Source organism: Thalassophryne amazonica, chromosome 8 (genome assembly GCF_902500255.1).
Source record: "Thalassophryne amazonica chromosome 8, fThaAma1.1, whole genome shotgun sequence".
NCBI classification, from domain to species: domain Eukaryota; kingdom Metazoa; phylum Chordata; class Actinopteri; order Batrachoidiformes; family Batrachoididae; genus Thalassophryne; species Thalassophryne amazonica.
The window spans coordinates 102,357,571-102,466,573 of NC_047110.1; the positions used below are offsets into that span (position 1 = coordinate 102,357,571).

The 109,003-nt window shown below is 43.3% G+C and overlaps 2 protein-coding genes across 4 annotated transcripts in view; both read right to left on the reverse strand.

Moving 5' to 3' along the window:
- Positions 1–8,365: 8,365 nt before the first annotated feature.
- nlrc5 (NLR family, CARD domain containing 5) lies at positions 8,366–74,784 on the reverse strand. Of its 3 annotated transcripts, XM_034177111.1 has the most exons (35): positions 74,727–74,784; positions 64,466–64,812; positions 63,283–63,333; positions 62,227–62,316; positions 60,817–60,999; positions 60,568–60,722; positions 59,667–59,798; positions 58,502–58,820; positions 55,442–55,444; positions 53,301–53,703; positions 52,902–53,055; positions 48,351–48,481; positions 46,204–46,423; positions 45,857–46,098; positions 43,998–44,081; positions 43,702–43,785; positions 41,740–41,823; positions 41,542–41,631; positions 40,864–40,914; positions 40,704–40,733; positions 39,165–39,248; positions 36,858–36,941; positions 33,816–33,899; positions 20,224–20,313; positions 19,930–19,977; positions 19,820–19,849; positions 19,427–19,510; positions 19,260–19,343; positions 18,121–18,210; positions 13,888–13,947; positions 13,666–13,749; positions 13,476–13,559; positions 13,161–13,250; positions 8,757–8,819; positions 8,366–8,453 (listed from the first exon to the last, which is right to left on the reverse strand). In XM_034177111.1, the coding sequence occupies exons 2-35, from the start codon at positions 64,794–64,796 to the stop codon at positions 8,366–8,368; spliced, it is 3,984 nt and encodes a 1,327-aa protein (XP_034033002.1). In that variant the 5' UTR covers positions 64,797–64,812; positions 74,727–74,784. The 3 variants fall into 3 exon arrangements, with proteins under 3 accessions (XP_034033002.1, XP_034033005.1, XP_034033003.1); XM_034177114.1 differs by lacking the exon at positions 55,442–55,444 and having other exon boundaries at positions 53,301–53,700; positions 64,466–64,809; positions 74,727–74,776; XM_034177112.1 differs by lacking the exon at positions 55,442–55,444 and having other exon boundaries at positions 64,466–64,809; positions 74,727–74,776.
- Positions 74,785–80,325: 5,541 nt separating this feature from the next.
- Positions 80,326–109,003, reverse strand: part of syt19 (synaptotagmin XIX) — a 45,997-nt gene continuing 17,319 nt past the window's right edge. The window contains exons 3-9 of the mRNA XM_034177119.1: positions 88,094–88,331; positions 87,944–88,017; positions 83,811–83,996; positions 82,372–82,521; positions 82,024–82,143; positions 81,023–81,134; positions 80,326–80,869 (exon numbers count right to left, since the gene is read on the reverse strand). Coding sequence (XP_034033010.1) covers positions 80,562–80,869; positions 81,023–81,134; positions 82,024–82,143; positions 82,372–82,521; positions 83,811–83,996; positions 87,944–88,017; positions 88,094–88,331 — 1,188 coding nt within the window. The 3' untranslated portion in view covers positions 80,326–80,561. The remainder of the gene's footprint in view (positions 80,870–81,022; positions 81,135–82,023; positions 82,144–82,371; positions 82,522–83,810; positions 83,997–87,943; positions 88,018–88,093; positions 88,332–109,003) is intronic.

Genomic DNA, 109,003 nt, shown 5'->3' on the forward strand with positions numbered 1-109,003 from the left:
CATCTATCCAGCATCTAGCCAACCAGCCATCCATCCAGCATCTAGCCAACCAGCCATCCATCCATCTAGCCAGCCAGCCATCTATCCAGCATCTAGCCAACCAGCCATCCATCCAGCATCTAGCCAACCAGCCATCCATCCAGCATCTAGCCAGCCAGCCAGCCAGCCAGCCAGCCATCCATCCATCCATCCATCCATCCATCCATCCATCCATCCATCCATCCATCCATCCATCCAGTCAGTGATCCATCCAGCCCCACAGCTCATGTTTTGGCTCACATTTTGAGCTACGAACACAAATTGTTTTTGACATAACCCACAACTAACATACATCTAACCATACATCCATCTATTCACCCACCCAGCCATCCATCCACCCACCCACCCAGCCAGCCATCCATACATCCATCTAGTTACCCACCCATCCATCCAGCCATCTAGCCAGCCAGCCATCCATCCATCCATCTAGCCAGCCAGCCAGCCATCCATCCATCTAGCCAGCCAGCCAGCCAGCCAGGCATCCATCCATCCATCCATCTAGCCAGCCAGCCATCCATCCATCCATCCATCTAGCCAGCCAGCCAGCCATCCATCCATCCATCCATCCAGTCACCCATCTAGCCAGCCAGCATGCCATCCATCTAGTCACCCAGCCAGCCTGCCATCCATCTAGTCACCCATCCAGCCAGTCATCCATCCATCCATCTAGCCAGCCAGCCAGTCATCCATCCATCCATCTATCCAGCCAGTCATACATACATCCATCTAGTCACCCACCCAGCCAGCCATCCATCCATCCATCCATCTAGTCACCCACCCAGCCAGCCATCCATCCATCCATCTAGTCACCCACCCAGCCATCCATCCATCCATCTAGCCAGCCATCCATCCATCCATCTAGCCAGCCAGCCTGCCATCCATCTAGCCAGCCAGCCATCCATCTACCCAGCCAGCCATCCATCCATCTAGCCAGCCACCCAGCCAGCCATCCAGCCATCCATCTAGTCACCCATGTAACCAGCCAGCCATGAATCCATTCAGCCAGCCAGGCCACACAGCCATCCATCCATCCATCCAGCATCTAGCCAGCCAGCCAGCCAGCCATCCATCCATCCATCCATCCATCCATCCAGTCACCCATCTAGCCAGCCAGCATGCCATCCATCTAGTCACCCAGCCAGCCTGCCATCCATCTAGTCACCCATCCAGCCAGTCATCCATCCATCCATCTAGCCAGCCAGCCAGTCATCCATCTAGTCACCCACCCAGCCAGCCATACATACATCCATCTAGTCACCCACCCAGCCAGCCATCCATCCATCCATCCATCTAGTCACCCACCCAGCCAGCCATCCATCCATCCATCTAGTCACCCACCCAGCCATCCATCCATCCATCCATCTAGTCACCCACCCAGCCATCCATCCATCCATCTAGCCAGCCATCCATCCATCCATCTAGCCAGCCAGCCTGCCATCCATCTAGCCAGCCAGCCATCCATCTACCCAGCCAGCCATCCATCCATCTAGCCAGCCACCCAGCCAGCCATCCAGCCATCCATCTAGTCACCCATGTAACCAGCCAGCCATGAATCCATTCAGCCAGCCAGGCCACACAGCCATCCATCCATCCATCCAGCATCTAGCCAGCTAGCCAGCCAGCCATCCATCCAGACAGCATCTAGCCAGCCAGCCAGCCAGTCATCCATCCATCCATCCATCCATCCATCCATCCATCCATCCATCCATCCATCCATCCAGCATCTAGCCAGCTAGCCAGCCAGCCATCCATCCAGACAGCATCTAGCCAGCCAGCCAGCCAGCCATCCATCCAGACAGCATCTAGCCAGCCAGCCAGCCAGCCAGTCATCCATCCATCCATCCATCTAGCCAGCCAGCCAGCCAGTCATCCATCCATCCATCTAGCCAGCCAGTCATACATACATCCATCTAGTCACCCACCCAGCCAGCCATCTATACATACATACATCTAGTCACCCACCCAGCCAGCCATCCATACATCCATCCATCTAGTCACCCACCCAGCCAGCCATCCATACATCCATCTAGTCACCCACCCAGCCATCCATCCATCCATCTAGCCAGCCAGCCAGCCATCCATCTAGCCAGCCAGCCATCCATCCATCCATCTAGCCAGCCAGCCTGCCATCCATCTAGCCAGCCAGCCATCCATCTACCCAGCCAGCCATCCATCCATCTAGCCAGCCACCCATCCATCCATCCATCTAGTCACCCATGTAACCAGCCAGCCATGAATCCATCCAGCCAGCCAGGCCACACAGCCATCCATCCATCAATCTAGCCAGCCATCCATCCATCCATCCATCCATCCATCCATCCATCCATCCATCCATCCATCCAGCATCTAGCCAGCCAGCCATCCATCCAGACAGCATCTAGCCAGCCAGCCAGCCAGTCATCCATCTATCCAGCATCTAGCCAACCAGCCATCCATCCATCCAGCATCTAGCCAACCAGCCATCCATCCATCCAACCATCCATCCATCCAGTCACCCATCTAGCCAGCCAGCATGCCATCCATCTAGTCACCCAGCCAGCCTGCCATCCATCTAGTCACCCATCCAGCCAGTCATCCATACATCCATCTAGCCAGCCAGTCATCCATCCATCCATCCATCCATCCATCCATCCATCCAGCATCTAGCCAGCTAGCCAGCCAGCCATCCATCCAGACAGCATCTAGCCAGCCAGCCAGCCAGCCATCCATCCAGACAGCATCTAGCCAGCCAGCCAGCCAGTCATCCATCCATCCATCCATCTAGCCAGCCAGCCAGCCAGCCAGTCATCCATCCATCCATCTAGCCAGCCAGTCATACATACATCCATCTAGTCACCCACCCAGCCAGCCATCTATACATACATACATCTAGTCACCCACCCAGCCAGCCATCCATACATCCATCCATCTAGTCACCCACCCAGCCAGCCATCCATACATCCATCTAGTCACCCACCCAGCCATCCATCCATCCATCTAGCCAGCCAGCCAGCCATCCATCTAGCCAGCCAGCCATCCATCCATCCATCTAGCCAGCCAGCCTGCCATCCATCTAGCCAGCCAGCCATCCATCTACCCAGCCAGCCATCCATCCATCTAGCCAGCCACCCATCCATCCATCCATCTAGTCACCCATGTAACCAGCCAGCCATGAATCCATCCAGCCAGCCAGGCCACACAGCCATCCATCCATCAATCTAGCCAGCCATCCATCCATCCATCCATCCATCCAGCATCTAGCCAGCCAGCCATCCATCCAGACAGCATCTAGCCAGCCAGCCAGCCAGTCATCCATCTATCCAGCATCTAGCCAACCAGCCATCCATCCATCCAGCATCTAGCCAACCAGCCATCCATCCATCCAACCATCCATCCATCCATCCAGTCACCCATCTAGCCAGCCAGCATGCCATCCATATAGTCACCCAGCCAGCCTGCCATCCATCTAGTCACCCATCCAGCCAGTCATCCATACATCCATCTAGCCAGCCAGTCATACATACATCCATCTAGTCACCCACCCAGCCAGCCATCTATACATACATACATCTAGTCACCCACCCAGCCAGCCATCCATACATCCATCCATCTAGTCACCCACCCAGCCAGCCATCCATACATCCATCTAGTCACCCACCCAGCCAGCCATCCATACATCCATCTAGTCACCCACCCAGCCATCCATCCATCCATCTAGCCAGCCAGCCAGCCATCCATCTAGCCAGCCAGCCAGCCAGCCAGCCAGCCATCCATCCATCTAGCCAGCCAGCCTGCCATCCATCTAGCCAGCCAGCCATCCATCTACCCAGCCAGCCATCCATCCATCTAGCCAGCCACCCACCCAGCCAGCCAGCCAGCCATCCAGCCATCCATCCATCCATCCATCTAGTCACCCATGTAACCAGCCAGCCATGAATCCATCCAGCCAGCCAGGCCACACAGCCATCCATCCATCAATCTAGCCAGCCATCCATCCATCCATCCATCCATCCATCCAGCATCTAGCCAGCTAGCCAGCCAGCCATCCATCCAGACAGCATCTAGCCAGCCAGCCAGCCAGTCATCCATCCATCCAGCATCTAGCCAACCAGCCATCCATCCATCCATCCAGTCAGTGATCCATCCAGCCCCACAGCTCATGTTTTGGCTCACATTTTGAGCTACGAACACAAATTGTTTTTGACATAACCCACAACTAACATACATCTAACCATACATCCATCTATTCACCCACCCAGCCATCCATCCACCCACCCACCCAGCCAGCCATCCATACATCCATCTAGTTACCCACCCATCCATCCAGCCATCTAGCCAGCCAGCCATCCATCCATCCATCTAGCCAGCCAGCCAGCCAGCCAGGCATCTAGCCAGCCAGCCAGCCAGCCAGGCATCTAGCCAGCCAGCCATCCAGCCATCCATCCATCCATCTAGCCAGCCAGCCAGCCAGCCATCCATCCATCCATCCATCCATCCATCCATCCATCCAGTCACCCATCTAGCCAGCCAGCATGCCATCCATCTAGTCACCCAGCCAGCCTGCCATCCATCTATCCAGCCAGTCATCCATACATCCATCTAGCCAGCCAGCCAGTCATCCATCCATCCATCTATCCAGCCAGCCATCCATCCATCCATCCATCCAGTCACCCACCCAGCCAGCCATCCATCCATCCATCCATCTAGTCACCCACCCAGCCAGCCATCCATCCATCCATCCATCTAGTCACCCACCCAGCCATCCATCCATCCATCCATCCATCTAGTCACCCACCCAGCCATCCATCCATCCATCCATCCATCCATCCATCTAGCCAGCCATCCATCCATCCATCTAGCCAGCCATCCAGCCATCCATCTACCCAGCCAGCCATCCATCCATCTAGCCAGCCACCCAGCCAGCCATCCAGCCATCCATCTACCCAGCCAGCCATCCATCCATCTAGCCAGCCACCCAGCCAGCCATCCAGCCATCCATCTAGTCACCCATGTAACCAGCCAGCCATGAATCCATTCAGCCAGCCAGGCCACACAGCCATCCATCCATCACTCTAGCCAGCCAGCCAGGCCACACAGCCATCCATCCATCAATCTAGCCAGCCAGCCAGCCAGCCAGCCAGCCAGCCAGCCAGCCAGCCAGCCATCCATCCATCCATCCATCCATCCATCCATCCATCCATCCATCCATCCATCCATCCAGCATCTAGCCAGCTAGCCAGCCAGCCATCCATCCATCCAGCATCTAGCCAGCTAGCCAGCCAGCCATCCATCCATCCAGCATCTAGCCAGCCAGCCAGCCAGTCATCCATCCATCCATCCATCTAGCCAGCCAGCCAGCCAGTCATCCATCTATCCAGCATCTAGCCAACCAGCCATCCATCCATCCAGCATCTAGCCAACCAGCCATCCATCCAGCATCTAGCCAGCCAGCCATCTATCCAGCATCTAGCCAACCAGCCATCCATCCAGCATCTAGCCAACCAGCCATCCATCCATCCAGCATCTAGCCAACCAGCCATCCATCCATCTAGCCAGCCAGCCATCTATCCATCTAGCCAACCAGCCATCCATCCATCTAGCCAGCCAGCCATCTATCCAGCATCTAGCCAACCAGCCATCCATCCAGCATCTAGCCATCCATCCATCCATCCATCCATCCATCCATCCATCCATCCATCCATCCATCCATCCATCCATACATCCATCCATCCATCCATCCATCCAGCCCCACAGCTCATGTTTTGGCTCACATTTTGAGCTACGAACACAAATTGTTTTTGACATAACCCACAACTAACTCTAATATAGCAGAGGACATGAATGTTGCCCAGAGCTGGGTGAGAGATTCCTCAGTTCTTGTTCTCTTAATCAATGGATCAACAGAAAATCAAACCTGAAATGTCCAAACATCCCTTTTCTGAGAGAAATCAAAAATATCCCCCTCCCCTCAATTTCAGTAAAGGTACTAATTAATTATCAAGTTACAAAAATTATAATTTTTGTAAAAAATTCTTTTTAGGTGTATGGTACAGGACATCACAAAGACAACTCTAATCACTCACTCTTTAAATGAATGTAAAGACTGAATTAAATGTAACCTATTTTTCTTCACAGAAAATAAACTTAAGAATGCTGCAGGTCACTGTGAAACCTGAAAATCATCTTTGGCCCATATAAGTTTTAATCACAACTTTAATAAACGTGTGAGAATAATCTTGTAAATATAAATGATAATACCCTGGCTTTGTTTTATCACATTTTGAACATAATAATAATTTTAGACTTTATTACAAAGTTGAAAATCAGAGATGTTTTTATTTATTTTTAATGACCGCTCATGGCCCACCTACAGTACCTTCATCAACCACCACCACCGCTGGACTGATAGTATTGCACACCAGGCATTTGCCTGGTGGCCTGATGGCCTACTGGCCTACGGATTTTTTTTTTTTTTTTTTTTTTACGAAGTAAAGTGAGCTGTGAGCTTTTCATCCGCGTTTTTTTTTTTTTTTTTGTAGCAGCTACAACTCGTCCTCATCTCTTAAAGCGTGGTGACAACAGCACACCTGCACTGAGCTTTACAAAGACATTTTTATGCTTTTTTTTCCTCCTTTATTTAGAATTCTGAGTTGAGCCGCTCCGTATCTGCACGTTAAAACAGCTGATCCTCCGCGACGCATCAACAACTAACACTATTTTCCACTTAAATGCACCTAAACTCTCTGAGGACCACATGATGTGAAAATGCAATAAAACTTTCTTACCTGTAAATCTGGTCATGTTTTCTGCATAAATAAATGTTATCCATTCTTTGTGCTCAAACGCCAAAGCAGGGGCGAATCCAGATGGAATGGGGGCATGGGGCAAGGATGCCCCCCCCCCACACCACTAGATTAAAGGTCCAGTTTTGAAGCCTTTTTTTTACTACAACTACTAATACTACTTAAAATAATAATAATTTCGACAAGTAAAATGTTTAGAGAAAATTTAAATGTTAGAAAAATGTTAGAAAGAATTTAATAGTTACATTTATTAACAATGTAGGTTAGAAATTACAAGTTTTACTGTTACAGTGCTGTCAACAGTTAAATATGAGGTCAAGAAAGAGGTCTTTATTTTACTTTTTATAAAACAAGTATATATTTTCATTGAAGTCAAGAAAAGGTGACTATAAAGTGAGGCGGGGACCACTACGGCCATGACGGTAAGTGAAGGTTAACTTCAGCTATTAATTGATGAACAGCAACCTAACTTGTTCATAAATCAGACATCTGTGTGTGAGAGAGACATTCTGATCTTCTGGTCCGAAGTAAAGTGCTGTCTAACTGGGTCACTCAGATATGAATTAAGGTTGGATATAATTTTCGTTCGTGCTAACTCTGCCAGTCACGTAACCTAGCCTAGCAATGTAACCTGTGCAAATGGTGTGCATGGCTAGCTACCATGCTGTCGCCGCCAGGTTGTTTCTTTATTCTATTTGTGTGACAATCGTGGGTCGGTCATATGAAGTATGCTGTTTTGCACAGTCTGCGGTGCGGTGGCGTGGTATAACGGCGTCCCTGTCTAAAATGTATTTTCCCAAGTCCTGGCATAATTTCACATACCTAACATTTTACTTTAAATTGAGAGTCATTCTCTAAGTTGATTAGCAACACAAATTGGTAATAAAAGAAATCCTTGATGTTACTTGTAGCTTGTAATGAGATAGACAACTGTCTCCATCTTGTGTCCTTTTTGTGTATTGCAGTTTCAAAAGTTCAACCTTTGTATCCAGTCATTGGTCCAGTCATCCAGTCATTTCTTGCTTTATATGATGAATTGTATCACACAAGTAATGATATATTATTTATAGTAAAGCCTACAGTATTTCTATAACAAAGGTTTTTATATAATTTCTATTTCTAAATTTAAGTAACAAGGCTGAATGAAATGACGGCTTATTATGTCTAAAAAGTAATGTGACCTACTGTCAATAGATCGTACTTTTGATAAGCCTATGATAACTGTATTTCGGGAGAACTTTTCATAATGCTTCTTATAGTGTTAAAATGTATGTGTCTCCTGGTGCACATTGATCGGTTAAGGGACCAAAAAAAAAAAAAAAAACACTGTCACAGCAGGCTTAATTTTTTTCCCCTTCGATACCTGGTGGTGGCCTGGTCTTGGTTAAAAATGCCCGGCCTGAAAAATTTCCCCAGTCCAGCCCTGACCACCACGGAACCACAGCCCACACTTTAGGAATCACTGATGTATTGTTAATGGTGAAAACACATTTAAATATATTTGGTGAGAGTTTTAAAGTTGAGTATGGACGACTCAGACATACTTACTCCAGTTTGGTCAGACTGGGACAGTTAGACATGATCTCTGCTATTCTGCCCAGATGCTCAAGGCTCAAACTACTGTCAGTAACACTGGAGGGAGAGACAGAGAGATGAGAAAAAATAAAACTGTATAAATTCAAGACTAAATCAAACATTATTTCAACACAAGCTTAATTCTCACAAGGTTTACTGGATAACATAAGAATGGAGAACATGCTTCTCTCAACATACTATTAATACTCTCACATTCTACACCACAGAATAAATCACGGTCGTCACATTCTGACTTATGCACTCATCTCTCTCTAAACTTTGGTCCAACCCAAACACTGTCATTTTCGTCATCATTCATCCTTTCACATTTTTTCTCATACTGTTGTCCTTCTGTCCTACCTTAGAGATTTTTCACCTCTATATTCTCTGAACCAAATGAGAGATCTCTTCTCTTCTCCCAAACTACCAGTTGCCATCAGAAAGCCGATGCGCAGTGACACATATGAGGAGAAGGACAACAAAAATATTTCATTAATTCTTCAGTTTTTCATGTGTATAACAGCTAACAATACCATTAAATGTTGTCTTACGGTGTATGACCTGCAACATCACAAGCTACGCCCACAAAGCAGATTTTTGGACTGTTTGCAAGGTCATGGTTCAGGGGTCAAATGATTCCCAATGTACACAAACCTTTCCTTTCTGCTTTAAGTGTCATGAAATAAAACATACAAGGTCTATTAGAAAAGTATCCGACCTTATTAAAAAAAAAAACATATGGATTTGAATCACGTGTGCTTGTGTGAGTCAACCTTGAACCTTCCCGCGCATGCGTGATTTTTTTCACGCCTGTCGGTTGCGTCATTCGCCTGTGAGCAGGCTTTGAGTGAGGAGTGGTCCAGCCCTCTCGGTGGATTTTCATTGTCAGGGAAATGGCTGAGAGACTGCTGCTTTGCTTGATCAAATTTTTTTTAGAAACTGTGAGGCACATCCATGTGGACACCATTCGAGAAATTCAGGTGGTTTTTGGTGAAAATTTTATGGGCTTCAAAGACATTAAGGGATGTTACTGTCGCTTTAAGGACGGCCCACAGCAGCTGTGGGGCGCGCCGCGCTCCAGCTGCCATCGACAGGCTGAGCAACCATTTCATTTCTAAACGGATCACTCTGTGGATCCATGACCATCGTGTGCACTTTCTCTGGTTATCACAAGAGCTGGACATCACCCATTTTCCTGCAGATTTCACTTTTAACAAGAGATTTTGTCGTGGAAAGCCGAGCGGACGCTTCGCGCATCATGATGAATTCGCTGCTGGACCGTCACAAAACCACCTCCGTTTTGGTCTCACAGGACGGCTTTGAGATGGCGTTCAGACAGCTGTCGGTGGTTTTTCAGTCGAGTGATTATCCAAGAAATTGTGGATGTGCCTGGACATTCCAGAACATGTTCTGTGACGCTTCATCACGGCGTTGCTTTGCATGTCCACCTCTCCACAATTTCTCTGATACTCACTCGACTGGTAAGCACTGAAAGGCATGTCCCAGCTTGTCCTTCTGTCCTTTCCATGACAAAAACTCCTCGTTAAAAGTGGAATGTGCCGTTCATTTCCAAACTGGATGCTGTGTTTTATCCGGGACGTCGTCTGGACTAGCACAGGAATTGTGAAAAGACGTGGACATCAGCACTTTTTCGGCAAATTGAGACAGACGTGCGGAGGAATTCCGCAACGCCGTGATGAAGCGTCACAGAACATGTTCTGGCATGTCCAGGCACATCCATAATTTCTTGGATAATCACTCGACTGAAAAACCACCGACAGCTGTCTGAACGCCATCTCAAAGCTGTCCTGTGAGACCAAAACGGAGGTGGTTTTGTGTCGGTCCAGCAGCAAATCCATCGTGACGCGCGAAGCGTCCGCTCGGCTTTCCACGACAAAATCACTTGTTAAAAGTGAAATGTGCAGGAAAATAGTTGATGTCCAGCTCTTGTGATAACCAGAGAAATTGCACATGATGGTCACGGATCCACAGAGCGATCCGTTTAGAAATGAAATGGTCGTTCAGCCTGTCGATGGCAGCTGGAGCGCGGCGCGCCCCACAACTGCTGTGGGCGTCCTTAAAGAGACAGTAACATCCCTTAATGTCTTTGAAGCCCATAAAAGTTTCACCAAAAACCACCTGAATTTCTCGAATGGTGTCCACATGGATGTGCCTCACAGTTTCTAAAAAAAATTTGATCAAGCAAAGCGGCAGTCTCTCAGCCATTTCCCTGACAATGAAAATCCGCCGAGGGGGGTGGACCACTCCTCACTCAAAGCCTGCTCACAGGCGAATGACGCAACCGACAGGCGTGAAAAAAATCACGCATGCGCATGAAGGTTCAAGGTTGGCTCACGCAAGCACACGTGATTCAAATCCATATGTTTTTTTGTTTTTTTTTAAATAAGGTCGGATACTTTTCTAATAGACCTCGTACTGTAGGTATACTGAGATGATTCAGGCATGTACAGGGTGGGAATGTAGGGTATATCCAGAGAAGGATGCCGAGGATGGGGTCACCAGACAATTGTGTACTGTACTAAATAAATAAATAAATAATGTGGAAAAAAAATCTAGAATTCCATTGTTTATCCAGAAAAACATTGGCAATTGTGGTTGCCAGAATAATTCTGTAAGAAGATACTCTAAAAATATGTAAATTTCTTTCCAGAAAATGTAAATTTTACAGTATAAAAATGGCCCCTTTTTTGTTTTGTTTTGTGTTTTTTTGCAAAAATAAAAAAATTAAGTCAGCCTTGAACCAGGGGTAAAACAAACACACGAACTGCTTGCATCACCATTCTGCTACATGGTGTGAATTTGTGTGAAAATGTAATGAACTGCAAAATCCATTTTATCTTATTGATATTTAGCCAATTCTTTTTTTTCGAAACGCCTCATATTAACATACTTTGCACAAATACAGTAAGAATTGTTAATGTATCAATGGTATAGAATTCCTTATATTTTCAGACTAGGTCCTATTGTGTGATACCACAGAGGTGCAAACAGTAAGCATGTTTGTCTCCCTTGCACTGTTCCCTTGTGAAGCACTCCAGGGTGCTTCACAAGGGTACAGTGCATCCTGAAAGTATTCACAGCACTTCACTTTTTTCATGTTATGTTACAGCCTTATTGCAAAATGCAGCAAATTAATTTTTTCCCCACAAAATTTAGCTTTTTTTCAAATTTATTAAAAATATTAAAAACTAAGAAACCACATGCATATAACTATTCACAGCCTTTGCTCAATACTCTGTTGATGCACTTTTGGCAGCAATTACAGCCTCACATCTTCTTGAATATGATGCCACAAGCTTGGTGCAACTATCTTTGGGCAGTTTTGTCCATTCCTCTTTGCAGCACCTCTCAAGCTCCATCAGGTTGGATGGGGAGCGGCGGTGCACAGCCATTTTCAGGTCTCTCCAGAGATGTTCAAACGGATTCAGGTCTGGGCTCTGGCTGGGCCACTCAAGGACATTCACAGAGTTGTCCTGGAGCCACTCCTTTGATATCTTTGCTGTGTGTTTAGGGTCATTGTCCTGATGAAAGATGAACCGTCGGCCCAGTCCGAGGTCAAGAGCGCTCTGGAGCAGGTTTTCATCCAGGATGTCTCTGTACATTGCTGCATTCATCTTTCCCTCAATCCTGAGTAGTCTCCCAGTTCCTGCCACTAAAAAACATCTCCACAGCATGATGCTGCCACCACCACACTTCACTGTAGGGATGGTGCCTGGTTTCCTCCAAACACAACGCCTGGCATTCACACCAAAGAGTACAATCTTCATCTCATCAGACCAGAGAAATTTTTGGAAAACTCCAGGTGGGCTGTCATTTGCCTTTTACTAAGGAGCGGCTTCTGTCTGGCCACTCTACCATACAGGCCTGATTGCTGGATTGCTGCAGAGATGGTTGTCCTTCTGGAAGGTTCTCCTCTCTCCACAGAGGAATAGTGGAGCTCTGACAGACTGACCATCAGGTTCTTGGTTACCTCCCTGACGTCTTCCATTTACGGATGATAGAGGTCACCTTGGGGGACCTTCAAAGCAGCAGAAATGTTTCTATAGCCTTCCCCAGATTTGTGCCTTGAGACAATCCTGTCTCAGAGGTCTGCAGACAATTCCTTTGACTTCATGCTTGGTTTGTGCTCTGACATGCTCTGTCAAATGTTGACAGGTGTGTGTCTTTCCAAATCATGACTAATCAACTGAATTAACTCCAATTAAGCTGTAGAAACATCTCAAGGATGATGAGTAGAAACAGGTTGCACCTGAGCTCAGTTTTGAGCTTCATGGCAAAGGCTGTGAATACTTCCGTACATGGGATTGCTTGTTTTTTTTTTTTGTCTTGTTTTTGTTTGTTTGTTTGTTTGTTTTTACAAATTTTCTCAAATCTAAAACAAACAAACAAACAAACCTTTTTTCCACATTGTCATTATGGGGTATTGTATGTAGAATTATGATGGAAAAAAATGAATTTTATCTATTTTGGAATAAGGCTGTAACATAACAAAATGTGGAAAAAGTGAAGTGTTGTGAATACTTTCCAGATGCACTATAATCCGTCCTCTAACTTCAGGGATTACTGAGATATGTGAGCTTTGCTACTGTGGTTTCTGACAAAGTGTCACAGTAGAGGCGATGAGGACATGTATATTCAAAACAATTTGACAAGAACATTAAGCCCATATGAGCAGTGTTTCTGAGGTACAGTGTGTCATAAAATCCCCAAACACCAACACCCAGAAAGGTAGAAAGTACTCACCTGACTTCTACACTAGACACACTGTGACAGGTGCACAGTGTGCCGGCTACATCCAGCACCCCCTGCTGGGTCATCATGTTATTGCTCAGACTGTGGATGCAGACAGGGCAGTGATTTTCACTGCATTACCACATGTTTAACACATTACGTGGTACAAAATGAAAACTAACACAACCTATAACACAAACATATGCACAAACACATGATGGTAATTATTTAGATATATCACATGCACTATACAGCAGCAGTTTGAGTGCAGTGAGAACTAAAATGTGTAATATCTGTATTGTGCAACATTCATGATGTGCATCTTACTTCACATAACTGGCGATTTTAAGCATCGGCAGGAAATCCACCACACGATTCACGGCTTCATCTTTCAAATGGTTCCCCGATAAGCTAGAATAAACGCAAACAACAACAGCTCAGTAACTGAGGGGGCAGCGCAAGAGAGTGTGTGAGTGTGTGTGTCTGTGTGTGTGTGTGTGTGGGGGGGGATACGCACTCCAGCTCAGACAGCTGAGGGACCTGCTGCAGGATCTCAAGCAGCTGCTGCATGTTTGCATCATTCAGGTCGAAATCAGTCAACCTGTGTCCACACATACACACACACACACACACGTTGTTGAAAAAAAAATGTAGTTACTTATTTGTTTGTTTTCTATTTTGTAACAAAGTGAACACAGAAACAACCACGATCCGTTAAGTTCAGTATATTGTAACGCACCTGCAGCGCGTTTGTTCCGCTTTCACTCTGTCAAACTGCACAAAAGATTCATCACAGTGCCTAAAAAATTAGTTCAAGTATAAGTTCAAACAACTTTAAAAGGGCAATTCATCTTCACACCCAATTACCTCAGACAAAATACAGTAATTAATGCACAATTATTACTAGTTGAATGTAATAACGGCACACATCAGAATTAAAACACATATATATTTGATATTGTTTATGTGCGCTAAACTTTGAAGCAGTCCGTAATCCAAATTGAGGCAAAATGAGTGTAGGCCGCAGCAGGGTCTGTCCCGCGAGCCAAGCTTGGGGGGGGGGGATGTGACCACCCTCGCCGAAGTCCCAAGCCAGTGAACTTAAATCAAATTAAAGATAAAAAAAGGTTTTTACACAATCAAACATTATTCTGTGTAATAAAACAAACAGACTCTGTTTCTCAGACGTTACTTGATTCAAAATCAAATTTATTAATTTGTACAGCGCCAATTCACAACAGGGTCGCCTCAAAGTGCTTCACGCAACAGAATTCAAAAACAGAACAAAATGAATTAAAAGATCAAAAGGGACAATTAAAGAGTAAAAACACAAAAGAATAAAAAGAATTAAAAAAAAACACATAAAAACATAATATACTAAAGATAAGACTGGGAAAACAGATAGTCTCCACAGAATCTGACTGTCTTATTTGCATCATTCCACAGAATATAGGGACACGATAAGAGAAACCTCTGTGACCCGCAGACTTTTTATTCACCCTAAGGACACAAAGAAGTCCTGCACCCTGTGAACGCAAGGCCCGAGCCGGTACGTGATGTTTCCTTAAAAGGACAAGCTCACTTTGGTCATATTAAATCACTGTTCGTAATCCATCCTCTGGATATTCGACTTGTCTGTGATAAAACAAATCCTTTTTACCCGAGGCCATCAAATATGGCCATCAGGTATTGCGAAGGCTTTGCGTCTGCCCGTTCGTCCATCCATGCGTCTGTCCAGTCCTATTACTGCCGGAGTCTTCACACTGGCTTCGTCGTAAAAGAGTACAGGTACGAGTAGCGGCCATGCCCAAAAAAGACTGCTAGAAAATGGTGATACCCCTCCCGGCGTTAGAACAAAATGAGACCTGTTTTATTTAAAGAATATGGATGTCTACTTTTAGAAAATCATGGTTGTACTAAATTAAAATGTGTACAATGCATCAGATTAACCCCCTGTTTGCCAAAACATTAACATGTCTTTGTACTGCAATATCTGATATATTCACCTGGCAAAGAGGCATAATATGTAATCAGAGCATCAATTAACCCCATCTTTCAGGTGTAAGGCATACCACTACACACATTTTTAGGGTTTAATGTGTTTTTTATCCTACTGTGGGGATATAAATTTTTTTATGAATTTTCCCACATGTTTTGTTGATGCTCTGATTATTCATGAGTGGATGTTAATAAAATAAGTTGCTGTGTATATCATTTGACAATTTTAGATGTCTGTTATTAGAAAATACCAGGTAGAATCATTTAAAATGGGTACAATGCTTTAAATTAACCCTTTGTTTGTGGTAAACCATCAGTCCACAGTTAGTAAGCAATTTGACTGATTGTGGTCAAGATTTCCTTTGGGGATGAAAGTACACGACATTTATATAAAAATCATCACACAGAATGTTCTGAAGTCCTTTTAATGGCAGTATAGACAGTGTTAACCCCTTTCCAGCTAATGACCTGTTGATCAAGAATTCTTTTGAAACTTGCCAGATTGCATCTGGCTGTACAGTTTTGATAATCTTTCTGAAATTAACCACTACTAATACAAACAACGGAGTGTTTTAGGTATCTTTCAGTGGTTTTACCCAGTTAATTCACTGTATTTCTGAACGCAGCATCTTAAAGAGCAGTTGGCTGTTGATAACCATTTTCATCATTTTCAGGTGTAGCTTCCCATAGATTCTATGTCTTCAATTTGCCTATAGATGGCTCCACAATTGATCCTTTGTTTCAAGAAATGGATTTGATCTCAATCAGGACTAAATGAACAAAATATGACCAAATTTGACCAAAATAAGTTATAATTAAGTTATAATACGATAGTATTAATTGGTCTAACAAAGGTACGTAAGAGTAGAAACAATGAGATGGTACAAATTTTAATTTCAATGAACTTAATTAAGCCAACAGATTGTTTCTGAGAAGGTCATTGTGCTTCTATGGCAGACCAATTGTGCATTAATTAATGAGGCAGCAAATAATATTTTACTGCAAATGTGCAGTAAAATAACTGCAAATGTGTATTTTGCAATGACGATCGAAACTGGTCACACAAATACCCTCTGCAAGTTTCAAATAATGATTGCTAGATCAACATGTGATTAGCTGGAAAGGGGTTAAAACTGTCTATACTGTCATTAAAAGGACTTCAGAACATTCTTTGTGATGATTTTTATATAAAAGTCATGTACTTTCATCCCCAAAGGAATTCTCAGCCACAATCAGGCAAATAGCTAACTGTGAACTGATGGTTTACCGCTAACAAAGGGTTAATTTGAAACATTGTACCAATTTTAAATGATTCTACCTGGTATTTTCTAATAAAAGACATAAAATTGTCAAATGTTATAAACTTCAATTTATTTTATTCCCATTCACTCATGAATAATCTGTGCTATCAACAAAATATATGGGGGAAAATTCATAAAAAATTCAGATTCTAAAGGGTTAATATCCCCATAGTAGGGTAAGAACTTAATTAAACCCTAAGAATGTATGTAGTGGTATGCCTTACACCTAAAAAAAATGGGGTTAATTGATGCCCTGATTACATATTGTGCCTTTTTTGTTAGGGGAATATATCAGATATTGCAGTACAAAGACATGTTAATGTTTTGGCAAACAGGGGGTTAATCTGCTGCACTGTACACATTTTAATTTAGTACAACCATGATTTTCTAAAAGTAGACATCCATACCCTTCAAATAAAACAGGTCTCATTTTGTTCTACCGTCGGGAGGGGTATGGGTATTTTTTCAGCCCTTGGCCGACTGGCCTGCCTGCAGTCCAGACCTGTCACCCATTGAAAATGTGTGGTACATTATGAAGCGCAAAATATGACAACAGAGACCCCGGACTGTTGAACAACTGAAGTTGTACATCAAGCAAGAATGGGACAGAATTCCACCTACAAAGCTTCAACAATTAGTGTCCTCAGTTAACAAAATGCTTATTGAGTGTTGTTAGAAGGAAAGGTGATGTAACACAGTGGTAAACATACCACTGTCCCAGCTTTTTTTTAAATGTGTTGCAGGCATCCATTTCAAAATGAGCAAATATTTGCACAAAAACAACAAAGTTTATCAGTTTGAACATTAAATATCTTGTCTTTGTGGTGTATTCAATTGAATATAGGTTGAATATAGGTTGTATTCTGTTTTAATTTACATTTTACACAACGTCCCAACTTCACTGGAACTGGGGTTGTATATTATGTAAAAGCTAGTGAGAAATAAACACTTCTGAAACTAGAAACGCTATTTTTGTAACCTGATAACACCTCTGGTAGGATTTACAAGCCATTTCTCAGACATCAGCGTGTTTGCTAACTCAAGGCTAACGTCTGCTTTTGTCAAAAGCTCATGTACACATACACACACGCCCTTCTCCAGACGCCATTAAGACGTAAATATTGTTCATGATTCATTGCTTGAATGAGAGAGGGGCTTTACTCAACATGTAAACATTTATACTAAAGACAACAGGATCTTAAATTAATTAAACAATTGCAAATGATAAAGAAGACAATGCTCATACGGGTGAGGGTATTTTAGTATTGCGTTTTTTTTGTTTTTTTTTTACACAAAGAGCCAAAACTACATTACATGTGTATCAATGGCAGTGACCCTCTGATTGAATTCAAACCATGTTTTTGTCTGAACCCTAAAAGTGCATAATGTAGTTAGGTATTCTTGCATTTTTTTTATGGTGACTGATAACATAAATTGGTGGTGATATAAATTTCTATCAGGGTGATTTATCCACTAGAGGTCCTCATAATGTAAACTTCCACCTGTTTTAATGCTCAATAAACTTTTCAGAGTAAAATAGACTCTGCAGGGAGTACATGTGGTCCCACTCAGACGTTGTTGTGGCCTGATTGATTACAGTGTTTCATGATGTGACTCAGTAGTTTAAATAAACTTGTGCTTTATGTAAACCTGTTCACAGGTCAGTACCTCACCTGAGCTCCACTGATGTGACTCGTTGGCTTTGATTCAAAGAGCAGAGCGCCCTCAGTGCCATATCTGTGGAGGTGATGCTGTGGCTCACACTGAGGAAGAATAATTGAAAAAATACATGAAAATTCAACCAGAAAATAAATACAAACCAACTGCCTACAATCTGTGGAAGTAAGGAGCACCAAAACAGAGCACTTTCCCAAAGGACTCCATGTTAAAATGTCCAAATTTAATGTCACTTCAATGCTTCAACTTAGTTTTGAATCTAATTTTCAAAAGTAGTTTTTGTTTTTACCCGAGGCCGATATATGGACATCGGGTATTGCGAAGACCTGGCGTCCATTGTCCGTCTGTCTGTCTGTGTACAACATAAGTCCAATTCTATTACTGCCACAGTCTTCAAATTCACAGGGAAAATTCTTGGGACACAGACCTTGGAGTTCAAAGATGGCTAACCTTGACCTAGTTTAAGAGGTATTTTAAGAGGTTAAAAAGTCCCATTCTGTTTCAGTCTGTTCAGTTTAGTTTTTGAGTAGCGGGGTGGCAGCCACTCAGAGTACAGCTGCACTGTGACGTTGCTAGCTGCAAACGATTTCATGATGGCATCACGAAATGCACATTAATTTACTGATACAGTCACGAAAAGCTCCACATTTTCATGATGGGAGCACAATTTAATTTTGTGACAGGACCGCAAAATGTGGGGCGATGGGGGGTGTCTGTGGGGTCAGTGTAAGGGATAGGGCTAAAAAACATAAAATAAAAAAAAAAACATGTCACAAAAATGTTATTCATTCTGTGACGGCGCATAAAAAAAAGCTTGAGACTGGGATGGTCACAAGGGCATACATAAGTACATACATACGACATACTCGTACATGCACGATGATAATTATCATAACATTATTATCATCACTATTATTAACTGTAGTAATATTATGTATTATTATTATTCATATTACTATCACCATAATAACAATTAGCATTAGAATTCATACTACTACTACTACCAATAATAATAATAATAACAAAGCTATTAATAAGTATTATTATTATTATTATTATTATAATCGTTGATGTTGTTCTTGATACTATAAAACGTCTGAGTGGATATGCATTTGGTGAGTTGTGAATTTCTCACTTGAGCCTGTGCAGGGACGTCATCTTGGGCAGAAATTTCAGCAGATTTTTTACAGCTTCATCTGTCATTGAGCAGTGAGAGAACCTGGTGCATAAAAAATTATAAATATATAAATGACTGTTTGGTTTTATCATGTAATAATAATCCATTGTTATTAAATAACTTACGCCAGCTCAAAATGGAAGCAACACCGAATCAGTTTTTGACACAGTGAGGTCATATATGAAGGAAGGAGGCGGCTTTTGATCATCCTAAAATAATGATAATAATGTATTTAAACTAGCAGCACAATTCATTCGCCCCCAAAGCCCTAATGTTGCATCCTGCATCCTGGGCAGCTTTTCATCATATGTTGATTCATAGATCTTATCTTTACACGGTGCTATAGAGATATATATGTCTCACAGTGAGAAAGCTGAGGTTGTTGTGAACATTTTGATATGCAACACAAGGGCACTGTACAAAATGATTACACCTCAAAGAGGAATTTCTTAAGGTATAACAAAATCCAAAATATACCCTTCAGGCTCTAAGGGCTAAATGTCAACTTGTTACCATACCTGAACTCCTTGAGTAGCTTGTTGTCATCACTAAAAATTGTTGGAGAAGCATTTAGTGCAAAACCAGGCAAATACTGACATGGAGCTTTTCATAGACATCACGATGTTACCTGTTGTTCCAGCAGAACTTTAAGATCACCTGCTGTTTGCCTCCATTGCTGTGAAAACCAATAAGACACAACAAATAAAAATCTGCACATTTAAAAGACCTAATTTTATTTCACAGCATTTAAATAAGAGCATTTCTAAAAGGATCTGATTTGTACTTTGAAGACATAAATGAGTTGTTTGGTCAGAATTTGACAACTGTTTCAGTTCAAACTGGAAAAACAGCATTTTTGTCCAAATGGCACAAAAAAATTAATCCAAAATAAATCACAACAATTTCAACAAATAAAGCGTACCTGATGTGAACTTGTTGTAAGTTGCCATGAGAAGAGAGGGCGCTGGCCAGCATAGTCACACCTGCTATGCCGATGCCATTGTTACTGGCACTAAAACAAGGAAAAAAAACATTTCAGTGCAACACAAACCTTTGTTTGTATTAGACATTAACGTGAGCTTAACTGGATTAACGAGAGAATCCTGTCAAAATAATTGAGGCTGACTATGCAGTGATGATTTCCACTGTGTTCTTTTTGTGCAGTGAGATTAATTCTCAATTATATAACAGTTGAGTGGATCCTTGTCATTTGATTGGTACTTTGTATGTCACGTGACATGGATTATTCATCCCATTTGTGTTGCATTGCATTTAGAGTGCAATTTGGTTCCATTTAGAGTGCAAATTTGGTTCCATACTTTTGGTACCATTGCACTCTGCGCACACACACGCACACACACACACACACACACACACACACACACACACACACACACGTGCACACACACAGACACTGAAGGAATATATCCTAAATGTGCTTAAATATGCATTAACCATTTGTGCTTTTTCCCCATTCAGGGTCATCATAATATTATTTATCTTTTATTGAGCTAAGAATATATTGGTACATTTATGAGTGTGTTTTATATAATGGCTGAGTTGATTCTTGTCATTTGATTGGTGCTTTGTATGTCACATGACATGGATTAATTCATCCCATTTGTGTTGTATTGCATTTAGAGTGCAGCTTGGTTCCATTTAGAGTGCAAATTTGGTTCCATACGTTTGGTACCATTGCACTCTCATGTGCACGTGCACATGCACGGCCTCGTGCACGCGCACACATGTGATCAGCAATATACATGTGCGCACATCCTCGTGCACATGCGTGCATGTGCATGCATACTCGTGCACGTGCGTACGTGCACATGCACGCATACTCACGCACGCGCATGTCGCAAACACACATGCTCGCACATGAGTATGTGCACGCCCACGCATGCGTGCGCACGCACACCCAAAACCAATCCACTGTGCTGCCTGGAGCTTGTTAGCAGGAAGAGAGAACAAAAGCTGGACTCATTTCTGACATGATTTTTTTTTGCTGCACTGAGCATGTATCAATCAATCAATCAATTTTATTTATATAGCGCCAAATCACAACAAACAGTTGCCCCAAGGCGCTTTATATTGTAAGGCAAGGCCATACAATAATTACGTAAAAACCCCAATGGTCAAAACGACCCCCTGTGAGCAAGCACTTGGCGACAGTGGAAAGGAAAAACTCCCTTTTAACAGGAAGAAACCTCCAGCAGAACCAGGCTCAGGGAGGGGCAGTCTTCTGCTGGGACTGGTTGGGGCTGAGGGAGAGAACCAGGAAAAACACATGCTGTGGAGGGGAGCAGAGATCGATCACTAATGATTAAATGCAGAGTGGTGCATACAGAGCAAAAAGAGAAAGAAACACTCAGTGCATCATGGGAACCCCCCAGCAGTCTAAGTCTATAGCAGCATAACTAAGGGATGGTTCAGGGTCACCTGATCCAGCCCTAACTATAAGCTTTAGCAAAAAGGAAAGTTTAAAGCCTAATCTTAAAAGCAGAGAGGATGTCTGTCTCCCTGATCTGAATTGGGAGCTGGTTCCACAGGAGAGGAGCCTGAAAGCTGAAGGCTCTGCCTCCCCTTCTACTCTTACAAACCCTAGGAACTACAAGTAAGCCTGCAGTCTGAGAGCGAAGCGCTCTATTGGGGTGATATGGTACTATGAGGTCCTTAAGATAAGATGGGACCTGATTATTCAAAACCTTATAAGTAAGAAGAAGAATTTTAAATTCTATTCTAGAATTAACAGGAAGCCAATGAAGAGAGGCCAATATGGGTGAGATATGCTCTCTCCTTCTAGTCCCTGTTAGTACTCTAGCTGCAGCATTTTGAATTAACTGAAGGCTTTTCAGGGAACCTTTAGGACAACCTGATAATAATGAATTACAATAGTCCAGCCTAGAGGAAATAAATGCATGAATTAGTTTTTCAGCATCACTCTGAGACAAGACCTTTCTAATTTTAGAGATATTGCGTAAATGCAAAAAAGCAGTCCTACATATTTGTTTAATATGCGCTTTGAATGACATATCCTGATCAAAAATGACTCCAAGATTTCTCACAGTATTACTAGAGGTCAGGGTAATGCCATCCAGAGTAAGGATCTGGTTAGACACCATGTTTCTAAGATTTGTGGGGCCAAGTACAATAACTTCAGTTTTATCTGAGTTTAAAAGCAGGAAATTAGAGGTCATCCATGTCTTTATGTCTGTAAGACAATCCTGCAGTTTAGCTAATTGGTGTGTGTCCTCTGGCTTCATGGATAGATAAAGCTGGGTATCATCTGCGTAACAAGGAAAATTTAAGCAATGCCGTCTAATAATACTGCCTAAGGGAAGCATGTATAAAGTGAATAAAATTGGTCCTAGCACAGAACCTTGTGGAACTCCATAATTAACCTTAGTCTGTGAAGAAGATTCCCCATTTACATGAACAAATTGTAATCTATTAGATAAATATGATTCAAACCACCGCAGCGCAGTGCCTTTAATACCTATGGCATGCTCTAATCTCTGTAATAAAATTTTATGGTCAACAGTATCAAAAGCAGCACTGAGGTCTAACAGAACAAGCACAGAGATGAGTCCACTGTCTGAGGCCATAAGAAGATCATTTGTAACCTTCACTAATGCTGTTTCTGTACTATGATGAATTCTAAAACCTGACAAACTCTTCAAATAGACCATTCCTCTGCAGATGATCGTTAGCTGTTTTACAACTACCCTTTCAAGAATTTTTGAGAGAAAAGGAAGGTTGGAGATTGGCCTATAATTAGCTGGGTCAAGTGATGGCTTTTTAAGTAATGGTTTAATTACTGCCACCTTAAAAGCCTGTGGTACATAGCCAACTAATAAAGATAGATTGATCATATTTAAGATCGAAGCATTAAATAATGGTAGGGCTTCCTTGAGCAGCCTGGTAGGAATGGGGTCTAATAAACATGTTGATGGTTTGGATGAAGTAACTAATGAAAATAACTCAGAACAATCTGAGAGAAAGTCAAAGATAACGATACGTCTTTGGGATGGTTATGAGTAATTTTTTCTCTAATAGTTAAAATTTTATTAGCAAAGAAAGTCATGAAGTCATTACTAGTTAAAGTTAAAGGAATACTCGGCTCAATAGAGCTCTGACTCTTTGTCAGCCTGGCTACAGTGCTGAAAAGAAACCTGGGGTTGTTCTTATTTTCTTCAATTAGTGATGAGTAGTAAGATGTCCTAGCTTTACGGAGGGCTTTTTTATAGAGCAACAGACTCTTTTTCCAGGCTAAGTGAAGATCTTCTAAATTAGTGAGACGCCATTTCCTCTCCAACTTACGGGTTATCTGCTTTAAGCTGCGAGTTTGTGAGTTATACCACGGAGTCAGGCACTTCTGATTTAAAGCTCTCTTTTTCAGAGGAGCTACAGCATCCAAAGTTGTCTTCAATGAGGATGTAAAACTATTGACGAGATACTCTATCTCACAGAGTTTAGGTAGCTACTCTGCACTATGTTGGTATATGGCATTAGAAAACATAAAGAAGGAATCATATCCTTATGTTGTGTGTTGGGGGGGTTTGGCTGGACATTTTGGCTGGACATTTGGTGTTCAACCTTAAAGACTTTCAGCTGAAGTAGATAATGAGATGGCGTTCTGCATTTAAGCCATGTGTGATTCAAGCAGAATTGCCGGGAACTCGACCTTGTGATGTTCGTTTGTGAGACGCTGAGGACCGCGCCTGGGTTTGACACATCGTGCCTGTGAAGGAGGATGGGTGAGGGACACATGCTGTCAGCACACATCAGAGGTGATTTGATTGTCTGAATAATTGTTAACAGTAATTTGGTATTTTGTTACGCAGTATATGGGAATATTGATGAGAGTTGTGCAGTTTGCTTCTCACTGCCGTGGCGTGCGGACTGCTTCCTGGTCCCAACCCTGGATAGTCACGGTTTGGAGGATTTAAGAAAATTGGCCAGATTTCTAGAAATGAGAGCTGCTCCATCCAAAGTGGGATGGATGCCGTCTCTCCTAACAAGACCAGGTTTTCCCCAGAACCTTTGCCAATTATCTATGAAGCCCACCTCATTTTTTGGACACCACTCAGACAGCCAGCAATTCAAGGAGAACATGCGGCTAAACATGTCACTCCCGGTCCGATTGGGGAGGGGCCCAGAGAAAACTACAGAGTCCGACATTGTTTTTGCAAAGTTACACACCGATTCAATGTTAATTTTAGTGACCTCCGATTGGCGTAACCAGGTGTCATTACTGCCGACGTGAATTACAATCTTACCAAATTTACGCTTAGCCTTAGCCAGCAGTTTCAAATTTCCTTCAATGTCGCCTGCTCTGGCCCCCGGAAGACAATTGACTATGGTTGCTGGTGTCGCTAACTTCACATTTCTCAAAACAGAGTCGCCAATAACCAGAGTTTGATCCTCGCCGGGTGTGTCGCCGAGTGGGGAAAAACGGTTAGAAATGTGAACGGGTTGGCGGTGTACACGGGGCTTCTGTTTAGGGCTACGCTTCCTCCTCACAGTCACCCAGTCGGCTTGCTTTCCCGGCTGCTCGGGATCTGCCAGAGGGAAACTAACGGTGGCTAAGCTACCTTGGTCCGCACCGACTACAGGGGCCTGGATAGCTGTAGAATTTTCCACGGTGCGGAGCCGAGTCTCCAATTCGCCCAGCCTGGCCTCCAAAGCTACGAATAAGCTACACTTATTACAAGTACCATTACTGCTAAAGGAGGCCGAGGATTAACTAAACATTTCACACCCAGAGCAGAGCAGTGCAGGAGAGACAGGAGAAGCCGCCATGCTAAATCGGCTAAGAGCTAGTAGCTGCGCTAAGCTAGCGGATTCCTAAAAACACACAAAGTGAATAATGTGTAAATAATTTAGAGGTGATTCAGCAGAGGGAGTGCTTTAGTTAAGGCACGTGAAGATTACACTGTGAAGCAAATCCTTATCTAGGTAACTAGATCAATCTAACTGCGCAGATTAAACAGCTAACAGATACAGCAAAACACCGCTGTGCTCCGGAACAGGAAGTGATACAATACCGCAGTGACTGTATACAGTCTTATTTTTGTTGTTCACACATGCACAAGCACCGACCAGGTTGCGTGTGTGTGCGCGTGCGTGCAGGGGACATGACGCTCCTGAGACATAATTTGAGCTAACTGACACTGCTAATTCTTGTAAGATACACACACACACACACACACACAAAATCCACTCCGCTGTAAGCCGTCTGGATGCATGAAGAGCTGCTAACATGAAACGCTGATGTGATTTTTGGCTGAACTGAGCAACTACACAAAGTCTTTTTTTTTTTATGGAAGTCCAAAGTCAGTGCACAGCATCACTGGACTACACGTCACAGTGGAACACCAAAATGTAAGTCCCTTTTCTATTGTTTATAAATATCAAATGACAAAGATCTATTTCAGCCATTATATAAAACAAATAATGAATGTTTTTACATTCTTTCAATGGTACGAATATTCCATGAGGTAAAAGGTGGAACAAACCATTCAGCGAGGTGAAGCCGAGTTGAATGGTTTGTTCCAGCTTTATATTTATCAGTGCTTATTAAACATGTAATAATAGCTAAGGTTAATTATTTGATATCTATATGTTCAAATACTTTTGAAATATATGTTTGCATGCTTTTGAACTGTGTATTGTGTGTACCAAATTAAAGTTATTGTTGGGAAAGTGTAGTGACACGGACCCACAACAGGGGGCGTAAATGATCGGACAATGAAAGAGTCGAATATGAACACTTTACTGTTGTGAAAGAGCACAACAAAAACACAGAGGATTACAGAATTTGAGCAAACAGTCAATCCACAAAGGTGACGTGTGGGCAGGCTCGAGGATAGAAGACGTCTGTCCTGAGAAGAACCGGAACCACACGATTTCCTCCGCCACCGAACCTGGAGAATACTGGAGCCGCCAAGTTCCGAGTCCCCAGGTGGCCACCGTCTCCGAGTGTCGGATCTGGTACTGCTGGCGAGGAGCAAAAACAGTCAGATGTGGGTGCGTGCACACCCAGTAACAACAATGGTGGGAATTCCACCTCCACCTCTAATACACACTCGTGCAGCTCCTGTCTAACTACTTATCTGGTTGGGGTGTGAAGCGAAGCCGTCGCTGATCACACCAAACGCCAATCTCTCAGATAAGGAACACCACAGGAAAGCGGCTGCAAAAAGAGTTCAGACTAAGACACAGTTTAGTGTTATGGCTGAGACTATTACCTTCACAGGTAGATGATATCTCGGCAACGAGGTGGAGATGACGTCCGGTTTTTATGGAGTGGAATGATGAAGTGTAGATGGGTGACAGCTGTCATGAGATAATGAGTGACAGCTTTCACCCCCGGCTGCGCCCTCTCGTGCCTGAAGCCCACACTTCAGGCAGGGCGCCCTCTGGAGGCGGGCCAGCAGTACCTCCTCTTCTGGCGGCCCACAACAGGAACCCCCCCTCAATGGTAGAAATCGGCCAGGAGGGCCGGGTCCAGGATGAAGCTCCTCTTTACCCAGGAGCATTCTTCGGGTCCATACCCCTCCCAGTCCACCAAATACTGGAACCCCAGGCCCATTCGTCGGACGTCCAGGAGCCGGCGCACTGTCCAAGCTGGCTCCCCGTCGATGATCCGGGCAGGAGGTGGTGCCGGACCGGGAGCACAGAGGGGTGAGGTGAGGTGTGGTTTAATCCGGGAGACATGAAAAACAGGGTGGATCCGCAGTGAAGCTGGGAGTTGGAGCTTCACTGCAGCAGGACTGAGGATTTTGATGATCTCGAAGGGTCCAATGAATCTGTCCATAAGTTTGGGTGAGTCTACCTGCAGGGGAATGTCCTTAGTAGATAACCACACCTCCTGCCCGGGCTGGAAAGCAGGGGCCGGGGACCGCCGGTGGTCTGCATGGGTCTTAGCCCTCGTCCGGGCCTTCAATAAGGCAGAATGGGCGGTGCGCCACACCCGACGGCACCTCCGCAGGTGGGCCTGGAACGAGGGCACACCGACCTCTCCCTCCACCACGGGAAACAACGGGGGCTGGTACCCCAGACACACCTCAAACGGGGAGAGGCCGGTGGCAGAAGACACCTGACTGTTGTGTGCATACTCGATCCAGGCCAGATGGTTACTCCAGGCCGTCAGGTGCACAGATGTGACACAGCGGAGGGTCTGTTCCAACTCTTGGTTGGCCCGTTCTGCCTGTCCGTTCGTCTGTGGGTGGTACCCGGACGAGAGGCTCACGGTGGCCCCCAGTTCCCTGCAGAAACTCCTCCAGACTTGAGAGGAAAACTGGGGACCACGATCCGAGACTATGTCAGCTGGTATCTCATGCAGACGAACGACGTGGTGGACCAGAAGGTCAGCAGTCTCCTGGGCCGTTGGGAGCTTCGGGAGGGCCACGAAGTGGGCCGACTTGGAGAATCGGTCCACTATCGTGAGGATGGTCGTCATGCCCTGGGACGGCGGGAGGCCCGTGACGAAATCCAGGCAGATATGGGACCAGGGGCAATGAGGCACCGGGAGCGGCTCGAGAAGTCCTTGGGTCCTCTTATGGTCTGCCTTGCCCCTGGCACAGGTGGTGCAGGCCTGGATATACTCCCGGACGTCGGCTTCCATAGACGCCCACCAGAAGCACTGCCGGACAACTGCCATGGTCCTTCGCACCCCTGGATGACAGGAGAGCTTGGAACTGTGACAGAAATCCAAGACTGTAGCTCTGGCCTCTGGTGGGACATACAGACGATTTTTTGGTCCAGTTCCGGGGTCCGGGTTCCATGCCAGGGCCTCCTGGACAGTCTTCTCCACGTCCCAGGTGAGGGTAGCCACGATAGTGGACTCCGGAATGATGGGCTCCGGTGGATCCGACAGCTCAGTTTTGACTTCGTCTTTGTGTACCCGGGACAAGGCATCTGATCTTTGGTTCTTGGTCCCGGGGCGATAGGTGATCCGGAAGTCAAAACGCCCAAAGAACAGTGACCAGCGGGCTTGCCTGGGGTTCAGCCGCTTGGCGGTCCTGATATACTCCAGGTTCCGATGGTCAGTGAAAACCGTGAACGGCACAGACGCTCCCTCCAACAGGTGTCTCCACTCCTCAAGAGCCTCTTTCACTGCAAGGAGTTCTCGGTTGCCGACGTCATAGTTCCGTTCAGCCGGGGTCAACCTGCGAGAAAAGTAGGCACACGGGTGAAGAACCTTATCGGTCTCTCCGCTCTGGGATAGCACGGCTCCTATCCCTGAGTCAGAGGCGTCCACTTCAACCACAAACTGGCGGCCAGGGTCGGGCTGCACCAGAACCGGTGCAGTCGAGAACAGTCATTTCAACTCCCTGAATGCGGCTTCGCACCGATCCGACCAGGTGAAGGGGACTTTTGGAGAGGTCAGGGCTGTCAGGGGGCTAACTACCTGACTGTAGCCCTTAATGAACCTCCTGTAAAAATTTGCAAAACCGAGGAACTGTTGCAGCTTCCTACGGCTTGTTGGTTGGGGCCAATCTCTCACCGCCGCAACCTTGGCCGGATCAGGGGCGACGGTTTTGGAGGAGATGATAAACCCCAGGAAAGACAAAGAGGTGTGGTGAAACTCACACTTCTCGCCCTTCACAAACAGCCGGTTCTCGAACAACCGCTGCAGGACCTGACGTACATGCTGGACATGAGTCTCAGGATCCAGAGAAAAGATGAGTATATCGTCCAGATATACGAAGACGAATCGGTGCAGGAAGTCCTGCAAGACATCATTAACCAAAGCTTGGAACGTCGCGGGGGCGTTAGTGAGGCCGAACGGCATGACCAGGTACTCAAAATGACCTAACGGGGTGTTAAATGCCATCTTCCACTCGTCTCCCTTCTGGATCCGAACCAGGTGGTATGCATTTCTAAGATCCAACTTGGTGAAGATTTTGGCTCCATGCAGGGGCGTGAACACTGAATCTAACAGAGGCAACGGGTATCGATTGCGAACCGTAATCTCATTCAGCCCCCTGTAATCAATGCATGGACGGAGTCCGCCGTCTTTCTTGCCCACAAAAAAGAAACCAGCACCCATCGGGGAGGTGGAATTCCGGATCAGCCCTGCAGCTAATGAGTCCCGGATGTAGGTCTCCATTGATTCGAGCTCAGGTCGTGAGAGGTTGTACAGCCTGCTGGATGGAAACTCAACACCCGGAATCAAATCAATGGCACAATTGTACGGATGGTGCGGGGGAAGGGTGAGTGCCAGATCCTTGCTGAAGACGTCAGCAAGATCGTGGTACTCAACCGGCACCGCCGTCAGATTGGGAGGGACTTTGACCTCCTCCTTAGCCTGTAAACCGGGAGGAACCGAGGATCCTAAATACACCCGATGGCAGGTTTCGCTCCACTGAACCACCACCCCAGATGGCCAATCAATCAGGGGATTGTGTTTCAACATCCAAGGGAAGCCCAAAATCACGCGGGAGGTAGAAGGAGTCACAAAAAACTCGATCTCCTCCCGATGATTTCCAGACACCAGCAGAGTTACAGGTTGTGTCTTGTGCGTGATTAAAGGGAGAAGGGTGCCATCTAGTGCCCGCACCTGCAATGGCGAAGGGAGTGCCACCAGAGGGAGCCCTACCTCCCTAGCCCATCTGCTGTCTAGCAGATTCCCTTCTGACCCCGTGTCCACCAGTGCTGGGGCTTGAAGGGTTAAATCCCCGCTCAGTATTGTAACTGGGAGTCGTGTGGAAATATGTGTATGCCCCACATGAATGTCTTGGCCCACCCTAAGCCCAGTTTCTAAGGGGCGGGCGTTGGTGTTTAACCACTTGGGGCAGTCTCTCTACAGATGCTCACTCGAGCCGCAGACAAAGCACTCCCCGCGGGCCAGCCTCCTCTGTCTGTTAGGTGGTCTAAATGTGGCCCTGCTCATGTCCATAGCTTCATCAGCAGGGGGAGCTGTAGCCACACGGAGCGTTGAGGCTGTGGCGCGTGGGGAGGGCGGAACCTTTTCGGACCCAGAAGGGAGAGGGACAGCGCGTGCCCGGCCACGTCCTTCGTCTCGCTCCCGACGGCGTTCCTCTAACTGATTGTCTAACCGTATAATGAGATCAATAAGCCCATCTAAATCCCGCAGTTCTTCCTTGGCTACCAGGTGCTCCTTCAGGACCGACGACAGTCCGTTTATGAAGGCGGCGCGGAGCGCAACGTTATTCCAGCCGGACCTCGCAGCCGCGATGCGGAAGTCGACTGCATATTCGGCTGTGCTCCGGTGCCCCTGTCTCATTGACAGCAGCACAGTTGAAGCAGTCTCTCCTCTATTAGGGTGATCAAAAACCGTTTTGAACTCCCTCACAAACCCAGTATAAGTGGTAAGGAGCCGTGAATTTTGCTCCCAAAGCGCTGTAGCCCAAGCGCGTGCCTCACCACGAAGCAAGTTAATTACATAAGCCACCTTACTGGCATCAGACGCGTACATTACGGGACGTTGTGCAAAGACGAGCGAACACTGCATAAGAAAGTCCATGCACGTCTCCACACAACCTCCGTACGGCTCTGGGGGATTTATGTATGCTTCAGGGGATGGTGGGGGGGGGGGTCGTTGAACGACCAGTGGAACATCTATATTCTGCACTGGGTCGGCAGGAGGAGGAGCTGCAGCAGCGCCCTGAGCGCGCGCTTCCACCTGCGCGGTGAGAACCTCCATCCTGCGGTTAAGGACGACGTTTTGCTCGGTCATCAAATCCAACTGAGCGGTAAAGGCGGTGAGGATTTGCTGCAACTCACCAATCACGCCTCCTGCAGACGCCTGTGCACCCTGCTCTTCCATTGGTTGTCCAACAGATGGTTGACGCCCCTCGGGATCCATGACATTGGCCGAGATATCCTGTTGGGAAAGTGTAGTGACACGGACCCACAACAGGGGGCGTAAATGATCGGACAATGAAAGAGTCGAATATGAACACTTTACTGTTGTGAAAGAGCACAACAAAAACACAGAGGATTACAGAATTTGAGCAAACAGTCAATCCACAAAGGTGACGTGTGGGCAGGCTCGAGGATAGAAGACGTCTGTCCTGAGAAGAACCGGAACCACACGATTTCCTCCGCCACCGAACGTGGAGAATACTGGAGCCGCCAAGTTCCGAGTCCCCAGGTGGCCACCGTCTCCGAGTGTCGGATCTGGTACTGCTGGCGAGGAGCAAAAACAGTCAGATGTGGGTGCGTGCACACCCAGTAACAACAATGGTGGGAATTCCACCTCCACCTCTAATACACACTCGTGCAGCTCCTGTCTAACCACTTATCTGGTTGGGGTGTGAAGCGAAGCCGTCGCTGATCACACCAAACGCCAATCTCTCAGATAAGGAACACCACAGGAAAGCAGCTGCAAAAAGACACAGTTTAGTGTTAAGGCTGAGACTATTACCTTCACAAGTAGATGATATCTCAGCAACGAGGTGGAGATGACGTCCGGTTTTTATGGAGTGGAATGATGAAGTGTAGATGGATGACAGCTGTCATGAGATAATGAGTGACAGCTGTCACCCCCGGCTGTGTCCGTGGCAGCAGCGCCCTCTCGTGCCTGAAGCCCGCACTTCAGGCAGGGCGCCCTCTGGTGGTGGGCCAGCAGTACCTCCTCTTCTGGTGGCCCACACAACAGTTATGTTATGTTTATGATTATATTTGCTTTTGTTTCAAGATTTGCTTTTGCTTTATTAGTTCAGTGTCTTAGCATGCTGTTATAAAGATGATTTACTTATATAATCATATAATCATTTTGTGTTGTAAATGTGATGCGTCCCTGTTTCGGTGAGGCCCTGAAAGATACATTGAGAAACATCCATATGTTGCAAACAGCATGGAACAGGATGCCAATACTGACCACAAATCGTCAGACAAGGAGACTAATACCCTTGATACATGGGTATGATTAGACTTGTTTGTCAGAATGTTGTGCAATTTTGAGATGTGCTAATATTCTTGTGGTATAACCGCGTGATAAGACTTGCTGACAGTCTTCTGCCCAAAAACAACTTCTTATCAGTTTAGGTGTCACTTCAGGAGAAGGAGGAAGTAAGAAGACTGCACAGCGCGAGTAGGCAGGACCAATGCCACGAAGAAGAGGGATGAAGACCATTCAGATGAAGGATAACGCCCAAGTTTAGCATGAAAACATTGTATTAGTATAAAGTATAAAAACAGAGCCCAGCCCACTGTTCGGGGTTCCTCTTTGCTGAGAGCTTGCTGGAACACCAGATGCCTGGTTGAGCTCTCAGCTCCTGGGACCCTCAGAACTTCTGGGTATGATCTCACTCATTCTGTAAAACTTGCATTCTGTTAAATTCTGTGACATTTAAATTCTGTTTAATAAATCTCTGAGTGGTGGTCTAGCCCTCAGAGTAATTATGTTCAAATTTAAATAACTGATCAAAACCTTCTTTCAAATCAACCGACACGCGGGATAAGAGAGACAGGGGAGAGCGAGGTCACTGGAGACCCCTGAATTATGCCAGGAACAAAAACAAATCCACTGCGCTGTAAGCTGTCTGACATGATTTTTTTTACTGCACTGAGGAAGTACGCAGTCTTTTTTTTTTTTTGGTAGTACAAGCGCATGCAGACTTCAGACTTAGGCTTAAAACTTTCCTTTTTGCTAAAGCTTATAGTTAGGGCTGGATCAGGTGACCCTGAACCATCCCTTAGTTATGCTGCTATAGACGTAGACTGCTGGGGGGTTCCCATGATGCACTGTTTCTTTCTCTTTTTGCTCTGTATGCACCACTCTGCATTTAATCATTAGTGATCGATCTCTGCTCCCCTCCACAGCATGTCTTTTTCCTGGTTCTCTCCCTCAGCCCCAACCAGTCCCAGCAGAAGACTGCCCCTCCCTGAGCCTGGTTCTGCTGGAGGTTTCTTCCTGTTAAAAGGGAGTTTTCCTTCCCACTGTAGCCAAGTGCTTGCTCACAGGGGGTCGTTTTGACCATTGGGGTTTTACATCATTATTGTATGGCCTTGCCTTACAATATAAAGCGCCTTGGGGCAACTGTTTGTTGTGATTTGGCGCTATATAAAAAAAAAAATTGATTGATTGATTGATTGAATTATTTTTGGACTCCTATTTAAAGTTTGTGTTAGACTGTCGATGTCAAAGCAGCATTGACGCACCAAAGCTGGATTAATTTCTGACGTGATTTTTTTTTTTTGCTGCACTGAGGAGGCACCAAAATGTCAGTCCAGTCAGTTTGTAAATGAATATAATATAAAATGACAAGGCTCTATTTTAGCTGTTATATAAAACAAAAAATGTATGTTTTTACATTCTTTCATGGAACAAATCTTTCATGAGGTGAAAGATTTGTTCCATTGAAGTCATAAACGTTCATTATTTGTATACCACTCTCTAATAAACAATTTACCATTTTTGAAAAACAAAAACAAAAAACAACAACATTTTTTTACTCTTACCTGACAACTACATATGCTAAACAATGCCTGATCTGAATTTAAATCCATTTGTTTATTCGTCTTTAATGATAATCTTACTCGATTTCCTGGATGTTGCTGAGATGAGGAAGAACCTCCAGCAGCATCTTCAGACCTTTGCTACCTAAAGAGCTATTGGACAAACTGAGAATCCAGAATGTGGAGTTAAAATGTCATAAAAAAATTTTAAACTGAAATAACAATCAGGTAAGCAACACAATAATGGAAATATTCAAAATCATGGAAAAATGAGCAGAGCAGCTAAGATGAAAAATGCAATCACTTTTTATATTTTAAGGTCATATTTTGATTGAGCACGTGCACACTGACATCCAGGATTTTGGCCACAGTGATTAAAAAAACTATGATTTAAAAAAAAAGACCTCATGACTGCTAATTGATTGTTAATGCATTAAATTAATGCAGCGTGGAACAGAAACGACTCTGTAACTGTCAGGGCGGGCGGTTGCCTGACACCAGGAGCGGTTGGACCCGCGAAGCAGACTCCCAGACTTGTTTTTGGCATGTGAGTAATCATGGTCCTTATTCCATGCTCAGGTTCAGTACACCGGTGATCAGTCAGCGGAGCAGAAGCACAATATGGATTTGGCAAGAACGCAGTCATATTCAGGCAAGATTCACAGGCACGAGCAAACACAGTTATCAAGGGTGAGGCAAAAAGGCGTGGTCGAGAAAAACAGAGCAAAACACGGTACACGGCAAAGCAAGAAATCAGGACAAAATACAGAGGCTGGGATGTGTGCATAAAGCGACAACAACCTGGCAGTGAGCTGTGAGACTGTGATGGTTTAAATAAGGAGCAAACAAATTAGGGTGATGTGAAGCAGGTGTGTGGAAGTCTCTGGAAGGGGGCGTGACCGGGGGAGCCAAAGGTTGTGCAGAGTACAAGATAGTGAAGGAAGGAAAGCACAGAGTGGAGTGAAGTAACAAACAAAGACACGTGAGCTGGAGCCAAGAGCGAAAGTAAGTGAGAACACAAAGCAGACTGGAACAAAGTGTGAGAGCAGGGCACAAAGCTAGTGGAATGACGTGACAACACAGACAGAGATGTGAGAGGGATGAGAACAGAGCAGAAGCAGGGCATGGAGTTATCAGGGTTGTCAGAAAAAGAAGGCTGGAGACAAATGCAGGACTCGCTTACATAGCTCTGGTTCAAGGAGGCGTTTACTGAAAGGCTTAGCTGGGTTCGGTACACAGAGAGGCAGTCCAAGAGAAGCAAACAGATCCAAAACATCAGGCAATGGCGTGGTCAAAAAATACAGGCAGGTGGTCAAAACACAAGGTGGAAGCGGGACTTAGAAAGAGCAAGGTACAGAGCTAGAAGCGATGGCACAGGGCACAACGATCAGGCAAAAACCCGGTGCAACCAGTGGTGTTTAAATACTCCCAGTAATAAGTGCAGAAAGACCCAGAACAAGGCGTGACCCAACCAAAGTGAACCGCCCCCCACCAAGCTCAAAGAAGGCAGCCAAGAGACATACGGACCAGAAAACCCAAGCAAAGCACACCCAGCCAGAAAAGCAACATAATCCAAAACCAAAACCCAACCACACAATAGAGGATAAACACAATACATGACAGGAGTGAAACAGAGCTACAACTGAAGACAAAATACACCAAATTGGAACATGACAAACTGATCAGAAAACATGGAGCATAGATAGTAAAGCAAAACTAAACAAGTATTAATAGTAAAATAAACAAGAGAAAATAGAGATAAATACAAAATTAAACCAAAACTGACTTAACAAGGCTGTAAGACAAACATCAGAAAAAGCAGTGACTAAATAATAACAGAAAACAAATCCTGACATAACTGTACAACAAATATTACAAATGAGAGGAACTAGATAAAACAAGTGATAAATTAAACAATAAATAAAACACAACTGACTGAAGAACACTAGAACAAAATGATAAGCCAAAGAAACAAGTAAAGAAAACAAAGTGACAAATCAAAACAGAACAGAGAATAATCACATGATGAAAATAAAATAACTAGTAAATCAAGACCAGGGCATGAGAAGGGGAAAAAAGAAAGAGGGAAAACCCAAATCAAACCCCAGATCAGGCCAAAATCGTGACAGTAACACTGAACATATTACCAATATGACTAAATTCAATCAATTTCAATCAATTTTTTTATATATAGCGCCAAATCACAACAAACAGTTGCCCCAAGGTGCTTTATATTGTAAATACACAAGTTGGATGAGTTTATTTCTACAGATGTGATATCATAATCCAGTATTTTATTGCAGTTATATACACTGAAAAAATACATTAGATTAATTTAATTTTGTTTGTTTATCTACGTGCATATTTTGAGGGCACAGTACAATGAAAAAAAGAGTACACCTAAATAAACTGCTTCAGGTGGTCACACTCAAATGTTCAATGTTTGTCCAAATTCAGTTAGTAAATTGCTATAAAAATGAGTTGTTAATCTGGACTGACCTAACTGATTTGAAGCAGTTTATTGCATTGCATCTATTGCACAGTTTTTTTTAAATTAGTTTAGATTAGACAGAACTTTATTGATCTCTTGGGAAGACTTCGTCAGGGAAATTGAGGTTCCAGCAGCATTGTATAGCAGCACACAGGGTAAGAAGCACACAGAGCATCAAAAGGGAAAGTAAAAAGAAAAACAGTTTGCAAATATAAATACACAATATAAATACCAGACATACTGATCAATACTGGTTTACTGGCTACTACTATTCCTCTCATTCCATCCTCTGTCTTCCTGTTACTCCTCCTCCCTCTGAGTGAGGAGTTGTACAGTCTGATGGCCTGAGGGACAATGTTGGTTGGGTAGTTGTTTTTAGTCACTGAGCTCATGTCAGAAAACATGGTGGAATGGTGTGGATTTAAATTATTATTCATCTGCTGCCTTTTCACTTTTAACTGATTTTAATGATGTTATTCTGAAGAAAAAAAAAATCTTGATCTGGTCCTGGATTTACTTTTCTAGAAATAATTTTCAGGGCATAAATTGTTTGAAGAGTTAAAAGTGATCTGTTCAATTAAGTCATCTGGTTTGTAAGGAGGATCAGACAAGGTGAAACATTTAAGTCTTACATGATCTTTCTGAAGATTCTGGTCTGAGGCAAAAACTGAGTCAGAGTCTTCAGACTTTGCACGTCCCACTCGCCACCGGATAAACTAAAATGAACACAGATGGCAGGTTACTGGGATTTTGACACATTGCAATCACACAATGCTTTCCACACAGAGGTCAGGTCAGGCCTGGGAGCGTGCACAGATACCATGTGTCCTCACATCCACCACACTATGGAACAACCGGTCCATCCCCACCTCTTGACAGTAACCATCTATTTGTCTCAGCCAGGTGAAGTGTGGTTCAGTCCTTGATGTTCTCCAGCCACTCAGGCAGCCTCTAAGTAACCACTTGTTTGACACAAGGTCAGACCAGTGGTACTCAAGGATCCTCAGAAGAGAACTAGTAGCAAAGAAATCTAGGTCACTGGTTAGCAACCATGTTTTTCGACCTTACAGGCAGGACCAGGGGCCTCATGTACAAAGATTTGCGTGGATTTCCTACTAAAACATGTTGTACGCCAAAACCCAGAAACTGGTGTAAACACAAAAATATTCAGATGTATGAAAGTGTGCGCAGGCATAGATCCTCGCACATTCCGTTTGTACATGATGACTGGAAATTACGTGGAGATACACAGGGACTGTTTATTCAGTATGCTGTTAAACGGATTAATCATGAAACTGGAAAAATGTTTGTGGAAGCTACAGATAGTGAGTGTGAGCCAGACAGCTGTGAGTTTAAAAAGGTGAGGCGTGCCTCCACTGACTGTGTGACATCACAACTTACACATGGGTTTATTGACGAATAGTGAACACAGGAGCTCTGCAGCTCTCACCATCAAGCACAAAAAATAAAAGACAATAATAATAATAATAACAAAACATATTTGAAATTGCACATGTCCGAATGTGGCTGCGCTGGTTTATGTTCAGATCAATTACACAAACAAACTATTTACACAGCAAGCAGCCAGCCATTGTGCAATGTGCCAAACACCAACCAGCCTGATGTGCATTTGTGCATCACATATGACGTGAACATGTGTGCAGTCAATAGCACCAATCACATCTCACTGGAAATGACACTTTAATGTTGGAATGTGATGTACCTGGATGACATTTGGATGATTCTGTTCCACACAGCTGGCATGGATCGGCTCAAGATTGACTGGCACACTCCTGACTGATCGGCCAGCTCACGCTGGAATGACCCTGTTTCCAGGAAGCGCAGCATGGTCAGTACCTGTGTGGACACAGACACCCGCCTGGCTCCTCGCCATATTGCGCTCTGGGACGGCCGCAGTTCTGCATGCAACTCCAGTAACAGTGGCCTTGGTCAACAAAATCGGTTTATGAGCCAATTATTGTCATTTGCATGTAAACCCTCACATTCCCTGAATACACGCTCACGTCAGATTGCACCATTTGAAGGTCCTCTGATGCTAACGCAGCCACTGTTATAGTGCCATTTCACACATAACTTTGTGCATGCCTTTATATCCATCCATATAATTGCAAACACATGGGTGTGTTAATTGCACATCACTCTGATGACTTCTTGTTTTCACACTATTAACAGTTTCCCAGCATCACCTCTACATGTCGGCAGTGGAACAATAGCTGTAGAAATGTGCATACGCCAGCAAGGATTTTTGTGTGACGCACTGCACATTTCAACGGTCATTTCACTTTTGATACATCTGAACGTTGGCGTGGAGACGGACGTACGCCACGTTTTGTGCATAAGCACGTTTTGTACATGAGGCCCCTGGACCCTAAAAACTGGGACCTTTGTTCTCCTGCAAAGATATCGGCATCAACATCTCTGTCCAGTTTTTTTTTTTTTTCTCTTCACAACACATTTTTTGACAGATGGGACTTAAACGCCAGAAAAATTCCTTTTGGCTTCTGCTTGGATAACGATGAAAGAGGAAGAAAGGTCGCAGTCACTTGACCTTGGCTGCGTTCTGGCGGTTTATGGCCAGTGTCCGGTGGGCTTCATGTTACGCTCATGACAGCATCCTGCTGTTTTGTTGCCATTCATTTTCCTCAAGAATACTCATGACTAAGTAAGATGCTGTCACAAAAGTGCCAAGACATCAATGGGGCGCATTAATGCATCATCACCATGTCACATGACGCATTAAGACAGCAGAAAGGTTTTGAACGTTTAAAAAAATGTTGCAGCGCGTCACAGATCCTCCTGACCAATGACAAAGCATCATGACGTATCACAAGGTGATTCCCAATATCAGCAAGCCCTCACCAAGTGTTAAAGCGGTCTACAGTCACCGTGAAGGTGGAAACTGGCCTAAAGTTACTTACTCCAGCACAGACAGGACAGGACAGCATGCCAGCGACTCTGTAAGTCCTTGTGTTGCCGTTTTGTTCCATGATTGGTTCAACAAGCTCGAGAGATAAGAAACACTGAGATAAAAACTCACTGACAATGTAGAAATAATGCACAAGATCACTTTGCACCAATTTAACCAAATTCTAATTTATCAGTACATCCGATAAACTGAGGGTTTGTTTTTTTTTTGACAATTTTACAACCTTTGGCATCATCAAGACAGGAATATTTCAGATTAATTCTAGCTATTTGAAACAGTTAAGGTATATGCACCATTGTAACAATGTAACAAATCTGTCTTCAAAAGATAAATGTGACACAGCACGTAACATAGGCATGTCCACTGCATAATACAGGAAGTAAACGATGTGGTAGACAAATGAGTGTGTTCCCTCCAGTTTGTGAACACAATAACTCTACAACAATAAATGCTGTCATCTTGTGATTGTCAAAATTATAAAGGCACATAATGAGGATAAATTGAATCATATTTGTCTTGCTTTAATGCATCAGATCAATATACAAGAGCAATGCAAGGTGTAGCATATGCCCCCAGTTGTATGTTAATTCAGTGTACAGCTTTATAGTTGTAGATAATGATGTCTGGAAATGGTTTCTATAGCAAAAGAATTGTGTTTTAAAGATGGTACGTATATGGTCTATTTGTATAGTGAAAGACTGCTGCTTTGCAATTGGTGTGTGGTGCACTGACCACCATACATCCTGTACTTCCCCAAATAGAAAAAAACAAGAAATGGCTTTAATCAGATGAGATGTTCTTTAATTATTGTGCAGAAACAAAAACCAAGATGGCACTCGTAGTAGTCATACTGGATGACGGATGGCCCCCATTTTTGAAAGGCACCTTCATCTAATCTCCTTCAATATACCACCAAGAAATAGTTTCAATCAGAGGAGGTGTTCTTCAGTTGTTGCACAGAATCAAAAATCAAGATGGCATCTGTGGTAGCCATACTGGAAAATGGACAACCCCCATTTTCAGAAGGAACCTTCATCTAGCCTTCCCTCAACACACCACCAAGAAATAGTTTCCATCAGATGTGTTGTTCTTGATTTATTGTCTGTAAACAAAAATCAAGATGGCATCTGTAGTGGCCATACTGGGTCACAGAAGAAGTTCTTTAGTTACTATATTTAGTGATTGTGCAGAAACAAAAGGTGCTCAGACAGAGTAGAAACATAATGCCCCTGAGCTTCCTGGATCTGGGGCACAAAAAACAAGACTGTTCTTCCTTAACTAATATAGTGTATAAGTGTCTGTGATGTGGACATGTTGGGGCTTGCTGCAAGGAAATAATCTCATCATCACATGCATGATGGAAATTAGGAGTAGGTCCTGCTTTTATCGACATATGTTTAGCTGAAGTTACATGTGGCTAAAAGCTTGTGTGTCAGTGTTTTTGCATTTGCAAAGCCACTGCTGCTTGTATTGATCCACAAGAGTTCAGAGTGACATAACAGTTAAATAACAAAAATGTGCCATTTCTTACCTGATAGTTGGTTCAGATGTACTTTCAAGGCTGGAGGAGTGTTTGGAAATATTCAACATCACAAGTGAAACAGAATTACAGTTTGTGTAGCATTTGATTACTGATCCTGCAGGTTTATCATGAGAGAAAATATGCACTGTTAACTCATCCCAACACTCACCTTTTGGTTCCACAGTTTTGCGAGAAAGTTACTGTCACATCTTCCAAACCACTGCAGAAGAATGTTTGACATAATTAAATGCTTTGTGGTGTATAATGTTTTTGTGTTTTTTGTGCAACTACGAAAATCTGCTCCCGTGAAACACAAGTACACTGAGAGCACAATATCCCCCGCTGGCAAATGCTGCTTTGGTACAAGTGCTTGCTACATTCTGATAACATTTCAAGGAGTTGATTTCAGAATGCAGGCACCAACTCCTGAAACTGGCAGTGTCTAGGTTTGTTAATCAAGGGACATAACTCTGCCAAAATGTGTCAAGCTTGTGCAATATTACAATATGCATATTGTCAACCTATAACAAGGATGTGTACCAAGTTACATGAAATTCCATCTAAAAGTGTGAGAGGAGTCGATTTCAGAATGCAAGTACCCAACCATCAAACTAATAGAGTCTAGCTTTGTTAATCAAGGTCCAAAATACTGGCAAAATCAGCCCAACTGGAATGATATTAAAATATGTGTGTTCCCAAACTATAACAAGGACTTGTACCCAGTTTCCCAAAATTCCTACTAAACGTCAGGCTCTAATATGCAGTATAGTGTTTCAAAAATCATACAAACATGATATGACGTAGTTTAGGAGATAAGGTGCATGTTTATGTGTATGTGTATTCCTACTTGACATGAACATGTTGTATGTTCAAACATGATGTCATCATCTGTATAAGATAGCCAACGCCTCTCAGTGAGCCGTTGTTTCTGCCCAAACTGCAAAAAATACAATCATAACTTTTACACTGGAACGTATGCATGATCTTAACCATTAAAACAGGCAACATGTCAGATATTGTGGCTATTTCAAAATAAAAGATTTACCTTGCAGAAACCAGTTGTTGTAGTTTGGGAAATAAATCAGCTATAAATCTGATCCCACTGTCCTTCAGGTTGTTGTCACTCAGACTGTAACACGAAAACATAAAGATAATAATAGAGAGGTAACAAATGTTTGACCTACAAACAAATGTGGAAGTTTCCTTCCACATTTTATCATCCAAATATGTCAATAAAAAGTATTCAAATTCCACCAACGGTGGAATTTAGCTTGTAAAGCGGATTTACTGATGAAATGGTAACTGGACCACAGTTATATAGCGCTTTTCCATCTGCATCAGATGCTCAAAGCACTTTATAATAATGCCTCACATTCACCCCGATGTCAGGGTGCTGCCATACAAGGTGCCCACTACACACCAGGAGCAACTCGGGGATTAAGGATCTTGCCCAAGGGCCCTTAGTGATTTTCCGGTCATGCTGGGATTGGAACCAAGGATCCTCTGGTCTCAAACCCAACGCTTAATCACTAGACCATCACCTCACCATGATGAAGCCACAGAGCATCTCCTGGTGTTTACAATAGTCACACAAAGTACTTGAAGAAATGTTTAACTATATAAAAATATGCACTTATCACATCATCAATATAGAAATATGAATATCAGAAATCATCATCAATATAAAATATATGCACCATCACACAGTGACACACATATTTTGTCTAATATTTTTGGTTGTGACAGTTTTGTTGTTGCTGTTGTGGTAGTGGTGGTTACTGCTGTCATTGTTTTGGTGGTGTTTGTTGTTATGGTTCTCATTGCGGTTAATGATGATGTTATTGTTGTTAATTATTCTTATTGTTGTTGTTGTGGAGGTGGTGGTTGTTGCTGTTGTGGTTTTGGTTGTGGTGGTGTTTGTTGTTATGGTTCTCGTTGTGGTTAATGATGATATTATTGTTGTTAATTATTCTTATTGTTGTTGCTGTGGAGGTGGTGGTTGTTGCTGTTGTGGTTTTGGTTGTGGTGGTGTTTGTTGTTATGGTTCTTGTTGTAGTAAATGATGTTATTCTTATTGTTATTGTTGTTGTGGTGGTGGTGTTTGTTGTGGTTATCGTTGTTGTTAATGATGTTATTCTTTTTGTTGTTGTTGTGGGGGTGGTGGTGTTTGCTGGTATTGTTGTTGTGGTTTTGGTGGTGTTTGTTCTTATGGTTCTCGTTGTTGTTAATGATGTTATTCTTTTTGTTGTTGTTGTGGGGGTGGTGGTGTTTGCTGGTATTGTTGTTGTGGTTTTGGTGGTGTTTGTTCTTATGGTTCTCGTTGTTGTTAATGATGTTATTCTTTTTGTTGTTGTTGTGGGGTTGGTGGTGTTTGCTGGTATTGTTGTTGTGGTTTTGGTGGTGTTTGTTCTTATGGTTCTCGTTGTTATTAATGATGTTATTCTTTTTGTTGTTGTTGTGGGGGTGGTGGTGTTTGCTGGTATTGTTGTTGTGGTTTTGGTGGTGTTTGTTCTTATGGTTCTCGTTGTTGTTATTGTTGCTGCTGTTGGTGTGGTGATGGTGGATACTGCTGTTGTTGTGGTGTTTGTTGTTATTTCTTGTTAATGATGTTGTTATTATTATTATTCTTGTTATTCTTGTTGTTGTGGTGGTTTTGGTTGTGGTGGTGCTTGTTGTTATGGTTCTCTTTATTGTTAATGATGTTGTTATTGTTATTGTTATTGTTGTTGCTGTTGTTGTGGTGTTTGTTTTATGTTTGTTGTTATTCTTCTTATTATTTTTGTTATTCTTGTTGTTGTGGTGGTGGTGGTGGTTGTTGCTGTTGTGGTTTTGGTTGTGGTGGTGTTTGTTGTTAATGATGTTATATTATATATTCTTATTGTTGTTGTTATAAATATGATTAACACAGTTCCGTGCATAAATACTTGAACATGGACCTTTTTTATTGTAAACACACTCCATTAATGTGGTAAAATAATACTGTAGAACAGAAATGAAGCTGATATACTTGATTTCGCTGATGTGTGGACATTTCTGGAGTGCTGAAGACAAGCTGGCGGCTCCTTTTTCCGTCAGACTGGCACAGGACAGTCTGTGGAAATAAAGACAAAATCAGTCATTTGTTGTTGTGGGTGCGTCAAACAGAGGTTATTATTTATTTACGTTATTTATTTCAATGAACAATTACAATTAAATAATATGTTAATCTGCATAATGTGATACAAAATAACACAGAAGGTCAAGTCATCCTCAGATGACACTGTGTATGTAAATGTAGACAAAATACAGCAACTAAAAACTTACTCCAGTTTTCTCAGGTTTGCAAATTCAGGCAAAATGGAAGATAACTGCTCAGCAAAGTGGTCATCATACTTGCGGCTGCGAAAACTGAAGAAACAGACAGTGCAAAACAATATTTTTGTGTACATTATATAGAGTACAGGGTGAATATACACATAAACACAACTACCTCAGATTTTATGGTGTACAGTCTAAAATGCATAACGCAAGTACATTTGGAGGGTAACTTCACTTTGCTCTTCATACAGTGCACAAGTCCAAAGTGAGACACAGAGTGAAAGGTGGATGGATGTATTCACATAATCCTGGATGTGTTGTGGGAGTAACGTGAGTGACATGAATCAGATTGTCTTCTTTCAGGCTCTTCAACAGCCTTTGAGGTGTGAAAGTAAGGTGAAGTTTTGTATGGATTCACAAACTTAATCTGGAGGCTGAACTCATCCTTGCTCTGTACCTGTACTGGTCGTAACAATGGAACTTGTAAACATGGCAAAGACAAACCTATTCCCCAAAAAAATGTTAAAGTGTTTCTTGGTTGCACTGAAACTATGTATGTTTGCACTGTAGCATCTTTCTCTGACTCACTGCAAAGACTGTCATCAAATGAGATTATGATAGTGTATAGTATGTGCAGGGGTGCTGGCCAAATGGTTAGTGTGCTTAGTTTCAGTGCAGAAGGTTCCCGGATCAAACCCCACCCCTGTCGGTTTCTCCATGTAATGTGAAGTTGCATCAGGAAGGGCATCCGGTGTAAAACAACATGCAAATCCATATCAGATCTGCCGTGTGACCGCGAGTGAAAACAAGGGAGGAGCCAAAGAGGCTTACTATAGTACAGCACAGAGGTCTTCAACTCATTCCAGAAAGGGCAGAGAGGGTGCAGGTTTTCTAATTATATAGACTGAATCCATCTGCTCAAAGTGATGTTAATGAGTGAATTCACCTGGTGAAGTGGGTGGTTGCAAAGAAAACCTGCACCCTCTCTGCACCCTTTCTGGAATGAGTTGAAGACCCCTGGGATAGCATGTGAAAAGAGGATGCAAATCCCTGGTGTAGAGTTGGTACCCTGATACAGGGGAATGCATGCATGTGTGTGAGAGAGAGAGAGATTTTGAGTCAGACTGATATATTGGTTGGCCGATAATATCTGTGATATGAGCCTAACATATCGGTATCAGCATTATTTTTGCTGATATGAAAACTTTTTTTTACTGAACAAACAATACAAAAGAACACTTTGGCTGTTGGAAAAGGTGTCAGTACATAGTTTATCCAGCAGAGGGTTGACAGTTCTGTCAAGTAGTGAGCCTTTTACAGTGACAACAGAAAGTGGTCACTTTGCCACCAGCTAGGCGGGGCCAAAACAGATGAGATGTCTAGCTTATGCAAATACTGAGCGATACGACGTGGCGACTGCCAATCTGAGTGAAGGCAATGTGACGTACAACTATTTGTAGTTGTTTGTAATAAAGCTGATTTACACGGTAAACCATCAAGCCTCTCTTTGCCATAAAGGTCTGTTAATGAAATGTTAGGAATAATTGTGATTTTTTTTATTATTTTTTTATGTAGATATCAGCAGCATTAATTTTTGTTACACCCTTAATAATCGGTATCAGCCTCCAAAATTCTATTTCAGTCAGGCTCTAGTGTGAACAGGTGAATGTAAGGCTTTGAGCCTCTGTGTCAGAAAGTAAAGTCCTACATAAATACAGTCAGTTTAACAACAAAAGCACTGCAACGCTGCCAGCTAATGCAAACCTTCAGTAGGAAAACAAATCTTTCATGAATTGTTCTCAAACTCAAAAGTTCATAAATCAGACAGTTGCATGTTTACTGCATGTGTTTGTATCTATTCCTACCTGAGACGGTGAATATACTGACAACGGGGAAGGAACGTTAAGCATTCCAGCTCCATTGAACACGCTCGAAAGTTCAAACCGATGCCTTTATCACCTACTGAGTTGACTACAAAAGCCAGAGCTTCAACATCATTTGGTAACAGCTGGATGTTGCGAAGCTCCACATTCGGTCTTGTACCAACCACTTCTTTGGCTATTTGGTCATCCTGGCTCTCCTGGACGCAGTGGCAAAGCTCCAGTAGCTGGGTGGATTCATCAAATAATGGACACATAAACAGAGAGAGACAGACACTTTTAGAAAAACAGTAAGTCCATTGTCCAACAAGACTCACTGCAGATGGTTCTACCTTTGGTCCAGTCAGGGTGTTGGAGACAGACAGTTTTTTTAGTAATTTCAGAATGAGAGCTTGTCGTTTCTGGACCCATGTTTGGCGCCCGGTTCCTACTAACTGCACCAGGACTGCTGTGCAGCCCGAAGACGCCAGACCGCAAACGTACCGGTACAGAGAGTCAGTGAAGACGGTTCTCTGGTCTGACCGGGTCATCCAACGTGTTCTCAGACTGAATCTGAAAACGTAACGAGGAAGGAGAAGGAGCAAATTTATAGTTTTAACAAGATTATGCTGAAGACACAAAAACCAAAGGTATTTATGTCAGTCACACACACACACACACACACACACAAAGTTCAACTAGCGTGCCAAGGGCCCTGTGGGTTACCGGCTCAATTAAAGTCCAAAGCAAAATGGCCATTTTTGGCAGAAAAATGGCCACCATTTCGAAATTAACAAATCTACTCAAATAATTTTGGGAGGGGAACAATATCAATGATCAATATTGTGCCCTTGTTAAATTAAAAGAAAAGTTATCAGACAGTTTTTGAGAAAATGGAGTCTAAATACCCAAAATGGCTGTTTTTGGCATAAAAATGGCCGCCATTTCCAAACAAATGAATCTACGAATATGATTTTAGATGGGAACAATGTCAATGACCCATCTTATGCCCTTGCCAAATTAGAAGAAGTTAGACAGTTTTTGAGAGAAACAGATGATGACGCCAACACCAACAACTACGATGGATGCCGCATCACGACATAGGTTTAGCGGCTTATCGGCCGGTAACCCACAAAAAACAAGCTAACAGCACAATGGGAAATACACTTTTCGGCCTTGTTTCATAGTTTTAGGAGAAAATCCACCACACAGTGTTTTGGGGAGTCATGCAAAATGTGTATGTATGACGATAATCTAATCATTATGTAAGTGCATGAAAGCCTCTGCATGCTGCAGGTCAGGCATGTGAAAAATCTAATGGTGCGTTTACACATAAGCAAGACGTGTTACAAATGTTATTTTTCTGTCATTCGTGACACATTCCTGACATTCTTAACGTGACTTAATGCATCTGAATAGGTTTCTTAATAGTGCGTGTTGGTGCGTGATATTCTTGATATTCGTGGAGCATGTTTTTGCCTGTCCAAAAATCTTCCATGAATATCACACACCACCCTCATTTCGTCTCACGTCGTGGAGGTCGCAACTGAGCGTGTTGATCCGTCTTGATGAGTAGTGATCCTTAATAGAACGTGACAACGTTCGTAGTGGTTCCTGTGATGGTTCTTGGAGCCCAAACTGTCACGCGTTATTATGAAGTGACACGGAAACTGTCAAGTTTTGACACGACTTGTAACGCGGCGTCACATTTCACTGCGCGCCACGACAAATCACTGTTTTCTGTCACGTGCGCACAATTAAACCCGGCTCCACAGCGTTCAGTTTGATGCAGTTTGATGCAGTACAGTGACGCGAAGTCAGCCAAGTGTCGTTCCACAGTTCCTGCTGAAGCTCCTCCTGCTGTTGTAACCAATGAGCGGGAGAACGAGTCTGAGCCAGAGGAGCGAGAGGAGACTCACGTGCAGCCAGACATCTCTGTACCTCCTCCAGTCCGGCGGAGGAAGAAGCGTGCGCACAATTAAACCCTGCTGCACCGCATTCAGTTTGATTGCTGCACGCTGCACTAAGCACACAATAACAAAGTTCTGCTGTGGATTAATATGGATTTTGAGGAGCAAACTGGAGCGAATTGTTCAACAACTGACGGATGGATGAATATGGGCGTGTATGTGGAGACATTTCGCCTCATTCACAACGTGACAGAACTTAATGACGCGGAACATTATTCTTGACCGTGCGTAATGGTTCCTGATAATTCTCCAGCAACACGTGCCATTAATCATAACACGTGGTAACAGGTTGCAGCAGTTCCTGAGGACACCTGACGCCTCTGCCCCGAATAATCACATTCGTGATCAGCGGCCAAGAATATGTACTTCGTGGCATTCGTGACTTGTTGTCGCTATGTGTAAATGCAGCATAAGGTCTGTGCAAATGTTCCTATTCAGGGTTCTGCAAATTCATGTGTGACTCTCCTAGGCAGCAGTGTGCACATTCATATGGAAATGCACAGATGTGATTTTAGTGTCCGACAGCTTACTTGTTCTTTAGCTGAGTGTCAGGAACATCATCGCTTGTCATGAGTCTGAGTGCGGCCAAAAACTCCTGGAGGGTCAGATGAATGAAGCAGTAGGCACTGACAAGCATCCCGTCCTCACGTCTGACTTCCACCTGATGGACAGCAGTGAGAGATTTTGCTTGACTGCTTGGCAGACAGTCATACAGGATAGAGAGAGAAAGAGGAAGAGGGAGGGCATAATTCTCAACCTGGCACAAAGCGGTGCATGGCGCAGGGCTAGTGCCACTGCAAGTTTTCACATGACGCAATTGTCAGGGGCAGTGGCCAAGTGGTCAGTGTGCTTGGTTTCAAACCCCACCACTGCCATATTTCTCCATGTAATATGGAGTTGCGTCAGGAAGGGCATGCGGATTTGCTGTGGTGACCCTGAGTGAAAACAAGGGAGCAGTCGAAGGGACTTATTTTTAAGTCCCTTTCACACTGGCGCAAACGTAGAGCTGCGTATTGTGACGTACCGTCTACATCAAGTTGAGCAGCTCTACGCCCACTTTTAGCAGCTCTATGCTGAGTTTTTGCTCCCTATGCAGTAGTATGTTGAGGGCTACATGCTTAGGAAGGAAGAAATTAAATATGTTAAATTTTTTGGGACGTAGAGCACTGGACACAGAAAATACGCAGTTTTAAGCAGGTCTGCACAACACGGCGTTACTGCATGCAAGTCTGTGCAACACCGCGCTCCTGTACACATCCAAAAACTGAGCGCATGCATCCAGAGTGAATCAGCTGGAGAACAGGATCACACAGCCGCAGCGCCTCTAACTGATGGTCGTGTGTGTGCTCAGAACAGCTGATCTAACTGATGGATGTGTGTGCTCAGAACAGGGAATCAAACCTCAATTCATAAATCCAGAAACAAAACAGAAACAGCAGGTCAGTGGCTCTCTCTCTCTCTCTCTCTCTCTCTCTCTCTCTCTCTCTCTCTCTCTCTCTCTCTCTCTCTCTCTCTGTCTGTCTCTCTCTCTCTCAGGTCTGATCAAACCTGAATAAGCACTGTGACTCTTTAAAATAAAAGCACCGTCGTTGCATGTGGGTGCAATCATCAGACGACCTGATCAAACAGGTCTGATCAAATCAGCGGACCTGATCAGAGCAACCGGAGCTTTAAAAAGATTAAAGAGTCACAGCGCTTCATTCACGGCAGCCTTTACCATAGCCAGACTCAGCAGCATCTGTACACAATGAAAATGATCCACCAAGACAAAAATAAAAATAAGTAAATAAAATCATGTTAAATTAGTCTGTTTCTGATGTGCACCACACTGTACAGTAGAGAACAGAGCACACTAGCAGCTATGGCTACATACGTGACAGTATGCAACTGTAAAAATCTCATGATACAGTCCACTGTTTTCCAAGCACAACGATGTGTTCTGCACAGCCAGCAGGAGTGAACTGAAAAAGAGCTGAAATTGGTTTTAAATAGCAGGCAAGGGCTACACGTGACTGTGCACAAACATTAAAAAGCAAACACGCAGCTGCAAGGAAATCTACGAATGCAACGAACATGGAAAAAAGCTGAGTACAGGTGTACTTAAACAAAACACAACGCCGCAATACGCTGCTCTACGTTTGCACTAGTGTGAAAGGGGCTTTAGCTCATGTGGGTGTAAAAATGGTCAGAAATGTCATCCCAAACCCAAGTCTAAAGTCCAGCACTATATATCTTTAATTAAAGAGCACAACACTCAGACACACCTTACATAAGTGAGTTCACAACACCTGTGCATCCTGCCTGCACAGACATATCATCATGCATTATGAAGCAGCACACAAAAAACAGGTGAAACTGAAATACTTCAATATTTTACATGTACCAAACTGTGGCCTATGCATATTAACTGTGAGCTCTGCAACATTTTTTCATGTTCAGATGTTTGTTTTTGTGATTACATAAAACAAAATGCAATAACTTCAGGTAGAATGTTCAGCGTGAGGAGACTGTGGATCCTAAAGACAACTGTTGAATAAATCAATGGAAATTATTGATCTGCTATGATTTGAACCTTAATGTGACTTTGAAACCGTGATTCATGCCAAACACTGAGGGAGGTTTACCATTGTACCCCTTGTTTGACCCCACATTATGGCCACTGTAGGTGGAACAAAAATCTCTTGCTCCTTCACTATCTTACTCTCTTTCATGCATACACACACTAAAACATCTACTCATTTGGGTAACATATACATCCCCAATTCCAATTAAGTTGGGACGTTGTGTAAAATGTAAATAAAAACAGAATACAATGATTTGCAAATCCTCTTTAACCTATATTCAGTTGAATACACCACAAAGAAAAGATATTTGATGTTCAAACTGCTAAACTTTATTGTTTTTGTGCAAATATTTGCTCATTTTGAAATGGATGTCTGCAACACATTTCAAAAAAGCTGGGACAGTGGTATGTTTACCACTGTGTTACATCACCTTTCCTTCTAACAACACTCAATAAGCGTTTGGGAACTGAGGACACTAACTGTTGAAGCTTTGTAGGTGGAATTCTTTCCCATTCTTGCTTGATGTACGACTTCAGTTGTTCAACAGTCCGGGGTCTCCGTTGTCGTATTTTGCACTTCATAATGCGCCACACATTTTCAGTGGGCCACAGGTCTGGACTGCAGGCAGGCCAGTCTAGTACCCGCACTCTTTTACTATGAAGCCACGCTGTTGTAACATGTGCAGAATGTGGCTTGGCATTGTCTTGCTGAAATAAGCAGGGACGTCCCTGAAAAAGATGTTGCTTGGATGGCAGCATGTGTTGCTCCAAAACCTGGATGTACCTTTCAGCACTGATGGTGCCATCACAGATGTGTAAGTTGTCCATGCCATGGACACTAACACACCCCCATATCATCACAGATGCTGGCTTTTGAGCTTCGCGCTGGTAACAATCTGGATGGTCTTTTTCCTCTTTTGTCCAGAGGACATGACATCCATGATTTCCAAAAACGATTTGAAATGTGGACTCATCAGACCACAGCACACTTTTCCACTTTGCGTCTGTCCATTTCAAATGGGCTCGGACCCAGAGAAGGCGGCGGCATTTCTGGATGTTGTTGATGTATGGCTTTTGCTTTGCATGGTAGAGTTTTAACTTGCACTTGTAGATGTAGCGACGAACTGTGTTAACTGACAATGGTTTTCTGAAGTGCTCCTGAGCCAAGTTGTAAGATCCCTTACACACTGATGTTGGTTTTTAAAGCAGTGCTGCCTGAGGGATCGAAGGTCACGGGCATTCAATGCTGGTTTTCGGCCTTGCCGCTTATATGTAGAAAGTTCTCCAGATTCTCTGAATCTTCTGATTACATTATGGACTGTAGATGATGGAATCCCTAACTTCCTTGCAATTCAATGTTGAGAAACATTGTTCTTAAACTGTTGGACTATTTTTTCACACAGTTGTTCACAAAGTGGTGATCCTCACCCCATCTTTGCTTGTGAACGGCTGAGCCTTTTGGGGATGCTCCTTTTATACCCAATCATGACACTCACCTGTTTCCCATTAACCTGTTCACCTGTGGAATGTTCCAAACAGATGTCCTTTGAGCATTCATCAACTTTCCCAGTCTTTTGTTTCCACTTTCCCAGCTTTTTTGAAATGTGTTGCAGGCATCCATTTCAAAATGAGCAAATATTTACACAAAAACAAAAAAGTCTGTTACATTTAACATTAAATATCTTGTCCTTGTGGTATATTTAACTGAATATAGGTTGAAGAGCATTTGCAAATCATTGTATTCTGTTTTTACTTACATTTCACACAACATCCCAACTTCATTGGAATTGGGGTTGTATGTAATAAATCTGGCATGTAGCTTCTGTGATATGGGATTGCAGAATGATGGACCCCCCCTCCCCCACTCTATAGAAAAATGCTACACTTCACCTGACTGCTTCACCTCAGGGAGATTTAGTGTCTGCTGCATGCTGGTGCGCATTGACTGTTTCCGGCTAATTCATTAACTTGCCACAAATTCTTTCACTGACATCTACTTGTCAGTAACACAATACAGAGCATCTGCTGCACTTCAGGTCAAAGGGAATGACAGGAGCTACTCTGATTGGTTGGATTTATATCAAAGCACACCCAAAGTCCAGGGCATATTCAGTGACTTGGAAATGTCCATGTATTGATCCCCTGTCTTGTCTGAAGAAATCTGGCAATAAAACAGTTTTTACTTACAGGTATTATACAAAAGGGCCCGATTACTTATGCAACCCATCATCTTGGCTTTTATATTTTTAATTAATTAATAAATATCAAATTGTAGAGATTTGCTTTGAGTTTGAGGAAGATAATTTTAGGAATTTTTATACTGAGAAGCCTGATTTACCTTTTGTATTTGAAATGGCATAAACAAATAAGGGGCTAAATACTGTGTGTGTGTATATATATATATATATATATATATATATATATATATATATATATATATATATATATATTATATATATATATATATATATATATTTTTTTTTTTTTTTTTAATAGGGGATTTTGACCCAAAGCTCACCTGTGAGAAGAGACCTGTCCTGGTGGAGAACTCCAAAAGCTCCTGAGGAATATCTTCTTTCATGAAGAGAATCTTGTTCTTCTCGACACCTCTCCAGGCCAGCTGACTGAGCTCACACACTTCAGACCCATACTGACTGAGAGTAAACCCAATTCTGCAGAAAAACACATAAAATTCAGCAATTCCTTAACATCAGTTGCTGCACTTTGAGATGAAATGAAGTGAGACAGAGCTGTAATGTGCACATTTACAGTATATGCCCACAATATGATTTTTTTGTTTTGTTTTGTTTTTTTTACATTTGGACAGATAAGTTTCCAAATGTAAGTAAAAACACTTATAAGATTAAAAACAATTTTTTTTTTTTTTTTGCTGTTATGGCACCAAAAGTATCTCTACCTCTCTGGAGGTGTTGTGATCTTGGGCGTGTCACGGCGCAGAAAAACCTCCAAAAGAGTAAAGTAGACCTGGGTAAGTGTGGTGGGTATCTGAGGTAGACCGTGTGGTGATGCCTCTTCTCCTCTAAGATTTTCTGCACTTGTGTTGTCTTCAGTTCCTTCTCCTCCCTTTTCGTCACAGCTTTCGGCGTCTCCTCCTGCACTGTGGAGGTTTTGGATATTTTTCTTCGGGTTCCTTCCTCTGTCTCCAGATTGTGTTGTTGAGGCTTCTTGTCTCCCGTCCATCAGTAAATGTTCCATACATATACAGCAGATGTGGCAGAGGGCAGGAATGGTGGACATGGCAAGAAGATGTCGGTTGGAAAAAAGAAGATCCGCTGCTTGCGTCCCAACACCTTTGTCTGCTGAGCGACATAAGCAATTGAAATGCAAATTAGCAATTCTACAGAAATTGTTTATGCAAATAAAGATGTTTTTATTTACTTAACATTCATAGCTAGTGATTTTTCTTCCTCCTCCCACTGTTTTCCTCCCCACAGAGGCCATAACAAGTTCTCATACTAACACACTGCTGCTGGTGGCAGCGACGGTATGTGCAGAGAAGCAGGGCGTATTACATGTGGGTCATTCCACATCAATTCAACGAGGGCCTCACACACTTTGTCTCAGATTTTCTTTGAATTTTAATAAAATATTTCCAGACTATTCAGAACAACAAATCTGAAGTTTGAGGCCTGTAGGCCAAGTAGTTTCTGAGATATGGCCAATTTAGTGTGCTTGGGGTCTGCCATTTTTTAGGCAAAAATTATGGCCGTCAATTTTCGAGCCATGTTCAAGGTAGAATATCTCAGCAAATAATAGACTTAGAGGCCTGAAATTTTCTGTGGCAGTTGTCATGGACAGCCAGACTTGGACTATAGTCAAACAACAGACATTGACACTAAACTGTGATGTTTATGTATGCTCAAACTATGGAAAATATTACATTGACTATTGCGAGCATCCATGTTTGAGACACTGAAGCATACCATTACACTCAAAGAAGCCTTTCCATTTCTTGGCTCCTTAATACCAGCTATACTGGCTATGAAATATGTAAATTTGGCATATCTGTGGTAAACAGTTATTGTGGGAGAAACCTCTGAAATCTGAAAAAAAAATTTTGTGGTTGAATTTTATTAGAAGAAAAGGGAAACCTTGGGATTCCCCAAGGTTTGGGATTCCCCTGGCAGATCTATGTGCAAGCATTCTGGGGTGTGCCATGAATCATATGAATGCAGTGTGTGCACACAATTAAAATGAAATTGTCATTTCAGCACTAGAAATACATTTGCGAGTGCACAAATTCGCCATAATTGGATGCTTAAATTAACCAGGAAGGCGTTTCGTAAAGAAGGCCATATTTCTAACACATAAAGTAGATATCAATACCTCCAAAATGGAATCAGTTTGAAGAGTTTTATTTACTGCCCACATGAGCTTTTCTTCTAATAAAATTTGACCACAAAATGTTTTTTCAGATTTCACAGGTTTCTCCCACAATAACTGTTTACAACAGATATGCCAGATTTACTTATTTCATAGCCAGTATAGCTGGCATTAAGGAGCCAAGAAATGGAAAGGCTTCTTTGAGTGTAATGGTATGCTTCAGTGTCTCAAACATGAATGCTCGCAATAGTCAATTTAATATTTTCCATAGTTTGAGCATACATAAACTTCACAGTTTAGTGTCAATGTCTGTTTGACTATAGTCCAAGTCTGTGTGTCCATGACAACTGCCACAGAAAATTTCAGGCCTCTAAGTCTATTATTTGCTGAGATATTCTACCTTGAACATGGCTCCAGAAATGACGGCCATAATTTTTGCCTAAAAATGGCAGACCCCATGCACACTAAATTGGCCATATCTCAGAAACTACTTGGCCTATAGGCCTCAAACTTCAGATTTGTTGTTCTGAATAGTCTGGGAATATTTGATTAAAATTTAAAGAAAATCTGAGACAAAGTGTGTGAGGCCCCTCAAATATTTATTGAATTGACATGGAATGACCTATGTATCATCAACCCACTTATGTAATGTGCATCTGAGTGTTGCATTATTTAAATAAATACTTAGACCAGGTTTGGACTAAGCTGACCAACCTTCTCTGTTGTATCCCCAAGATGAAGGCTGGAAACACACATGTCGGAGGTGATGGTCTAGTGGTTAAGTGTTGGGCTTGAGACCAGAGGATCCTCAGTTCTAATCCCAACCTGACCGGAAAATCACTAAGGGCCCTTGGACAAGGTCCTTAATCCCCTAATTGCTCCCGGTGTGTAGTGGGCGTCTTGCATGGCAGCAGCCTGACATTGGGGTGAATGTGAGGCATTGATGTGTATAAAGCGTTTTGAGCGTCTGATGCAGATGGAAAAGCGCTATATAAATGCAGTCCATTTATATGCGTGTCATAGTTGCATTGCATATTGCTTTTCATTTAGGTATCCAACAAATTAAACCTTGCAAACTGCCAACATGAGAAAAGCATCACCAAAACATCCCAGACATGCATACTGCCCTCCAGAGAGTAGACCCAGCAACTATTTTTGTTCCCCAAGTGCTACAAACAGCACACAGCTAAAATAGACAGAAATTTGACATTATACCGGCAACGCTAAATAATTAACACCTTTTTACTGGACTTTCTATGACTGGGAAAGAAGACAGCCATAATTTTTAAAAAAACCTTTTCAGTGATTGATAAAAGTTTTTAAGAATGGATCCATGCACGCGTAACGCAGGTCATTTTCTGCAGTTTACACAGGTAGTTATGCAGGAAATGCTTTGCCTGATGGTCTTTGTAGTTTATGTAGCTTGTAGAGCAGAGGTCTTCAACTCATTCCAGAAAGGGCCAAGACGGTGCAGGTTTTCTTTGAAACCACTCAGTCCACCAGGTGATTTCACTCATTAACTGATTCCATCTGCTTAAAGTGATGTTAATCAGTTAAATCACCTGGTGGAGTCGGTGGTTTCAAAGAAAACCTGCACCCTCTCGGCTGTGTGCAGTGTTTTTTTTTTTTTTTTTTTGTGGATAGAGGTTGATTTCTTCAGTTTAGCAGTGAGCTCCTTTAACTACTACCCAACTGTCATCATGCCTGTGGATTTACTACTTTGGCCTGGATGCTGATGTGTGGATGTCATTGCTGTTCAAAGGGCGGCAAGAGGCAAAATCACCCGGAATTACTCTGAGGATATTTATGTTTGATTTGCACTTTTTTCTGACATCTCCATTATTGTTTTTGTTTTTTTGGTTTTTTTTTAATGGTCCTGGGACATAAAAAAAATACTATCTTGAAGGAACCTGAAAAGTTAGGAGCACTTTTCAGAGGAACTCAACTTCAAAAAAGTAGTGAATACTGGAAACCACAATACTCCAGAACATTAATTTAATTTTGTGATATAAACATTCAATTTTTTTTTTATTTTATTTTTTTTGTTTGTTTGTTTTTAGTTAAGTCTAGGGTTGGTTGTATTTAATTTCCCTTTATGGAGAAAAAAACAACAACAATGTTTTCTAATAAAAGCAAAATTTTTCTTGTTCTCATAAACTGGTGTGTTGTGTGAGCTGGAGGTCTTCCTGCTCTTTACAGAGTGCTACTACCAGTCTCCTCTAGAACCTAGTGAAACAGGTGAACCGGATACTGATATTTATGTTAATAACCCCAGGATGAGTGGCATCAATCTTTTAGGTAAAGACTACTTCTTTTATGCAATGACGATGTTAGACACACTTGCACACTAAGCCCAAGAGACTGCACACTGTAAAAAATCACATACAAACAAACACATGTTCACATAGGATACAGAGTGTGGAAAAAGTCATTATCAAGGCCAAATTATGCAGAAAAATTGAGAAGCTAAGCAACGCAATCACAGCTGAAATGCTGCCAGGTGTAAATGCACACACACATATACAGTAGTGTTCAGAATAATAGTAGTGCTATGTGACTAAAAAGATTAATCCAGGTTTTGAGTATATTTCTTATTGTTACATGGGAAACAAGGTACCAGTAGATTCAGTAGATTCTCACAAATCCAACAAGACCAAGCATTCATGATATGCACACTCTTAACGCTATGAAATTGGGCTATTAGTAAACAAGGGCCGCAGACAGTTTGTGAGACGACCCCCAAACTCTGAATTCAAGCCATAGTTCACAGTGAAGACAGTGAAGCATGGTGGTGCAAACATCATGAAATGGGCATGTTTCTCCTACTATGGTGTTGGGGCCTATATATCACATACCAGGTATCATGGATCAGTTTGGATATGTCAAAATACCTGAAGAGGTCATGTTGCCTTATGCTGAAGAGGACATGCCCTTGAAATGGGTGTTTCATCAAGACAATGACCCCAAGCACACTAGTAAACGAGCAAAATCTTGGTTCCAAACCAACAAAATTAATGCCTCGCAGATGTGAAGAAATCATGAAAAACTGTGGTTATACAACTAAATACTAGTTTAGTGATTCACAGGATTGCTAAAAAAGCAGTTTGAACATAATAGTTTTGAGTTTGTAGCGTCAACAGCAGATGCTACTGTTATTGTGAACACCCCCTTTTCTACTTTTTTTTTACTAATCGCCCAATTTCATAGCCTTAAGAGTGTGCATATCATGAATGCTTGGTCTTGTTGGATTTGTGAGAATCTACTGAATCTACTGGTACCTTGTTTCCCATGTAACAATAAGAAATATACTCAAAACCTGGATTAATCTTTTTAGTCACATAGCACTATTATTCTGAACACTACTGTATGAATGCTGGTTGTGACATGCGTGTCTGATGCAACATGCACACATGACACTAACAGTGTGTTTCAGGACTAAGAATGACCAACTGTGTGTGACAAAGAGCCAAGCTCCAGTCAGTCACTGAGAAGCTCCTCCCCTCAACTCAATGCACCGCTTGACAGTGGAATAATCTAGTGAACAAACACCTACACATTCTTGGATCTTCATGGCACATGGATGGCCATCCCTGTCTTAATCTATGGAACAGTCCCCATCAATCAGGTTGGGTTTCTCTACTCGAAAACACTTCTGCTGATTAAATTTGCAGCCACCTCACTCAAATATATGTAAACATGCAATAAATGCATGTCAATAAGTCTGCAAAAATCAGCCCCAGTAACAAAGGAAAATATATACATGTATGTTTTCACCATTTCTGCCAAAGAAGTTGGTGACGTAGTCCTTGATCTCACAGTGTTCCCATCCCAGCAGGTGGCCCACTTTATCTGACACGCCTTCAAAGTCAATGACATCTTGCGCGCGACAAGTGACCACCACTGTGCATCCTGGGAGAATGTGGCGGTTTAACAGTGCTGAGATGAGGTTTGCCACAGGCATGTTATTCTGGGGGTCCGACACTTCTTCACTCTGAGCATCTTTTCCAAAGATCTCGCTGTGAAACTCATCATAGCCATCCAGCACCCAACAGCTCTGCTCGGGATTGGAAATGAGGTGATCGAAGATGGCTCTCTGCAAAAACAGACATCTGTTCATCATCACAAATGAGGCTTTCAGCTTTAATTCAAGGGGTCAAACAAAAATATCACACTAAGTATTCGGGACTTACAAACATTTTTATACACATTCCCTACATTTTCAGAGGCAATAAGTAATTGCACAAATTATTTTTATACTCTTACAGCAGTTTTTACACGTCAGGGGATAGATTCATTAACATTTCCATCAATTTTCTGAACCCACTTATTCCACTTAATGGTCACAGGAGAAGGGGGTGACTCCTGAACCCTATCTCAGCAGTCAGTGGGTGAGAGGCAGAGTGTAACGTGGACAAGCCACCAGTCTATCATGGGGGCTACACTTATAAACACATGCACACTCACTCACACACCTATAGTCAATTTAGAGTCACCAATTCATCTGACCTGCATGTCTTTGGAAGTGGGAGGAAATTGGAGTACCAGTATGGTAATTAATGGTAACGCTGTCTGAAGTAGGCAGTTCTCAAGAACTAAGTGACTGTGCAAGGACAGAAGGCATAAGGGAAGCCACCAAGGCAGCCAGTAAGGCTGCATAAAACATTTCTGCAATTAACAATGGAGTACCTCAGGGTTCAGTTCTAGGCCTTTTATTATGATGCTGATGATGTTATTCTTTACATGCCTGTAGTTTGAGAATTTTACACAAAAGTATAAGCTCTTAACAAAAGACAAGTTTTTCAATACATCCTTAAATAAACTACCAACCAGTCTGCTTTTTAGTGAGATGAAATCTGGTAATTCTGATTATGTAAACTGTTCCTCACTGATTTAATGCAGAAAAATCCTGATTTAACAAGCTAATCTGCTACCTTCATACCTTTTCTGAGTTACCACCTTGTGGAGGGAGGTAGTGTTGGAATAGCAGCTCAAATAGAGAGACGGGGCGGGACAGCAGGTTGAGCTGACGGAATTCCAACAGGACAAAGAGGTAGGATGAAGGGATCGGGCCCTGGGTGGTTTAAACAAAAAGGTGGATAGAAGAAGAAAGAAGAGGACAAAAGATATATATAAACAAACTCTAAACAAGTGTTAATTATGACACCATATTTTAACTGAAACTAGACTAAAAAGATTCAGATGATTAAATTATAGCTAAAACTAAATGACACATTGACTTTGACTTAAAAGAAACCAAAATATGCTGTCAAAATTAACACTGCAATAAACAATTACACTGTCAAATCTGAACCATTACAATATTCTCCATGGTGTTAAAAGTACATTTGTTATGACATAAATAAGTGTGCAATGATACACTCCGTCCACAGTATGATACATAATTACATCACTGTTCACACTAACATGCAGAAAGTAATCTGTGGTGAGTTCATCTTTAAATAAACTAATTATTCTGGAGCATATATTACAATCCTGGATGTTATTCTGCAAGAGGTCATAATTTCTAACTTTTTTATGGTATCTTGGCACTCATTTTTTTTAAAAGCTATTTGGTTCGATACAGCTCCATGACACAATTCACGATACGTGATGTATTGTTAGGCCTGTAGTCAAATGTAACACCATGAAAGAGTTATTTTGACACTACTGAAAATGTCACTTTAACTCCACGCAAGTGACAGCGTTATATAAACTCAGGAATAACAGTATGAGAATTGGATTAACAGAGGTTTTCACTTTAATTTGTAACTTCATTGTACTTTGTAGGAAAAAAAAAGTCCAAAATTTGACTTTTAATCTGTAGATGAATCTGAACGTACAAGACCGTGCGCCCACTGTTGCCCCAAACAAGACATTAGGAGAGTTTTCCCTGATCCTGGCTGTCCGACCATCACTGTCACCGCTTTCACACATCCCTGGAGGAAAGTGTCCAACGTCACTCTGGACTCCATAGACCCATAATCCTCACTGGTGTCTGAATATGTGGAGAAAAAGTAAGTGATTAAAAAAACGTTTGGGCAAAAAAAAAATAAATAAATAAAATCTGATTTTAGTATTTTCTCGCTAACCTGGCGTTCTGTTCCCTCTGTCTGATGCTGGGGTTTGATTGGGTCTGTCCCTGACCCGGCTCATGGATCTCGGGCTAATCCATATGTCCTCCAGTTGGACCTCCTTCAGGAGATGTCCACTCAGGTTCTCCCACCTCCTCACCATGAACTTCCTCACTGCAGACATGTACTGCTCCCAGAGGTCTGTCAGCAGACAATAATATCGAAACTTTTCCGTGCACATCACATAAATTACTTCAGGGTGCACAACAGATGACTTCCACCACTGGGATTATTTTTGGGGACTTTTGCTTTCCTAAAACAAGCAGTTTGGCAGTTTAATCTACAGTCAGCTGCAGCGTATGAAATACAACAACATTTGTGTTACTTTAACGACCGGTCATAAGGTTAGTTGACACATAATGATCTGTACCCCAGGACGCCAGACATGTCTCGCGATGCTATACCTGTTGCACCACTGACCGGAGGTCCTGCCCTACAGTCTACCAGTGCTGGACATGGACGCTCTTAGAGATTCACTACAGATTCTACTGTTCTACTGTACGTGGTCTGTTAGAAAAGTATCGGACCTTTTTATTTTTTGCAAAAACTATGTGGATTTGAATCATGTGCGCTTGCGTCAGCCAAGCTTGAACCTTCATGCGCATGCGTGAGTTTTTTCCACGCCTGTCGGTTGCGTCATTCGCCTGTGGGCAGGCTTTGAGTGATCACTGGTCCACCCCTCTCGTCAGATTTTCATTGTCAGGAAAATGTCTGAACGGCTGGAGCAGCGCTGCATCAAATTTTTCAAGAAACTGTGTGAGGCAGCCAGGTGGAAACCATTTGGAAAATTCAGATGGCTTTCGGTGAAAATCCTATGGGCATCACACAGATTAAGGATCATTACAACCGGATTAAAGACGGCCCACAGCGGCTGAGGGCGCGCCACGCTTTGAGCGGCCATCGACAGGCTGAAATGACCAGATCATTTCCAAAGTGAAGGCTGTGTTGATCCGGGACATCGTGTGACTACCAGAAAAATGGCAGAAAAGGTGGACATCAGCCATTTTTCGTCAGATTCCACTATTACAGGAGATTTTGTAATGAAAGACGTGCGGAGGCATTCGCGCGTCGGGATGAAGCCGCAATGGCGGAGAACAAAAGCAAGTCCATGCTGGAAGTCTCATGGGACATGTTGTGACATGCCCAGCTCTCCACAATTTCTCAGATACTCACTCTACTAAAAAGCCACCGAAAGCCGTCTGAATCTTCTGAATGGTGGAAGACCTAATGCCATTGCGGCTTCGTCCCGACGCGCGAATGCCTCCGCACGTCTTTACTCACGTGACGCGTCTTGAGGGAGCTTTGTCGTGATTTGGCGCTATACAAATAAAATAAACTGAATTATAGAATGATGTGCACAGACTTTACCAATGCATGGGCGCTTGATTGGCGGCTGATCTGCAGACGTTAAGGGGGATTTTTGACGTTCTGGGCTGCAGGATGAAACTTCACAATAATCTACAATAAAAGGAAACAAAACAACAATTACTCAACAATAAAAAAAAAAACTGTTGCAATCTCAAAGCTACATTTGCCTTTCTTAATAAAAAGCATGCCGTTTTTAAAAGCCCACTTTGGTTAGAAAAACATGTCAAAGGTCAAAGTGTCTTTATTTGTCTCCCTAAGGAGAAATTTTCCTTGGACAGAGGGGTCTGCTACACAACATCATATCTGATACATACTACCCATACATCAAAAACAACAACATAGTAGAACAAAGTTGAAATATAAATACACAATTTAAAAAAAAAACATTAACATCTTAGTGCAAATTCCGTAATACATAACCTTATACTATCTTCCCTGAGCTATCTGCTGACTTATGAGATGATGATGATTTATAGCGACATGAAAGAAAAGTAGAATCAACCGTCTGGAGTTTTGTGAATGTTAGCCAATCGTAATACTTTTTTTCTTTAACTTTTCCAATATGGTGATTGAGTAATACAGTAAGTATAATGTAGAAGTATAAATTAAATGAAAATGAATTGTTTTGGTTCTGAAGCTAAAAAGAGCCTGATAATAATTACAATTTTACAAGGTATACAACAAGCCAATATTTTAATTTTTATAGAAAATGACTGCAGACAAAAATTTTATGTAAAAATGTCATGTAAAAAAATGTATTTGCTCATTTTGTGTTTTGAGATAAACAAACACACTTTGAATCAGATAAAGACTCATTATGTGCACTGTCACAAATTAAAACAGCATTTTAAATTGGTCAGAAATGGGTTCATATCACAGCAATTAAAATTCTGTTAAACCACATGAAACTGATTTTAAGACAGAAACTTGTTTTTAATCTGGGTTTGAACATCCCTATTTGTGCACTGGTTTAAATGAGATTTTAAAACCAGAAGCTATAACAGAAATAAACTCAAATAGATTTGTGTTGATTCTGCAAAGCTCCATTTTACAAACCTGTATTTCTGAAAGATGTTCGATCTTTGGCTGGGGAGAGCTTGGTGCTAGCTAAAGCAGGCAGACAGACAGACACACTGTTACGGGACAAAGACAAGCAGCTGCATCATTAACAGTCGCAAGCTCAGACAAGCACATAACTGGTACTCATGGTGCTCGTGCGTGCTAAACGCAAACAATACGTAGCATAAAACACGAAGGGAAGCACTTTTCCTCCAGTCTACTGTCACTGCTTTACTCCTGAGAAAAAAACTTCCTTCTGTTTTCTGCTGCATCAGATTTTTAGAACGGAGAAGCACCTGAGCACCAGTTATCTGCATGCCTGGTACAAACGCTTATTGTTAGTGCTGTGAAAGTAAACAGCTAAAATAGAATTTTTAACTACAGAACTAAATCACGAGGAACATCTCAACTTACTGTGCAAGAAAATTTGCAATATGTTGCATATGTTTCTTCTTATCACTCAGAAATCACACAAACAATCTGCTACACATGACTGAACAAATACTGTATTTACTGACAACGGTAATTTTACACGACAACCTGAGAAAGAAAGCATTTTTCCTTTACTGTTGAAGCTACATAAGCTTTTACATCAGCGTTAAAATAACAGTGATTTGATAAGAAAATCAATGACACATTCTGATGCACTAACTGCAGTATTATCGTATATATTAAATTTATTATCCGTCTTTAGCCCTTCTAAGCCTGTATATCCCAGCGATGGGAAATTTTACTTTTTATTTATGAGATACTGACAAGTCAAAATGAGGTGGGTGGTAGAAATGATCACAGGGAGGCTCCTTACATTATTTCCATAAATAGAGTGTTTGTTCTGACTGAGGTTACTTCTTCTGTTTTAACACAATAAAGTGGAAAAGTCTACAGAAAGTGAAACTGAGCATCAACTGCTGCTGCAGGGTGAGCGTTTAGTGTTTTTGTGCCACTGTTGCAACATGCAGTGCTGTAACAAAAGGTACTTCCCAAAGGCAAAGTACCCAAAAAAAACCCCCTCTGATTTAACTTATAGTGGCACTTTTTTTTTTTACTATAGATTTATTGATATTGGTGCTCTGACGTTACAAAAAAAAAACAAACCAAAAAAAAAAACGACACATTGACCTTGAAGCCCATAAGGTTTGAATCTCATGACTGAATTGTTGTAGCTCCATCTCATACTCACTGGTTGCGTATCCGGCCACAGACAGCAGCCTGGACTCCAGGTGCATGGGAATGTGCTCACATAGCATGCACATACTCTGAAGAAAGCTGCAGCACACCTCAGCGCTCTCCATCCTCAAACAGTCCAACATGCCCGTGACGATGACATCTGCAGAAGAGCTGCCGAGAACCCGCTGCTGCTCCATGTACACCTGAGCATCGCCAGGCAACATGCCGCAAAGATGACTTATGACCTCATGTGACTGACTGCTGAGGACAGAAAAAAGTTCAGCAGACACCTGATCCAAGACAGCGTGCACACTTTCCTCCTCAGGGTCAACGTCCTCGTGCATGGTCAGTCTCCATCTGCTGGGACACAAACAAGGAGAAGTCAAAACCTTCACAAGAGTTTCAATACTATATATATATATATATATATATATATATATATATATATATATATATATATATATATATATATATATATATATATATATATATATATATATATATATATATACGGTCTATTAGAAAAGTATCCGACCTTATTATTTTTTTAAAAAACCATATGGATTTGAATCATGTGTGATTGTGTCAGACAAGCTTGAACCCTCGTGCGCATGCGTGAGTTTTTTCATGCCTGTCGGTTGCGTCATTCGCCTGTGAGCAGGCTTTGAGTGAGGTGTGGTCCACCCCTCTCGTCTATTTTTTTATTGCGAATAAATGTCTGAATGATTTAGAGCTTTGCTGCATCAATTTTTTTCCAGAAACTGTGAGACACCTCCAGGTGGACACCGTTCGAAAAATTAATATGGCTTTCAGGGATGATTTTATGGGGATTAAACAGATTACAGAGTGTTACTGCCACTTTAAGGATGGCCCACAACTCCTGAGAGCGCGGCGCGCTCCCAGCCCCCATCGACAGGCTGACACCCCGCTGGAACAACCAGATCATTTCCAACGTGAAAACTTTGTTGATCCGGGAACTCGTCTGACTTTCACAAAAAGGCTGAAGATGTGGACATCAGCACTTTTTTGGCACATTCCACCGTTACAGGAGTTTTTTCATAGAAAAAGAAGCGGAGGGACGCGCCATGGAGCCGTTCATTACGCGGCACAAAACCACCTCCATGTTGGTCTCACAGGACGGCTTTCAGGTGGATTTCAGACGGATTCCGGTTTGTTTTCCAGTCGTGTGAATATCCGATTGTGATTGTGCATGAGCTGGACATGCCCAAACATGTCCTGTGAGGCTTCATCACGGCGTTTCTTTGCGCCATGCAGCTCCGCCGCGACGCGCGGAACTCCTCCGCACGTCTGTCTTAATGTGCCGAAAAAGTGCTGATGTCCATGTCTTTTCACATTTCCTGTACTAGTCAGATGACATACCGGATCAAGACAGCGTCCAGTTTAAAAATGAACGGCACATTTCACTGTTACAGGAGTTTTTGTCATGGAAAGAGAAGCGGCTCCACCGCGCATCGCGGTGGAGCTGCATGGCGCAAAGAAACGCCGTGATGAAGCCTCACAGGACATGTTCTGGCATGTCCAGCTCATGCACAATCACAATCTGATATTCACACGACTGGAAAGCAACTGGAATCCGTCTGAAATCCACCTGAAAGCTGTCCTGAGAGACCAACACTGAGGTGGTTTTGTGCCGCGTAATCAGTGCTGCCACAGTTACTTTGAAAAAGTAATCCAATTACTGATTACTCCTTGAAAAAGTAACTTAGTTAGATTACTAGTTACTTTTTTAGTTACTTTCCCCAGCTGCCGACAACAACCCTCTGCCATCTCAACATGACAATCAAATCAAAATCAAATCAATTTTATTTATATAGCGCCAAATCACAACAATAATACTTGTTTTGCCAAAACTCACTTTATAGTCGCCCTTTCTTGACTTCAATGAAAATAAATACTTGTTTTATAAAAAGTAAAATAAAGACCTCTTTCTTGACCTCATATTTAACTGTTGACAGCACTGTAACAGTAAAACTTCCAATTTCTAACCTACACTCAACAAAAATATAAACGCAACACTTTTGGTTTTGCTCCCATTTTGTATGAGATGGACTCAAAGATCTAAAACTTATTCCACATACACAATATCACCATTTCCCTCAAATATTGTTCACAAACCAGTCTAAATCTGTGATAGTGAGCACTTCTCCTTTGCTGAGATAATCCATCCCACGTCACAGGTGTGCCATATCAAGATGCTGATTAGACATCATGATTAGTGCACAGGTGTACTTTAGACTGTCCACAATAAAAGGCCACTCTGAAAGGTGCAGTTTTGTTTTATTGGGGGGGGGGGGGGGGATATCAGTCAGTATCTGGTGTGACCACCATTTGCTTCATGCAGTGCAACACATCTCCTTCGCATAGAGTTGAACAGAACACCTCTCCAACGTGCCAAACGCCAGCGAATGTGAGCATTAGCCCACTCAAGTCGGTTACGACGACGAACTGGAGTCAGGTCGAGACCCCGATGAGGACGACGAGCATGCAGATGAGCTTCCCTGAGACGGTTTCTGACAGTTCGTGCAGAAATTCTTTGGTTATGCAAACCGATTGTTTCAGCAGCTGTCCAAGTGGCTGGTCTCAGATGATCTTGGAGGTGAACATGCTGGATGTGGAGGTCCTGGGCTGGTGTGGTTACACATGGTCTGCGGTTGTGAGGCTGGTTGGATGTACTGCCAAATTCTCTGAAACGCCTTTGGAGACGGCTTATGGTAGAGAAATGAACATTCAGTACTCGAGCAACAGCTCTGGTTGACATTCCTGCTGTCAGCATGCCAATTGCACGCTCCCTCAAATCTTGCGACATCTGTGGCATTGTGCTGTGTGATAAAACTGCACCTTTCAGAGTGGCCTTTTATTGTGGGCAGTCTAAGGCACACCTGTGCACTAATCATGGTGTCTAATCAGCATCTTGATATGGCACACCTGTGAGGTGGGATGGATTATCTCAGCAAAGGAGAAGTGCTCACTATCACAGATTTAGACTGGTTTGTCAACAATATTTGAAGGAAATGGTGATATTGTGTATGTGGAAAAAGTTTTAGATCTTTGAGTTCATCTCATACAAAATGGAAGCAAAACCAAAAGTGTTGCTTTTATATTTTTGTTGAGTGTACATTGTTTATAAATGTAAGTATTAAATTTTTTATAACATTTAAATTCTCTCTAAACATTTTACTTGTCGAAATTATTATTTTAAGTAGTAGTAGTTTAAATTCTCTCTAAACATTTTACTTGTCGAAATTATTATTTTAAGTAGTAGTAGTTTAAATTCTCTCTAAACATTTTACTTGTCGAAATTATTATTTTAAGTAGTAGTAGTAGTAGTTGTAGTAAAAAAACGGCTTCAAAACTGACCTTTAATCTAGGGGTGTTGTGGGGGGGCACATCCCTGCCCTATGCCCCCATTCCATCTGGATTCGCCCCTGCCTTGGCGTTTGGGCACAAAGAATGGATAACATTTATTTACGCAGGAAACATGACCAGATTTACAGGTAAGAAAGTGTTATTGTGTTTTCACATCATGTGGTCCTCAGAAAGAGAGTTTAGGTGTATTTGAGTGGAAAATAGTGTTAGTCGTTGACGTGCCTGATGCGTGGCGGAGGACCAGCTGTTTTTAGCAGCAGATACGGAGTGGCTCAGAGAAAAAAAAAAGCATAAAAATGTCTTTGTAAAGCTCAGTGCATTTGTGCTGTTGTCACTGCTTTAAGAGGTGAGGACAAGTCGTAGCTGCTGCCCTGGAGCTGCTGCAAAAAACCGTGGATGAAAAGCTCGCAGCTCACTTAAAGTGGGCAGTTCAGTCTTCCTGCCCACGGACCATGTTTAATGCTGCTATCGACCCACAATGCAAAAATAATAATAACGCACAGTGACTTGGAGAAGTAACTTTAATCTGATTACTGATTTGGAAAGATTAACGCGTTAGATTACTCGTTACTAAAAAAAGTGGTCAGATGAGAGTAACCGGCATTACTGTGTGTAATGAACGGCTCCGTGGCGCGTCCCTTCGCTTCTTTTTCCATGAAAAAACTCCTGTAACGGTGGAATGTGCCGAAAAAGTGCTGATGTCCCGGATCAACAAAGCCTTCACGTTGGAAATGATCTGGTTGTTCCAACGGGGTGTGAGCCTGTCGATGGAGTTGTGCTCTCAGGAGTTGTGGGCCGTCCTTAAAGCGGCAGTAACACCCCGTAATCTGTTTAATCCCCATAAAATCGTCCCTGAAAGCCATATTAATTTTTCGAACGGTGTCCACCTGGAGGTCTCTCACAGTTTCTGGAAAAAAATTGATGCAGCAAAGATCTAAATCGTTCATTTATTCGCAATAAAAAATAGACGAGAGGGGTGGACCACACCTCACTCAAAGCCTGCTCACAGGCGAATGACGCAACCGACAGGCATGAAAAAACTCACGCATGCGCTCGAGGGTTCAAGCTTGTCTGACGCAATCACACATGATTCAAATCCATATGGTTTTTTAAAAAAATAATAAGGTCGGATACTTTTCTAATAGACCTCGTATATATACAACCCCAATTCCAATGAAGTTCTGATGTTGTGTAAAATGTAAATAAAAACAGAATACAATGATTTGCAAATCCTCTTCCACCTTTATTCAATTGAATACACCACAAAGACAAGATATTTAATGCTCAGTGTTTAATGTTCATGTTGTCGCTTACATGTAGAAAGTTCTCCAGATTCTCTAAATTATGGACTGTTGATGATGGAATCCCTAAATTCCTTGCAATTGAACGTTGAGAAACATTGTTCTTAAACTGTTGGACTATTTTTTCATGCAGTTGTTCACAAAGTGTTGAACCTCGCCACATCTTTGCTTGTGAACAGCTAAGACTTTTGGGGATGCTCCTTTTATACCCAATCATGACACTCACCTGTTTCCAGTTAACCTGTTCACCTGTGGAATGTTTCAAACAGTGTTCTTGAGTATTCATCAACTTTCCCAGTCTTTTGTTGCTCCTGTCCCAGCTTTTTTGAAACGTGTTGCAGGCATCCATTTCAAAATGAGCAAATATTTGCACAAAAACAAAAAAGTCTATCAGTTTGAACATTAAATATATTGTCTTTGTGGTGTATTTAATTGAATAAAAGTTGAAGAGGATTTGCAAATCATTGTATTCTGTTTTTATTTACATTTTACACAACGTCCCAACTTCATTGGAATTGGGGTTGTATGTATGTGTGTGTGTATATATATATATATATATATATATATATATATATATATATATATATATATATATATATATATATATATATGCTCAAAGTGTAGGATGGTTCAGTGGGCGTGTCTCAGAGTGTAGGATAGTTCAGTGGGCATGTCTCATAAAGTGTAGGATGTTCAGTGGGCGTGTCTCAGAGTGTAGGATGGTTCACTGGGTGTGTCTCAGAGTGCAGGATGGTCAGTGGGCGTGTCTCATAAAGTGTAGGATGGCTCAGTGGGCGTGTCTCAAAGTGTAGGATGGCTCAGTGGGTATGTATGAGTGTAGGATGGCTCAGTGGGCGTGTCTCAGAGTGTAAGATGTTCAGTGGGCCTGTCTCAAAGAGTGCAGGATGGCTCAGTGGGCGTGTCTCATAAAGTGTAGGATGGCTCAGTGGGTGTGTATGAGTGTAGGATGGTTCAGTGGGCGTGTCTTATAAAGTGTATGATGGTTCAGTGGGAGTATCTCATAAAGTGTATGATGGTTCAGTGGGCGTGTCTCATAAAGTGTATGATGGTTCAGTGGGCATTTCTCAGAGTGTAGGATGGTTCAGTGGGTGTGTATCAGAGTGTATGATGGCTCAGTGGGCGTGTCTCAAAGTGTAGGATGGTTCAGTGGGTGTGTATGAGTGTAGGATGGCTCAGTGGGCGTGTCTCATAAAGTGTAGGATGGCTCAGTGGGCGTGTCTCATAAAGTGTAGGATGGCTCAGTGGGCGTGTCTCTGAGTGTAGGATGGCTCAGTGGGCGTTTCTCAGAATCTAGGATGGTTCACTGGGTGTGTCTCAGAGTGCAGGATGGTCAGTGGGCGTGTCTCATAAAGTCTATGATGCTCAGTGGGAGTGTCTCAAAGTGTAAGATGGTTCAGTGGGTGTGTATGAGTGTAGGATGGCTCAGTGGGCGTGTCTCATAAAGTGTAGGATGCTCCGTGGGCGTGTCTCAGAGTGTAGGATGTTCAGTGGGCGTGTCTCATAAAGTGTATGATGGCTCAGTGGGCATGTCTCAAAGTGTAGGATGGTTCAGTGGGTGTGTATGAGTGTAGGATGGCTCAGTGGGCCTGTCTCAAAGAGTGCAGGATGGCTCAGTGGGTGTGTCCCATAAAGTGTAGGATGGGTCAGTGGGCCTGTCTCAAAGAGTGCAGGATGGCTCAGTGGGCGTGTCTCATAAAGTGTATGATGGCTCAGTGGGTGTGTCCCATAAAGTGTAGGATGGGTCAGTGGGCCTGTCTCAAAGAGTGCAGGATGGCTCAGTGGGCATGTCTCATAAAGTGTATGATGGCTCAGTGGGTGTGTCCCATAAAGTGTAGGATGGGTCAGTGGACCTGTCTCAAAGAGTGCAGGGTGGCTCAGTTGGCGTGTCCCATAAAATGTAGGATGGCTCAGTGGGCCTGTCTCAAAGAGTGCAGGATGGCTCAGTGGGCCTGTCTCAAAGAGTGCAGGATGGCTCAGTGGGCCTGTCTCAAAGAGTGCAGGATGGTTCAGTGGGCCTGTCTCAAAGAGTGCAGGATGGCTCAGTTGGCGTATCCCATAAAGTGTAGGATGGCTCAGTGGGTGTGTCCCATAAAGTGTAGGATGGCTCAGTGGGCCTGTCTCAAAGAGTGTAGGATGGCTCAGTTGGCATGTCCCATAAAGTGTATGATGGCTCAGTTGGCGTGTCCCATAAAGTGTAGGATGGCTCAGTGGGCCTGTCTCAAAGAGTGCAGGATGGCTCAGTGGGCCTGTCTCAAAGAGTGCAGGATGGCTCAGTGGGCCTGTCTCAAAGAGTGCAGGATGGCTCAGTTGGCATGTCTCATAAAGTGTAGGATGGCTCAGTGGGCATGTCTCAGAGTGTAGGATGGGTCAGTGGGTGTGTCCCATAAAGTGTAGGATGGTTCAGTGGGCATGTCTCATAAAGTGTAGGATGGCTCAGTGGGCATGTCTCAGAGTGTAGGATGGCTCAGTGGGTGTGTCCCATAAAGTGTAGGATGGTTCAGTGGGCATGTCTCAGAGTGTAGGATGGCTCAGTGGGTGTGTCCCATAAAATGTAGGATGGTTCAGTGGGCATGTCTCAGAGTGTAGGATGGCTCAGTGGGTGTGTCCCATAAAGTGTAGGATGGTTCAGTGGGCATGTCTCAGAGTGTAGGATGGCTCAGTGGGTGTGTCCCATAAAGTGTAGGATGGTTCAGTGGGCATGTCTCAGAGTGTAGGATGGCTCAGTGGGTGTGTCCCATAAAATGTAGGATGGTTCAGTGGGCATGTCTCAGAGTGTAGGATGGCTCAGTGGGTGTGTCCCATAAAGTGTAGGATGGTTCAGTGGGCATGTCTCAGAGTGTAGGATGGCTCAGTGGGCGTGTCTCATAAAGTGTAGGATGGCTCAGTGGGCGTGTCTCATAAAGTGTAGGATGGCTCAGTGGGCGTGTCTCATAAAGTGTAGGATGGTTCAGTGGGCATGTCTCAGAGTGTAGGATGGCTCAGTGGGCCTGTCTCAAAGAGTGCAGGATGGCTCAGTTGGCGTGTCCCATAAAGTGTAGGATGGCTCAGTGGGCCTGTCTCAAAGAGTGCAGGATGGCTCAGTGGGCCTGTCTCAAAGAGTGCAGGATGGTTCAGTGGGCCTGTCTCAAAGAGTGCAGGATGGCTCAGTTGGCGTATCCCATAAAGTGTAGGATGGCTCAGTGGGTGTGTCCCATAAAGTGTAGGATGGCTCAGTGGGCCTGTCTCAAAGAGTGTAGGATGGCTCAGTTGGCATGTCCCATAAAGTGTATGATGGCTCAGTGGGTGTGTCCCATAAAGTATAGGATGGTTCAGTGGGCCTGTCTCAAAGAGTGCAGGATGGCTCAGTTGGCGTGTCCCATAAAGTGTATGATGGTTCAGTGGGCATGTCTCAGAGTGTAGGATGGCTCAGTGGGCGTGTCTCATAAAGTGTAGGATGGCTCAGTGGGCATGTCTCAGAGTGTAGGATGGCTCAGTGGGCGTGTCTCATAAAGTGTATGATGGTTCAGTGGGCATGTCTCAGAGTGTAGGATGGCTCAGTGGGTGTGTCCCATAAAGTGTAGGATGGTTCAGTGGGCATGTCTCAGAGTGTAGGATGGCTCAGTGGGCGTGTCTCATAAAGTGTAGGATGGCTCAGTGGGCGTGTCATAAAGTGTAGGATGGCTCAGTGGGTGTGTCCCATAAAGTGTAGGATGGTTCAGTGGGTGTGTCCCATAAAGTATAGGATGGTTCAGTGGGCCTGTCTCAAAGAGTGCAGGATGGCTCAGTTGGCGTGTCCCATAAAGTGTATGATGGTTCAGTGGGCATGTCTCAGAGTGTAGGATGGCTCAGTGGGCGTGTCTCATAAAGTGTAGGATGGCTCAGTGGGCATGTCTCAGAGTGTAGGATGGCTCACTGGGCGTGTCTCATAAAGTGTATGATGGTTCAGTGGGCATGTCTCAGAGTGTAGGATGGCTCAGTGGGTGTGTCCCATAAAGTGTAGGATGGTTCAGTGGGCATGTCTCAGAGTGTAGGATGGCTCAGTGGGCGTGTCTCATAAAGTGTAGGATGGCTCAGTGGGCGTGTCTCACAGAACAAACAGACCTTCAGATGTAGGTTTTTGTGACTTATGTCACTACTTTCTAAAATAGCCAAAATCATAGAATAGTGGGACTCGGATGATATTTACCATGAAACTCTGCCCACATTTAACTGTGAACAGTGAAAATAAGGTTTTTACATAATCTGACCTCTTTGAAATGATGTACCTTTTTTTGTTCTTCACTTGGGCCTGAAAACCACACTTTAATCTACTTGCCAACATGAGTTCTGCATTTATTTTATCTCTTTAAATTAACATTCATAAGATCTTTTGGAAATCACCAACTCTGTGGTGGTAAACCGCCCCCCCGCCCACAAGCCTTAACTGGAATACCTGGGCTTCCTGGACTGTGTGCACCATGTGCTGTGTGCACCATGTGCTCACCCAGGGAAGGACAAAAACCAGATCTAGAAAACCAAAACATTGACCTATATATATTACTTTTCTATTATACTTTGAAAGTAGAACTGCAACAATGAATCAGTTATTAATCAACTTTAATTAATCAACAATTGCTTTAATTATAATTGACTCATTTCGAGTCTTTTTTAAAATGAATATTCAAATGGTCTGATTTCAGCTTCTGGTTTATTTTGACAAGCTTCTTTCTTCCTCTCTGGCAGTAAACTGAATATCTTTGAAGACAACTGAAGGCATCATCTCAGACTCTGGAGAACATTTCACCATTTTCTGACATTTTATGGTACAAACTGCTAATCAGTTTGTGCCATAAAATTCAACTATTTTCTCGATATTGATGCACAAGTTACTGATTGTATGAACTGCTCTAAATGTAATTTAGTTGTTACCTTGACAAAGACAATAAACTATTGAATCTTTAATCTTGATTAATTGATAATGAAGAGAATCGATTTTTTTTCAGCCCTGTTAAGACAAATGTCAATATTTTGACTTTTTAACCTCACAACTCATAGTGAAATGGTTAACTTTTTTTTTCAAGAAAATTAAAGTTTCACTTTTGATTTCTATTAGTACGGAACCTTGTATCTCTCTCACATTTGTCAGCCCACAGCCTGTAAACAAACAAACAAACAAATAAATACATCCACACAGCTCGTTTCAGTTTTTGTGGCGGCAGTTCCACTATGAATTTATAATAATTACTTAATATTAATTTAATTAAAGTGAATCTTGCCGCAGCATTAATGAAGACTTTATTAGATAAGAGGCGCGTGCAATGACGCAATTACGCGCGTTTTTGTTGGTATTATTTTTTTTTCTTTAATACATTACTGTCTTACATGCAGTATAAAAGCAATGAAATGCTTCAGAATAAGTTTTTGCGCAGTCTGCGTCTTATCTTTCGATAAGTTTGTGCGGCACAACTCAGAGGTCATTTGAGGTGACGGGCGCGCGCAGTGCGCAAAGGTTGACCGGTGCGGCAGGTACGCACGCGCTGCATGTTCTCCTCAACAAATAAAACCTTTTTCTGTGTGTGTTTGTGTAAAAGCAGAAAACACACTTACCATTAGCTGTTGCCCTGCGTCTGTCTGCAGCCGCTTCACAGTTTCGGTTCTGTCTAACACGCGAGTCTGGAGTTTGGAGTTTAGTTTTGGTTTCGTTTCAGTCTGATTCAAATCAGAAAGTGAAGAGAATCGAATTGACAAACTGGGGGCCACAGACCGCCCCAGCAAGAGCAGGAGCATTTTGCGGCTTGTCTCAGCACTTCCTGTGCCGCTCTTTCGTTGGCATCTTTCGCGGCAGCTGCCGCTACTGCTGCTGTTTCTTTGGCATCTGTATGTGCCGGCGCACATGCTGGTGTTTTATTTACGTGCCGGCGCACATGCTGGTGTTTTATTTACGTGCCGGCGCACATGCTGGTGTTTTATTTACGTGCCGGCGCACATGCTGGTGTTTTATTTACGTGCCGGCGCACATGTCGGTGTTTTCGGTTGATTTATTTATTTCAGACGTGTACATGTAAAAGCATAAGCAGACCAGAGATGAAAAATATAAATACAGGTATCAAAAAATGCTGGCATCTGTATACTGTCGCGGCAGCTGCTGCTGTTTTTGTATTTCTCACAGCACTTCCGGCGGCACTTCCGGCGGCATCTTAATGAGCACATGCACATGCTGGTGCTGTATTTACCTGCGGTGGCATCTGGTATTCAAGGTATTTATAGTACATCTGTTACTTTTTTTATTCATTTTTACAATAATTTGCACATAGTATATCTGTTTATCAGTACATTTGTTATTTTATTTTTGCTCATCTTTGTTTTTGTAAGGAGACAGTGGCAGTCAATCAATCAATTCAATCAATTTTATTTATATAGCGCCAAATCACAACAAACAGTTGCCCCAAGGCGCTTTATATTGTAAGGCAAGGCCATACAAGAATTACAGAAAAATCCCAACGGTCAAAACGACCCCCTGTGAGCAAGCACTTGGCGACAGTGGGAAGGAAAAACTCCCTTTTAACAGGAAGAAACCTCCAGCAGAACCAGGCTCAGGGAGGGGCAGTCTTCTGCTGGGACTGGTTGGGGCTGAGGGAGAGAACCAGGAAAAAGACATGCTGTGGAGGGGAGCAGAGATCAATCACTAATGATTAAATGCAGAGTGGTGCATACAGAGCAAAAAGAGAAAGAAACACTCAGTGCATCATGGGAACCCCCCAGCAGTCTAAGTCTATAGCAGCATAACTAAGGGATGGTTCAGGGTCACCTGATCCAGCCCTAACTATAAGCTTTAGCAAAAAGGAAAGTTTTAAGCCTAATCTTAAAAGCAGAGAGGGTGTCTGTCTCCCTGATCTGAATTGGGAGCTGGTTCCACAGGAGAGGAGCCTGAAAGCTGAAGGCTCTGCCTCCCATTCTACTCTTACAAACCCTAGGAACTACAAGTAAGCCTGCAGTCTGAGAGCGAAGCGCTCTATTGTGCTCTATTGGCAGTGGCAACAAAATTTTGTTCTGTTTTCTACCTTCACAAGGTGGAATGACAATAAAGAAATCTTGAATCATGACTGGACTAACGTTGAGATTTTTTTCCTTACAATGTATTCAGTGATGTAAAGTCAGTAGTAAATAACTGTAAAATTCTGAGGTCAACAGATGGAATGATCATTGAGCAGAAAACAGGGTATCACAGTTCATTATTTGAGAGTAGTCCTTTGTAGTTAAAAACAGGCAAAAATAATGAAAACCTAGTTTTGTATAATCTATATAAACATATATGTCTCTATTTATAGCCTCATAATGACTGCTGATAAAAGGCAGCTGTCATCAAGCTGCCACAGTAAGTTGGTGGCAGGTCACGCGAACTGCCACAGGACAGTTATTCACTTGTAGTTAGGTGAAATAATAATAAAATTGGATGAAATAATGAAGATTGCATAATGTGCATATATACATCTTTTTTACAGTGTTGTATCACTGGTTAGATCTGATTTTTACTTATCCTCATTGCTGGAACTTTAATGAACGAGTTTGAAGATTTTTTTAAAACTTGTATTTTTATTTTTTCAGCTATGAGCTGTTAAAGTATTTACATGTACAAGTCTGACATAAATAATTAAATGAATAAATAAAACAGAAAACGCCAGCATGTGCCCTGGCACATAAAGATGCCACCGGAAGTGCCACCAGAAGTGCTGCGAGAAATACAAAAACAGCAGCAGCTGCCGCGACAGTATACGGATGCCAGCATTTTTAAATACTTGAATTTTTATTTTTCATCTCTGGTCTGCTTATGCTTTTACATGTACACGTCTGAAATAAATAAATCAACTGAAAACACAGACATGTGCCTCGTCAGGTAAATAAACACCAGCATGTGCCCCGGCACATTAAGATGCCAACGGAAGTGCCACCGGAAGTGCTACCAGAAATACAAAAACAGCAGCAGCTGCCGCGACACACGCAGATGCCACAGGAAGTGCTGAGACAAGATGCCGCTGCCGCAAAATGCACCTGCTGTCTCTCGACCGCCATGCAGGAAGGCAGCCCAAAGAAATTATGACATGAAAAGTAGACAAATTTGCACCTTTGTTTAAAAAAATGCAAATAATGCCAACCAGAAAATATTTACACATACTGTAGTTCTACAGCACTTATAAACTATAATTCAGGGTGTCAATGAAGAATGTTCAAAAATCCAGACTATTTTTATGACATTATTCTTTAATAGCAAAAATAAATAAATAATAAAAAAAATAAAATGACAGATTTTCTAAAGATAAAACTTTCAAGTTTTGTACAATGTCAAGTGCAGTGTTGTCAAAGTAACTTTGAAAACTTACTTTTTTAGTTACTTTCTGCAGTTACTTCATTAGCAGCTTCATGCAATTACTTTATTAGAATCTGCCGAAAACTTGCAGCTAATAAGTAATGTAACTAGTAATTTAACTTGGTTACTCTTAAGATTGAGCAATCGGCAAAGTAACTAATCAGCAGCATAACTAATAGTTACTTTTCTGAGTACTCAATCTTAAAAATAACCAAGTTAGATTATGAGTTACTTTATTAATTACATTCAGCAGCTGCCGACAAGTTGTCCACTGCTGCTAATGAAGTAAATGTATAAAGTCACTAATGAAGTAACTTTTCAAAGTTACTTTGACAACACTGGTCAAGTGAAAGACAAAATCCAAAATTTTCTACATTTTAATCCAACACAGGACTTCCACAGTACCTTCAAAAATGCTCCATTTATCACTGACATTTTAAAATTTGAGACATACAGTTCTGGGCTGCATGGTGGCTTAGTGGTTAGCACTGTTGCCTTGCAGCAAGAAGGTTGTGGGATTGTCCCCCCCCCCCCATCCTTTCTTTGTGGAGTTTGCATGTTCTCCCCGTGTTTGCATGAGTGAGGTGGGATGGATTATCTCGGCAAAGGAGAAGTGCTCACTAACACAGATGTGTGAACAATATTTGAGAAATAGAATATGTTTTAGGTCTTTGACTTAAACAATGAGAGTAAAAACAAAAATGCTGCATTTATATTTTTGTTCAGTGTAAACTTTTCCAGTCCTTACTCCACTCTAGCAGACCAGCCCTGTTCAAAAATACACTTTTATCCTTTGGATCTGGACCAAACCATACCTACAGACACTTACCTTTGATCCCAATCATGACGTTGCTCCTGATTGTTCACCTTTTTTTCCTGACCTGTGATCCTAGTCCTTGTTTGTGACCGCTCACCTTTGATCCTCATTGGTGATGTTTAATACTGGGCAGTGGGCACTCATCCTTGACTATGATTGATTGTTCCATTGATCCAGATCACTTAACCTATGTCCTGATCTGTCATCCCAATCATTTATCTTTGATCCTGATTGTTGACTGCAGGTCCTGACTGCTAAATTTTGATCATGATTGCTGAACTTTGATCCTAATTGATGAGCTTTACTCGTAATTGCTGACCTTTTAACCTCGAGAACCCATCTTTGATCATGATCATTGATCCCAATCACTGGCATTTGATCCAGATCACTAAATGTGTATGTGATCACTCAGCTTTGATCCTGACTGCTGATTGTTGATCATAACTGCCGATCAGTGAGCCTTGGCTGCTAATCCTGACTGCAACACCTAAAGTGTTTTTGTTAGTTGTGATTACAATATTAAAGCAACTGACCAGAAGAATGCAACAAAAAAAAAGTTTAGGCTCCAAATACTCAGAAACAAAGATTAAAACACAGAGACCAATGGTAGCAACTTCCCCTTTTTCTGGATTTTACCCAAAATTTGTGCGTTCTTCCTTAATTTAAAGGCCTACTTCTCCACCATAGTTCATGGAAATCTTCTTATGTCCTCTTCAGATGCACTGCTGATAAAAAAACAACAAAAAAAACAAACACACACACACACACACACATTGAAACTTCAATAAAACACAACCACTTTCTCAGAGGTTGTTTCAGTTAAAACATTATTTTAGTGCCTTGATGTTTGGCATTGACCTTAAGATGCCTTAAGGCCATTTTCCAGGCTTTGGCCTTGTTTGCGTTGGCCACTGTTTTTCCCTTCAATGCTTTGATCTTGGATGCACCGGTCTTGATCTTCCATTCATTACCCTCAGATGTCTTGATCTCAGATGTGTTGGCATCCAAGATCAATGCCAATGACTTGGCATTGATCTTGGATGCCTAGAGCTTGGATGCACTGGTCTTGATCTTCCATTCGTTACCCTCAGATATCTTGATTTTGGATGTGTTGGCCTTGGGTGTCTTTGGATGACATGGCATTGATCTTGGATGCCTAGGGCTTGGATGCACTGGTCTTGAGCTTGGATGCATTGGCCTTGTACATCTTGGACTTGGATGTGCTGGTGTTGATCTGGAATGTGTTGGGTTTGGATGTCTTGGACTTGGATGCACTAGTCTTGATCTTGGATGTATTGGCCATGATCTCAGATGCACTGGCCTTAGATGTTTTTGACTTGGACGTCTTAGTGTTGGATGTCTTGAAACAACCCTATATAACCTATAAAAGTTGCAGATAGTACATTTACAAACCTAGAAAAAATACAGCTCTGTTGCTACAGTTAAGCTGCGAGATATGATCAGATGTAGTTGATTAGAGAACCCAAAGGACAGAAGATGAGTCGTGCAAGGAAATAAGTGAAAGAGAACAGGGTTCAGGAATCAAGACCTCAAGAGGTGGGTTTCTCACAAAATTTCCTGTCTAATTTCCTGTATTGTCTATTGCAGCTGTAGCGCAGAGGGTCACCCCTTTGAGTCTGGTCTGCTTGAGGTTTCTTCCTCAAATCATCAGAGGGAATTTTTCCTTACAACTGTCACCTGTGTGCTTAATCTAGGGGTTGGTAAGGTTAGACTTTACTTGTGTAAAGCGCCTTGAGGCAACTTTGTTGTGATTTGGCGCTATATAAACTGAAATTGTTTGTGACCAGAGGATCACTGTCTGCATCTATGGGAAATGCATAGAAATGCAGTCTTAGTATTTATCCAGGAATATGCCTGTTATGACGGTAGCTGACAGGCAGGTGGAGCTGTAACTGCAAGTAATCATTTGATTTAACTGAGACGTTGCAGGAGCTGCAATAAAAAGATTTAATAATGGAATGTACAGTAACAATCATTTCATGTTTTCACAGTGCAAAAAAATCTGATTTTTAGGAGTTTTTATTAACAGAAAACAAACCCTTCATAACAATGCCGTACAAAGGTCAACACCCTAAAGTCTTTTCAGGATTTGGATCTAAACACAGAGAAGAGAAACGTGCGATTATTCTTACGTGACTGAACATGTGCAGGGACGGAGCAAAGGCTGGCCAGAACCCGGTCCGTTTTATAGTTTAAATAGAAGTGGGTAAAAGGATCCAGGAGGGTTTGTGAGCTGCACTCAGATCAGCAGGCTGCGCCACTTTGCTACTGGCTGGCGGACGGAGCGCATCATCAGGTTCCAGTGTTTGTCTTCCGAACTTTTCTCTTTCTCCACAGTCAACTGGCCAATTAGGTGCTTGGAGGATTTGTTAGTCACCTGAGTCTCGTACACGGACACCACAATCCGACACTGCTCCACAGGGAACTCTGGCAGGGTGAACATGAGGACCTCGTTGAAGACGGTCACCGGGCAGCGAGACACTGTGGTGGTTTTTTGGTATCTCAGCTTGCACTGGTTGCACTGCACACTGACCCTGGTATACAGAGCTGCACCACACGGACAAGGCAGATTAGGAACTCTGTGTGTGTGTGTGTGTGTGTGTGTGTGTGTGTGTGTGTGTGTGTGTGTGTGTGTGTGTGTGTGTGTGTGTGTGTGTGTGTGTGTGTGTGTGTGTGTGTGTGTGTGCGTATATGATTTACCTGCATCTGAGGAAACTCCAGAGAGAAGCGTTCTGATCTTTAAGATTCCAATCTCCAGCCTCTGAGACGTAGGAAGAAACTTCAGTGACAGAAGCACCTCACCGACGAGATCCTGTGCAGCAGCAGAAGACCACAATCAAAATCAACGTAATACATTGTTTACACAGTCAAACCACATTTCGTCACCTTCCTAAAATAATGGCCTATGTCACATGACTTAGGCCATTATTTTAGGAAGGTGACAATTTGAACAATGATCTGTCTGCTCCCCTACTCCACCCAGGACCTGTGACTGATTTCCAAATTTAATGTGCAAATGATGGTCAACTCCAGAATTATCCTAAAAAGACAAGTTTTAGCAAAGGTCAACGTCATGGAGATCAAAGGTTTTTTTTCAATCCCCCCAGCTCCAGTGAACAGCAGACTTGTAGATGGTTTCTAGAATTGCCCAGGTGAAATCAAATATATCAAAGGTTACACTTTTTTTTTGGGGGGGGGGGGGGGTAGGCACCTAAGGCCATTGAGATCAAAGGTCAACATTTTGATTTCTCATACCGATTACAATCAAACTTGTAGTTGGGTCCTGGAATTGCCCATATGAGATCAAACATACCAAAGGTACATCAGGGAGCACTGCAAGGTCACTGGGGTCAAAGATCAAAATTCTGTTTTCTGTTTTCATGCAGAATTGTACAACTGTACCAAAAAAGGGCAAATGTGCCATTAAAGAATTAATCTGGGCAAAGATCAAGCTAGTTGGAACATAATGTGCTAAAAGGTGAGCCTGAGGTCAGTCAACTGAGTTAGGGTTTATGTCACTGAGGTTAAATGTCAGATCACTGTAGCCTTGACTATCTGAAACCTCACCACTAGATGTCATTGAAAACAACATAAGTCACCTACTCCAAAATAAGAGTGAGGTGTGTGTGTGTGTGTGGAAAGACAATTTCATTTTGGCGTCTATGTTTTCTTTCTGTGTCGCGTGCGCCTTTGTGTCCCACCTTCTGAGGTGTCTGCAGGTCTTGCTGCAGCTCCACAGGGTACACGATGTTGAGTTGGCTCAGAGGGACTCTGACCTCTCCCAGAACTGTGGGTCTGGAGAACCTATCAAAGTCTCTGACCTGAGACACATGCAAGCACATGGAAGACGGGTTATTTTCAGATCACAGGTGATGGTTGGTGGCACATAAATGGAAAAAGGTGAAGAATGATCCTTAGCAACAAAATCCTGAAAATCCTTTGGCCCTCGGTCTGAGTGATCTTGGAGTTGGAACAAACACTGCCAACACTTAACACTATGAAGCTGTCAAATGTCGATGTGTGATTTGAGAAAGTTCAGACGGCATCACCTCCATCCTCAGCGTGATGTGATGAAGCTCCTTCTCTTCCTGCAGGATGTAGCTGAACTGTTCTCCAAACAATGGGTTCGTGCTGCCTTTGACAGTGTGAGTCTGCCACTCGTCCAGAACTCTCCACAGCACGCGGGTCATGCCGTCAGCCTAACAGCACCACACCAACATTTTACAAAGTGTTTCAGTCGCAGAAACAATCGATGAAAGAAGTGGTTCAGAAAATGAATGACTTTTGAAGTGTTAGTAAGTGAAACAAACTGCTTCAGAGAATAAGTCACTGCTTCAAAATGCTAGAAACACCATATTAAATTGTTTCAGAAAATGATTCATAGTTTCAAAGCAGTTGAAACAAAGAAAAAAACAGTTTTAGAAAGTGATTCATTGCTTCAAAATGCTAGAAACAGCATCCAAAACACTTTTTGGAAATGACTCTTTCAAAGCCATAGAAACACTAAATGAAACAATTTTTTTCAGAAAATGATTTCCTGTTTCAAAATGTTAGCAACAGTATATGAAACAAATAGTTTCAGAAAATAATTAATCGTTTCAAAGAGTAGAGACATTACATGAAACAATTTATTTCTGAAAATGATTCACCATTTCAAATGCTAGAAACACTAAAACAATAATAATAAAAAAAAAGTGCTTCTGAAAGTGACCAAATATTCTGAAATGCTGGAAAGAGGAAATGAACCAAATTGTGGCAGCAAATTATTCACTAATTCAAAGCAGTAGAAATACTAAATAAAAGAATTGCTTCAGAAAATGATTCACTAGTTCACAGTGGTAGCAACAGTTCCTGAAAAGAGCTGCTTCAAACCAGTAGAAACATCAACTCAAAGAATTGCTTCAGAAAATGATTCACTGGCTCAAAATGCTAGAAACAGTGAATGACAGAATTACTCCAGAAAACCATTCTGTTTTAAAGCAGTAGAAACCACAAAGAAAATAATTTCTAAATTAAATTACCGTTTCAAAATACAATCAACAGTCCCTGAAACCGCTTCAGAAAATGATTCACAAACTCAAAATGTTAGCAATAGCAGATGGCTTCAGAAATTGATTTAGTGCTTCAAAGCAGTAGAAACAGTAAAGAACTGCTTCATAAAATGTCTCACTGGTGCAAAACGTGAGCAACAGCGCATGAAACAAATTGCTTCTGAAAATGATTCATTGCTTTGAATGACTCCAAATACTTTGATAGTGTCATACAGTGGGACTCCTCCCAGAATGAATTCCTCACTCTACCCGTAGACAATATCTACCAATAGCAGCATGTGGAAACAAAAAAATATATTTTTGCAAAATGCAAACACTTTAAAGAAAATTGTTCATCTGCATTTTGTCGAAATTTGTTTCATGCTTCACTATGACTGGTCTTTGTAATTCTGAGGTAAATTGATTTCAGACTCACTGATTACTGAGGGCTAATTTACCTCTTCGTTGACACGCTCATTGACTTGGTTCCCGTTCGATCCCGCCCGCATCAGTCTGAGCTTGACGAAGGACTGCAGGCTGTGGATCTGACTGTGGTCCTGCAGACCCGCCACCTGCAGCACGGTGACCACCAGACGGGACTGTGGCTCGTCATAGTACAGCGAGAAACGTAGTGACCCGTTGACCTGATGTGGGAAGACATGTTAAGAATCCCAGTAAGTATCCTGCAAGAGCTGCCTAAACTGATGACATGTGTCCAGAAATAGAAATTAAATGGATCTCCTTCACATTAACCATCATCCATCGATCTTCCTCCACTTATCCGGGGGAATGGACAAGTTGACCGTGGCGTAAGCGCTGAGCATGATTCCCTTCAAATGAGAAGATTCCCGGGTCAAGGCCACCTGTGCCCATTCTACTTGTAAATCTGCAGTGTGTCAGGAAGAGCATCCGGTGTGCAACTTGTGCCAAATCTATGTGTGGATCCCTAGAATCAGGGAAGCAAGGTCCTTCCTCTGCCCGCATGGTACGTTTTTCGATGCATCTCGTTTAGGGTTAAGACGACGGTTCCAATCACCTCCACGGATTACAATTCCTGGAGCGCCAATCATTAGTTCAAACACCTTTCTGTGGAAGGCAACATGACTTCCAGCAGGAACATAAACTTTACAAATGGTTATTGTTACATTGTTGATCTTCCCTTAAACTATTATATACCTCTCTTCTTCATCAAACTCCACAGAAATATAATGAAATTGTATTTTTTTTTTTGTGATATTAATACTATAACGCCTCTCCTTCGCACTGTAAGATGAATAATATGCTCTTGTATAGCTCATTCTTTTCATGCTGACACAGAAAGGTGCGTCTCCTGTAACCATATAATTTGAGTATTTTCCTTTTTTTACTTTTGATAGTTTTTTACTCCTTTTAACCAGATTTGAAATCCCTTTCGCATTAAATGAGAATATCTTACTTGGGCGGCATGGTAGGTTAGTGTTTAGCACTATTGCCTCACAGCAAGAAGGTTGTGGGATCGCCTCCCGCCCTTTCTGTGTGGAGTTTGTCTGTGTGGGTTTCCTCCGAGCACTACGGTTTCCTACCATAATCAAAAACATGTTTTTTTAGGGTCTGGTCCTTCCTCTGCCCCTGACTAAGGCAGCATCTCTACATCTGGAGTTGGTCCCCGGGTGCCGGACTGTGGCTGCTCACTTCTCCTAGTGGTTGGATTGTGTCTAACTGTTATTAGGATGATTAAATGCAGAGGACAAGTTTTGTTGCATGTTTGTGTAATGACAATAAAGGCCCTATTGTATTGTCTGTGTATGACGCCTATGTGTCACCTGCTATTTTAATAAACTGGACACACGTTTCTGTGTCTGTGTTTCTGTGGGAGACTGACTTTAGATGTAATCTTAACATCATCCTGACTGCAGGTCTTATTATATTTGAAAATGAGAACCAACCAGACTTTACTGTGACTCGACTCCAGCCGAGGCTCCTGCTGAAATCGACAGAAACGGAAAACGGACTGCATTTATATAGCGCTTTTCCATCTGCATCAGATACTCAAAGCGCTTTACAATTATGCCTCACATTCACCCCGATGTCAGGGTGCTGCCATACAAGGCGCTCACTACACACCGGGAGCAATAGGGGATTAAAGACCTTGCCCAAAGGCCCTTAGTGATTTTCCAGTCAGGCGGGGATTTGAACCCATGATCTTCTGGACTCAAGCCCAACACCTTAACCGCTAGACCATCACCTCCCCTAATGTAGAGAGATGATTACATCAACAGTACAGGTGAATACACAAATACAATGTGACCGACTGTCAAACACAGCTGACATGCAGCAGGAGACAATAACAGAATCCTCGCCAGACACACCCCCTCAACCCGACTCCTTTCACAGGCCAATCAGTCTCATTTCATCAAGATCATGTGAAGCTATAACACCACTGTACATGGTCAAATTAGTCATGCTGAAAACTACAACAACCACAAACTCATCAGTCCTACAACAGCATTAATAGTTTTGCATCTTTTTGTGTGTAACAACCTCAAAATTTAAGGTTTCTATTTTTACATTTGACCAAATATTTCCACTAAGGTTTGTGCAAATCATTTTGAGTATAATGGCCTATTTTCCAGTGTTAAATATATATATATATATATATATATACACACACACAGAGAGACCTATACAATTTTATAACCTGAACAATCTGAACAGAGTTTGTTTTGGTTCTTTATTCTTTAAAGCTACAGTGTGTAGAATTTAGTGCCTTCTACTGGTGAAATTTCAGAATGCATTATTCCGTCACGACACGATTCCTGTTCCTTCTCATTTTCAATTCTTTGGCGACACATGTTCTCTTGCCTTCCATTGTAATAAGTTATGTACAGTGCCCCCAAAAAGTATTGGAACACTTTGTATTTCACACATTTTAATTGGTTTATGCCATTTCAAATACAAAAAAAAATCAAAAATAAAATTTCTAAAATGATCTTCTTCAAACTGAACTCAAATCTCTACAACTTGTTATAAATTCATTAAAAATATAAAAGCCAAGATGATATGTTGCATAAGTAATGGAACACTTTGGTATAATGCCTGTAAATAATCAGTTTAATTGCCAGTTTTCTTCAGACAAGTCAGGGGATGGATACATGAACATTTCCAAGTCACTGAATATGTCTTGAACGTTATTTACATCAGTTATGAAGAAATACAAACAATATGGCACTTTATGGTAAATCTGTGTGGAGTCGACAATTCTCAAAAACTGAGTGACTGTGCAAGGAGGAGAAGAGTGAGGAAAGCCACCAAGACACCCAGATAACCCAGAAGAAGTTACAGGCTTCTGTGGCTGTGATTGGAGAAATTGTGCACAGTGCATGTTTTGCATTTTGTATCATCAGTCATACAGCTTCATGATGAAGTGGTACAGAGGATTTTCTTTCACTAAAACATCAGATCTCGGCTTGCATCTCAGATGTACCTTCTGGCAAATTGTAGCTGAACTTTCAGGCCTTCTTTTTATGAAAATTGAAAACTGATTATTTGCAGGTGTTATACCAAAGTGTTCCATTGCATATGCAACTCATCATCATGTTGGCTTTTATATTTTTAATTAATTTATATCATGTTGTAGAGATTTACTTTGAGTTTGAGTTTAAGGAACATAATTTTAGAAATTCTTAGTTTTTGTATTTTTTGTATTTGAAATGGCTTAAACAAATTGAAATGTGTGAAATACCAAATGTTCTAATACATTTGGAAAGCACTGTGTATATGCAAAAAAACACACAGGTCTTGATATTTTCTCTTACAAACTGAGGAAGCAAGGTTCATAAATCATTTATTATATGACTCTTTTTTTTAGCTGCGTTGACAAAATTGAATAGATATTTATGGAGTATGTTCATGTCCGATCCGACTTGGTTTTCTAATTGTGTTTTTAGTTTTCTGGTTTGTAACAAAGTTTTCAATATGTTCCTGACTGTTAGGAGCTGTGCTTTCATCTTGTTGGTCTTCATTTTGAACGTCCACTTCGAGCTCATTTGCTGTTAAATTCCTCCAAATCTGATACGCGATCCGGACCGAGTGTCATGGTAACGGTCTGCTATGGGAAAATATCAGACCGGAAATCAGCCAGTGCACAGGGCAAGAAGCACCGACTCCTTTCATCCACCTTCAGTCTTCCAGTAAAATGTGAAAGACAGAATATGTCCAGTTTGGGACAGTGTATCAACATGGCGGTGCAACATGGCGGCCTCCATGCAGCTTTAAGTAATGACGAACAAAGCGATGCATCATGAAGCAGTGGTCATGAAGCAATCACATTACAAACTGCTTCAGTGAGAATACCACAGTAAGCAGATTACTCAGAGTGTAACATCACACATATTACTGCAAATGATTCATTCTTATTTGGAGGATTTGCATAATTTAATTTAAAAGGTGGAAAATCTACAGTTCCTCACACAAAGGACAATTCCCTGATTCCAGGATTAGAAACTGTGGCTGCGCACCAGGTTTTACGTTGCCAAATAAATTTACAGCCAACCACAGAGATGATGTAAGAAATTTCTCTTTTAAACAGAGTTTGAAGCTGTTTCAATCTTACCTTAATACTTGGACCTTCCAAGTAGTCGTCCTCAGTTGTCAGCTTGTCGTCCAGGTAAAGGGGGTCACTGCTCGCTACGGTAATATTCAAATCGAAGTTTGTGATGACAAATTTCCTGCTCGTTGTGGTGTTTAACGTATCTGTACTCACCGTTGTTCTGAGCTGTATATAAGGCGTGTTTCTGTGTTAAGCATCTGAAGACTTGCCAGGCCAAGACGAACAAGGCCAGCAGAAAGAGAGTAATGCAGATTCCCAGGATGCAGTACTTGATCGGGTCGGAAAATGGAATGGTCAAATCTTCCTCGGTAGACAGCAGCCCACTCGCGGCTGGATAGTCGATCATCATTATCACCATGACTTCCAACCTCCATGTGGCCCACATATACTTCTGCAACCCAGGAACATAGACCGTGTAAGGCGGCCGTGAACAGATGATCATGACAATTAGTTGCTGCTGTTGCTACTATAACTTGCTCCTTTTAGCTAGCCACAGTATTTGGGTGTGTGTGTGTGTTTTTTTTTTTTTTTTTACAGTATTTAGCTAGCAGTTGCATGCTGGACGTTTTCTTCCTGAAAGTCCTGGATCAAACCTGTTTGTATAACATCAACACCTGTTTGTATAACATCCGTACTACACAGCTCCAAATCAGAAACAGGTGGGACATATCATAAACTATGGATGGAGGGAACCTGCAGTGATTTTTAAATTTACTTTAATTTGTAATTAACTGCAAACAAAAGATATTTCATGTTTTGTGTGTGGTCATGTGTTACTAGAGCACCGCCATCATAGAGCACAAACATTCGCCAACACTAGCTTCCAATTCTACTCATTTTTATCATGGAAAAAGTTTTCAAGGTTCAGGTCCTGTTAGAAGTGGCTTTTCCAAAGCTAAATATAATACAAAATATATATCAAATCCGCAGGACGTATCAGATGTGGCTCAAACGTAGTCTGTTCATTGAGAGCGCCAGTTTGCACCTCATTGTCACAAACAAGAGTGGTTGAGTTACTTTTGATTGAGCTATAATGCAAAATGTACATCAAATGGGCTTTCCAATATTAAATTCAAATGTCCACAAAATCCACAATCCAGATCAGATCCAAATCCAACTTTGTCAAGTGATAGTGAGTGCCAGTCTACACCTCACTTTCAAATATGAGAGTGATTGGGGCACATTTGATAAAGATATAATGTAAAAAATATACATTAAATGGGTTTTTCAATGTTAAATTGAAATGGCCACAAAATCTGTAATCTGGATCAGATCCAGATCAGACTTTAATCAGTCAATAAGGGCCCCTTCATACATAGTGTGAATTTGGTTGATTTGCGCATAAAGTGCACATAAAGCAGGAATTGTGTGCAAAACGTAATCGTAGCTGCTTCCAACACCTTGTCAACTGTTGCTACAACTATTTGCGCAAACCAGCAGCTGAAAGACGGGGTGTGCGCTGTGCAAGCCCATCGAACCCTCTCACGGGAGGTGTCAGCCAAATTCCAGCTGACACCCACGAACGTCTTACACTGCTCGCATGGCACTTAGAAAATGTGTGGCCATTCATACTATCATCACAAAAACAGTCTGCAGACAATCACTGTGGCGCTGGATGTGAAATTTGTCTAAGTGCCCCACGACTGTGAAGTTGCCGAGTGTACATGTGGCGTGCCAGAGTGTTGGCTCCCCCCCCACAACACGTGTGCATGTGTTTCATGCACTCTCCCCCCACCCCCACAACACATCTGTGCATGTGATTCGCCCCCCTGCAGGCGAGGCATCTCTCATCTGATCACAGAGTGACATCTTGGTCTGTGCGCTGACAGGACAGGGGGCGTGGCTGGCTGCCTAGAGCTGTTGAGACATCTCCAGTTATGGACATCACAGCTGCAGCACACGTCTTGTGTTTTGCCGAAAACGTGCGTGTGCGTGCTTGTGTGGAAATACATAAAAACATATATCGCTTTTGCAATAGGAGGAGAAACGGGCCGTCAGTCCGTTTGGACACGCAGCAGGTGATCTGAATGTCACATCTGACAGGACACGTGTGTTGAGCCGTGAGGGCTGCGAGCGGCGCACTGCATGACCAGGACAAGCCAACAGTATGACAAATACACCACTTTCAGTCACATATCAGCAGAAATATGTTGTAACAAACATCGTTTGGTCAGTTATCACAGCACTTTTTTTTAGAAGATACGAGGGCTGTCAATGAAGTAACAGTCCTTTTTATTTTTTTCAAAAACTATATGGATTTCATTCATATGTTTTTACGTCAGACATGCTTGAACCCTCGTGCGCATGCGTGAGTTTTTCCAAGCCTGTCGGTGACGTCATTCGCCTGTGAGCACTCCTTGTGGGAGGAGTCGTCCAGCCCCTCGTCGGAATTCCTTTGTCTGAGAAGTTGCTGAGAGACTGGCACGTTGTTTGATCAAAATTTTTTCTAAACCTGTGAGACACATCGAAGTGGACACGGTTCGAAAAATTAAGCTGGTTTTCAGTGAAAATTTTAACGGCTGATGAGAGATTTTGAGGTGATTCTGTCGCTTTAAGGACTTTTCACGGTGCGAGACGTCGCGCAGCGCTCTCAGCCGCCGTCGTCAGCCTGTTCAAGCTGAAAACCTCCACATTTCAGGCTCTATTGATCCAGGACGTCGTGAGAGAACAGAGAAGTTTCAGAAGAAGTCGGTTTCAGCATTTTATCCGGATATTCCACTGTTAAAGGAGATTTTTTTAATGAAAGACGTGCGGACGGGTCCGCGCGTCGGGACGCAGCCGACGCAGTGCGGCGGCACAGGAAAAACACCTCCGTGTTGATAACCATTTGTAAAATCCAGGCGGCTTTTGATGGCTTTCAGTGGAGTGAGTATATGAGAAATTGTTTAACAGGCAGGACGTGTTCCAACTTGTCCTTAAGGCTTTCAACAGAGGTGTTTTTCCTGTGGCGGAGCGTTGCGTCGGCTGCGTCCCGACGCGCGGACCCGTCCGCACGTCTTTCATTAAAAAAATCTCCTTTAACAGTGGAATATCCGGATAAAATGCTGAAACCGACTTCTTCTGAAACTTCTCTGTTCTCTCACGACGTCCTGGATCAACAGAGCCTGAAATGTGGAGGTTTTCAGCTTGAACAGGCTGACGACGGCGGCTGAGAGCGCTGAGCGACGTCTCGCACCGTGGGAAGTCCTTAAAGCGACAGAATCGCCTCAAAATCTCTCATCAGCCGTTAAAATTTTCACTGAAAACCAGCTTAATTTTTCGAACCGTGTCCACTTCGATGTGTCTCACAGGTTTAGAAAAAAATTTTGATCAAACAACGTGCCAGTCTCTCAGCAACTTCTCAGACAAAGGAATTCCGACGAGGGGCTGGACGACTCCTCCCACAAGGAGTGCTCACAGGCGAATGACGTCACCGACAAGCGTGGAAAAACTCACGCATGCGCACGAGGGTTCAAGCATGTCTGACGTAAAAACATATGAATGAAATCCATATAGTTTTTGAAAAAAATAAAAAGGACCGTTGCTTTATTGACAGACCTCGTACATTTATCTGCTTGTTGATTTTACCCATTTCATGCTCCTTTTACAAAACACTGACTACATTTACATGCAGCCAATAACCCTTTCATAACCAGAATATTAGCAATAACCCCATTGCGCACGGCTATGTAAACACCCGCAAAAACCCGAATATGCTCATATTCCGGTTTTTAAAAATCTGAATAAGACCCCTGGGTTACTCCTTTTCTAACCCGAATATCAGGTCATATAAACACGCATCGGGATATCCCCATAGAAAGGAACATTATTTTGTGTTCTGCGCATGTCCTATCCGCAAGGAATCTTGGTCTTTTGAGTACGTCAACTATTTGTATGCGGGGCGCGCAACTCACCGGACACCACAAAAGCAGATGTAAACAGCGCATTGTGTTCTGCATCCTTATCAGGCAGCACCGGTCGGAATCACCGTGATTGCTCTCACTGCCTCCGATGCGCTTACCTTGTCTGCGGGCTCGGTAAATGCCGCAGCGGGCCACTCACACCGCCCCTCTCTCTGCTGTGTGGAGCTGCGCCAACTCTGGCAACAGGTCCAGAGACTACGCTCGCTGTTTTGATGCGGAGGCAGCCCGCAAGGATAGATTTCTTGCAGAAAAAATCCACAGCGCCGCAGGGTCTCGGTATACTGCAGCTGCAGAGTTCCATGGCCTTGACTTGGATTCTTTGCGGGTCCCGCATCTGTACTCCCGGAGGCAGTGAGTGAAGGGAGAGCACGCGCATTGTGTTCCGCTTGTGTCTGTTATAATCTTCTCGCCCAGAAGAAAAAAGAGAGTATTTACACAGGAGAGAAAAGTGAGAAAATGTTAATGCCTGTTTGAGAAAAGTGTATAAAGTGTGTAGTGAGGGGTTTTACGCGAAGCAGGATTTGCACGAACGCCAGACCAAATCAAACACCGCTGGAAGACGTGTGTCGCTGTTTAGATGGGGATATTCCAAATGATACCAATGACCATGTATACAGGAGTAACTGTCTGCTTAAGCATGAAAACGGGTTATTCCTAATGATTCAGAAACCGGAATATTGACCTTAACCCGAATATTAATGGAACGTAAACGCAGTCAGTGATTGAAACGCAATGATAAAGTTTCTGTCTGGTAATCAGAGCGTGTGGGTTTTTAATCCTGTGGCATTTTTGTTTTTAAACCAGGGTTATTTAACGGCCCCTTCATGAATGTATGTCTGTGACCATGGGTCATCTACAGAGGAACAGACAGATCATATTTGTATTGCGCACTTGATAAATGCGGTGTTTTTATATGGTGTGTGGGATTATTTCATTTTAAATACATCTATCTACTTCCTCATATCAGGCAGGTTCCCACCGCAACTTTCACAAGACTGTGATTGTAGCTCAATGGCAAAGTTTCTGACTGGCACTGATGCAGGTTTGAGTCTTGTGGATGGCATGTAATTTTTATTTTTTTATTTTCAGCAGCTGCTGTGAAAAGCTGCTGTGTTCCCACATGCACAAAACCAACGCAGCATGTATTTTTTTTTTTTTCTTCACAGCAGCTGCATGATGTGGTTACACATTGTTGCAGCTGCTGGCAGTGTGTTCCCATGTGCACAAACCCTTGCACCGGCATCGTGCACGCCTGCTCATCTGCATGATGTTTCGTGGTTTGATCATACAAGCTGTTTCACCATGAGTCAACCTGGAGTTGTACGTATTCGCACTACAGTGAGGAAAATAAGTATTTGAACACCCTGCGATTTTGCAAGTTCTGCCAATTAGAAATCATGGAGGGGTCTGAAATTTTCATCTTAGGTGCATGTCCACTGTGACAGACATAATCTAAAAAAAAAAAAAAAATCCGGAAATCACAATGTATGATTTTTTAAATAATTTATTTGTATGTTACTGCTGCAAATAAGTATTTGAACACCTACCAACCAGCAAGAATTCTGGCTCACACAGACCTGTTAATTTTTTTTAAGAAGCCCTCTTATTCTGCACTCTTTACCTGTATTAATTGCACCTGTTTGAACTTGTTACCTGTATAAAAGACACCTGTTCACACACTCAATCAATCACACTCCAACCTGTCCACCATAGCAAGACCAAAGAGCTGTCTAAGGACACCAGGGACAAAACTGTAGACCTGCACAAGGCTGGGATGGACTACAGGACAACAGGCAAGCAGCTTGGTAGAAAACAACAACTGTTATGATTATTTATTAGAAAGTGGAAGAAACACAAGCTGACTGTCAATCTCCCTCAGTCTGGGATTCCATGCAAGATCTCACTTTGTGGGGTAAGGATGATTCTGAGAAAGATCAGAACTACACAGGAGGACCTGGTCAATGACCTGAAGAGAGCTGGGACCACAGTCACAAAGATTACATTAGTAACACATGATGCTGTCATGGTTTAAAATCCTGCAGGGCAGCAAGGTCCCACTGCTCAAGCCAGCACATGTCCAGGCCCATTTGAAGTTCACCAGTGACCATCCTTATGATCCAGAAGAGGCATGGGAGAAGGTCATATGGTCAGATGAGACCAGAATAGAGCTTTTTGAATTCAACTCCACTTACCATGTTTAGAGGATGAGAACAACCCCAAGAAAACCAACCCAACCGTGAAGCATGGGGGTGGAAACATCATACTCTGGGGGTGCTCTTCTGCAAAGGGGACAGGACGACTGCACCGTATTGAAGGGAGGATGGACGGGGTCATGTATTGCGAGATTTTGGCAAACAACCTCCTTCCCTCAGTAAGAGCATTGAAGATGGGTCATGGCTGGGTCTTCCAGCATGACAATGACCCCAAAAACACAGCCAGGGCAACTAAGGAGGGGCTCCGTAAGAAGCATTTCAAGGTCCTGGAGTGGCCTGACCAGTCTCCAGACCTGAACTCAACAGAAAATCTTTGGAGGGAGCTGAAACTCCAAACTGAAAGATCTAGAGAAGATCTGTATGGAGGAGTGGACCAAAATCCCTGCTGCAGTGTGTGAAAACCTGGTGAAAAACTACAGGAAACATTTGACCTCTGTAATTGCAAACAAAGGCTACTGTACCAAATATTAACATTGATTTCCACAGGTGTTCAAATACTTATTTGCAGCAGTAACATACAAATACATTGATAAAAAATCATACATTGTGATTTCAGGATTTTTTTTTTTTTTTTTTTTTTTTTTTTTTTTTTTTTTTTAGATTATGTCTCTCACAGTGGACATGCACCTAAGATGAAAATTTCAGACCCCTCCATGATTTCTAAGTGGGAGAACTTGCAAAATTGCAGGGTGTTCAAATACTTATTTTCCTCACTGTATGTGTGAAGGGGCCCTAAAGGACAGCACCCTACATAATGCTCTCCAATATGAAAGAACTTTGATCTTTGTTGATAGTTATGAATTACTGAAAATTTGTTATTTTTAACCATGTCCTCTTACAGTGGTCAATACATAATAGGAGGGGACTTTAACTGTGTGATTCATCCGAGGATGGATAGGTCAAATACCTCTGATAATTCTCATCAACAAACACGGAAAATCATAGGAAAATATACCAGAGACCTCAATTTAGTTGAAATTTGGAGACAATTTTACGCTAATAAGAATGAATACTCTTGTTTTTCTAGCACATATAAAACCTATTCTCGCATAGATTTCTTCTTAATCTCCTCTAGCCTTGTATCGTTGGTCCAGGACTGCTGTTATAAGTCTATTGTACTTTCAGACCATGCCCCAGTGGTTTTATCCATCAAATTTCCAAACTATTACTATGCTCCTCGCCCATTTAGATTCCAAGCTAGATGGCTAAAGTCTCCTGAGTTTGTAGAGTATATTGAGGGGAAAATATCAGAGTATTTTTCTTTCAATACGAATCAAACCAGTGTATTAATTAAATGGGAGGCTTTTAAAGCTTATCTGCGGGGGGAAATTATAAGTTTTACCAGACAAAAATCTAAAACTCATTTGGAGAAATTGAAGGGTATCGAAAAACAAATAAAAGATTTACAAGAGCAATTGTATCACTGTGATGATGCAGAGAAGCAAAAAAGACTTCTTATATTAAAATCGGAATATAACGAGCTCAGCACAAGCAAAATTGCAACTCAACTTCTTTGGCTCAGACAATCATACTACGATCAAGGGGAAAAAGCTGGGAAACTTCTGGCTTGGAGACTAAAAAAAAATGCAAACAAGCAGGGCAATCAATTCAATTACTCTTGATAGTGGGGAGAACCTTGTTGATCCAATCAGTATCAATAATGCTTTTGCAGAATACTATCAAACTTTATATAACTCTGAAATTCCAGAGGATTTAAATGAACAAAACAGATTTTTGGATCGAATTCAGTTTCCTACACTGTCTGAGGGGGGCAAAATTGAGCTCGATAAACAACTAAGTATCGAAGAACTGAAGGAAGCAGTGAATCATATGAATACAGGAACCGCCCCTGGGCCAGACGGCCTTCCCATCGAAATCTACAAGAGATTTGCCGACAAATTAATGCCTCACCTACTTGAAATGTTTAAAGAGTCCTATGAGAGTGGCACCCTTCCACCTTCCCTAAAACAGGCTGCAATCTCTGTTCTCTTAAAAGAAGATAGAGACCCTACAGAAATGGGTTCTTATCGTCCTATATCTCTAATGTCCTGTGATACAAAAATACTATGCAAGGCTTTGGCTCGGAGGATTGAGCCCTATACCCCTAAATTAATATTAAACGACCAAAACGGATTTATACTTGGCCGACAGGCATTCCACAACATTCGACGCTTAATGAATTTGCTACACAAAAAACAAAATTCCACAGATCATGCCTTTCTATCATTAGATGCTGAAAAAGCATTTGATAGAATCGAGTGGAGTTATCTATTTGAGACCCTTAAAAGATTCGGCCTAGGGGAAACATATTTAAATTGGATTTGATTATTATATACAAAACCAACAGCCATCATTGTTACAAACAACCAGGTTTCAAAACCTATAGAACTTTGTAGATCAACGAGGCAAGGCTGCCCACTAAGCCCCCTCCTATTCCTATTTGCCATTGAACCGTTAGCGATGACCATACGTAAATCTCCTGATATAACTGGTATGAAGGTGGGAGGGTGTGAGCATCGGATATCCCTTTTTGCTGATGATATCGTTCTATTTTTAACCAACTTGGGCGAATCAGTTAAATCAGTAAGTGAAATACTGCACACTTTTGGTACCTTTTCAGGTTATAAAGTTAATCAAGAGAAAAGTTCCTTACTTTTGTTGAACAGAGACAACCCACCAATTCAAACGCAGTTTGCAAGTACCTATGAAGGTTTTACTTACTTAGGGATCAAAATTGTTCCTGACATTAACAAACTCGTTCCTGTAAATTATGACCCGCTGCTTCAAAAAGTACAAGAGTCTCTGGATAGATGGGGTGGGATGCCAATCTCAATGTTAGGCCGTGTAAATATAATTAAAACGTCCATTCTCCCAAAATTTCTCTATCTCTTTCAGTCTATCCCTATGCACCTCCCAGCATCCTTCTTTTCTTGTGTATCTAAGAACTTTACTAAATTCATATGGAATGATAAGCGCCCAAGGTTACGACTGTCACTTTTATACTTGCCTTATGATCGAGGAGGGCTTGCAGTGCCCAACATCAAATTGTATTACTGGGCAGCCCAACTGAGTGCTGCTACATTTAACTTTTCTGATACCGATACCCCATCTTGGATACATCTGGAAAATGCTGGTTTAGAACTACCATTAAAATCATACATCTATTCTGCAGAGACTAAATTTTTACTAAAAAATACAAAAACCCTTTTCTCCGTAACACTATATCAGTCTGGCACCAATCACACACTGTACTAAATGAAGAATAAACTCTCAGGTTTGTCACCAATTTGGGGTAACAATCTGTTTAAACCAGGAAGAGCAGACATGGGATTTAAACTATGGATGAACAAAGGTCTAAGTAAAAATAAAGACTTGTATAGTGAAGGAACACTGATGTCATTTGAACAATTGATAAACAAATTTAATTTGCCGAAGAAACACTTCTTTAAATACCTACAACTCAGAAGTTTTATTACCACCATTCTCAAAACAACCACTGAGCCTCCATTATCTACCATAGAGAATCATTGTGTTAACCATCATAAAAGCAGAGGCCACCTCTCCAAATTCTATAATATTCTACTTGATTCATCTAAAGAAAATTGTTGGGAAAGTGTAGGTACACGGACCCACAACAGGGGGCGCAAATGAACGGACAATGGATGAGGTCAAATAACAACACTTTACTGTTGTGAATGGGCACAACAAATACAACAGATTACAACAATAGACAAAAGCCAAATCACAAAAGGTGTCGTGTGGGCAGGCTCGAAGATAGGAGACGTCTGTCCAAAGCAGAACCGGAACCACACGATTTCCTCCGCCACCAGACCCCGGGAATACTGGAGCCGCCAAGTCCCGAACTCCCAGGTGACCACTGCCTTCACGTGTCGGACCTGGTACTGCTGGCGAGGAACAAAAGAACAATTAAATGTGGGCGCGTCTGCACCCAGGAATCCGCACGGCAGGAAAACTACCTCCACCACTTGTTGGAAAAGGAGTCAGCTAAACAACGCACAAAAGTCACAAAAGATCACTGTTAAACAGTCAGCTGAGCACGTTACCTTCCAGGTAGAACGATATCTCGGCAAAAAGGTGGAGACGTCGTCCTGCTGATATTCCCCTGTTGATCAGATGATTGGTAACAGCTGTTGCAGGTGATGCGTGACAGCTGTCACCCTGGCTGCTCCTGTGAGGCGACTGCGCCCTCTCGTGCCTGAAGCCCGCACTTCAGGCAGGGCGCCCTCTGGTGGTGGGCCAGCAGTACCTCCTCTTCTGGCGGCCCACACAACAGGACCCCCCCCTCAACGGGCGCCTCCTGGCGCCCGACCAGGCTTGTCCGGGTGGCGGCGGTAGAAATCGGCCAGGAGGGCTGGGTCCAGGATGAAGCTCCTCTTCACCCAGGAGTGTTCTTCGGGGCCGTACCCCTCCCAGTCCACCAAATACTGGAAGCCCCGGCCCATCCTACGGACATCCAAAAGCCGGCGTACAGTCCAAGCCGGCTCGCCATCGATGATCCGGGCAGGAGGCGGCGCCGGACCCGGAGTACAGAGGGGTGAGGTGTGATGTGGTTTAACCCGGGACACATGAAACACAGGATGGATCCGCAGTGAGGCCGGAAGCTGAAGCCTCACTGCGGCTGGACTGATGACCTTAAGGATCTTGAATGGGCTGATGTAACGGTCCTGTAGCTTGGGGGAGTCCACTTTGAGGGGAATGTCCTTTGTGGATAACCACACCTCCTGCCCTGGCCGATACGCAGGGGCCGGGGCCCGCCGACGGTCTGCATGGGCTTTTGCCCTCGTCCGGGCCTTTAGCAAAGCAGAACGGGCGGCACGCCACACCCGACGGCACTTCCGTAGGTGGGCCTGGACCGAGGGCACACCGACCTCTCCCTCAACCACCGGAAACAACGGGGGCTGATACCCCATAAATACCTCAAAAGGGGAGAGGCCGGTGGCTGAAGACACCTGGCTGTTATGGGCATACTCAATCCAGGCCAAATGGGTACTCCAGGCCGCCGGGTGCGTGGCAGTCACGCAGCGCAAGGCCTGTTCCACCTCCTGGTTTACCCGTTCTGCTTGCCCGTTGGTCTGAGGGTGGTACCCGGACGAGAGACTCACCGTGGCCCCCAGTTCCCGGCAGAAGCTCCTCCAGACTTGCGAGGAGAACTGGGGACCGCGATCGGAGACGATGTCTGTTTGAATCCCATGCAGCCGGATGACGTGGTGGACCAGGAGGTCCGCTGTCTCCTGGGCTGTTGGGAGCTTGGGAGGGCCACGAAGTGGGCCGCCTTGGAGAACCGGTCCACTATCGTGAGGATGGTGGTGTTGCCCTGGGACGGCGGGAGGCCCGTGACAAAATCCAGGCTGATGTGGGACCAGGGGCGATGAGGCACAGGCAGCGGCTGGAGTAGGCCTGATGCCCTGCGATGGTCAGCCTTGCCCCTGGCACAGGTGGTGCAGGCCTGGATATAATCCCGGACTTCGGCCTCTAGGGACGCCCACCAGAAGCGCTGCCGGACAACTGCCACGGTTCTTCGCACCCCTGGATGACAGGAGAGCTTGGAGCCGTGACAGAAGTCCAGGACTGCAGCCCTAGCTTCTGGTGGGACGTATAGTTTGTTCTTCAGCCCAGTTCCGGGGTCCGGGCTTCGTGCCAGGGCCTCCCGGACGGTTCTCTCTACGTCCCAGGTGAGGGTGGCCACGATAGTGGACTCCGGGATGATGGGTTCCGGTGGATCCGACAACTCCGCTTTGACTTCATCTTCATGTACCCGGGACAAGGCATCCGATCTCTGGTTCTTGGTCCCGGGACGGTAGGTGATCCGGAAGTCAAAACGGCCGAAGAACAGTGACCAGCGGGCTTGCCTGGGGTTCAGCCGCTTGGCGGTCCTGATATACTCCAGGTTCCGGTGGTCAGTGAAAACCGTGAATGGCACGGACGTTCCCTCCAACAGATGTCTCCACTCTTCAAGAGCCTCTTTCACCGCAAGGAGTTCTCGATTGCCGACGTCATAGTTCCGTTCGGCCGGGGTCAACCTGCGGGAAAAATAGGCACACGGAGGAAGGACCTTATCGGTCTTCCCGCTCTGGGAAAGCACGGCTCCTATCCCTGAGTCCGAGGCGTCCACTTCAACCACTAACTGGCGACTAGGATCGGGCTGCACCAGAACGGGTGCAGACGAGAAGCGCCGTTTCAACTCCTTGAACGCGGTATCGCAACGATCCGACCAGGTGAAGGGGACTTTTGGTGAGGTCAGGGCTGTCAGGGGGCTAACTACCTGACTGTAGCCCTTAATGAACCTCCTGTAGAAATTTGCCAAGCCGAGGAACTGTTGCAGCTTCCTACGGCTAGTGGGTTGGGGCCAGTCTCTCACCGCCGCAACCTTGGCCGGATCAGGAGCGACGGAGTTGGGGGAGATGATAAACCCCAGGAAGGACAAAGATGTGCGGTGAAACTCACACTTCTCGCCCTTCACAAACAGCCGGTTCTCCAACAACCGCTGCAGGACCTGACGTACATGCCGGACATGAGTCTCAGGATCCGGAGAAAAGATGAGTATATCGTCTAGATATACGAAGACGAATCGGTGCAGGAAATCCCGCAAGACATCATTAACTAATGCTTGGAACGTCGCGGGGGCGTTTGTGAGACCGAACGGCATGACCAGGTACTCAAAGTGACCTAACGGGGTGTTGAACGCCGTCTTCCACTCGTCTCCCTTCCGGATCCGAACCAGGTGATACGCATTTCTGAGATCTAGCTTAGTGAATATTTGGGCTCCATGCAGGGGCGTGAACACTGAATCCAACAGGGGCAACGGGTATCGATTACGAACCGTGATTTCGTTCAGTCCCCTATAATCAATGCATGGACGAAGTCCGCCGTCTTTTTTACCCACAAAAAAGAAACCTGCACCCATCGGGGAGGTGGAATTCCGGATCAACCCGGCGGCTAATGAGTCCCGGATGTAGGTCTCCATTGATTCGCACTCAGGTCGTGAGAGGTTGTACAGCCTGCTGGACGGGAACTCAACGCCTGGAACCAAATCAATGGCACAATCGTACGGACGGTGGGGGGGAAGGGTGAGCGCCAGATCCTTACTGAACACATCTACAAGGTCGTGGTACTCCACCGGCACCGTCCCTAGATTGGGCGGGACTCTGACCTCCTCCTTAGCCTGGGAACCGGGAGGAACCGAGGAACCTAAACATACCCAATGGCAGGTCTCGCTCCACTGAACCACTACCCCGGACGGCCAATCAATCCGGGGATTGTGTTTTAACATCCAGGGGAACCCTAGAATCACGCGGGAGGTAGCAGGAGTCACAAAAAACTCGATCTCCTCCCGGTGATTTCCTGACACCACCAGAGTTACTGGTGGTGTCTTATGTGTGATTAGAGGGAGTAGGGAGCCATCTAGTGCCCGCACCTGCACAGGCGAGGTAAGCGCCACTAGAGGGAGCCCTACCTCCCTGGCCCATCTGCTGTCCAACAGATTCCCTTCAGAGCCCGTGTCCACCAGTGCTGGGGCCTTCAGGGTAAAATCCTCATAAAGGATTGTCACTGGGAGTCGTGTGGCAATATGGGTATATCCCACGTGAATGTTTTGACCCACCCCTAACCCAGTGTCTAGGGGCGGGCGTTGGTGTTTTAACCGCTCGGGGCAGTCCCTCACTTGATGCTCTATTGAGCCACAAACGAAGCACGCTCCACGGACCAGCCTCCTCTGTCTATCTGGTGCCCTAAATGTGGCCCTGCTCGTGTCCATAGCTTCGTCAGCAGGGGGAGCTGTCACCACACGGAGCGTAGAGGCCGTGGAGCGTGGGGAGGGCGGAACTCGGTCGGAACCGGAAGGGAGAGGGACGGCGCGTGCCCGGCCACGCCCTTCGTCTCGTTCCCGACGGCGTTCTTCTAACCGATTGTCTAATCATATAACGAGATCAATAAGGCCGTCTAAATCCCGCGGTTCGTCCTTGGCCACCAGGTGCTCCTTCAGGACTAACGACAGTCCGTTTACGAAGGCGGCGCGGAGGGCAGTGCTATTCCAGCCGGACCTCGCAGCCGCGATGCGGAAGTCGACTGCATAAGCAGCTGCGCTCCGGCGCCCCTGTCTCATTGACAGCAGCACGGTTGAAGCGGTCTCTCCTCTATTTGGGTGATCGAACACTGTTCTGAGCTCCCTCACAAACCCATCATATGTCAGAAGGAGCCGCGAATTTTGCTCCCAGAGCGCTGTAGCCCAAGCGCGTGCCTCGCCGCGAAGCAGATTAATCACAAAAGCTATCTTACTAGCGTCAGTCGCGTACATGACGGGACGTTGTGCGAAGACGAGCGAACACTGCATAAGAAAGTCCGCGCATGTCTCCACACAACCCCCGTACGGCTCTGGAGGGCTTATGTATGCTTCAGGGGAAGGTGGGAGGGGTCGTTGAACGACCTGTGGAACATCACTGTTGCGCACAGGATCGACAGGAGGGGGAGCCGCAGCAGCACCCTGAAGGCGCGTGTAGAAGAATTTTAGGTCCTTATTCGAACTATGATGAACTATCAAGTGTCCTGATCCGAACTGTATGTCCTCTGGTTGAACTAGCAGGTGTTCAACCCAAACAAAAGGGCTCTATTAGTCATTCAGTCTGTCAGGGGCTTTCCAAGGCCTTTTAGGTGCTTTCCCGCAGGCCACGTGCAGGGGCCTCAGGCCAGCTGCACCTGTGGCTGAGGCCACGTGCGGGGGGGGGCCTCAGGCCAGCTGCACCTGTGGCTGAAGGTCTTTTAAAAAAATCAGTTGTAAATCCTTCATGTTTTAATGTGAGCGTTTGTCACATTGAAATAATGGCCTAACACCTGCTTAGGGTTCACTAGAGGACGCTTCCAATAGAAAACCATGTCTTGGGAATGAAATAAATAAAAAAGTCGAAGGAGGAGCGATGCCCGCGGGTCTCCAATAAATAGATGAGCGCGGTTGTCATATTCAGTCTCTCTAGAGGACTCAGTTTGTCTAAGCTCTGTGTCAAAGGCTTAAATAAACTTAAAAACTCTGTGCATTTTATCTTGCTTAAGGCTGAATTATTCTAAAGTGTTGTGTCCTTTTCTAGCATATCACTTGCAATTAGTTTGTGTTATCTAAAAGACGACATCCTGAGAAGACCAAAAAGAAGGACCACGACAGAACTTGGCGAGCCAGCTTCAGGAGGGTCCAGGGGCATTCCGGCAGCCTGGGGCGGTCCAGCTCATCCCTCCAGACCGTAAATAACAGTGATCACGACTAAAAGGTAAGCAGAAACCTTTTATAACTTCTGCACGATCTGGAGGAGTGAGTCGGGATTTCCGCCCAAGTTGACAGGTGATATTTTTAATTGCCTCTTACCCAAAAGAACCTGGACTAAGAAAATTGATAAGAGACCAAAAAAAGATAAGATTGAAAATTATCAGGCCTTGTAGATAAAATGCTCTGAAGGTGTGTGTGTTCCCGGGAAAAAGAATGTCTGTGTGAGTGAAAGGTCAGGAATGTTCATGAACTCTGGTGCGGAAAAGAGTGCGTGGAGAATTAACCTGGATGCTTGGGGAATAATTGGTGTTGAAATTCGTTACTAATGTGCCGGCTGATAGCATGCGCTGTAGGGGTTAATTTAGGGGAGTATACTGACAAATAGATACAAGGTAATACAAGGTTATTTAAAGAGTTTAACAGAGACTGAAGTGAAATAAGTGAGAAAAAGAGTTTAACAGAGAATACGTGCAGAGGAAGCACAAGATAAGCGCCTGAGGGGGCGCAGTAGAAATACCGTACGTGATAAAAAGAGAAAAGTGCAAAGTAGCACAGCTGACAGTAAGTAAAAGAGCTCAATAAAGGACGTCATTTTTTAAGAAAAGAGAAAAACTATAAAAAATAAAATAAAATAAATAGAGAGTTAGTGCAGAATACATGAGAATTAATGAAGCAGAAAATAGTGCAGTAAGGCACCAAATACACGCTTGTGGGGCGTGGGAGAAGAATAAGTAATTAAGTACACAGTAATATGAGTTTTTTATAAGAAAAGAAAAAGAGAGTATTTTCAGTGCAAAGGCACATTAAGCTCACGAGGAGCTCAGTAAGTGAAGAAAAAAAGTAGAAGAAAGTGCAGAAAGGCACAGGATACGCACGCGAGGCGCGGTAAGGCGTAGAAATAAATGAAATATTGTATGCTCAGAGAGGAGCTGGTGAAAATAATATATTAAGCACAGGATACGCACGCGAGGAACGGTAAGGCATAGAAGTAAATGAAATATTGTACGCTCAAAGAGGGCTTGTAAAAAAAATAATATATGAAGTTGCTGGCAGCGCCGGAGAAGCTGTCTAACGTGAAGAAGAGATACATGCTTAAACAGAACACATTGGTGTTAAGTGAATAAAAAGGTTGTTTAAAGCCGCGGAGTGAAAAGTGGCAGAAGTCTAGATAGAGATATATAGAAAGTTGTTTTTAATAATTTTTGTGTATAAAGCTTTTGAAGATTGGTGTGTGGAAGAGCGGGGAGTTGCAGGCAAAGCTGTGAGGGCTTGCAGGCTGGCTGACATACAAGATTAATGTGAAAGAGTACGAGGAGGAGGTGTTTAGACCCAACAGAAGGACTTGGGAGGTGCATGACAGGCAGAGAGGAAAGTGTGAAACAGAGACAGTGAAGAAAAAGACAGGATAAGAGACTGCTATGTAAATACAGAGAAGGTAGATATTATTTCAAAGAAAGAAAACTAATAAACAAACATAGCAGAAAAAGACGAGAAGCAGAAAGTTAAAAAATTAGAAGGAAAATAGAAAGTCGGGAGCAAAGACATTAGGAAGTGTTAGGGTTGTAAGAGGAGTAAAGAAATAAAATTGGTTATAAATCAAAAGAGTTAAAGCTTAGATTATAGTGAAAAAGCTGACAGACTGATCAATGCTTGGGACAGTCTTTGATGGGAGACTTAAGTGATGATGAAATAATACTCCCAGAACATTACTTGACTGACGGAGACATCGAAACCCAGGGAATCAGGACACATTTTTGGCTGGAAGGGACCTATTTTGACAGGGTAGGAGCAGAACATTGGCAGGACGAACAAGAGATCAATCAGAAATTATGGCAGATTACTAAGGTAGTCAATCTGAAGCAAAAGAAAGAACAATTCCCTCTAATTAATTGGGAGCTGCTGATAAGACGTCTGTGGCATCAGGGTTTAACCCCGTGGCTGGAGCTGCTTTGTGCTGATCCTAATAAAGAACTTAGCATACCATTAAATCATTTAATAACACTGCCAACCGATCCAGGTGAAGAACTGTTTCCTAGGTTGACTCTGACTGTGGTCCCAAGGAAGGTTCGGTGGGAAACAGGTAAATTTTCATATTTAGTTAAAGAAAAAGAAGACGGGCATAACAGTTGGAAATTTAATCCTTTTAAGGGTTTAAAATACAAAACAGGTGTTACAGCCAGCAAGTTATTGGTCTGGATCAGGACAGCCCCTGAGGGACTACCAGAACACCATAGAAACACCTCACATAGCGGTCAGGGTTACATGGGTAACTCTCAAGGTCAAGGTCGGGAAAGTACCCCGCTAGACTTAGTACTAAGAAAATATCCAGGAAAACGCACTAAGGCCAACCAATGTATGAGAAAGTGGCACAAAAGGTCACATGGGGGCAGGCAATGGCCTTTGGAGGGATCATTTGATCCGGTGATGTGTGAAGCAGTTGCGGTAGAAATACAGAAAAAAGAAATTAAAGATCAGCAGAAGAACGTAAATAACAACAAAAAACGCACTGAAGAAAAAGAAGTTTTGGCCTTGTTCAAGCAGGAAGCACAGAGGCTACAGCAGAAAAGAGAAAAAATGACAGAGGAAAGATCCAAAGACACTAAAGCCAGTGCACCGAGCTGGGAAGCAGAGCCACCCCCATATAAACGTCATGATATGGGAAAGACAGCTGGACAATTTGTATTAGGAACTCGTGAAGAGGACCAAGGCATGGATGTGGAGGGCAAATTCACACTGACACTAAAAGCTTGAGAGCCACAAGGAGACAGGTCCTCAGTCTGTCAAATGGATCATACAAGGTCTCCAAGTCCGAAAGTAAGTGGTCGCTCACCACGACCAGCAGGGGGGGCCACAAATAACAGTGAGACGGAGGCAGACGAGGATAAAGAGAGAGACCTGAAGGCTCCGCCTGCACATCGAGGTCCACTGTAAACCGTCCCCTCCCACCATAAGTCAGCCGACTGGACCTTCACAGGCTATAGAGGCTCCGAAGAGTGGCACAAGAGCTTCTGTGACACACTGGATCTGGCCAGAAGAGATAATGAAGAACTAGCTGAGCAACTTCGGCTAGCGAAGGAAAGAATACAAAGACATAGGGACGCCGAGGAAAGAAGAATATTACAACAATCGACGCCCAATCAAGGGAATCACATTATAGAGCCACCCACCCGAAAAATTTCTGGTGAGATCATCATTGAGAGTGCAAAAGAGGCCCGACTCAGGCAAAGACAACAATGTGTAGCCAAAGACATAGCGGCTTTAGAACAGAATATAACCAACTGGATGGACTGCCTGGAACCAGTCAGTCGCACTCGATCTGGAAGACAGTATGGAGCCCCCACAGAAGAAGAGGAGGACGAAGACCTCATATGCCCATTGGTGGTTAGAAATGGTCATCATGTGTATACCCCATGGAGCTGGACAGACATGGTGGGGCTGGCCAACAGGCTGCCAGACATCACCCAAGGAGCTGGGAGATGGATAACTGCCTTAGAAGAAGGCACTGCAGGGGTAACCTTTTCTTTAGGTGACATAAAAGCCTTGCTAATGCATGTCATGGGAAAACATGACACTGAAGAATTAGCAGGAAAGGTTGGACTAACACAAATGATGGGCACTAATCAACATGATGAAGTCCCCTTTAATCGCTATAGAAACTCCATGTGGGAAGGACTGAGAAGAAAGTACCCTGAGGTCTTGGATCCCTCTAAATTGGATGATGAGGAGTGGACACCTGAAGAGTGCCCAAAGACGTTCCTGCACCGATTCCAGAAAAGATGGGCGGAGGAAACAGGAAATGCATGGAACCATTCTCCAGCAACTGAAATCCTGTTTAAAATAACTGTAAAAAAGGCTCTACCAGATGAGGTTCAGAAAGCCCTAGACGGAGTCGTGGGACTATCAAAAATGAATTGGGCTTTATACTCTGAGCATATTTGTCACCATCTTGAAATCTACAAGAAAGAAAAACAAAAAGAAGAAGATGCAGCAAAATCCCTGACGAAAAAATTGGTGCAGATGCAGTTGGGAGAACTAACCAAAGTCAAGAAAGAAAAAACAAAGACCCAGGCACCAATGATGACCCCTGTTCCTTCTGAGTCGGCAAGCACAGGCCCTACGGCAAACACTGCTGCCACCATACAGGCACCTGTGGTAACAGCCACACAGAGCCCCCAGGGAGCAGCAGGGAGCACTGCTGCAGGAGAAGTCTCTGCACCAGTGGAGCATCACTATCACTACCATAGCACTGGCACACCCGGAAATGGACCCACCTACAGTCATGGGTGGAGAGGAGAGTCATGGAACTTTCAAGGTCAAAGAGGAGGGTGGCAAAGAGGATCTCGCCAACCTTCATTTGGAAGCAGATTCCAGAACTCAGCTCCCAGGAACAGTCAAGCGGGACCGCCTATGGGACCAACACCCCCAATAGGGGATCAACCCTCTAATGAGTGTTGGAGCTGTGGACAACCTGGACATCGAATGAGAAATTGTCCGGCCCGGCCTTGGGTTGGACCCTCTGCCTATTGGCAATAGGGGGGCCTAGAGAAGACAGAGGGGGAAACGGTGGCATTGGCTATTTCGATGATACCTAAGGAAGAGCCAACCGTCACCGTTAATATACAAAACAGAGATTTCCCTTTCATGGTGGATACAGGGGCAACATACTCTTGCATAGGGAAAATGGGCGCTCATCTCCCCCTCTCTGGGTCTGTAATTAAGACCATCGGCTTCTCTGGGAAGACTCAAATAATACCTTTTACACGCCCACTTCCTGTAACGAATGCAGGAAAAACAATTGAAGCACCCCTGTTATACTCACAAAATACACCTGTGAATTTGCTGGGAAGAGACATTTTATGTAAGCTACAAACCCAGATAGTGTGTACCCATCAAGGACTGCAAATACACTTTCCTGACGAAGCACTCACCAACATTATGGTGCTTATGGACATGGAAAACAAGGTCCGACCTGTGCAACCCATGGTATACTGGCTGAAGTTACAACCAGAAAATTCAAATCTTCAACTGGAATGGGAAAAATGGAAGCCCTGGGCAGAACAACACTATGAAGCACTATGTACACCTAGTTTACCTTTACATGTCACCCTGATGTTCAATGCCAAACAAGAACAAACTGACTATGCATGCTGCTGGGATGTATTGATGAATCAACGGCTGTTTCACATAACCACCACAGAAATTTATTTAAGCCCCCAAGGGGCCACAGCTTCTGTCAAGCTAACTTCAGCTGAACAACAATGGTATCAAGTGCCGAATGCCACGCCTCATGTGACCCTTTTAGTCTCAGAAAAGTACGAATCCCATGACCTAGGTCCAATGGTAAAGACAGCCTCAGAAGTTGAAGAATGGCAAAACATGGAAAGTCCACAAGTACATCTGTCAAAAGACCAGCAGTTTATACGAATTAATTTAAAAGTAAATGATGAGGCTATAGCTCAAAAAGTGGAGCTCAATCCTAGACCAGAGGGACAAATGGTGTTATCGACCCAACAAGAGAAATTGTTAGAGCAAATACCACCAGTGGTGTGGTCCAAAAGCAAAACAGATGTAGGACTAGTAAAAACAGCCTTACCAGTAAAAATAAAAGTAAAACCGGGAGCAAAACTGCCTCACCAAAGGCAGTATCCATTAAAACCTTAGGCATAAAACCAGTAAT

Excerpts from the sequence above, each read along its gene's own strand:
- nlrc5 (XM_034177111.1), bottom strand. The coding sequence starts at position 64,796 with ATGCACGAGGACGTTGACCCTGAGGAGGAAAGTGTGCACGCTGTCTTG. Across the intron at positions 40,734-40,863 it reads CAAAACTGTGGAACCAAAAG|CCTTGAAAGTACATCTGAAC; the intron begins GTGAGTGTTGGG and ends ACACTCCTCCAG. Across the intron at positions 39,249-40,703 it reads ACATCTGAACCAACTATCAG|CTTGTTGAACCAATCATGGA; the intron begins GTAAGAAATGGC and ends TTATCTCTCGAG.